General features: G+C 47.2%; 13 protein-coding genes across 24 annotated transcripts; 5 read left to right on the plus strand and 8 right to left on the minus strand.

Moving 5' to 3' along the window:
- Positions 1-3,943: 3,943 nt before the first annotated feature.
- Positions 3,944-14,116, plus strand: LOC111847568 (mucosa-associated lymphoid tissue lymphoma translocation protein 1 homolog). 3 transcript variants are annotated; one of them, XM_023818869.2, is made up of 17 exons: positions 3,944-4,192; positions 5,169-5,339; positions 5,913-6,079; positions 6,394-6,515; positions 6,794-6,944; positions 7,022-7,209; positions 7,893-7,989; positions 8,079-8,123; positions 8,203-8,244; positions 9,351-9,554; positions 9,984-10,161; positions 10,364-10,438; positions 10,532-10,659; positions 10,928-11,077; positions 11,163-11,320; positions 11,755-11,892; positions 12,011-14,116. In XM_023818869.2, the coding sequence occupies exons 2-17, from the start codon at positions 5,203-5,205 to the stop codon at positions 12,470-12,472; spliced, it is 2,442 nt and encodes an 813-aa protein (XP_023674637.2). In that variant the 5' UTR covers positions 3,944-4,192; positions 5,169-5,202; the 3' UTR covers positions 12,473-14,116. The 3 variants fall into 3 exon arrangements, with proteins under 3 accessions (XP_023674637.2, XP_023674638.2, XP_023674639.2); XM_023818870.2 differs by having other exon boundaries at positions 5,189-5,339; XM_023818871.2 differs by lacking the exon at positions 3,944-4,192 and adding an exon at positions 4,232-4,447.
- A 4,179-nt stretch (positions 14,117-18,295) lies between these two features.
- Positions 18,296-23,966, minus strand: LOC111847579 (lipoprotein lipase-like). 2 transcript variants are annotated; one of them, XM_023818906.2, is made up of 10 exons: positions 23,698-23,965; positions 22,737-22,957; positions 22,443-22,622; positions 22,246-22,357; positions 21,771-22,004; positions 21,392-21,646; positions 21,142-21,262; positions 20,664-20,885; positions 20,464-20,559; positions 18,296-19,150 (listed from the first exon to the last, which is right to left on the minus strand). In XM_023818906.2, exons 1-10 carry the CDS (start codon positions 23,792-23,794, stop codon positions 19,129-19,131), a joined length of 1,560 nt encoding a protein of 519 aa, XP_023674674.2. In that variant the 5' UTR covers positions 23,795-23,965; the 3' UTR covers positions 18,296-19,128. The 2 variants fall into 2 exon arrangements, with proteins under 2 accessions (XP_023674674.2, XP_023674676.2); XM_023818908.2 differs by lacking the exon at positions 20,464-20,559 and having other exon boundaries at positions 23,698-23,966.
- A 2,732-nt stretch (positions 23,967-26,698) lies between these two features.
- LOC111847582 (lipoprotein lipase-like) lies at positions 26,699-33,167 on the minus strand. 2 transcript variants are annotated; one of them, XM_023818913.2, is made up of 10 exons: positions 32,915-33,167; positions 31,851-32,026; positions 31,534-31,713; positions 30,873-30,984; positions 30,501-30,734; positions 30,025-30,267; positions 29,001-29,121; positions 28,639-28,821; positions 28,425-28,532; positions 26,699-28,306 (listed from the first exon to the last, which is right to left on the minus strand). In XM_023818913.2, the coding sequence occupies exons 1-10, from the start codon at positions 33,006-33,008 to the stop codon at positions 28,255-28,257; spliced, it is 1,503 nt and encodes a 500-aa protein (XP_023674681.2). In that variant the 5' UTR covers positions 33,009-33,167; the 3' UTR covers positions 26,699-28,254. The 2 variants fall into 2 exon arrangements, with proteins under 2 accessions (XP_023674681.2, XP_072560370.1); XM_072704269.1 differs by having other exon boundaries at positions 31,851-32,031; positions 32,914-33,167.
- A 7,929-nt stretch (positions 33,168-41,096) lies between these two features.
- On the plus strand, positions 41,097-53,428 carry LOC111847603 (tropomyosin alpha-4 chain). Of its 4 annotated transcripts, none has more exons than XM_023818947.2 (9): positions 41,097-41,325; positions 43,771-43,896; positions 50,385-50,518; positions 50,591-50,708; positions 50,797-50,867; positions 51,261-51,336; positions 51,522-51,584; positions 51,698-51,767; positions 51,913-52,425. In XM_023818947.2, the coding sequence occupies exons 1-9, from the start codon at positions 41,212-41,214 to the stop codon at positions 51,993-51,995; spliced, it is 855 nt and encodes a 284-aa protein (XP_023674715.1). In that variant the 5' UTR covers positions 41,097-41,211; the 3' UTR covers positions 51,996-52,425. The 4 variants fall into 4 exon arrangements, with proteins under 4 accessions (XP_023674715.1, XP_023674713.1, XP_023674716.1 ...); XM_023818945.2 differs by lacking the exon at positions 51,913-52,425 and adding an exon at positions 52,481-53,428 and having other exon boundaries at positions 41,102-41,325; XM_023818948.2 differs by lacking the exons at positions 41,097-41,325; positions 43,771-43,896 and adding an exon at positions 45,374-45,835 and having other exon boundaries at positions 51,913-52,417.
- Positions 53,429-54,487: 1,059 nt separating this feature from the next.
- Positions 54,488-59,350, plus strand: LOC111847608 (ras-related protein Rab-8A-like). 2 transcript variants are annotated; one of them, XM_023818956.2, is made up of 8 exons: positions 54,488-54,662; positions 55,387-55,447; positions 55,530-55,590; positions 55,714-55,791; positions 55,875-55,964; positions 56,074-56,139; positions 56,524-56,574; positions 57,010-59,350. In XM_023818956.2, the coding sequence occupies exons 1-8, from the start codon at positions 54,539-54,541 to the stop codon at positions 57,097-57,099; spliced, it is 621 nt and encodes a 206-aa protein (XP_023674724.1). In that variant the 5' UTR covers positions 54,488-54,538; the 3' UTR covers positions 57,100-59,350. The 2 variants fall into 2 exon arrangements, with proteins under 2 accessions (XP_023674724.1, XP_023674723.1); XM_023818955.2 differs by having other exon boundaries at positions 54,492-54,662; positions 57,007-59,350.
- A 96-nt stretch (positions 59,351-59,446) lies between these two features.
- On the minus strand, positions 59,447-62,804 carry LOC111847609 (calcium and integrin-binding family member 3). The gene is made up of 6 exons (XM_023818957.2): positions 62,688-62,804; positions 62,212-62,246; positions 61,780-61,891; positions 60,750-60,897; positions 59,893-60,088; positions 59,447-59,775 (listed from the first exon to the last, which is right to left on the minus strand). The coding sequence occupies exons 1-6, from the start codon at positions 62,736-62,738 to the stop codon at positions 59,754-59,756; spliced, it is 564 nt and encodes a 187-aa protein (XP_023674725.1). The 5' UTR covers positions 62,739-62,804; the 3' UTR covers positions 59,447-59,753.
- Positions 62,805-63,987: 1,183 nt separating this feature from the next.
- LOC111847594 (bone morphogenetic protein 2-like) lies at positions 63,988-67,060 on the minus strand. The gene is made up of 5 exons (XM_023818933.2): positions 66,244-67,060; positions 65,930-66,066; positions 65,682-65,804; positions 65,317-65,512; positions 63,988-64,737 (listed from the first exon to the last, which is right to left on the minus strand). Exons 1-5 carry the CDS (start codon positions 66,533-66,535, stop codon positions 64,340-64,342), a joined length of 1,146 nt encoding a protein of 381 aa, XP_023674701.1. The 5' UTR covers positions 66,536-67,060; the 3' UTR covers positions 63,988-64,339.
- Positions 67,061-69,318: 2,258 nt separating this feature from the next.
- Positions 69,319-72,467, minus strand: pnhd (pinhead). Its single transcript, XM_072704486.1, has 7 exons — positions 72,395-72,467; positions 72,213-72,293; positions 71,888-72,030; positions 71,088-71,361; positions 70,643-70,824; positions 69,980-70,038; positions 69,319-69,533 (listed from the first exon to the last, which is right to left on the minus strand). Exons 1-7 carry the CDS (start codon positions 72,447-72,449, stop codon positions 69,383-69,385), a joined length of 945 nt encoding a protein of 314 aa, XP_072560587.1. The 5' UTR covers positions 72,450-72,467; the 3' UTR covers positions 69,319-69,382.
- A 2,628-nt stretch (positions 72,468-75,095) lies between these two features.
- On the minus strand, positions 75,096-76,246 carry pole4 (polymerase (DNA-directed), epsilon 4, accessory subunit). The gene is made up of 4 exons (XM_023818971.2): positions 75,750-76,246; positions 75,535-75,619; positions 75,413-75,454; positions 75,096-75,271 (listed from the first exon to the last, which is right to left on the minus strand). Exons 1-4 carry the CDS (start codon positions 75,975-75,977, stop codon positions 75,258-75,260), a joined length of 369 nt encoding a protein of 122 aa, XP_023674739.1. The 5' UTR covers positions 75,978-76,246; the 3' UTR covers positions 75,096-75,257.
- Positions 76,247-77,310: 1,064 nt separating this feature from the next.
- Positions 77,311-81,374, plus strand: LOC111847587 (serine/threonine-protein kinase NIM1-like). 2 transcript variants are annotated; one of them, XM_023818918.2, is made up of 4 exons: positions 77,311-77,853; positions 78,213-78,506; positions 78,976-79,226; positions 79,536-81,374. In XM_023818918.2, exons 1-4 carry the CDS (start codon positions 77,790-77,792, stop codon positions 80,292-80,294), a joined length of 1,368 nt encoding a protein of 455 aa, XP_023674686.1. In that variant the 5' UTR covers positions 77,311-77,789; the 3' UTR covers positions 80,295-81,374. The 2 variants fall into 2 exon arrangements, with proteins under 2 accessions (XP_023674686.1, XP_023674685.1); XM_023818917.2 differs by lacking the exon at positions 77,311-77,853 and having other exon boundaries at positions 78,101-78,506.
- Positions 81,375-94,264: 12,890 nt separating this feature from the next.
- Positions 94,265-96,278, minus strand: ccl25a (chemokine (C-C motif) ligand 25a). Of its 2 annotated transcripts, XM_023818974.2 has the most exons (6): positions 96,120-96,278; positions 95,913-96,008; positions 95,202-95,319; positions 95,018-95,111; positions 94,881-94,908; positions 94,265-94,806 (listed from the first exon to the last, which is right to left on the minus strand). In XM_023818974.2, exons 2-5 carry the CDS (start codon positions 95,974-95,976, stop codon positions 94,888-94,890), a joined length of 297 nt encoding a protein of 98 aa, XP_023674742.2. In that variant the 5' UTR covers positions 95,977-96,008; positions 96,120-96,278; the 3' UTR covers positions 94,265-94,806; positions 94,881-94,887. The 2 variants fall into 2 exon arrangements, with proteins under 2 accessions (XP_023674742.2, XP_023674741.2); XM_023818973.2 differs by having other exon boundaries at positions 94,265-94,908.
- A 3,487-nt stretch (positions 96,279-99,765) lies between these two features.
- LOC111847580 (ran-binding protein 3-like) lies at positions 99,766-106,787 on the plus strand. 2 transcript variants are annotated; one of them, XM_023818909.2, is made up of 17 exons: positions 99,766-99,872; positions 101,631-101,686; positions 101,772-101,808; positions 101,887-101,973; positions 102,067-102,138; positions 102,235-102,300; positions 102,455-102,547; positions 102,643-102,767; positions 102,900-102,986; positions 103,071-103,183; positions 103,265-103,340; positions 103,497-103,590; positions 103,675-103,799; positions 103,886-104,006; positions 104,125-104,267; positions 104,381-104,573; positions 104,880-106,787. In XM_023818909.2, exons 1-17 carry the CDS (start codon positions 99,851-99,853, stop codon positions 104,921-104,923), a joined length of 1,554 nt encoding a protein of 517 aa, XP_023674677.1. In that variant the 5' UTR covers positions 99,766-99,850; the 3' UTR covers positions 104,924-106,787. The 2 variants fall into 2 exon arrangements, with proteins under 2 accessions (XP_023674677.1, XP_023674678.1); XM_023818910.2 differs by having other exon boundaries at positions 102,649-102,767.
- An 8,163-nt stretch (positions 106,788-114,950) lies between these two features.
- LOC111847607 (neurturin) lies at positions 114,951-129,886 on the minus strand. Its single transcript, XM_023818954.2, has 3 exons — positions 128,843-129,886; positions 119,466-119,709; positions 114,951-118,484 (listed from the first exon to the last, which is right to left on the minus strand). The coding sequence occupies exons 2-3, from the start codon at positions 119,680-119,682 to the stop codon at positions 118,057-118,059; spliced, it is 645 nt and encodes a 214-aa protein (XP_023674722.2). The 5' UTR covers positions 119,683-119,709; positions 128,843-129,886; the 3' UTR covers positions 114,951-118,056.
- Between the last annotated feature and the right edge of the window lie 6,821 nt (positions 129,887-136,707).

The raw sequence follows: 136,707 nt of genomic DNA on the forward strand, positions 1-136,707 counted from the left end.
CTCTCTTGTACCTCTCACTCACTTGTCTTCCTCTAACTGCTACCCTCAGCAGTTCAGGTGTTTGCTGCTCTTTGCCTGACTTAGGAATCACAGGGGAAACCAAACACAGTGAAATAAGAGGTGAGATGACATTTCTACTGGAGTCATAGATGAAACAAACAGTTTAAACATAATAACTGAATGCAGTGGCAGCTGCCTTTAGCCAAGAGACAGGGGTCTGTCCAGGAGCATCCCAGTGCCATTAGGAGTTAGATAGTTTCACCATTTTGAAATTCTTTCAACTGTTGTAAATCCCACTATATAGTTTGCTGTATTGTACAGTGTATTATAATAATGTATAATGGAAATATGCCCTAAGTCACTTATTTACTTTCCTGTGAAGGTGTTCACCAGTGCGTACAGATTGTTCTGTCAATACCGCCTTGTGCCACATCAGCCCATAATAATGAGAATCCGAAGCCCATAATGAGTTTGAGCCCAGGATTTTGCAGTGTACCAGCAGGGGGCTGTATTCCAAACGGGTTTATATTTTTAAAAGACAAGATTTTAGAGAAGATAAATTAATGTTTTCATTTGTTTTTACTTTTCATTTTTTAAGTAAACATGTCAGATGAAAAATAATGATTGACTATATACCGTAGTTAACAAAAAATATCCAATAAGTTTTAATGGTTTTCCAATGTTAAACAAAAAAATGATCATATCAGTGGGACTGTACTATGTCAACAGCTGGTGCTTGGAGTCTTTTTGTATGTCAGCCATTGGCCCTTTATTGTGTTTCTCATGATCTTTAGTATAGGCTTTATCCCAAACAGACAGTGGTTATGATATAATAGAGAGCAGAGCCTTCAGCCACAATTTTATGCCAGATGAGGGTCAGGTATGGGACAAAGCATTACCAATGCTCGAACAGACCCAGGTGACATCTTGCAGATTTACATATACAACATAATGAAATGAGAACCTCATATATATTGCCTTAGAAAAGGTGCAACGAGAATGATTCCTGGTCTTAGAGGAATGTCTTATGAGGAGAGGTTAGCGGAAGTGAATCTGTTTAGCCTTGAGCAAAGGAGACTAAGGGGGGATATGATTCAGGTCTATAAGATTCTAACGGGTCTGGATGCTGTTCAGCCAAATGACTATTTCAGTATTAGTCTAAATATTAGAACTCGTGGCCATAAGTGGAAATTAGCGGGAGAACATGTTAAAACAAATTTGAGGAAGCCCTTCTTTACACAGCGTGTAGTTAGAGTATGGAATATTCTTCCTGCTAGTGTAATGGAAGCTAAAACCATGGGTTCCTTTAAATCCGAGCTAGATAAGATTTTAACAACTCTGAGCTATTAGTTAAGTTCTCCCCAAACGAGCTTGATGGGCCGAATGGCCTCCTCTCGTTTGTAAATTTCTTATGTTCTTATAGACTAAGACCAGGGGTCACCTTTTTGAAACTGGGAGCTACTTCACGGGTACTGAGCCTTACGAAGGGCTACCAGTTTGATACATTTTTCTTAAATCATGTATAATAAACGTGTTTTAAATGCTTTCTTTTAGATATTGCCATTTTCAAATCTATATAAATGCAAATGTGATTAAAGAAGAATATCAACAGGATAAAATTAAATTTTAGACGCCATGCTCAATGGTGAGTTGTGCTATTTTTAGAACAGTCACCGTGGGCAACTCATGTGGTCCTTGGGGGCGCCCTGGTGCCCACGGGCACCATGTTGGTGACCCCTCCTATAGACTGTAGTCAGAATGATCTTCCATGTTAAGACTAGTTCTGGTTCGAATTTTTTTGAGAATATTTATCTGACATCAGGCCAGAATTTTACGCCAGGTGAGGGCTAGGTAGGACACAAATCATGTTACCAATGCTGAAATGGATGACTGTCAGCCAAAGTCGTCCGACACGCAAAATGCCGACTGTCAGCCAGAATCGTTCGCCGCGCTCAGAACGGTTCTGGCCCAGATTAAAAATGCCGACAGTCAGCCAGAAACGCTCGCCGCGCTCAGAACGGTTCTGGCCCAGATTAAAAATGCCGACAGTCAGCCAGAAACGCTCGCCGCGCTCAGAACGGTTCTGGGCCAGATTAAAAATGCAGACAGTCAGCCAGAAACGCTCGCCGTGCTCAGAACGGTTCTGGCCCAGATTAAAAATGCCGACAGTCAGCCAGAATCGCTCGCCGTGCTCAGAATGGTTCTGGCCCAGATTAAAAATGCCGACAGTCAGCCAGAATCGCTCGCCGTGCTCAGAATGGTTCTGGCCCAGATTAAAAATGCCGACAGTCAGCCAGAATCGTCGGCGTGCTAGGCCCACAATCGGCCCGCAATTTTTTACCGTTGCTGACAGTGAACCGAATGTGCCACAACTCAGCGAGAATCGGCCCACATGTGCTTGCTAACTGGGCAGCAGTGCCGGCTTGACGCCAGATCTGGGCCAGACCTGTCTTCTATGTGCCTGGGCCACATAGACCAAACCACAATCGGGCCACATCTGGCATGCCATAATGTAAACAGTGCCATCATTGCCAGACCTGGCCCATATCTGGTTGACATACCACTTGCCATGCCAGAACTCAGCCAGCAATGCCGGCTTGACGCCAGATCTGGGCCAGACCTGTCTGCTATGTGGGTATCATCCCTAGGGCATCCGCTGGTGGGTCTTCAGCTGACCTGCAGGGGATCCATACAATCAAACTGCTGTTCATACACACGCACATGTGTTTATAAGTACCATATGTCTGTTTATTTACAGAAATTCCCCAGTTTTTAAAGAATTCTGGATATGTATGATTATATGCCTGCCCTTATTTTGGCATTTATTGTAGATTTCTATGTCGAAATGTACATATGTGCCTCTTGTGTGCTTTGGGTGTCCTTCAGATGAGGTTCCTCAGGCTCTGATCACTGTGGTGTCGCTGTCGGCCAAAGTGGGGGAGCAGGGCGATCTCCCGACGGAGGAGAAGCTGGTCCGGCACGTTCGTCTTCTCAAACTGTGGGGTGAATCTGAACATCTTCAGGTGCAGGACCAGGACACTGCAGACATGGAAGGAGAGTCACTTAGAAAGTAAGGAACAGGAATAGTATTGACCACAGACACCTCACGGTTTATGAGCAAATGAGCTACATAAGGGCAAACACACAAAAAATCGATTTATCACACTGTGCATGTTACCGAGCAACAAGTATGTATACTGTTCTTCTTATATACTGCCAAAGTCATGAACTCACTGAGCCAGTGTGTTTAAACAGGAGTCGGGGAGGCTGTTGTATTTTGAAATCACACCTTTAATATCTGTAATCTGTTTACCTCAGTGTCGACTGGCTGCTCATGGGGGCGCTGTGTCAGTATAAATGCATTGTAGAAAGGAAGCATTGAGTGACATAGTAAAATATCAAATAAGCTGGCAATGAAATTTGTGGGGATCATTTGCTTAGTAACTAGGATGGGGGTCTCTGACAGTCTTCCCCTGCCTGCATGGTGGTGTTTCATGTTCTGCTCACTGTGACATAAAATGTAAAAAAACAAAATCTAAATTAAATTACCAAATCTATATTTCAACATTGGAATCGAGTCTGGTAATGAAACATTTAACATGGAAAGACCAGGCTCCCGTAATCCTGACTAGGATAAACGCTCGGGAAATGGATTATATAAAACTGCAACAACGATTTTAGTGCATTTTTATTCTGGATCATTTAAGCAAGTCTCATATAATCATTAAGTCTAAAGATATACATTAATGGTAAATTTATACATCACCATCAACGTATAGGCTACTGAGGTAATACATTGAGCCCCGAAAGAAAGAGGATTAAATAAGTATCCCTGTGCGTGCGGGATTTACAGACTGCCGGGGCACCTGTGAGAATAACTCAAAAACTGTATGCAAAACTGAAATGAAAAAAAGAGGAACGGAAACCAAGAAAGAAGAAGTATCTTTTTTCTACTTTTTTTCACAGCGGGAAATGGCGCAGGGATAGCCTTTCTTTGTTTTTACACTTCTCCCATCGCCGTGTTTTATTAATAAAATAGAAGGGGACGATCTTTCTTTTGCGCCGCATCACTCAGGCTTCGTCACGCCCAGTTTCGCTTTAGCTCTCTTATCGGGTTGATATCGGGGGTCTGACGACCCGACTTCAAGTTTGCGGTTCGGAGCCGCAGAGATTCCGTTCTCGGCCCCCCCAGGTAAGACGGCATCGCACGGACCGGAGCGCACGGACACGCGGTTTCGCCCCCTTCACCTGCGCACATGGCGCCGGCATCGGTATAAACAAGATGCCCACAAACGAAGGGGAGGGTTCCAGTTTCCTTAAATACCTTCCGATGCTTGTTGTCTCCTTTTTTGTTCAATCACCGTATAACTTCAGTCTTTCTGAATTGCGGTCGTTTAAATATTAAACAGCAGTCGACAGGATCCTGTTGTTGCATTTGCTGTTAATTGTTAAGTATTTTGTACAAGTCGCCCTGTATTTGACTTTGTTTCGCTTGCATTCCTCTTCCTGTTTTTGCATCTCTGTCTGCCTGTCGCAGCCCCTTCAGATGTGCGGTATAGTTTCAAGTTTATTGTCTTATACAGATATTAACGGAGCGTCGTTACCAGTAATGAAATTATTGTGGTCTCCGTACCTGATATATCACACAGAAAATTATTTTAGATGTGACTTAACCACGACTACGTTAGATGCCCGTACGTGTTTACAGTATATTTTAAACTTTAAGCGACATTTTCATTGATCACGTGTCGCTTTCACTTATACAAAGTGGGCAAGTTTCTGATTTTAGTGCTTATTACGGAGCTCTTACACAGTAGATCTCCCCTCGTGTTTAGTGATACGTAAATACTGCCCTTAGTATTAATACTGTTCGCCGTAAGGGTGAGCTCGTGCGTTGTCCCTGGTTTGCCTGGTTCTGCTCGTCTCCTCGTCACTTTGCCCCTTGTGTTACGCCACTGTGGTGAGATCAGCGCTGCTCTCACTGACCTAATGAGCCGGGGTACCAGTTACGGCCAGCCTCAGCCACAATGTGCCCCTCAGTGCCCCAAGCCTCCACCTCAGGAGAACTGGACACTGCAGCTGTGTGTGGAAGCATCAGTTGTGTGTGTCCCTTCTGTCATTTTTAGTGTCTGCGAGTTAGCCCTTGTAAATCCCAGTCCTTTTGACAGAGTGAAGTGTAACCTGGCAGGGGTGACAGCGGAAATGGGGGACTGGACCCAGGAGCTGGGGACCCTGGGAGATGGAGTCCTGAACCGCCTGGCGGAAATACTGGACAACCCAAAGTGCGGCTGGAGACAGCTGGCAGCCGCCGTCACCGAACAGCCCAAGTTCCGCTGCAGGTAAGAGGACAGCCGGGCTCTCTGTGCTCCAGCGAGGAGAAGCTGACCATGTGGTCTCTTTGTGGTTTTTTATTCATTCATGTAACTTCACATACATGTGTGACATCACAGTCATATAACTGCCTACAGAAACGTAGCATGAGCGTTCAGTGAAGTACTATAAACAAAACTGACAAAAAATCGAAAAAAGGGTAAACAATTTAAACATTAAAATCATAACAAAAGTTTTCCTACATTTTTTTGTTTTTGCTGAAGCTTTATATTTGTCAACATAGAAGAGTAAGAGCAAAAACCAGAATGTATAAAATATATAAATGAGGGCATCTTTCTAGAGTATTTTCTTATTTTTTCTTTTATTTATTTTCTTATTTATTTCTAAATATAAAATTTACTTAATATTATCAAGAGATTAATCAGAAAACGTTCATCTTTATTGAATGTAGGATCATGAAAAATTAGTGAAATATACGGCAATCAAATAGGGATTTGTTTTCCAAATATTGGCTTTACATCCAAACATGTGGTCTCTTTGAGCTCTGAGGAGGAGGTGACAGTGTGGTCTCTCTGTTCCAGTGAGAAGGAGCTACTGAACTGCTCCCTGCAGGTGCTCAGTGCCACTGGCAGCCCAAGCCGCCTGCTGCTTTCCATGCTGGCTGATCGCTCCTGTCCCCTGGGCTTTCTGCTGCACTGCCTTCGGAAAATCGATCACCGCTCCGCTGTGCAGTACCTCATTGCCACAGGTCTCCGCCCACCTCGTGTCATTGGTCCAGAGTTGACCCTCATTGGCATACGGTGCAGATTACAGCACAAGTGGTCAGGCTGGCTTCCCATGCTACTCTACTTTCTCAGTCACAGGAAGTAATGACGTAGACTGCCACTTAACAGGGCCCAAAGCTTCCGTTTCCCCCATAAATACCACTGTGCCTTTTGGTTGCTGCTGTCAGCCACGTAAACACCGGTTAACTTGTGAGGTCGATGTATCTTCCTGTGTCATCTCACATGTGCAACACATGTTAAAGCCGACTGTCTGTGTGTGTGTGTGTGTTTCGGTCAGTGATCCGGATCATCATACAGCCGCAGTCCCAGTGTGAACCGGATGGGTGCCGGCTGGTCCTCACCTGCCAGGCAGAGGGTCCCAAAGGGATGGCGTACCAGTGGTTTAAAGGGAAAGAGGAGGTTGGGTCAGAACCGGATACTAAACCTCACATGGTTGCTTACGTGTGTCATATTCGACTGGAGTCCCACCTAGACTGAACTACAAGTGACAGTGTTAATACAACATGACCGTAACTGACCATTTTAGTTCTATGTTGTCCATGAATGACTAATATTAATCTTGGCTGACCTTGACCGTTTTAGTATGGCATGACCATTAATGACCGTGTTAATACTGCCGGACTGTGAATGGCCTGTGCAGCTTCACCATGAGTCGCTGTGCCTTCTTCTGCTTCTAGGTGCCCAACGGTCAGAACCCTGACCTGGTCTTGTGCCCTTTCGTAGCGAGTCAGCAAGGTCACTATATCTGTCGCGTCAGCCACGGGGAGAACTTTGTCTACTCCCAGTGGGCGAAGGTGCAGCTTGCCAGTGGGGGCTGTCCCAGCTCAGGTACCGAACCGTGTGACGGCGACCGATGCCCCCTGCTGACGGCTCCTCTTACGCGTCTCACGCTGTCCTTTGCTCAGATGCTCGGGATGGCTTCCTCCCCTCCTCAACGAGCAGCCTGCGAATTACCCAGCAGCCCCAGCCCCTGTCCGTCTGCGAGGGAACCCCCCTTCGCCTGGAATGTGCCGCTGAGGGCAACCCCCCACCTCAGTACCAGTGGTACCATAACAACGAACCAGTAGCACAGGCAACCCGGCCCAGTCTCGAGGTTAGTGCTGTGTTATCCACCTGAAGTTGCTCTTTCTCTGCAAAATGACATATCACAACCGCCCCCCCCCCCAACTCAGTTTTATTGCAAGTACATTGCTCGAAGAAATGTTTGCTTGATTCAGTAAAAAAATATTCCAGACTTCTTGGTTTCATAATAAAATCATTACTTTGTTTGTTTCTAAAAATATTAATAGTTTTAAGTAAAGCATTCATTTCAAATAATAAATCGAAACCCAAATTATCGTTCTAAAAGAGCTGTTCTGAGTTAAAAAGTTCATTGGCCAGCAGCTTCACTGGGCCCTTTTAATTAGTAGCATCTCTGCAATAACATGAAACACCAGACATTTGTTTTTAGTATCTCTTTGGTAGCCAGTGGCTACAACTGCCATAACTAGCGAAATGGCAAGAACAGAACTGAATCAAGTTCTCTACTGAGTCAATCAAAGTTCTGAGTCTATTAAAAAAAATATTACACTTAATAAAAAGAATGTCTGTGTAGTATATATGTGCAGATATGTTAATCATTGCTTGTCAATGGATTTTTGGTATATAACCAATAAATTGCAACATTTGTACAGAATTACGCAAGCGTTCCAAGACTCTCTGTGAGCATTATAAGTAGAGCCTAGGATTTAAGCTGCTTTTTTAATACACCCATTCTCATTTGGATTTGCGTTTCAGATTTCCTGCGCCACCACTTCCAGCAGGGGGCAGTATAGTTGTAAGGTGTTCAACCTGTACCACGACATACGGAGTGAGGAGATCCACGTGGAGATTGGTGAGGGGCTGTCACAGAGGCCCACAATGCACTGCTGTCCCTCAAACTGTCTTCTCACCCTCATCTTCGTCCCTCTGGGCTATCCGTAGGTCCCGGATCATTCCTTTGCTCGTCGTTTGATGAAAATGATGGCGGTACGTTGGAAGCTGTTTTAAAATCCAGGATGTCCCGTTGCTTACTTTAGGTAGTTAACCCCCCCGGCTACTTTTACAGGGTATAACCCTCCCCCGGCTCGACAGCACAGCAGATTCTATGGTAAGTTTGCTTAATATGTCGGAAAAGCAGATATCACATCATACACATTGTTGAATGTGTAAAGGTTCAAGTCACTCTCCCCTTTCTCACTAAGGCTACGTCTGCACTAATACATAATTTTTTTATGGGAGTTTCCAAAAGAAAAGATCTGCGTCCACACTACCGTTATCACTAGTGTTGGAAAAAATTTCTGCGTTCACACTGCTCCGTGTAAAAGGCAAATGACAGTTGTAAGACTGGTTCTTAATGTATATATTTCTGACATTTTTCTTTTGCACATTTAACCAAAGCTTTTTGTAATATATTTTTTAGAAGTGGGGCACTTTATATTTTATTTGTTTATTGTAGCTCGAGCACAGCATGTCATTTGCATGTTTTTTGTCAACCAAAATTTTCTATAATTCTAGAAGTGACGAAGTATATATTTTGAATAATTTATTTTGACTTTGATTAGTAATGAAGTTCAGCTTTTATATAACATACACGTGATATATCACAGTAGGCAGTCACTTGTGTCACGGGTGGGACTTATTTGCCATGAGACTCCATTGAACTTGGAAAATCCACCAGCCACCGGGGTCTGAGATGGGGGAAAATATCGATTCACGTTTTTGACCAGAGCTGTATACCGTTGAGGAGCTGAAATTAGGAGATGCACCTTATTTCTATGAGCATTTTGTGGTTTCACACCAATAAAAAGTGATTGTCATGAAGATTATAATTTTTTTTGGTGAAACATCACCTGTAGTCTTATAGAAGCCGCCACTGATCCGCAGTAATGCGTTTACAGAGAGATTATTTGTCGGATAGTGGTGAAATTTTTCTCTGTTTCTGGGTAAAAAGGTCCATGGTGATGTGAATGGAAGAAAAGATCGGAAGAAAATTTTTGTGTTACTAAACGAAAACATATTGGTGCGGACTGGCCCTAAAAATACTGTGACAATTCTACCTCAGTAACCACACCTCCTGTCTGGTTGGCCACACCCACAGGTCACTGACCACTCCCCCTCTGCCTTTATCTACAGTACAGGCTGGGCTCTTGGGTCATGTGCTTACTGGCCACACCTTCTGACTTGTGAATGTCATGCACCCCCCCTGCCCTATAGCCACTGACAAGGTGGCCCTCCTCATGGGCAACATGAACTACCAGCACCACCGGCAGCTACGTGCCCCCATGGCTGACGTCCACCAGCTCTGCAACCTGCTGCGGCAGCTGGATTTCAAGGTAGTCTCTCTGCTGGACCTGACTCTGCAGGAGATGCACAGCGCTGTTACAGAGTTCCTGCTGCTTCTGGATCGTGGCGTCTACGGTCAGTATGCCGTCAGAATGTGGTTGCAACAAGTAAGGACTAGACTTCCGCAACGGTTTAACACCATGACTGTTCTGTGATTAGTTGGTTGATCACCTTATGACTGGCTATGTAACTGATTTGTTGATTACCTCGGTGACTGCCTCTGTTATTAGCTGGTTGGCTACCTTTTAGAGTTGCTTCATGATTGGCTGGTTGGCTACCTTTGAGAGTTGCTTCATGATTGGCTGGTTGGCTACCTTTGAGAGTTGCTTCATGATTGGCTGGTTGGCTACCTTTGAGAGTTGCTTCATGATTCGCTAGTTGGCTACCTTTGAGAGTTGCTCCATGATTGGCTGGTTGACCACCTCCATGACTGGCTCTGTAAATGGCTGCTTGGTCAGGTCAGCGGCCGGCTCTCTGAATGCATGTTTCCTGTTTCTCCCCAAGGACTGCTGTACTTTGCCGGCCACGGGTATGAAAACTACGGGAACAGCTTCATGGTGCCAATAGACGCGCCTTCCTCCTACACGTCTGAGCATTGCCTATGGGTGCAGGACGTGCTGCGACGGATGCAGGGGCGCCAGACCGGCCTCAACGTCTTCCTGTTGGACATGTGTCGCAAGCGGTACCCCACCTTACTCCTGATAATGCTAGTCAGGCGACCATCTTCCCTGTTCACTTTTTCCTGCTTGAGGAAGACATCAGAGGTGTAGGGACAGAGGAGGTGGTTTAGGGACAGAAAGAGCACAGAAAGCACAGTTATGTGGCTGGCGTTCTGGGCCGCCGCGCACCACAGCCTCGGATCTGATGAGGTCGTGTTGTTCCAGGAACCTGAATGATGATGTCATTCCCCAGCCGGGCCCCTTGAAGGTGACCGCCAACATCGTGTTTGGATACGCCACGTGAGTCCTCCACCCCCCCACCCCCCCACTGCAGCCTCCTCTCTCCCTGTGTGCCAGGAGTGCATCTGAGTTTAAGTTCCCCTCGCCCCACAGATGTGTAGACGCTGAGGCATACGAGGTGAACAAGGACGGCCTCTCCAACGGCATCTTCATGAGCTTCCTCACACGGCGCCTCCTGGAGGACGAGAAGGTCACCGTCATGCTGGACAAGGTCGCTGAAGGTCGGTGTTTTTTTTTCTTGCTGTCTTTTATTCTATTGGAACAAGATAATGCAAGTTATAATTTATATAAAAGAAACAGTTGTTTGACATAATGGGTCATATGCTCTGGATTGTGAAATGTGATTGGGCATCTTCCGTGCACTGTGTGATGTAACTGGATGTGTTCCTCGGTATATGACATGTGATTGGTCATCTCCTCTGCATTGTGTGATGTGATTGGTCATTGTCCCGTGATGTACGATGTGACTGGTCGTTAGTGTCCCTGCAGACATGGGCCAGTGTGACATTACGCGGGGCAGACAGGCATTGGAGTTGCGCAGTAACCTGTCGGAGCGCCGAGCCCTGACGGACCGCGTGCAGAGTGGCGACTGCCCTGAAATCGCGTCCGTGCGGAATCTGCAGTGGGCCGTCGCTAATGGTGAGCCTATGGAGCTAGGGCCCGGGCTTAAGGAGCTGCTGGATGTGGCGAGTGGACTGACCCTTGACCCCATGGCGCCCCCTAGTGCTCCCGGACAGCCTGTACTTGAGGTTCGAGTGCGGCGTCACGGTGCAGCTGGGTTTTGCAGCCGAGTTCTCCAACATCATGATCATCTATGCCAGCGTGCTGGAGAAGCCGGACGCCGTGGTGAAATGCACCGCGCAGCTCACTGACTTCTCTGAGGTGACTCCCCACCAGGGTTATTATGACACAGACCATAAGCCACTATAAGGAATAGTCAACTGAACAAAACTACAACTAAACAAAAAAAATAAACTATTGAAAGTAGCTGAAATAAAAAAAATACCAAATACTTTGTAACCCCCTTTATTTTTGTATAGTTTTTTAAACATTTTTATTATTTAACAAATGATTTGTTTATCCATAATGACTGGTAGTAATAGCTGGATACATTAGTGCATAAATCTCACTGAAAACTAACTAAAACTAAACTGGATTTCAAAGAAAAGATGCAAAAATATAAAAATAGAAGCTAAATTTTAAAACTGAGAGTATTATGACGCTGGTCCCAAACCAGTGGGCATGACCACTGTGATACGTTCGCGGCCCAGTTCGTCCCCATGCTGCTGGTGACACTGTCCTTTCCTGTGCGCTAGGATGTGGGTGTGGAGCTGAAGCTGACCAATCAGGAGAGCCCAATGGATGCTGGGAGTCTGCTGTTCACGGCAGAGACCCTGGCCCAGCCCGGCTTCCCGAGCCTCTACACGCGCCTCAGCGCCCTGCAGAGGTTGAAGGTGCTCGCCTTGTTCCCGCATAGCGTCTCACGCGTGGCTGCGGCCCCTTGCCTCTGTCCTCGCTTGTGTGACGCTCTCTCTCTCTCTCTCTCTCTCTCTCTCTCTCTCTCTCACACAGTATGAGCTGTCATTCTCTGTGTGCCTTCATTACCAGTACGCCAGCATGGACGACGAGATACAGGAGACCAGGTTGGTCTCTGTGGGTAAGCCACTGGTGTCCAAGCTGAATCTGCATCAGCCACGCCTCCCCCGTTCCTTTTCTGCCTCCTCCTCCTGCGACCTCCACTGCTTCAGTCTCCCGGAGTCCTCCTCCTTCCCTGATGGCCTGGATGGCCACCTCCCCGCCTCGGAAACCTCTTCCATCGGGTCGGCCTCCACGTGCTGGTCCTTCTACCAGCCTGGGGAGTTTCCTGATAGCCCTTTACCTGCAAAGGTGAACCTGCCTGAGGAGACGGTGAGCCCCGAGTTCCTGGATCCAGACTTGCCCAGGCCTCTCTCTGCAGACATCAGGAGCCTGCCACTTGATAATATGGAGAGACTCTCCTTGCACTTCCGAAGCAAGCAGAACTTCTCCTTCTAGGGATGTGTGTCATGTAGTAGCTTTTCTCACAAGGGCCACTAACAACTGCAGACACACATTTCGCTTATTTTTATTACTATTGTATTAACAGCAGTTTACCTCAGAGATCTTTTACACATGTTCTGTGAAAAGACAAGAGGGCCAATAATGTGTCCGTTGTTATCTAACCAATCAGTGAGCTGTTGTTCACTGGATTGTTTGGTTAACAAGGCCCATAGACTTCAAGGCTTTCAAAAACACACTGGCTGTTTTTCATGTTTTTTTTTTCGTTTTTAACCTTTTCAAGGAAAGTTTTGTATTTGACAGTGAAGACATTTGGCAACTTTTGAGAAGCCTCACTAAAATCACATGCAGTACCTCAGTTCTACCACAGGGCGCCACTGTGTGCAGCCGAAGCATTTTATGTAATTTGCAATTTTTGCTGGAAACGTTGTGGTTTTTATAATGTAACACCTTTTATGGGCATTTCTGTAACATTTATTGATGCTTTACTCGCTCTGGTGTGGACCTGCCTAAAAGGGCAGATGCTGATTGTCCGCTGAGGGGTACGGATCTCTCTGCTTGGGTTTGGAGGTCTTAGCGAACGCTGCCCATCTCCATCGGGCTGTGTAACCCTCTGACCAGCGATGGAGCCGTCAGGGAGGCCATTCTGGGCTGGCGTGAGGGGTGGGGAGGGGGGGGTCACTGGGTTGCCTGGAGTTATTGTGTAAGAAGCGATAGAAGGAGTGAACCGGCGCCTCCTAGTGTGATTTACGGAACGCTCCGCCGCAGTGGCCTCGCCCTCACTCGCACTCCCAGCTGTAACCCAATCGCACGCTCGTGTTTTGGCAGACATCGCCACACCGTAATTCCCCCCCCCCCCCATTCGCTTTTCGCTAATATCTGCCCATGTTGGGTTTTCAATGACCCCCTAAAGAGGAGCATGTCCCCGGCTGCGTTTTACGCTCTTCTGCCTGTTCTGCTTTCTGGCCCTTAAAACCCTTTCGTTCTGTGTCTTCTGGTCTTTGAGTCTTTGACGCAAAGCAAATACTTGGGACGGGGGGGGGGGGGGCTGTCATTTTGTAAGCAGATTTTTGGGTCTCGTGTCTCAGCTGAATGTTCTCTAGGGCAGTGTTTCCCGATTCGGTCCTCTGGAACCCCCAAAAAAGTCCACGTTTTTGCTCCCTCCCAGCTCCCGGTAGCAAAAACGTGGACCATCCGGGGATCCCTGAGGACCGGGTTCAGAAACTCTGCCCTAGAGGGTCGCACCTATTTGGGGACGTCTGTGAACACAGACACGCACCAAGGCACATGTGAAGCCGTTAATGGTCACCTCATTGCACTGGGAGCACTGGATCTCGAGAAAGAAAGTCAAAAGATGACTGTGCTGTTTCTGTGTACACACCTAACCTCTGGAACACTCTTTCATTGGAGATTAGGTTCTCCCCTTCAGTCTCTCTTTTTAAATCGTGATTAAAAACATATTTCTATAGATTGGCTTTTAGCTCTGACATTTGGCAGTTATTTTACTATTTTAGTCCTTGTTGGTTGTATTATATTGTGATTATGGGGTTGTTTTATTTTTGTTTTGGTCATGCTAATTTTGTACAGCACTTTGGAATACTTCTGTTGCTTCAGAAATAAAATTTACATTCCATTCCATAATGCTGGTGTTTATGGCCTCACTGTCTCAGGCTGCCCAGTCTTTGTGTTTACATGGGTACCAGTAATAAAACCAGCTGAATGTCACTGGGATCACGAGCCATGAGTGACGAAACGTGGGTTTGTGTGCCTGATCCCCGTTTTTTCTCAGAGCTGACACAGGATGGCGTCAGAGTGCACGCTTCCGGAAAGACCCGCAGTGTGCCAGCCCACACACTCCAGGGTGCTCTAAGGGTGCCGCTTGTGTGTCCAAACCGCACACGGAGGATCGAGAAAATCACGCATAACTCAGCTGAGAGATCTCCAACACATCAGTCCCAGCGAGTTCCCCAAAACGCATCTTTGCGTTATGAAACAAAACGTAACTTTTACTGGAGGATTTTGCCCAGCATGTGACCTTGTTCTGGTGCTGCCCCCCTCCCCCAAGCCAAGGTCACTGGGCAACCTGGAGCCACAGACAAAACCAGTGTGATTCTGTCAGCAAGCAGATAGGAGATGTTGCCATGGAAAGTGAGTGTTTTTGTTCTTGTCACTTGGCATCCCATAATATTTACTGCATTTAAGGACATCAGATGCGGATGTTTGGTGTGAAATGTAAAAAAAAAAAAACAATGCTTTCTTTAGAAAAATTGAAACATTGTGTTTTCACCTGTATTGATTATTTTATCAAATATGACTCCAGCGAGTGAGATTGAAGGCAGTCACATGACTTCTTAAGTCACATGACCTTTGTTACCATTGTAGCTGTTCCATTTGTGATCATGTGCCCCACATGCCTTTGCCTGATTAAAATAGATTATCTACAGCAGCATAGCATGTTAAATATGCACCTGTCTATTTTCCATGACCACTTGACATGGCCTGCCAAGCAGACACAGCTAGATAACTAGGGGTGCTCATGGGTGAAAACAGGGGGAAGACATCAGTCATGCTGATCCTCGCTGCAAACCTGCTATGGATCTGCAGCTCTCTGGTGGTAACCTGGACTGGCCCCTCTGGATCCCATTAGCCTGTTCTGGTTTGATTCTCCTGGCCTATTCTGATTGGCCCAGTCCTGATTCTAGACCACAGACTTGTAGACTGATTTTCAATATTAATACCAGAAAATACTGCAATACTGTTAGTTATACTGATAGCTTCTGCAGTAGTATTGTAATTCTGTCAGTTACTGCAATGATATCAGTAATACTGCCAGTCATTGCAATGGTATTAGTAATACTGCAGGTTACTGCAGTAGTATTAGTGGCACTGCAGGTTACTGCAGTAGTATTAGTGGCACTGCCGGTTACTGCAGTAGTATTAGTGGCACTGCCGGTTACTGCAGTAGTATTGGTGATACTGCTGGTTAGCGTTTGAGTCATCTGCTGTAGCCCTGCACTGTCTGCCCAAGCTGTCCCCTCTTGCATCATGGGTAAACTTTGTCCCCAACATGGAGGAACTGGAACCTGGGAAGCATCTTTAGAAATCCAGGGTCTTCGGAGCAGAGGCCATACTTACGACACCCCCCACCTCGGTCCCGGAGGCACCTCTGTGACCCCCCCAGCCGCCCCCACCGTGCAGCCTGGGGTCAGACGGGACAAGGCACCGCGGGGCGTGTCGGAGACGCCCGCTTGCGCCGCCGGCCCGAGGTTCTGTCTCTTTGGCCCGGTGGTGCCTGTCTCGATTACTCAACTGGGACTGGTGGTGTGTCGCGAACGCAGTGAGACAGTGGGGGGGGGTTGCTGCCCATCTCACTCCTGTGTGCCATGGGCCAGATGAGCAGTGCGTCAGAGTGAGGCCGTGCTGCAGCACAAAGGTGTGCAGTGCACTGAGACGCTTGCTTTCAGTCATGCCTCCCCACGTCCCCCCCATGGCTGAAACAGAAGCTGATTGGCAGTGCAGAAACATCGTGGCCCAGCTCCTTTAAAAAGCCCCCTGGGGTCACCTGCTGTACCTTGGGCTGCTGCCATGTTTAGAGGCGCGCTCTCTCCCCTCTCATATTTTCGCCTCATTCCATGAATTCCATGAGTTATGAGCCAATCAGATTCTTTCCCTCTTACATCCATATTAATAATTCTGATTGGTTCTTGGCTTGTTGTATTGTTGTGTCACTGCACCCGTCGTGTTTTTAAGGAGGCTCATTCTAATTGGTTCTTTTAAGGTGGTCTGTGGAAGTGTGTCTGTTGAATTCCTTCCCCACAGCACTGCAACATAAGGTTCCATTAAGCTTGCTGTAACTACACATTTGTTTTGAATTTGACAGCTGCCTTTGTCTTTGCGTTGGTCTACTGCTTTCATTTGTCTGATGAAGTACTGCGGTGAATTTCGTTTTTTGGGGGAATTTTTTTTTTTTAAAACACTGCCCCCATTGGACGGATTTGGAAATGCATGTAGCGTTCGCCAATGGGATGGGGTTCGCTCTGCTGGTCTCGGTCCTGTTTGGAACGTCTCAACCTCCCTGCGGATGTTTTTGTTCTTCGTATATCTCAGCAGTCGCCAGCAAACACAAAAGGCCCTAGAGACCTTGTGGTGGACATAAACAGGCCCACTTCCTGGCTTCCTGCCAAACTCCCAACGCATCACACATTTGTGTTAGTGCCTGCCTTTGATTGGCTTCCTTACATATCTATCTCGTTCAGCCACAGCTCCACTTCCTGGTAGTTTGTGGGGGGCCAATCAGGAGCAGGGTCTCCCACCCCAGTCAGACCCCACAGCGGCTGCTCTCGGAGATATCTAACCTCTCCCAAGTATAAATGTGATGAGTGGACTCATTCATTAAGGAAGCTTCGGTATTCTGATGCAGGTCACTTAATTCCAAACACATATAGATAAAAATTGTAGTAAAAACATAGCAAGGGGAAATGTAACAGGTGCCATAAATATGCCACATTTTTCGGGATGGATGAGAGCAGGGGCCGGGCCAGCAGACATGGTAGTTGGTGGCCATGTTGCCGTGGGAACAGCATCCGCAACACAAGGAGAGCAATAAGTATGACAGACAGAGTAAACTAGTAAAACTTAAGCGCCTCCAAAGACTGACTATTTCCTCAGATAATTCCACAAACCAATCACACTCCAGAAGGGGCATAATCAAGATTACAGATCCATTTGAGAAGCGTCATTGTGGTCAGTGTTTGGAGTAATTCTTCAGAAATGCTGCTGACAGACACAGGAACATGGAAACAATGAAGTGCTTCTGGAAAGTTCTCCTGAAGTGTGCCGAGCCCTGACCTTTGACTGGTGTTGGCCCCACAGAGATGACCCTTGATGGGTCACGCCATTAACATATGCCATGTGCTGCGTCATGGGTCCTGGAGATAAACTCCTAGAACAAACGGCTTTCTTTGTGGCAGTCCAGCATGACATGAAACACAGCCGTCTTTGACACGCATGTGGAGAAGTGTTCACGCTGAGGTATGTCTCTGAAATTGACACTCCCCCTCTCCGGTGACCTTTATCCGGTTGTCTCCACCTCTTCTATGTCCCTTCTTGCCCAGTGTGGTGAGACCAGCTGTGAGTTCTCCTGGGACGTTTGGAGAAAACCAGTGTGTGAGAGAGGGGGGAACATAACCCCCTCCCCCCCCAGGGATGAGAAATCCTGAACAGTAGGTGCAGTTACGGAACTGAAAATCAGCTTTTATGTCTATAGGCTTTGTTAAAGTCGGTGTGACGAGTGAACAGATGTCTGCCAGAAGCCGTCCTCATTAATATCATGATGGCATGTGCAGTGCAGTGCAGTGTTACACGGCAGAACATATGAAAGGCAACATACGAAGGGCTAAGCATGTCGAACTTCCTGTGAAAGCCTGCCACATTAGACATGCATATCTGGTGCTCAGCGATGAACACCCCCCCCCCCCCGGTGTTCCCAGAACATGCTGTTTAAGCGGCGATTAAAGCTCTGGAGGGTGCGAACTGGTCTCCTCTCCGCACGTTTGTCCCTCCCACTGTCCTCTCAGAGCTGGATCACACTTTACGGCGACCTGCATCCCTGAAGGATCCTTGTTTAATGACTGTACCACCTGAAGTTTTTTTTTTTATATTTGTGTTTATAATTATGCAAGCTGGACTGCCTGCTCCAGACTGACCCACGTCTCATAACCGGGGAGACCTGTGGATGTGGGAAGCCACCCCTGGCCTGGGGGCAGGAAGAGTGTGTGCATTTTAACCCCGTGCAGGATATACAAGCTACTGAAATCCAGATCAGTCTGAAGAAACTGTCCGAAAATGTCAGATTTATTTGTTATATATACAGGATATACATTCATACAAGTTATGGTCACTCAGAAGTAGTTATTTAATTCTTATATACAGAATATACAGTAATACCAGATAAATATGACTCTACATATATAGTATATTCACCTTTATACATATTGTACATCATTCATTTTAAAGCTCTGATAATTAAGTCAATCTGACAGATTATACACAAAGACACACTCAAAGTGGGGCTTATCTGACTGCCGCTGCCTTGCCAGTCACAGCTCAGTACGCTTTGTGTGTATTGTGGCCCAGGCCACCAAACCTTAGGGTACAACAGCAGGTCCTTTGGGCTACACACCTGCTTCTCTATGATGAATCCAGCTCTTTAGCCCACACGAGTCCTTAGGCTAGTTCACTGTCAATTGGTAGAGATTAGTCAGTACATAACATCCGTCTTTACATTTGTGCGTGATTGTTCTTTTCTAACAACACGGCGAGTGAGCGCTGTGAATTTAGTGACCCCTCAGATGGGCTGTGGTATGGAAATTATCCTCGTGCTCCTCTGAGTTGGGAACCCATTAAGCAGAGGAGTATCAACCTGACTGACTCCAAACAGCACAGACTCCTCTCTGAAGCCGTTCTCTCCCATCTCTGGCCGCTCCAGCATGGCTTCCAGTTCATAGATTCTCCCACTTCTGGTAGGACATTCAAACACACGTGTGCATTTACACACAGCTGCGGCTACAATGCGCAGCTGTGAGTGCAGTGTTTCGGGGGCCAAAGCGTAAACAAGAAGCATCTAAGGAACGGTTTCTGGGACGAGATTTGTCTCAGTCTCTCCGGATGCGGCGTCTGTGTGATATGAAAGAAAAGAAGAGAATTATTATTATACCCTAAAGTCTGTCTCTGATAACTCTGTTAGTCTGCTGTCTGTGTCACACTGGAAATTAATAATAACAATAACAAAGATAATTCTGTGTCATAATACACTATATCTAGATTTCATTGTTCCTGTTAAATATTTGTTAACCTTTTTGGGTAACCGCAGGTGACCAGAAGTGACTGATGGTGCTTTTTTTTAAACGAGGGAAGCGCAGTATCCACAGCTGCCAATATAACCACAAAAAAGTGTTTTTTTTTTCTTATTTTTGCTGGTCAGCTACTTGTATGTAAATTCTGCTCTCCTTTCTTTTTGTAAGAAATTATCTATAACCTGACTTAGCAAGTTACCAACATGGCTCCTCAAGCGATTTGACTATTTTGGACATGCAGAGAATTTCGCTAGTGAGCAAACAATAAAACTAAATGTCACTGAACTTTCACTGAAAATAAAACAAGTGATCAAACTCAAAGCTCAATGGTAACAGCTTCATTTACAGTATTTACAAATGCCAATGGCAACAGATGGCATACGAAATGGTAAACTGTCACTCTAGGTTTGCAACAAAACGCTTCTTTACCTCTGCATACAACAGAATCAATGAATACTATGAGCCAACACCATCGACAACATGTGAAATCTGTTAGTCATGAGCAGGAATGATTAGTAGTGTTTCATGTCTTGAGGAGACGTCTCCTAGTCACCATGCGGAGAAGCTTGGCTCCCAGACGGGTCTAAAAAATGTGATGAAAGTCTATCTCTCCAATGAACTTTGCCAAAGCAAAAACTATGCATGGAGTTCTCACAGACAGTCAGTGAAGCACGGCATCCGGGCGGACTCAGAAAACATGTCATCGAAGCATATTGACCAATAAGCTTTCATCTGTTCTCCATTTCGGCGAAAATGTACAAGAATCTCCCATAGACTCCCAGTGAAGCACGGCATCAGTGGGGTGTCTATGTACTGTATTTATCGTGGTTTCAAAAGGGAAATTAATGAAAATATAGTAGAAGGCAACTTGAAATGATAATTGTGTTTCACTTAGTAAGACAGATAACACCTTTAATTGCAACAAAATCAATTTATATTGACAAATTCAATTCTTTTGGCAATTTTATGGGGGAAGTCATGCTTCCTGTGTAGTCACAATCGCTTGTGGTGACAAGGGAAGTGATTTTAAAGAGTTTTGGGTCCTTTCTGAGAAACTTAGACCCCCATCGACCTGAGGGGGCAGCTAACCAAGGTTGCAGATAGGTCAGAGGTTGGTGGTGCAGGTCTAATCACCTTCTCGAGCTTGCTTTCCAACCATCTTCACATTTGACAAAGGTTACTTCTTTTGCCAGATTTAGAGGTTGAGTGTCTTTCATGCAGAAAACCAACCTAGAGGCAAGAGTTGAAAAACCAGCTGTTGAATTTGGTTGGCCTCAGTTAGTGTGAATCTCAGTCACGGCACGTTGGCCCAACCAGAAAGGATCCTTACTCACTTCTTCTGGGTCTCACCGGCTTTGACGCGGATCTTGCGGACCATGATATGGGAGCTGTTGGCATCATCGCCGGACCACCATGAGGATACCATCTTCATCAGGGAGGAGGTGGACCAGCCACCGGTCTCCTCCAGCTTAAATGTCATCATCAGCAGGTCCCCCAGGTCTTCCTCAGTCACCAGCAGGAACGAGTGGGTCCTATTGGCCATGATCTTGCCCGTGCTGGAAGGGAGACTGCCTGTCAAGCACTGTATACAGAACCAACTCTATCATGCCGACGTGATCAACAGGAATGACCTCCATGGTTGACGTCATCATCTAGGGCAATGTTTCCCAACCCAATCCTTGGAGACCTACAGACAGTCCACTTTTTTGCTCCTTCTCATCTCCTGCATGGACTGTCTGTGGGTCTCCAAAGGCTGGATTGGGAGCCGCTGCTCTAGAAGCACCTGAGGCACGAGCTCAGCGGGGAACTCACACGTGCAGCTGGAGATTCTCAGCATCCCCATTGGTCCCATACACAGACACCATGACTGAGGGCTCCAGCTCAGGGCAGGTCCGTTTACAGGAGAAGTGAATCTTTAGCTGATAATGGTAAACTGTTGGCGAGCAATAAAGCATCACTGGATGTCACGTGTCACAGCACAGTTTAACCCCTAACTAGCAGGGTTTAGTTGTCTTTGAGAGTGAGGTGAAGGTTTTAGAAAGGTTTTGAGATGTTGCCCTACCTCGGAATGGCATAGAGGAGCGCGTCCTGGTAAACATCCTGTGGTCACGTGCGTGGCGGACCCTCCGTGCGTCGTAGCCCACGCGGCTGCAGCGGCCCTTGTTGCAGCTGAGGCAGATGCCGCGGTCAAACATGTCGCTGGTGCCGCAGCGGTAAGCCTGACCCACGGTGTCGCCGTTCAGCAGTGAATCAATGAACAGGTGCACGGAGCGCTCATGCTCGCACTGGACCGCCACGCTCATGGCTGAGGGCCAGTCTGCGGGGATGCCGAGAGAACAGGTGTCACAGAGCACAGCGGGCAACCACCTTCAGAACTCAACGACAGCCAGTGCGTCTGTCATTTCTGGCCGCCACGTGATTGGTTCCCTCCCGAAACTCACCCGCCAAGCTGAACTGGGCCACCACTTCCAGGGCCCTGCGCAGGTCGCAGCCTGGCTGGGAGGTCCCCCCATTGGGGTAGACGTCCAGGTGGCCCACGGGCCTTTGGATGCCGATGCTGAGACCCAAGGATGCACGTGTAAAGGTGTGGACCACATCCACAAAGTGAGCGTCATCAGGGGAGAGGCGCCGGTCAGCATGGGCCCCCTCGAAGACTGGTCCGGCTGGATCCAATCCTACAAAAAGCAGAACCATACTACGGTAAATGATGTCCACATGCCTTTAAATGCTACAGGTTTGTCTTTATACTCCACCCATATATGTCTTTAATCCCCGCCCACCCTAACAGTAGCCATTGGTCATTGCTGTTTTTGCTCCACTGTGTTGAGGAACTAGTTCCTCAAGAATTATCACATCCTGCCAATCACTGGTTTATGTCACTTCCCTACCCCCATTGCCCCCAGACCCTGTGCTTACCAGTAATCCTGCCGACCTTCCTGGAGGTGTTGCTGCCAGCGAACCCAGCGACATGGGCCCCCAAGCTGTAGCCAATGAGGTGGAGGTTCTCTGCTGAAACACCCGTCTTGTCCTTGAGGAGAATAATGAGGCGTGTGAGAGAGCTGAAGCGGCTCTGCTTAGATGGCTGGATCGGTCCACGGTGACAGAACACGCACCATAATCCAGTCAATAAGACGGGCTACATCTTGCCCCACGAGCTCCGTGTCCTGGGCTGAAGTGAAGTAGTGGTTATGGGCCCTACTGAGCCAGTCCACCACGATGACGTTGGCGTCTGGCTCTCTCTCGAACAGAGCTGACACCAGCTTGGAGACCCAGCTAGCCAGCATGCCGCTCACCTGGGGGGGTTATTCACTTAGTGAGACCCTCAGCTCAGCCAGACCTCATATACACCTGCTCAGAGTTAACTATGGCTTTTGACGTGTGATCAGCGAAACATTGCTAAAGCTTACCGTCCATCCGTGGATGACCAGGAAGGTTCTCGAGGTGGCGTTGAACCTGCATTTGTGCAGGGAGGCTGCATTCCCAGCTTCTATGTAGCACTCGTCTTCGTGGGGGGGCCCAGGGCTGCGTACAGAGAACTTTGTGTGGGTCGGGTTAGCTTCTGTGTGGTTGCTGTCCTCGGTTTGGCTCTCCTGGTTGAACAGGTCCTTCAAGGGCTCCAAAACATTGCCTGCATTAAACATTTAGTACACTTACATTTTTTGACGTTATCACTGTATTTTGTAAGCTTTATTAAAATTAAAGTTATAGTCCTAACTGCCAGATTTTATGATTAAATCAACTAAGTTTCGCGGCATTTCTGAATAGCTGGTGTCGGGTGTCAACCGTCATTTGAACTATATATTTCACAAATTCATACTGATGTTGATAAAGGTGACGCTTGTTGAAATCTAAGACTCTGTCATTACTTCATGCACCATTGCACTGTGTATAATGGCTTCAGTGCATCGCCGACATGATACCTAGGTGGTATTCACTCTTCACTCTGTTCGACACGGTCAGCCCCATAGAGGCAGGCTATAACCTTGTCCCGGTCGGGGGGTGAAGGTCAGTACCTTACGCTTATGTAATACAAGATCGCGATTCAAATTTAATCAGCAAAAAACAGATTCTCTGTTATAAAAGCAAAACCCCAAGTTTCTCCAGTTATGAAACGTACAGTACATCTATTGATATTCATTTCCCAGGTAAAAAATAATTTATTTACTTAAAAATAGATCTGGTTTAGTCATTGAGACAATTCACGCGATGATCCAAATGAAAGTTCATATTCGGTTAGCTCACAAAATATCCAGCTATTTAAAAACTTTTTCTTAATAAATGCAACAAATCTGACCAGATGAGCTCTTAAACGAATACAGGCAGCCGCGTTGATTTAACACAGGAAAACCTGCAGCTTGCTCAACTTACCAAAGAAGTTGGATTCGTCTTCGTTTAAAAGTTTCACAGGGGGCACTGCAGTATTTAACACGATCAATAAAATGCAGCAGTAACCCTCTACTTTCATGTCTTTCCGGAAATTTGCGATCTATCTCGAAGACCCGATCAGCGCAAAATCTAATGTAATGAAATGCAAAACTGTTGCCTGCGGATTTAAAAAATAAACAAGAAATCAATATTCCTTGTGTGTTATTATAGCATTAATATGTTTCAGGGGGTCTGACAGCTTTTAAATAGCGCATCCGGACGCCCAGGGGGCTGCACTCTGGGCGTGATTATTATACCGGACTAGTGATGCGATACACATTAAGTCACCGGAAAGTTCCTTACAAATATCCCCAGATACCATTTTATTTATATATTATAATGACCTTACAGCTGTTGGGGTGACATGTCAGGTGACTTTCTCGCAAAGGCAAATTAGAAGGCGTTTATTCTCACGATTTGATACAAATACAAATAGCCTACTGAAATGCGTGATGTTGCTGAAAACCCGTTTAATTTTATCTACACATTGTGGAGTCAGGTGTTCATCCATGGACCCGGCAGTGTATTGTGTTGCAACATTTACTGTGCTTGGATCGTCAATTTACTACGCTATAAAAGCGTGTGTGTTAACATACACATAGCCTGTATAAAACTATCGATCTGATAACAGCTTATCACAAACAGGGTCGCCATAATACAAATCTGAACCTAAACTTTAATAGAGATGAAAAAACTTTGGGTGCAGCTTGAAGATCGGGGGTTAATTGTCAGTCAAAATGTAGTTTAAGCGTAGAATTATAAGTAAATGCAATTAACTTTAAAGCACGGCACTGTGAGGGCATGTAAGAAGAGAGGGGGTGGGTGTTCCTTTGTGTCGCCTTTCAGGTGACATTGTCATCGTTCACCAGCCCATGACGAGATTAATCTGGACGGAACATCGTGCTGTCATGACCGAGAGCTCTGAGCGGTGGTCTAAATGCCCCCTCCCCGTTCGGTTTTCTTCTCCTCGTTTTTTGTTGTTCCATTAGCAGATGGTGAACCTTCAGTATAAATATTTGATAATATCAAACGAATGCGCAATGACCCCTACCCGTGGAAGACACAGGGAGTCATGCATGAGAAGCTGATAGATCATCTTAAAACTAGTTACAATCGCACGTTGTAATACTTCAAAATATAATTCGGTGTTGATTTTAGCGATATAAATGTACTGTTATTTGAGTAGTGGTTTACATATAGGCGCACGTTTGATTTCAACATTGATAGGGACCGAATCAGCTCCGAACCCCCGCCCCCCGCGTCTACCGGTACTCCCACAATATTGGTAGGGCCATGTCCCTACAGACCACACCCATTGGATAAGAAAATGGGCATTTAGTGGGTTGGGGGTTATTGGATGTGCCTGATTAGGGTTACAGTTTGTCCCCGTTAGTGACGCACGGGTGAGTTGGAGTACTGCCAAACGCCGAAGTCACATGCCTGCCTTCTGCGCTTGCTCCTCCTCGCCCAGCTGCTGCGATTAATGGAAAACCATGCTATGAGGGTATCAGGGATCACCTGAGTTTGTTTGAGAGCTGGTGAAAAATAAGGCGGGCACCAAAACTGGAAATCGTGATGTCATTAGACAATAACGCGACAAAGAAACAATACCACGTGCCAAGAGCCAATGTCCTTCATCCTGTCCGCGTATACGAACAAACGTGTCCGTGGCAAAATGTTTTGAGTGAGAAAAAACTGTGTATGTTACATTTTTAAATGCGGTAAACGTTGCAATCTGATCAAATGTTCCATCAGAATCCGTCCTACCAGGTGTTTTTATGCTTCTGCTCCCGCTTCTATGGTTCTGTGCAGAGATAGAAAGTTCAGGTACAGAAAGTACAAATCCAGAGCCAGCTGGTTGGTGTTTTAACCAACCAGCTGAGTTCTCTGTGACTGTGACTCTTTGGTTGAAACAAAATCTTACTCTGGATTTGTAGTTTCTGGACCTGAACTTTCCACCACTGGGTTTATGCAACACTTTCCTTGGGGGGGGGGCACAAGTAACTTAGTAACTCAGCTACTACACATCATGTACAAATCATGAACAAATCTAGTAACAGCAGGAAATACATGAACCAGTATGACTGATTAATGATGAACGAACATAGGATCAGTATGTAACACTTATTTTCTGGTTAATCAATACACTAACAGAAAAAAGTAACAATTTATACCTTTGATAAAGATTATCCTTTTAGTCAAGGAATTGGGAACTGCTCGGAGATCAGTGGGTTTTGGAAAATGCAAACAGATTGATATTTTCTTAATACCACGGCTCTGTTTAAATTAAAGTACAAAACATAATGCTTTGTCAGCCGCTGTTTATTTCTACAGATGGATGGCGCCACCGGGTAAAATTAATTGGCCCTGGATCATTTGTACATAAGTACTGAGAGCTTGCGTTGACAAACATCTGGACATCTGCTGCCCCACTGAAACATTTTGATTCATTTTATTCTTGCATCTGAATATGTTTTACTAGTTATGGGTGTCACGATAGAAGAGTTGGGAAAATTTCTCTCAGTGAGAATTAGCGAGGGCTTCAAATCAGGAATGAAGGGGACAGAGTTTTTGCTGCTCTGATTTACTGTTGGGTTTCAGTGTTAGTAGTTTTGCCTGTGTTGTTAGTGGGCCTATTAGAAGAGGACTGAAGGACGTGGTGAAACCCTGCCATCTGGGTAGAGCCAAGCTGTCCTGGCATGGTAATTTTCATGGGGCACTTAATTCCTTCTGCAGAAATTTTCTGAGAAATGTCTGTTTAACTTCTCTCCACTGCGTCGGTCCAGGGATTTCCAGGAACTGCTGTACTTGCGAAATAACGACATTTTAAAATCTCATTTTGGAGAACACGCACAGGCAAGACTGTGCTGTTTGAAGTGAAAAAAATCCTGGCTTTATCGGTGATTCTCCTTTGTAGATAAAGTCAGAAAGTGACAGGACTACATGAGGTTTACCAGCTTTATTACAGTACCAAGTTCCCCCTCTAATACAGTACATTGCATCTCAAAACAAACATAATAACAGCCCGCATTGGCGGGAGAAATGCCTACCAAACCCACTTTCCCATCTCTCTGTATGAAATCCACCTTCAAAAGCAGAACATTAGCTCAATAGTACTTCAAAGTAGAGGATAATAAAATAGATATCTTTGGAAGCCTAGCAAAAATATATTATGTACAGCGTAATATACAAATATACACATACATTCAATAAATAGAGTATGCAGTATTATTGGAGAGATAATAATCATGGAAGGTAATACACTCAAGTACCAGGGCTGACATGAGCTTCGATGGCTGAGATTTCAGGTCAGTCCCTTATAGCAGACAGTGAACTAGCCGAATGATTTTCTTGTGTGACCCTGACTTGTGGGGACTCATAACCATACCTTGACTGCACCCCTTAAGTCCAATGACATTATAGACATGAAAGAGACAGGATATGTGAGTTTCAATTTGTTTTATCTAAATTTGAGAAATCGCATCTCAGTGGTCTAGCCCCATTTCACGGAATTTGTGACAATTGCCCGGGTTGGTCCCTTTGGTGTAAAACTGGGAAGCTTTAAGCCCCTAATTTTTACATTTTTAAATTATTATTATTATTCTAAGAGCCTAGATATAGCATGCATTCCAAAGACTTGTTTGACAACATTTCAGTTTCTGTGAAACTGTACACATGAGACAACTGAGAGTTAACTAGGATGGCTAATAAGCTATTGGAGGTAACATGTGTCTGCTTTAAGAGGGGATTCATCTTCATGTCATTATGGGCATGATGTGACCAAAGCTAACCTTAGGACATCTGGAGAGCAGATCTAAACAATCGGAATACTTGGAGATCAGATGGGCCAGCAGACAGACATTGGACAGTGAACGATGTCCACAAACTAGAGGGTGCACCTGCAAGCTAATGCTAAAAAGCTAACAGAGAAGATAAATTCTATCTGAATGCTATGGTGGCCCTGAAGTGCAAAAACACAAGACGTTAAGGAAACCCCCAAAAATGTACGTTGTGTGTTTTTCGCAAACTTTTGTGCTTTCTTTGATGCTCTGTGTTTTATTAACACTTTGTGTTTTGCACTTCAGGGCCATCGTTACTTGGCACTGCAGAAGCACATGGAGGACAATCAGACAAGTGCTATACATATATAAATTAAGCAGGTATGTGTACAGTACACTCTAACAAGTAGGCAGGAGAAGAAGAAAAAACGACTGCAAGCCTCAAGGGAAAATCCGAAGTCGACACATTCCACGTTCAACCGTTGTCGGTTTTATAGGTCCAGTTTAAAAATCCAGGGTGTTCTGGAATGAGGACTGGAAGACAGTAATGATGTATTTCATCAATGATTAGAAGACTGTTACCAAAGTGCTTAAATTGTCAAAGGACAAGAATCAGTGAGCGGGCACATTTCAGTGAGACAGACATGCAGATTTAGAGAGAACTACATTGTGCAGGAACCAGCCTCTGGCCAGCAGGAGGGCGCTGGCTTTGGGGGAAGTTTTACATAGTGCTCTGTTTGAAGGAACTCCCATACATCTTCAGTCTGTGCATCCTACAGTCAGGAAAGAAAAAAAAAACATGCAATCAGCCAATGGCGTGCCAGCAATGAAGTCATCTGATGCTGCACATGAAACTCCATTGGCTGCATGTCTGAGAGGGCAGGCCTGTACCGTCTCTGCTTCCGGCTGGCTTCATCCTCTTCCGACTTCACAAAGACTATCTCCTCCCCACCTTTCACAAGGTGTACTATGTCCCCCTGTTTGACAGTGAAGACGGCCCTGGAATATATGTGCAGATAGTGAGTTTTGGGTCATCCTCACACGCATTGGTGACAGAACCGGGTACCAGCAACGGGTTACGCAGGTAGGGATGTGGGGGACCTACCTGGCCTGAGTTTCTCCAGCTTTGATGCGCATCTTCCGGACCAGGAAGCTGCTGCTGCTCCACCAGCTGGACAAACTGAGGAAAGAGTCCTTTTCCCAAACCATCTTCACCATCAGCAGGTCTCCGATGTCCACATCGGAGGTCAGCAGGAAGGAAATGGTGCTGTTGGTGCTCAGCTGAGGCCTTTGAGATCAAACACAGGCAGGAAACCTCTAACTCTACTGCAGTACATACTATGGACACCAGGGGGCGCAGTGGTTAGATAGGAATACTCACTGTAATTGTTTGCTATAAAAACTGATTCAGAGAAGCAGAGTAGTCCTAACTGGTAAGAACCGTTTGTGTGAGATGGTGCATCTTACACAACGAGGGCGATGTCCTCCTTCACTCCATTGGTCCCAAGCAGAGTGATCTTGATTGGCTGCTCGATGAAGGTCTGATTCTGCTGGCTGAAGAGGTGCAGTTTCACCTGGTAGTGGAAGACTGGGGGAGGGGGGTTGATAAGGGCATCATGAGCAAGGGCCTCAGACACCCCTCCCCAACGCACAGCCGCATGATCAGGAAAAGCTCAGGATACCAGTATGATGTGTGGAAGCCACTTGTCTCTATCAGAGAGAGCCAGGAAAGTCAGGCAGCAAAGCATTATGGGAAGCAGAGCATTTGGACCACGGCCCAACTCTTACACAACATTATCATCATGTTTGTTTAGGGGGATCACAAATGGACATCCACTCTTTGAGCAGGGGACTGACAGCTGTGCATTTTTACTTTCGCAGCTTATAATGTAATGCAGCAGAATGTGTACCAGAGTAAACGATTGGATGACCTTATTTGAGGGCACAAAAGCTTGTATCCACTGGGATTTAAACATTAGCAGATGTTGGCTATGCGAATATTTGCGGGCATTGATTGGTTTGCTGTGGAACAGTCCGCAGGCTGTCAGACGTGGTGTAGGATTGTAGGATCTGGACTAAAATGTCTGATTCATTCTGCACTCGCTTGCCTCGATCACGGGGGTGTCCAGTTTCAGACTTAAATATCCGTGCCCCGTTCCTCCCAGTGACCCCAGCGACTTGTTGTGATTTCCCTGACACACCAGTCCCACGTGAGAAGCCTGGAAGTGTGTCACCGCTATCTCTATGTCACGTGTGGCCTTCCATTCTGGGAGTGGGTTGGGCGTCTTCTCATGGAATGGCACGTGAATGAGCTCAAAGCTTCACTCAGCTGCTGTGAGCAAAGGATGCACCCCCCATACAGGCTCAGCTGGAACCTTAACCACTGCACCACCTGTGGTCAGTTTTTGTCATGTGACAAAAAGCTGAAAGCTCATAGGAAGAGAGTCGTGGGCTAAATACTCCACCCAATGGCAGCAGATTTGGGCCTTACCTTTGAAGGGCATGGCCTCGCGGGTCTTCAGGAACATCCGCACAGACCGTCGTGAGCGCACCTTGCTGACTTCATAGCCCAGCTTGTTGCAGCGGTTCTTGCGGCAGCTCAGGCACAGGCCATTGTTGAAAGCCTCTTTAGTGCCGCAGCGGAAAGCCAGGCTCTGCTTCTCCTGATTCACCAGCGAGTCGATGAACAGGTGGATGGAGCGCTCATGGGAACACTTCACGATCTGGTCCATGTCTGCGAGGAGCCAATAAGGGGGTGGGGCAAGGGGAAGGGGCGGGGTCAGAACAGAAGGGAAGATGGTGAGGTCAATGCCAGGGGGCGGGGTCAAAGACATTATTGGCCAATAACTATAGCTGACTTTTGATTGACTGGCTGTTTGACGTATTGCAGGTGTAATGTATTTCAGTTAAACCTGCTTGCCCTGTCTGAGATCGCAAGGGACCCGACATGTTCTGCAGGCAGCGTACAGTGGAAGCCGGAGGTGGCGATCATCATGACTGTGTTCTGCAGGTCGCAGCCCGGCTGGAAGGTGCCCCCGTTGGGGTAGATATCCACGTGACCCACGGGCCTCTGGATGCCGATGCTGCGGTCGGGCGACCCCCTGGTGTTCGTGTGCAGCACATCCACAAATTCGGCGTCGTCCGGAGACAGCGTGCTCTGGTCGTCGGCATACTCGAACCCGGGCCCGGCGGGATCCAGGCCTGCAGTGGGACAAAGGGTGGGGGGAAGGGCATGTTCATGATGAGCCTATTTACTCGTGGTGTAACTGGTTAAGGGGTCATGCCACAATGCCCTGTCCTCAGGCCCGTGCGTGATCAGCACGCCTTACCGCTGCTCACCTGTGATCCTGCTGATCCTCTGCTTGGTGAGGAAGCCGGCGATTCCTGCCACGTGGGCCCCCAGGCTGTAGCCGAGGACGTGGATCTTCTCCCAGGGGTACTTCAGCTCGGCCTGCGGTAAGCGGCAGTTTTTTAAACAGCTTTCAAGAACAGCTATGTCACGAGCCGCCAGCGCTGTGTTACAGGTCCCATGTGTATCTCCTGAGGACGCAGAAGGTCGTGCGTGTGACCTTGACACTGCCGCCATACGTGTCCCTGCACCAGCTGAGTTAATCACCCCCCACTGCCTGCGTATCACGTGTCCGGGGGCCAGCAACTGATTTGAGGGGCCCTGCTTGTAAAGATAACAACAACCCCCCCCCCCCCAAAGTGGGGCCTCATCCAAAGGGTTCCACCAGAGATTTTTTTTTGTCCCCATGAAAAATATCACATTGGACCCCCAACCCAGACCAGTCCAATTATGTTAATTTTTTTGCCCTTGTCACTAAGGTGCCTTCTGAATTATCCTAAGCCCCCACCCTTTACGGGGCCCATAGTCCCACCCTTAACGGGGCCCCTAGTCCCACCCTTTACGGGGCCATGGTCGCGCCCTTTACGGGGCCCCTAGTCCCACCCTTTACGGGGCCCATGGTCCCACCCTTTATGGGGCCCCTGGCCTCACCTGCAGCCAGCTGACGAACTTGGCCACGTCGCGTCCCACCAGCTTGGTGTAGGCGGCTGAGGTGGGGTAGTGCTGCTGGGCTCTCGCCAGCCAGTCCACCACCAGCACGTTGGCGGCGGGCTCCCGCTCGTACAGGGCCTTCACCAGCTTCACCACCCAGCTCTCATACATCCCCGTCACCTGTGGACGGGCGCAGAGAGGGGCCACGCGGCTCACACAGGACCACCAGCGACATCCACATCCAGCGTTAGTCTAACTCGTGATTTTAAGCAAATTTTTTTTCCCCTTTATTTCACCAAATGCTGCCGAAGACTCACCGTCCATCCGTGGATGACCACGAAGGTCTGTGAGTCGCGTTTAAAGTCACATCCCGCGATGGTGTCCGGCTGACCGGGAATGATGTAGCACATGTCCTCATCCGGGGTGTCGGCTGTTCTTAGTGAGAACTTGGACTCGATGTCACTGAAGTTCTCGATCCAGGAGGTGGTGTTGCCTGTGGAAAAACAGGCAGACACACACACACATACACACACACACACACACACTATGTCAGTGGTTTCCATCAACAGGATACACACAGGCAAGGAAGTTGCATCTCAGACAAACGGGGAGATCGGCATCACAAGAGAGCCCATAAGAAAATCTCCCGTTTTTCTCCTCTACAGACTCATTGAGATTGACAAACACAGTATTATAACGAGGGCTTTCTAACACGGAGATGCACCGCAATCCCCAAATCCTGAAGTGGTAAATAAGTCATATAGACAGGACAAGGGGGTTACAAATCATCTGCTTAGGACAGGGTTAACTTAGGTCGGTCTTGTTGAGTAACTCCTGCATAGGCGAGCCAAGCTTTTAGGGTGTTTGCCTTGCAAAAAAAAGTCATATTATCACAAACAGCGTTATTTGCGATGAAGGCGTGTTTAGTATTTTTTTATATGATTACTGTCCATTGACCGAACAATTTATAGTAATCAGCAGCAATATCGCCCCCTGTTGCAAATAAAAAACTACGATCCCGCATCTGACTTATGAATATCATCAAACTGACACCACCGTCGCGAAATGGCAAATGCATCGGTGTCTTTTGGCTACTCCCATTCGTCCACTAATGAATTGCCCTTTTCTCGTTTCGTATGACAACAAGTCACATACAGAGGAGTAGCTGCGGGCTGAAAGACAGCGAGGGCTGTCAGCAATGTCTGCGACTTCCGAACGCTCCAGAAACGGACTTCATAGGTTTCATCTGCCCTCCCGCTGCCAATGGCATTTTCAATCACGTTAAATCGCAATAACCAACTGCTTAGAAACAAATAATATATACACAAAAAGTCAGCTGGTTACACTGGGGGGAAAAAAAAGTTAAAACCTTTCAACTTACTGGATGGAGTTTCTTCAGTGGTATTGGAAAAACTTGCGCAAGTTTTGATAAAACACACCCCAAAAAACAGTATGTAGATACTTTGTTTTCCCATATTATTAAGAGTTAATATTATTTTTTTTCGATGAGTCCCGGATGAAAAGGCGTGTGCGGAACAATCCCGGGTCCCTGGACTCTACTTCAGCCTTCGGCCAGGAGCTGAGCGGCGATCCCGTTCTTTGTTGCACATTCGGTGCCGTCTTACGGTTTTATGCCGAAGCCAATGGTTCACACAAATGTCCTACAGCCCATTGGTCGGAAATACTTCTAATGGGCGGCGACATTGTCTTGAAAAACTTTCTCCGCACGGTCCCATACCTGTAACCCTCAAAATAAAACGGTTTGCCGATCACATTGTACATGGCTTATTGGGGATTTATAACAAAATATTTATTCATGTAGAACTAACACCCCTTTCACTGTTTTTGTTTTTCATCCACTTTTAACGGAGAATGTATAATTCATTTAAATAATAAAGTGTAATAACTGGACCTATATAAAACCACGACTAATTTAATTGCAATGTGCTGCATTCACATCGAAGGCAAATTACTTTCAGATCTTAATAAAAAATATGTCAAGATTATAGGCCTAATTAAAAAAATAAAATATTTTTAAATGGGCTGAAATCGTTATGTCGTGCCCGTTTTCCTCAGTACTGCCACTTACATCCAAAGCCCATTTTACAGTGTTTAAATTCCTAAATCCGTTTATTATGACATACCGGCACTTATATAACTTAGCTAAACTGGAAAAGTTAACGTGCTTTGCATTTCAATTGGGTACTTATATAGTCTTCGCTATTTAATTTTTGTGGGCTCCTCTCTAGATTACTCTAAATTAAGAAGACTTGTTTATAAGACATAATAAATTAGGTAGAACGTTCGAAACGCAACAAAAAGGAAAATGTGGTCAAACTATATCGCACATATGTTAAAGAAAGGTGTGAACTGTCCGGCTCGTCTCATTGGTCGGATGTCAGCCAATCAGAGGTGGATACCCTCAGCCGACAGAGCACCCCATACCGGCAAGCGTGGGCTACTCAGTTTACATCCTCTCCGTCTCCAGATAGTCTAACATAATCATTGTTAATCTCCACAAGGAGAACGCTCAGTCATCTGAAAGAAGTGCCTTTCTCAATTGTTATATATTTAACAGATGAATAGCCTGCATTTGGATATTCTATAGTATAGTTTGGCCTAATAAAGACTAGGGATGTAGGCCTCAGGCTCGGGCGATTTAGAGGGCAGCCCCATCCCCCGCAAGCCCCCCTCGGGTGCATTCCATTCTGATTCCACGCACCATCTCGCTGTGGACCCCTGCAGAAGCGAACGGCAGCAAAGGCAGCAATCTCGAGGGTTTTAATCTGTTTTAAGTAATGCAGTAACATGCATTAACTCATGTTCTCCATCCCCCCCTTTTTCTTTGTTGAGCAAACGATTTTAAATATAACTTTAATATGTTTCATAGCTGTGCCGTCTTGGCGTAACAGGGCTGAGTCCGATGGGAGCGTGCTCGCCGCTGATTTGTCAAATATTGGCAGCTGTTTTCTTGTCTTGCACCCGACTCTCTTTTTTGTGTTGGGTACGTTTTGAAACGGCTACATTGTTCAATAGGCACTCGTTTTTAAGCCAGACACCGCTGACGATTGCGAGAAGTCTAGTTGAGCAACCAAGGCTCACGGTGACATTGAGGGAGTCAAAATAAAACGGGAGACATTTGGCGTAAGGACACTCCACCCTTATCTGTGCCTTCCTGCTTTTCTTTGTTCTCCAATCAAAGGATGATGGTTTTCTGCGAGAAGACTTTGCAGACATAACATCCAGGCTGCTAATGGACACGTGCTTCTACCACATGCTGATAACCTGAGATTCTGCAGAAGTACTGAAATTCAGCAGTAGGCGTGAAGGAACCAATCTCTGCACCTGAAGGATGTGGGTTCATATCCCACTCTTGTATCCTTGAGTCACGCATTTGACCTGAGCAACTATAAAAAATATGTCAGGCGTATGGATGTGTGAGCTGCGTCAGCGTCTCTGATAATAGGACCAGTTAAATAAATAATCATCATCATTATTTCTTCAGTAGGTAAGGGTGGGGGGAGGGGGGGGGCGTCTGGTTTTGAAGTAGTCTTGATTTTTTCAGGTCTGGCCTTTCTTGTGAAAAAGTGCGAAAAATGAATGATTCTGAAATAAATAAATAAAATGTGACCAATTGGTATTGACCAAAACAATTTGTCAGATAATAATAGGAATAAATTTAAGAATAAATTTCCTAAATCATCAAACTTAATGAAAACTGAGATGTTTCATCTCTAAAGTCTCCAGGCCCTTTGCTGGCCTGTGACACTCAGGCGTTTGCGTCCAGGGGCAGTTTTTGCAGAATCCTGGGGTCACGTCACCCCTCAGACTGACCGTGGGGCGTAGAGATATGGTGACGTCATGTGACATCTGGTTCTGGCCAACAAGTAAGACCTCCTGTAGGGCTTTTTTCATAATTCGAAGTAAAACACCACAAATCCTCTTCGGCCTCTGTGATTTTTCCGAGCACGGGATCTCGGTCTGGAGGAAAGCTGAGCTCTGCAGGGTCCCGTTATGCCGTCACCATGTCTGATCAGTCCTCCCCTGACCCTGGTAACAGAAGAGAGGATGACAGGGTGCATAAAACATAGAGATAAACTGCTCATCAAAAGCGATAAAGTGCCTCTTCCTACAGAAGGTTAGCGTGACTCCAAACACGGCCCCTCACAGCCGCAGCAGTTACACCCTTTTGTATCTGAACTCCCCTTATGTGTCGTTAGGTCTGTTCTCCATTGGACTGTTTTTTTTTTTAAAACTCCAAACTCAAACAGGGCAAGTTTCGGATCATCTCGGGCTCCTACGGAATCACGTGACTTGGTCTGTGTTACTCCCTGAGACGGTCTCCGATTCCCTCCCTCCATCTGCCCCATGCAAAGATCTAGAATGTTCTTGTTTTAGCCTGTCGCAACACTCCGCCTGTGCCGAACCTAAAAATTTGTCCACAGACGTGTCAGGTGTTCAGAAGTTGAGTCTTACTAGCTCTTAGGGAAAGATCACTTTCTTGTTTTTAATATCTCCATTTGAAATTACGGGTCCCGTTATTGTTGCTGTTGTTTTACATCTGCTCATAGGATCGCAGCACGAGCCCGTGGCTTTAATATCGGGAATGTGCAGGGGGAGGTTACCCGGGCAACGAGCCTCATACCAGCAGCTGTACGCTGAGACGTGGAGAGAAACGATTGAGGAGAACCAGACCATCCAGGTGTTTGGTTTGTGTTGTGGAGGCCCACAGGCAGGATGGGGGCAGGGCGCAGGAGTGCAGGGGGGCCGTTCCTGGGGTAATTAGGGATGGCCCAGTCGGGACCTCACAGTGGAATCCCCTGGTGGCACCTCTCGCCCCTAATCCCCCATCTGCGTGGGAAAGCAGCCCCGTCAGGCATTCCATCGCACTCAGTTGTGACAGGGGCAGTGAGGGGGCGAGAGGGGGTATTATCCCATTCACCAGTTACTGTTTGTCCAGCATGCTGGTTGAGGTTGTGTCCCTGTTAAGATGGTGCACTGGTGTAGAGCGATCGTGCTGGGTTATTCTGCAGAGCGCTGGAGGAATCCGTGCCGGTGAGTTTGCCTCAGAGAGGCTGGGAGATGCAGCCTGTCCGACTGCTGCTATTAAATTTTAATCGATTTGTGAAAAACTAGAGCAGATAAGTGAATCAATGCTCCTTACTGCCGTATCCCAGCTGGTGAGGAAATCCACTGCAGAGGATCCCCCCCCAGGCCAGGGTTGTTGTTACTGGGTTCCTAATCGCGTGACATCCCCCACCGTCTCATGATCCTCCGCAGCCTGGAACAATTTCGGCATGAGATGGGATGACACACAGGCACAACATCCAGCCGCTCCGCTTACAGGAAGCTCATGTGTGGCGTGTGTAATTCCACATATGTGTCACATGTCCCAGCAGCGGGGGGAGCATTATGGTCACCCACCATCCCCTGACACTAACATACCAGAGGCCTCGGATCCCAACCCAAGTGGCACTTGCTATTTGTTTTTAAATCATGGTGGGTGGGGGGGGTATATGTTTTCAGGAAAGCAGATGACTGGTGGAGTTCAAAGGGGGATGTTTGTAGAGTTGCAGTGCTCACTTTTGAAACTCCACAGCTGGGACATCTTGTGGAGGAGATAAAAACACATCTGGACACCTCATTGTCCAGTGGGTGGGTGGTGTCCTGAAGTACCTGCACATGGAGCTAGGGGGCGCCATTGCTCCATCGTCATGTGAGGGAGGATGACACGTTTCGGCTGAACCTCTTAGCTCAAACTGGATGCATATTAGAGCTTTCTGACTTTTTTACATTTAGAAAACTATGTCCAGAACAGCAAATACTTCAACAGATGAGCAGACTGCTTGGATTTTTTTCTAAAGAGCCAGATGAGGAAATGGAAGCATTGTGGTTGAAGCCCTATTAAAATGCTCTGCCAAGTTAGCGTGCTAACACTGCAGCTCACTGAGTGAGTAAATACAATGGGACAGGTGGAGACATGGCTGTATATCTGCTCCACTGCGCCCTCTAGTGTTGGGCAGTAAAATTAAATCCGGAAGCACATCTTGGTGTGTGGCTCAGTGGGCCAAGCCTCTGTGCTGGTGACCAGAAGGTCGATGGCTTGACAGAACAGTCACATGTCCGTGGGCCCATGAGTAAGGCCCTTAACCCCCAGCTCTCTGGGTGCTGAAAGGTGGCTGCCCTCGCTGTGTCCCCCAAACTTGCTCTCACTTGTATAGAAAGCAAGATGGGGCAAAGTGAAAAAAGAAAATTAATTAATAAAGTATCTCTATTCTATTCTATTCTATTCTCTGTTGGTGTTCCACACATGCATTTCCATTAATCACCAGCAGAGGGCCCCCCACACGTACCTGGTGACGTGTCAGTGGCTGACTACTCCAAAAACATCATCAAACTGCGTGGGCGGCCACTGGGGGCCACGGCGCTCATCAGTCTGATTCCACCTCGTTCAGCAAACGTTTCTGTTTGCGTGCCATGTTGAATTTCTGCCGTGCACATTTAATTGTTCCGTGTTGACAGTTTACTCCACAGGGCCAGCCTGAAAACGTCGCTAACTAGTCGTCAACCCGAACGGCCTTCTGGGAAATGTGGGCGGGCACAGCTGCTGTTGAAGCCGTCCGGGCTGGCCTGCAGTGAGAATCGCGGCCTGTGTCCCTAAACAAAGCTGGTCGCCTTGGTTCCTACATGCCACTGGACCACGCAGGACCGTTGAGTGAGGTGGAGTAAGGAACACAATTAACCTCAGGAAGGCATTGGGGAGGAGGACCAGGAATAACCCCAGGCCTAAGTCTGTATTTAGGAGAACATTAGACTCTCTAGGCGAAAGGCAGCGGCTCTGCACTGCTACATTAAACGTGGTCACGCAGTAGCAGGCTCCGGCCACACGGCGAGCAGCTCTTCCTGTGAGTGACGGATCGACACTTCCTGTTGCAGGCGTGGTTACTGCAGAGCCACCGTACTCCTCCCTCTGTCTGTGAGCAGCGCCTCCAGGCCGTGAAGTGAGTTAGCAGCCTTGGTGCAAGCATTAACAACGCATTTCTAAGATTTCTGCATTTCTAGGACATGAACAGTAGGGGGTGCAGTGATTAAAGGGCTGGACTTACGATGACAGGAATTCAGGTCCATATGCCAGGAAAAAATTCCCTTCCTTGCCTCGAGTGACAAACTTTCTGAAAGTATAACTTGTCCCTGCAGATTTTCAGATTTACGGGGGTTATAACAGAGTGCAGGCAACTTTAGTGTCTAAATGACATGTACAGATGTTCATAGCTTTGGCCTAAATGACTGAAGGTGTTTAATTACTGAAATGTTTATTTTTGAGGGTGTTTCATTTTTTCCTGCTGGTGTCCCACACGTGCTGGCAAACTGATTTTGAGAGACCCAGCCAAACTGCTGAAGCGGAGACCTAATTCCTCCGTGTGGGGATGCCTTCCTTAAAAGGCCTGCCTCATGGTGCCAGGGGAGGGGGGTGGTGAGATCAGGATGCAGACAGAGACACCCGTGCTTGGTTCTCCAGGGCCCCAGGGTGTGTGACTCAGAGGGCAGTGCTTGGATTGGGCTTATCTCCACAGAAAGCCTGTTAGCCTGTTAGCTGGGTAGTCTGTTAGCCTATTAGCTCATTAGCCTGTTAACCCATTAGCCTGTTAGTCAGCCAGGAACAGGACGCATGACAGTAGTCTGGAAAAAGACCCCTGATCTGCTCCGTTCTTTCAGACACACAGCTATCAGTGAAGGCAGGGCCCTGTTTACACCTGGCTAACATTTTGACAGCTGCCCGCCCTCCAGATTCTTCCAGCAGCTCCTGCTGGCCACCCCTGCTGCGGTGGAGTGAGATTTGGACAGTCAGGGATTGGTTGTGGGGTTGCGGCCCGGCTGGGTGTGGGAGGTCGCGTGTGCAGGTGAGGAGCATACACTGAGGTCATTTGCACCTCCATCTGGAAAGAGGGCAAGATGAGACGAGCAGAGAGTCCTATAAGGGGGGGCGGTGGCAGGTCCTGGGGAGACAGGCTTCCGTTTGCCTGTGTCTGGCTGGAGTAGCAGCCCGAGGCTGCTGTCTGACTGGCTTCCTAACGAGACACGTCAGCCGGCACGTTGGCCTGCAAACACGCTGAGATCGTCCCTCGTCTGTGGCCTTAAGCATGGACTCGGTGGTAAAGCACGGCCCCTTTTGCTCTCCCCTGCTTCGGCTGACCCGGCAGCTGTGCTGGTTCTGCCCAAGGTGCCCCGGATGCTCTCAGCTGGCCCAGAGGTGCCCCTCCCCGCATGAAGCCCTGGGTGGGGGCAAGGGTTTTCCTGCCACTTTTTACCGTACATGGGCGCAGGTTTTTACCATGCTGTGCAGGGTGGGGGCCACTTTCCTGTGGACAGATTCTACACTCTGCTCATTGAGCTCTGAGCCAAACCATGTGTGTGCCCCCCCCCCCCCCCCACACACACACAATCAGTTGTTTCTCTGTCTTTCATCTGTCTCCTCATTCCCAGCATTATCTCACTCTGTTTTTCTCCTCTAGTATCATGCTGTCATGTAAATGCTCTATCTCATCAAGGAGGAAAGATGTGATGTCATGGAGGTATGCTAGTCTTCATTCCCCCCCACTACCAAAATGCCTGGGGGGTGGGGGGGAGGTGACTAGACAGCAGGTCACTCTGGGAGCTTGACGTGTGTTTCTTTGGGTGGTGACTGACAGACTATCTATCTATCTATCTATCTATCTATCTATCTATCTATCTGTCTGTCTGTCTGTCTGCCTATCTATCTATCTATCTATCTATCTATCTATCTATCTATCTATCTATCTATCTGTCTGTCTGTCTATCTATCTATCTATCTATCTTTCTATCTATCTTTCTATCTATCTTTCTATCTATCTATCTATCTATCTATCTATCTGTCTGTCTGTCTGCCTGTCTGTCTGCCTGTCTGTCTGCCTGTCTGTCTGCCTGCCTGTCTGCCTGCCTGTCTGTCTGCCTGCCTGCACCATCTCACCAGCCATATCCTTTCTGTGTTCATGGCAGATTTTGTAGGAAACACCCCTGGCGCCATGAACAAGCACCACTAAGTGTGTCTAGTCACATGTTTTGTCCCTTGAGAGTGTGGTGACTTGAACACGACGACCATTCAGGTATTGCCTGTAAGGCCAGGATTACTGTGACCAGTCCCCTGTCAGGGGGCCACCTTGTGGACCTGAGGGGGGTCAGCCGTTTAGGAAGGTTTAAAGACAGCAGCCCACCCCCCCGTGCTGTTGTCGCTGAGGTTAGATGTTAGCTCCTCATCTATCTCCATCCCTGTGCCCGGCGGGATAACTGCAGCCGCCTGCTGCATCTCTTTCAGCGGCCTGGGGTTAAATATGGAAGGGGGTCTTCTTCTACCCCAATCTCCTCCTCTTTGTCCCCCTAATGACAACACATGGATCCAAATAAGGAGATTTGGCTGGGAGCTGAAACAGAGGCCAGCCCAGGCCTGCCCTGAAAAGGGCTTTAAGGGTGTGGCTGGGAGGGGTCTGCGAGGGAAAAAGTCCAGTCGAGGGTCCTCTGGCCGTACCCCGACCCCTACAGTGCTGCTCCTTATTCACTCCTCTGCCACTCCTCCTCTCCATCCCGACCCCTGTCTGCTGCAGACTCTCTCTCCCACACGCAGGAAGCTTCTCTGTGCAGTATCCTGCCCAGACTGCCACCATGGAGGCCATCAAGAAGAAGATGCAGATGCTGAAGCTGGACAAGGAGAATGCCATCGATCGCGCCGAGCAGGCGGAGTCCGACAAGAAAGCCGCTGAGGACAAGTGTAAGCAGGTGAGCTGGAGGACTGGGTACCGCAGTCATCTGCAACTGCACTAATGCTGCAAACGAGCAGGACACACTGCGCTAGCACTGCAAACGAGCAGGACACACTGCGCTAGCACTGCAAACGAGCAGGACACACTGCGCTAACACTGCAAACGAGCAGGACACACTGTGCTAGTACTGCAAACGAGCAGGACACACTGCGCTAACACTGCAAACGAACAGGACACACTAAGCTAACACTGCAAACGAGCAAGACACACTGCGCTAGCACTGCAAACGAGCAGGACACACTGCGCTAGCACTGCAAACGAGCAGGACACACTGCGCTAGCACTGCAAACGAGCAGGACACACTACGCTAACACTACAAACGAACAGGACACACTAAGCTAACACTGCAAACGAGCAAGACACACTGCGCTAGCACTGTAACAATATAAATCTATGGAATGAGAGTACAGTACGATAACATTAAATCTAAATGTAAAGAAAGTCAACAGAATTGTAACACTGCAATAGTGTAAATGTAAGGAAAATGCACAGTATTATAACAATATAACAGTGTAAAACTAAGGACAGATGACTGAAACGTTCCACATGTGATGACAGTATATCAAGCTCAGACCAATTTCAGTGTCAAAATGTTTAGTCTCCTAAATCTCTGTGTGCAGGTTGGGTGTACCATCTGTTGTGCTTGTTGCCACACCCCTCGTTGGGTGTTACTCACTGTGTCCCTGAGAAGTATCAGCACCACAGGGGTTGTTACTGTCTCTCCCAGACAGCTGCAGTTTTTAGGAGCTCAACTGGGTGCCAGGTGTCCTCCAGACACACCTCTCTACAAACACGATTCAGAGGGAACCAAAGCAACAGCACAGAAGTGCACCAGGAATAAAATGTAGAACTCACCACCTGCCACTCTGAGCCTCCTGGGGGCGCCATTCAAATCCAGGCACATGCCAGAGGTGAAGAGGGACCGGTCCAGACCACTCCAAGCCCATCTATGGGGAGGGATTAGCAGTTACTGATCTGCCTACAGGGACTAACCATACATCTCTGTATAAACAGCATAAAGAAACCTGTGTGGTTTGGCAGGATATGCTGCCTGAACACACATGAAAATGCTTGCTGGAGGGAGACAGGTCATGCACTCAGGCCGTCTCACTGGGAATGTAAACAAAGCATATTGAGCCGAATCAGATGGCGCCCATCATTCTCTGCTCACACGGGGTCAACGTGCATGTTGACATCCTTCCACAGTGGGGTGTGGAATGTGAGTGTGTGTGTGTGTGGGGGGGGCAATTTGGATATGGGGAGAAGAGGCTGAAGGGGACCTGAGGCCGGGGGGGGGGGGGGGCGACTGTGGGACTGACAGCATCTTCCGAGGACTTCAGTGATGTGGGGCTTAATGATAATTATCCATGATCAGTCAACTTGGCTCGTTAGGGCAGCCGCATGTCCAGGAGCTCATTTTAACTGACTAAAAATACGTCCTCAGTGGGTCGACCCTAGAGGAAAGAGGCAGAATGAACAATCTCATGTACTAGGACAGACGGACTCTGAACCAGACATGCATATGATCAACACTGACTGTACACCACACCCTATTCTCCAGTATTTACATGAAGAGTGAACTTCAATGTACCATAAAGTTTGAAATTGTGTTTAGCTACAGTTGTCCCTCCCATTGGTTATTTGGAGAAGTCCTACAACCAATGAGGTTAAAGTCCCTCCCACTGCTCATCTTGCAAAGCGTGCATTATAACCAATCAGCAGATAGGCTCTTAGTGGTTGCTTGTCAAGTCCTCAAATTCAGGTCTATGTGATCATGTCTACAGATGACGTCAAATCTCTGGTCACATCAGATTGAGAATTGGAGTGTGAGAAGAGGGCCACACCGGTCCCTCTTAGTCTATTTCTCTGTTAACGGCTCATGATAGGCTGGAGATGTTTAGAGATCTTTATCATTTACAGGGGCAAACACTTGAATCTTCATGGCTCTTCATGTTCGACTCCTAGCCACATCTGTCCTGTATGCCCCCCCCCCCTTTATTGGCATCTCTCCAAACCTGAGGGGGGAGTGAAGTCCAGACCACCAGCCCTTCACACTAGGTTTCCATCGAAAACATGGCAGACAAAACTAGCTTTGGTGTTGGAAAATACGTAGCGATTTAAAGACCTACTCCAGTTACCAACACATAAATTTCTCTTAAATATTCACAAAATGCTTTGGACCTGTTCTGTAGCCCAGAAGACACCCGCTTCAGTAGGAGACAGAGTAACCAGTCAGTGTTTAATCCCAGGACTGCTCTTCTAATGGTGTCAGGCCAGTAACAGGCATAAATCCTCAGTACCCTGAAAGAGAACTTTGGGTTTGAGGTTACATTCTCCCATCTGCTGGAGCGGTTGATGCCTTGGTGACCCAGTTGTCATTGCTCTGCTTCTCATCCCACAGCTGGAGGAGGAGCTACTGGGCTTGCAGAAGAAACTGAAGGCCACAGAGGATGAGCTGGACAAGTTCTCCGAGGCCCTGAAGGACGCCCAGGAGAAGCTGGAGCTGTCTGAGAAGAAGGCTGCAGACGTGAGCTGACAACCCCATCACAACCACACCGCCTCTCCAGAACAATAGCCCTGTTACTCAGTATCACACAATAAAGACTCACTGTCCAGGAAGTCTGTGCTGTCAGGCTGTCAGTGATACTCCTACAGTTCACCATGAATGAATGAAATCTTCAGGTGGTAAAAAAAAAACAAAAAAAACCTTCTATGTGATTTGTGGTAATCGCTTAACTGCTTTCATCTTTTATTCAGGATAATTTGCGTAATCTTAGGTCATTTGCTTCAAATATTTAGCGGGAGGCATCCCAAGATTGGACACAACATTCTGCGAATTTTTTATCCGCGCCAACGCATTCCAGATGACACAACTCCCTCCGCGTAACGTCCATCATGATGGGAATCCCCCCGAGCGGAGACCACCGGGGGGATGCGCGCGTCCCGGCCCCCGATTCCGGGCTGAAAGCTGCGGTTCCTGAGGAACGTGAGGAATGTGCCTAGAGCTCACGGCAGATCGGCTCTCCGTCCCAGGGGATCGACTCCTCAAACCTTTCCGCTGGGCGCACCGCACAGCAACATTCCTGCGGTCTGCACATTGAATTTAACACGTTTCCGCATACTGCTTCTTAAAGCCGGGGTACCTAGTGCTTAGTTTAAAGGTTTGCCTGCATTGATGCTTTGGGAAAAACGTAACAGGGTTCCTATTAGACTAGACCCCAATGTGCACACAGCATGGGACAGATATAGAAGCGACGTGGAGATTTTTAATTTTGTTAATATCGAAAATATGCTTTTCGTTGGCCTCCATAAAATTAACTTTAATACAGACACGCCGATTCCTGCCAGGTGTTTATCCCGGATAAAGGGATCCGCTGTGTGTACAGAAGCATTTCAGAGTCACGAACCGAAACTCGGACCTCCCTGAAAGGCGCTATACACTCCTCACGGAAGAGCTATGTCTATCCACGGACATTTTGTATTATGACCGGTAGTGCCGTGCTCCAAAAGCATTCGTCAAACATTCCCCAAATATTTTACTGAGGGGAGCTTCAACGGTGATGGTGGCGAACATAAAACAAAGTACATCGTTAAGATGTGTCGCCATCCTGTCGCGGCAGCGGCAGGACCCTCACTAACGTGGCGGGAGTTGTGGCGTGTTTTCCCTGGTTCGGCGGCATGGGGGTCTGTTGTCAGTGTCACCCCCAGGGAAGAATCCCTTTGGGGACAACGTGAGTAGGAGAAGCCATTGAGAAAGCATCGGTTCAGTCATAGCCCCAGGGCACAACCTGAGAAGACCGGGTGCCGGATGGGTCTCCCCCACACAACTAACTATGGGTTCAGTGTCTTTTCAAAAGCTGGGACAGGCTTGCTTTGCAGAGTCATGCACATTTCTGCCTAGTCCACACTATTCCGAAGCGAAGTAGACACGTCCCCCACCCCCCCTGAAAGCGTGAGCTCATCTGAAGCATGCTCCTCTTCGGAATTGGGGCGGGTTACCGTGGCTTTCTTCGGAAACCCTGCCTTTTCACCCCGCACCCCTCCCAGCTGGGACGCTTTGCCTTGATATTACATTCCAAGCAGCAAATGAATAGTCTGGCTGGCCATTTTACGCTTTCATTCAGATGCAAGGCTGAGCCTGTGTTTAAACTCACTTAGTATTGGACTATTTATAATAATTAACTGTTGCGCATTCCTCGGATTATTTAAAACCAGTTTGCACAGTTTTCAAAGTTTTTCTTCTAACTGTAAATAGTATTTAAGATTTCCCGTTTTGCGTATTTTTCCAACGTAAACTTTATTTTAAGGCCGTAAGTAGTTGTGCGTATACGACAATGGCAGGTTTGAATTCTCTGGACGCCGTGAAAAGAAAAATCCAGACGCTGCAGCAGCAAGCAGATGAAGCGGAGGACCAGGCGCAAATGTTACAGAGGGAGCTGGACGCTGAACGGGAACTGCGTGAGAAAGTGAGGAGAAAACATGGCTTTCGTGTATAACCTAGAACCATTGATGTCTTCTGCCTTCTTCTCGGGTCGTGCGGGCTTTTCCTCCTGTCGTTTTCTAGAAGCCCTGCATGGTTTAATCTATTTGAAATGGGGCCACTTGGGTCTATTGATTAGTTTCTACTAACAGCGCGCAAGGCGTTGGTCCGTCCGGCTAAAAGTGGAGAAAAAGTGGGAAAGTTAAAAGTGGCCTGAATCCGCTGCTCCTGGCGAATCCATCGGGCGCTGTGTCACCTATAAGATGTGTAACAACTTTTTCTCCTAACGCACTGAATACGCGGGTCTCAGCAAACAATCCCAAAGGTGCTTAATTCCTAAGACTTTAAGTACTTTATCATTAACAACGATTCGTACTATTTCATAGTCACACGTTTTAACGGGTTCTCAGATTCCCGCACGACCCCGTTATTTGACGATCTAAATAAATAACCCGACGTGGTAATAAACCAACGCTGATTTCCATATGACAGCTTGTATAATGTTAACGTTAATTATAGACAAAGAACCGCTATTCTTGGTGGATTCTATGGTTGGATGGACATTTAAGAGATGAAGGTTAGGTTCTCTGGCCAGAGGTAAGGTGATGCAATTTCACTGTTATTAGAAGGCCAGCGCCAAGGTGGTTGGGTTAATGGGTCTTTAGAGTTTAATGTGATAAACCATGGCTCCAGGTTAACTAGATGCCGTTCAATGAAAATGTATTGAATGCTGTGGTGGATCCTGTCTCCTGGATCCATAATCCACAGGGCGGACCTTTCAGACGTGAACCCACTAACCCCCGACAGTTCAGACTGGCTTACCGGTGCCAGGAGTGAGCATTTCGATCTTTCAGCAGTTTCTGTAATTATTAGCCTGGAGGAAAAGTCATCCTTCAGATGTTTATTGGGAGAGGAGACTGACTAATTGTTTGGTAATGACGTGGAGATTAAATTAGAGGGCTGTGTGTAAGGCACTGGGCCAGGTGTGAGGACCTCAGCCGGCTTAATGAATCCGCGTTTGCTTGCACAAAGGCAGGATGTAGGAGCCCGAAATGCTAGTCTTACTTTGTTTCTGGTGGACTGGTCAGTACATATTCTATATACTCCTCTAAACAGGCAAACGTTAAACATGATGTTGTTTGCTTATAATGTGGGGATTCTGATTACGGGGGGGGCAGAGAGGATCGAGTTATCAGGAACTACAGGAGGAAGGGAGGGGTGCCCAGGGGGACCCTGGATCGGCGCCCAGGGGGACCCTGGATCGGCTCTCTTCCTGGAGCCATGGGGCACCGCCTGGCACTCTCACTCCCGTACGTGGCAGGCTGATCAGCGCAGCCCTTCAGGTCCAGCGGCTGGGCTCTGAGGCCGGCTACCTTCAGTAGTACCTCTGGTCCATTTTCATTCAGGAGAAACCCGTGAGTCACTAAAGATGATGGGGAAAGATGAAAGTCTGTGACCAAGAGATGACGGTGCAGCTGTGTTTACATGAAGTATTATGACTTGATAACAATGGCAAATGGAAATTTTAATGGGAATTTCTTTTTGGGGGGTTTTTGTTAGCTTTTATCAGAGGAATTACAGTTGATCATTTTTTATAATAGAGGAAGTTCCTTATGACATGTCAGCCCTGCAGGGTTTTTTAACGCACAGAAAATTCACAATGAACCTGTGGTCTCTCATACGGCCCATGTTTCCACAGCTGGACTGTCATAGGCTCCACACAGCCCCAGTAGAGAATGGTGGAGCTGGTCCAGCATGGAGAACAGGTCAAGTTAGAAATATATTGTGGTGGTCTGGGTTTGTGGTCTGTTCCATCACATTAGATATGAATTGTGGTTGTTTTGGTTTGTGGTCTGGGTCATTATATTAGATATTGATTATGGTGGTCTGGTCCATCACACAAGATATGGATTGTATTAGTCTGGTTTTGTGGTCTGGTCTGTTGCATTAGATATGGATTGCGGTGGTCTGGGTCATCATTTTAGATTTGGATTGTGGTGGTCTGGGTCATCATTTTAGATATGGATTGCGGTGGTCTGGGTCGTCATATTAGATATGGATTGTGGTGGTCTGGGTTTGTTGTCTGGGCCATCATATTAGATATGGATTGTGGTTGTCTTGGATTTATGGTCTGGGTCGTCATATTAGATATGGATTGTGGTGGTCTGGGCCATCATAATAGATATGGATTATGGTGGTTTGGGTCATCATATTAGATTTGGATTGTGGTGGTCTGGGTTTATTGTCTGGGCCATCATATTAGATATGGATTGTGGTTGTCTTGGTTTGTGGTCTGGGTCATCATATTAGATATGGATTGCGGTGGCCTGGATTTATGGTCTGGGTCGTCATATTAGATATGGATTGCAGTGGTCTGGGCGATCATATTAGATATGGATTATGGTGGTTTGGTCCATCGCTTTAGATATGGATTGCTGTGGTCTGGGTTTGTGGTCTGGTCCATCACTTTAGATATGGATTGGGGTGCTGTGGGTTTGTTGTGTGGTCCATCACATTAGATAATGTGGTGGTCCAGGTTTGTGGTCTGGTCCATTGCTTTAGATATGGATTGCGGTGGTCTGGGTTTGTGATCTAGTCCATCACATTAGATATGGAATGTGGTGGTCCGGGTTTGTGGTCTGGTTTGTTGTGTTAGATATTGATTGTGGTGGTCAGGGTTTGTGGTCTGATCCATCACATTAGATGTAGATTGTGGTAGTCTGGGTTTGTGGTCCATTGCATTAAATATGTAGTATTGTGGACCCAGTCCTGTTTCACATTATGTCCTGTAGACATGATCAGTGAGGTTTGACTCAGGGGAGTTACTATCCCGTGGTGGGAATAACCGCATTACAGGTATGAGTGCTCTCCTCACCCCCTCTCTGCCCGACATGAGTACATGGTGCAGGTTTTGGGCCCACACCTAGAGCACTCACAGCAGAGAGGTCACACAGTGGCAGAAGTCTCACAGCTGAGAGACCCAGTTCATTTGGTAAAAACTGATCAGCGCCAGGCGAAAGGGCTGGCAAGGGATCCTGAGAATAACAGTGGGATGGGTGGATTGTGGTGGCGCTGGATCCTGTTTTTTCTGTGAGGATTCTCAGAGCGATAGGGCCAGGCCACAGCTGAGGCCCTGGCGTGCGTGTAGAGGCCAGGCCCAGCACTGGCCCGCGTCCTGCTCCTCTTTGATAAAAGCGGCGGCGCCCAGGCAGACCCCAGCACGCCGCGTGGATGATGGAGAGCGCGTGAGGAACGCTGACAAGCCCCTGTCTCCCCAGCTCACAGATGGTTCCACTTAGCTTTCTGCCTGATCACTATTACATCTCCCACAAACCTCCTCGGCAGCCCGTTTTACCATATAAGGCCGAAAGCAGCAGAATGCAGCCATTCGGGAAGGAAGAGTGGCAGTGGGAGGGTCCCCTCCAAAATGGCGGGGGGGGTGGTGAGGGGGAAGCACTTGCGTGGGATGAGGTCCTCTTAATTTTCCTGTGCTGTTTCTCCATACATGTTTTAATGGTGTGTCTTCCTGATCTCACTTTGAAAAGCACTTTGATTTTTGCTGAGTTACCATGAGACATAAGGCTGTTGAGAGCAGCCCCCCCACCTTTGGTGCAGTGTAGCGAGCCCCCCCCCCCCGGCCTCCCCGTCCCCCGGCAGGAAGATGTCCCACACGTCCCCAGTTATCTGCGGCCTCAGGAAATGGCCCTGTGACGTCAGCCTTCCGGAGCATTCTAGAAGCCCGTTTTGAGTGCTCTGCAGTTCCTGCCATTCAGGGAGACATCCTGCAGGCTGCCTATATGGCGAAAGGCCTACATAGGTGTTTGTTTCAGGGCCTGGCCTGTGGATGGGGCTCCAGGCCTTCTCAGAACCGCTGGGTTTCCTTTGTGTGCTTGTCTTTGAATGAAAACTGTTTCCTGCTTGCTGGAGAATGTCAGTGAGAAAAGGGGTTTGGGTCAGAGAGAGATTGGGATAAACAGTGTTACCAGTTAGGTGTCTGTCAGCACTGGAAACGGTTCTGTGGGATCAGCTGCAGATTCCCTGGCAGTGAGACACACTGGGACATGTTGAAGGGAGCAGCTGACTCAGCACCCCATTCAGATTATAAATCATCTGATACCAGATTAGCAGTAGGGACTAGTTAGTAATCCTATCTCCTTTTTGATTGTTCATATTTCCAGAGGAATCAGGTTAACAAAAGTTTACTGTGTGGGACCATATGGATCAGATCTGAGATGGTTTCAATGTGTAAAGTTCGTACCAGCATGTGATAAACCACTTAGAAATCATAACCCAGGGGGCCATAAGGGAGGGAGGAGTCAGGATTGTGGCCCCTGTGATGGGGGCCCTAAAATATTTGAAACATAATGGATTGGTCTGTGTTGGGGGCCCAATATGATATGTTTTCATGGAGCACAAAGTCTCTATCAGCGTCGCTGCCATAACCCTAAGAACACAAGCAGACACCAGACGGGCGGGTGAAGTTAGGGTCTGTGACCTCTCCGTCTCACTGACCGCTGACCCCTTGACCTCCACAGGCCGAGGGAGATGTGGCAGGTTTGAACCGCAGAATCCAGCTGGTGGAAGAGGAGCTAGACCGCGCCCAGGAGAGGCTGGCCACTGCGCTGCAGAAGCTGGAAGAGGCGGAGAAGGCGGCCGACGAGAGCGAGAGGTAGGCCCGGGGGTCCATGGGGTGCGGCGTGTGGGGGATTCACAGCTCCCTGACTGCTTTATGTCTGGGCAGGGGGATGAAGGTGATCGAGAACCGGGCGATGAAGGATGAGGAGAAGATGGAGCTCCAGGAGATGCAGCTGAAGGAGGCCAAGCACATCGCCGAGGAGGCCGACCGCAAGTACGAGGAGGTGAGGCGACCGAGAGAACAGAGACTCCGCGACCACGCCCGTGTGTGGGTGCCCCCCTTCCCCACTCATCTGGCCGGGTGTCCCGCAGGTGGCACGTAAGCTGGTGATCCTGGAGGGGGAGCTGGAGAGAGCTGAGGAGAGGGCAGAGATCTCCGAGCTGTGAGTGCCTGTCGTCCTCAGCCTGTCATGGCTTACATACCATCCTCTTAAGATCAAATGGGAATTGCCAGGAGGCGTGTCAGAGGTTGTGGAGGGGCGGGGCTTATAACTGAAACTGCTTCTCTGAGAAATCCACTTATCCCTGGGTCACACTGATATTTATGTTGTAGAATCTCTTCACAAGCTCTTTGTCAGGGTGCCAAGGCCTGGAGCATAGGGCGGGGGGGGGAGTAGACTAAATATTTAAGAGCGGCCCCTTCATTCATAAAATGAATTCAGTGAAGAGTTGGGCTCTTTAGTTGCAGATTTCAAGTGGAGGGGCTTTGCTGGGGAGGCCACGGACAAGCCAGCTAATATCCCCAAATGAGGAGTCATGCTCTCTTCTCCTCACAGGAAGTGTAGCGATCTGGAGGAGGAGCTGAAGAATGTCACCAACAACCTGAAGTCCCTTGAGGCCCAGTCAGAGAAGGTGAGTCCTCCTTCTGTCAGGGAGGGTGAGTCTTCAACCCATATCCAGTCAGAGTTGGGCCTTACTGGGCTCGACTGGCTAGTAGGCTCTCCTACTGGGAGTTGTTTTGAGACACATAGACGTCTGGCCAGTGTTTCGGCCGTCCCGCTGACGGGATGAGTGACCTTCCTCTCCCACGTCCACAGTACTCAGAAAAAGAGGACAAATACGAAGAGGAGATTAAGCTGCTCAACGACAAGCTGAAGGAGGTGAGAGGTGGTGGGAGGCAGGGTCCCGACAAGCGCGCGCGTGAGTCTGTATGTGCGTGCGGAGGCGGGCTGTCACCATGGTGACCACAGCGCCTCACTCTGATTGGCCACAGGCTGAGACCCGCGCGGAGTTCGCCGAGAGGACGGTGGCCAAACTGGAAAAGACCATCGATGACCTGGAAGGTATGAATATGGCCCGCTCGCCCCTCCTTGACATTTTAATGCTGCTTTTGCCTCTCTGCCTGTTTCCTGTCCTCTCCTCCCTTTCCTCTCTGATCCTCTGCTGTCTTCCTCTCCTCGCTCCTGTCTGCTGGCCTCCCACCTGCAGATGAGCTTTATTCCCAGAAGCTGAAGTACAAAGCTATCAGCGAGGAGCTGGATCACGCCCTGAATGACATGAGCTCCCTCTAGGCCTCGCTCTGCCGCTGGCCCTGCCTTTCCTCTGCCTCTCCTGTCTATCTGGGAATTTCTCTGTAAACACGACGCCTTAATAAAGTTCTCTCTGTCCAACAAAGACTTTCTGTCTTCCTTCCTGTACTTCTCTTTCTAACACCCTGTTTGGTGGCTCCCTATCGTACATTATCTCGTGCTGATATGCTGTTGTTTCTTCCGGGACTGAGGTGGTAAGAACTTCACTGCTCCACTCATTTCGCAGTGTAGCCTCATCCGGCCTCGAGCGTGTGGAGATTCTAGAGGCGGACATTTCAGATCCACAAAGTAAAAATCCAGGCCAATATTTTGCTCAGTACTCTGTGATTCTGGCTCTTCAAATATTTAAATGGTTGGTTGAAACAAAATCTTGGTCTGTATTTTTAATTTCTTGATGTGAAATGTCCAAATTTCAAATGTCCCTCACAGCAACAGGTTGGCCGTAACCTCCAGCTCTCTCTCCGCAGAGAAACTGTCCAGTGCCAAGGAAGAGAATCTGGGAATGCACCAGGTGCTGGATCAGACACTGCAGGAGCTAAACAGCTTGTAACATGAAAAAGGTGGAAATGAGCGGGAAAGCAGGGCAGCTGGCAGTACTCCGCGCCGGTCCTGTCCCACGTTCTGGGCTGGAGGATAGAGACGGCGTCCATTTCCTCTTCTGTACTTTCTTGTTAGTTTATTTCTCCATCGGTGCCGCTTTGTCTTTCGTCTGTGTGAAATGTAGAAAACGTCCCGTCCCTTCCGTGTCCCTCGTCGCATGCTCTCGCGGTGTCACATGACTGGGTCCAGAGCGACGGAGCAAAGCAGCCTGGAGCACTGCAGCACCGGGAATTATGGGTATTCTGTCTGTTTCTTTACCGTTGGCCGTGCTGCTGAACCCACAGGGGAAAACAGAACGCAGTTTGATGGGTATTAGACGTATATAGTAGTCAGAACCAAATATATGTTAAATTTATGTAGATTTAAGAGTGAAAGCATGGCTTTATACTTGGTAAAGTATCAGAGAATCCTACTGTCCAGCTCTCTACTTCTATCTTACATGTTCTCATCAGTCATATTACGTTTGGTACACGGGCATGTCTGGGGTGGGACGTTTTGGAATTTTGCAGGGCTGCTGCTTTCTCTTCGGGGGCAGACACTGAAATCCTGGGCTTCCCTGCAAAACAGTAAGCCAGCAAATCTGGCAAAGTCCAGCCCAAATACCCAAGCATCACCTCGACCACTCCTGTCCTCAGAAGGAAAGGCTGGGATTTATCAAATGTGTCTGCGTGGATTGTGTTGTGTCACGTCACGGTGAGGCTGCCTTACATTCCAGGACCACATACTGTACCAAGCAGCTCACTGCGGCCTTTCTGTAACTGTGTTCAACTTTACCTGTCCAACTCTGAGTTCTAATAAATTTTTACAAAAAACCCTTCATGTCTTTGCTGTCTTGGTCATTTCAGGTGACTTTTAAGCTCGTGGGGTTGTAAGCTGTTGTACTTTTTCATTATTTATGTGTAGTGTTGTCACTGCTTTACTTAAAAAGATAAAATACCATTAATTGAAATTTAATTAATCGCCAAAAGAACAAAGCTTCATTTGTCTAAAGCATGTTGAGTCCGTCTCACTGCGGACAGGATATCCCCTAATTTCCAAACTAAAAAGTTAAGAAACGTGAGTTTTATATTAACGTCGGGAAACGCAGAGCTTTGGAACCTGGGTAGCGTTTGACCTCTAGTGGGCAATTTACAGTAGGACAGTTATAGTTATCCAGGCTTCGTTTCCAAATGTTTCAAACGTTTTGCCCTGCAAATCACGATATAATATTTTGAACTTAATCTTTAGTTGATGTATTTTACTAATGTCTATTATTTCATATTAGTTCCATCAGAATGTCACACGGTTATTAACACGTTAGTTTACATTGTTCCTCTTCTCAGTTCCGCAAAGTAACGTCATCCTGCTACATTTTCACTCTTACAGGTCTACGTCTATTAATGAATACATAACGTAACGTATTTCCGCTTTCTGGAAGTTGTCAAATTGCAACGCATCTTTTTTCAAATTCAGTAGCCCTTTCTGTATCGGTGTTTCTTCCGCCCGTATAACGGTATGACGTTCTCTAGTATGACAAATACATTCAGCCTTTAAAAAATACAGTAAAAATATTTCTTGTGTGAAAAGAAATTTCGGAGCCCGACACTTCAAATAAGGGCAAAAATTATCAATTCGTTATTCGGACACGAATTTTCGGGTTGAATCGCGGACATGTAGTACATTGAAACAAATACGGACAAGGGGGGAGGGGTTACTTATGATTGACGTCTTGCTTGGCCAATCATATTGTAAAACTCTCAGTCAAGTAATCGAACCTCCAATTGATCGATGTATGCTTCTCAAATAACAATGTAAAACAGGGACAATAGGGCGGGTCTGAACTGTGACTGATTACCTTTGTATCCAATGACAGTGAACGGGGCCCTCCCACGTATCTAGGCGTGTGCTGGCCAGGGCCGGGCGGGATTTCCGCAATAGCAAGTAATATGGCGAAGACCTACGATTACTTGTTTAAACTGCTGCTGATCGGGGATTCGGGCGTTGGGAAGACCTGCGTGCTCTTCAGGTTCTCGGAAGATGCCTTTAACTCGACATTCATCTCCACTATAGGTAGGTTGCCGCCCGTAGCTCCGGGGCACAAGCCGTGACAGGCCAGCTGTCCGGGTTAACCTGCGGTGTGCTACCGGCGTATGGACGGCGCGGCTCCCCGCCTGCTCGGACTTACGCTAAGCCTCTTAACTACTGCTAGGCTCTGCCTCTCCAGCAGCGGGGCTCGGCGGAGGGATCACGCGTATCGAGGCAGAGTCTCGGTTCTGAAGGGCAGCCGGGGAATCCGGGGAGGGGAACGGGATGGGACAGATTGAGACAGACAGGAGGGGAATGGAGGGGCCTGGAGTGGCGGCGGGAGAGTAAGGGGCGGGACAGCGCCGCTGGGCTGAGCTGGGCTGGGCTGGGCTGGGCAGGGGTGGGGTGGCCGGCACCGGACCGTGGAACAAGAGGGGACCGGACCAGAACGGGACAGACTCACTGTAACTCTCTCACTTAGGTACATTTACCGGTAGTGCTGTCCTGAGCCGCTGTAGTATCGTTAACATTTAATTCGGCAAAAACCTCCAGACTGTGAGATTAGGCAGATCGCTTAATGATGGTGTCCGTGAGATTTTAACGAGCTGTTTTAATGGCTGCTGTGTGTGGCCAGAAGGACAGTGATAGTGAAAGCAACTAGGCATACCTCATCTTTCATCCACAAACATAACAAATGGGGGATTTTAGCACCTTAACTTCCTTCAGGTCCCATCTTGTGCAGCTGATCCTCTCTAATTTTCTCATGCAGGCATCGACTTTAAGATCAGAACCATTGAGCTGGATGGAAAAAAGATCAAGTTACAGATATGGTAAGTCACATGATACCATGGAGTTTGAGCCAGACCCCGCCCCTCTGAAAATGCACCTCTGAGCAGTTTCACTGCCCTGCAGGGACACAGCTGGTCAGGAGCGCTTCCGGACCATCACAACGGCGTACTACAGAGGAGCCATGGTATCTTGGCCCCACCCACCTCCACCTGTGATACACCCCCTTTTCACAAACCACACTGATTCTTAATGTGGAACCAGGCTTCTGTGAGTAAGAACAGTTGAATCTGATAATTCCTCATTTCAGGGAATAATGTTGGTGTACGACATCACCAATGAGAAGTCGTTTGACAACATTAAGAACTGGATAAGGAACATAGAAGAGGTAGGAAGCTATTCATAGAAGGCTTTAAGGTAGGAGCTCAACTAAGGCATAGCCCCGGTTTAACTTGCTGTCTGTCGGCCTAGCATGCCTCAGCCGATGTGGAGAAGATGGTCTTGGGAAACAAGTGTGACGTCAATGACAAGCGTCAAGTCTCCAGAGATCAGGGGGATAAGGTGAGAGCTGTCTCTCCCCCCCGAGGAAATGCAGAGTCATTAGCACATTTGCCACTGACACTGGTCAGCTGTTCAAGTCTGACCAATCTGTCCCTCTTGATCATCTCAGCTGGCATTGGAGTACGGCATCAAATTCATGGAGACCAGCGCCAAGGCCAACATCAATGTGGAGAATGTGAGTTCACGGCACCTGCTCTGGTTCTCTGCGGGGTGAAAATGCACTGAAGTGGGCATCGTGGGGAATGTGCCGATCCAGATGTTTGGAGACAAATATGAGGGATGTAGGCTGCCTTGAGGAAGAGCAGATGTTTTGGTCAAGGTTGGTCCGTCAGTGGCAGTTGATTAAGGCTCATACTGTTTCTCCATGATCCTGTCAAACATAGCATGACTCATCCTGTGACATAATTTGCTCATACCAGGAGTACTGCTCTGTCTCACCAGGCCTGAATACAGGAAATGCTATGCTGAAAATAGAAGAATGGGATTCTGGGAAGTACTGTTATTTATCTGCCGACTGTGTAACATGGCATTCTATCCTCCATCTTCTGTCTCTGTCTAGGCATTCCTGACTCTGGCCAGAGACATCAAGGTGAAAATGGACAAGAAGCTGGTAAGATGGCTTCCTCTTCTGACTTTCTGTTTTATTTGCTTTTTTTAGAAGCTCGAGTTACAGAAGGGGAACTGCAGCTCCACCATGTGTGAGCTGGCCAGAGGCAGCAGGGCCATGTGCCTGCAGGAAAGGGCCAAACTGAAGGGGGGCCATTTCTCTCTTTGGGGGCCCGGGGTTGTATCTGAAGTCGTCAGGTGATAGATCAATGGGGAAGAGTGTGAACTGTGCAACCGGGAGGGTATTGGGTTTGTGTTTTTATTTAGAGATGCACATTTTTTGAGAGAGCAGGGTCAGATTGTCCATGGAGAAACTGGGGGGGGGGGTTACAGGCCGGAAGCATGGGATGCTGATCATGGAATTTGAACCTGGGACCTTCCGATCAGATGTTGGGTTCTGCCCCGGTTCTGACTGGGTCGTGTTGTTTTCCGCCAGCAGGGCAACAATCTGGAAGGGAGCAGTCAAGGCATGAAAATCACAAGCGAGCAGCAGAAGAAATCCAGCCTGTTTCGCTGTGTGCTGCTGTGACCCCCCCCCCCACACCCCCCACCCCTAACCGGCGTGGGTGGAGGAGGTGCTGGGACTCTCAGGCTCTTACCTCCCTAACCTCCATCCACGTCTCCTGTGGTAACAGAGCTTCTGCCTTTTTTGTGTTGAGTACTGGGTATTCAGCAGGAGAGGACCATCTTGGAACCCATAGCTGGTGTCTGCGGTTCCCACCCCCCCCAATCTTCACCTCTCCTCCATGCTGCACTCTAGCTTCAGCTTGGATGTGAAGGTGCCAAAGTTTCCCATATTTTCACCCAGGATTCGCACCCCACCCAAAAAAATAAGCGGGAATGCGCACCCCCACCTGCCGTATTCCTGTACCTCAAAGGTATCACCCCCCCAGCATCAAGAATACTGATCCTGTGCCGTTTTGTGTCCTATCTCACGTAATCTTGTGTTGAAGGCTTAATTACTTAAAAGAGGGAATTTTATTACAGAATGTCACGATGACAGCTCTTAGTTTCATCCCTCTCTTTTAGACTAACCATTCCCCACCCTTCCACGCCGTTATTCCATCAGACGGGCAGAGACATCCCCTCCTGTCAGATCCTGCCTTTCTGCCCTGAGTAGAAGCTTCCGGAACCACATTCCCATGAGTAAGCAAGGGTGATCTGTGGTGGATTTCCCTGCCGCAGCTTCTTCTTTCACGTTCGCTGTGGTGGAGCGTGCCGTGTGCTTTGCTGGCCTTGCGCAGAGTGTGGGGCGTGCCCTGAGGCTGCCCTTTAAAGCCAGCCGCCTTCCCCCACCCCCCCGGGACCTGATACCCTGTTACCGTGGCCTTTCACGTCATAAGTTAACCGACATTCCAGATTCTACCTCAGAGTAGCTGTCTGCTCAGTACACAAAGGTCTAATCCTTTAACCGAACCCCGCGCTCGCGGCTGTTTCAGGACAGCGCACCTTATGACATTCTGACCGTCTGCGTCTGCCACAGTATGCTGGCTTGCGCTCGTATTTTTAAAAAGCCGTGTCCTCATTTTGAACTGGTCTCCGGTTTCGATGGGGGCGTCTTTCAATTTTGTATATTGGTTAAACGATAAAATCCAGTTCTTGAATGAAAAAGAATTCAACACGGAATTGGCTGAAATAAGAGAAGCCCAGACGTGTGAAATGTAAAGAAGATCATTTTGGAAGTATATTCTGCAAATTGGGCTGCCAGTTCTTACTCAGCTTCTAGGGGGCCGGCTAGTAATGCTGCTGGGGTCAGAGTGACCCTGTTGGTTACGGCAACGTTGCATTTTCTCTAGGTGAGTGATTTAGACACTCTATTAGCCCTCTGTTTAATAAACAGGCGTATCAGTGGTGGGTGCATCCGTTTTATATCATATCCTGTTTATTTGCAAGAGATTCGGCAGATTGCTTAATGAGGGTGTCAGATTTTTGATGAGCTGTTTTATTGCCCGCCTTGTGCAGTACTTTGGCTTGAGGAGGAGCATCATGGTTGTTCCCGGCCCCGCCTCTCGGTCTGGCCCCGCCCCTCGATCTGGCCCCGATTTGACCCCCTGCTTTTTTGGAACTATGCATCCTTATATTTGAGGTCTGTACATTTTTGTACATATATAAATAAACAGGTAGACTCAGAGTGTTTTGTTGAAAGAGGGGATTACATATCATGTTAGCATTCCCATGCTGCGGCTGATCTTATTCCGAGATTCTTCACTGCCTCCCAAAAGGTTTCCCGTCGAACATTCCCACCTACAGATCGGTAGGAGACGCACGCTGACCTCCATCTTGGTTTCCCTTTGTTCATATTCACGTCCCGGCACATTTCAAGCTGAATGTCGTGCTTCGGTGTTGCTGAGTCATTGCCAAAGATCTCCATCTGCTGTGAGGAGTCTTTACTGTGGTGATGCTGTGATGGACGGTGGTGCAGGTCGCCTCCTCTGGATGCCTGAGCTCTTCAGACTAGCCTCGGCCCCAGCTTCTGTGCCCTTTGGTCTTCCCAGGGATGCCCTATTCACACTCTAACTGCTCCGACACCCTGCCTACTATGTTCTTCCTCAATTGCCCCCCCCCCCCCCACCCAATCATATCACTTGGCGCGATCCGATTTTCTCGATACTGCGTTCCGGAGGCCGAATCTGCCTTGTTTCCAAATAAATTGTAAATAATATTGGCCAGTGAAATGGAAAATGACCAGTTGTCGTACTGTATCTTGTAGAATTGTATTGTAATGCTCTACGGCTGTGTAGATGCGGACTTTTGACGATTTATTAAACTCTTTTAAAGCAGCTCTCGTACTGTGATTTCTAAATACGATAGTCGTGGTATTTTTATTACTGTTGCTCTTAGAATGACTGAGTGCAACTTGGATTATTCATCTGGCTTTTAATATTTTTCTGAATTTCTTTAGAGTCTTGGCAGTTATAGTAACACCTGTAACATGATGGGGGGAAAACATTCCTCAGAAGAATGAGCTCCTCAGTGGTAACTTTGATATCGCTGTCACTCGGGATCAAGCGTCTGAGTGCTTTCAGTAATTCTGAAGGATCTGAAACCTTAATCATGGATGGGCTTCCAGGCACTGAGGACCCAGAAGAAATGCCTTCCTGAATTGTCCTGCGGCACCATCTCATCATTCTTCTTCCCATCCTGATTCTCCTGCTGTGTCCCGTCGAGGGCGCTGCCGATCCCTCAGATCCGGATATGGAATGTGCTGAGAGGCAGAAAGCAAAAGCAGAACACTCAGGTGCAGGCTGATGGAGCTGGGACGTGATTGCCTTAGTTAACAATGTTGAAGGTAACCGAAGTTCAGGCGAGTGAGGCGCTGCACCTGAGGAAGTCCGGGGCACGGACGATCATGTGCTGGAAGTCCTCCAGCGAGAGGCGCCCGTCGTTGTCCAGGTCGGACTCGTCGATCACCTTCTCGCACACCATGCGCACCTCATCCTCGGTCAGCTCGTTGCGAGTCAGCTTGTTCAGCGTCTTCTCCAGATCTGACTTGCAGATGTAGTCGTCGTCGTTGAAGTCTGAGCAGAGGGACAGATATCTCAGGTGGGAGGAAGGTATGGGGAGCTCCCCCCCCACCCACCACCAGCTGTCCCGATCCTTCATCTTAAAGTCCTCCTCATTAAATGTCACCGAGGCTACCTGACCCCATCTCTGCAGTGCCAGGAGAGCTCCCACCCCGGCCTAACGTGACCCTGTCCCGTTTGACTGAGCCCAATGAGTGCCAGTATACAGCCCCTATGCTGCCCCCCCTCCTCCCCCCGGCCCCCTCTTCATTTAATGGCCGTGAATAATTCATGGGATCCGTCCTGACCCATGCCCGTGACCATATGCTGTAAAATAAGCAGAGCTGTCAGCGTCTTTTAATTAGGGGGGGCTCGGGCCCTGCGACACCCTTATGCTAATCCATCAATTATTCTTGGAGCCTGTCCCACTTGACTTGGTCACACTTAACTGGCTCAACCCGGGGTAGCTCATCACAGCCAATCATGGCAGCTGTTAGCTATCAGGTGGTAAACATCTGCCAAACTCCCAGGCTGCTTATTGGTCAACAGAGTTGGGGGATCAGTTTGGCTGCTCTGGTTGGGATGAGCCTATGAGTGAAGTTAAGGACCCACAGCCTCAGCTGGCTGATGGTTCATGGTTCTGCTCTGGCTGATGGCCCTGCGAGTCGACACTGACCGTAGATCTTAAAGGCGTAGTAGGCTTTGAGGTCCCGTGGGGCCATTTCGCTCAGCGCAGAGAACATGTCCAGGAAGTCGTCCAAGGTCATGTTGCCCTCGCCATCCTCCGAGAAAACCTGGGCTATTCTCTGCCGGAACGGGTTGTCCTGCAACATGGAGAGAGAGGCCATTTTGGAGTAAAGTCAACTTAATTTTCTTCAGAGCTGTAAATAAAGAGACCTCTCTATATTTTTTAGAAATCTGCATTTTTAAATCCTGATTTATTCTTGGTTCTGCTGGTAGAAGGCTACACTGTGACGCCGGCTCCTTCCCGGCTCAAAATTTCAAAGACGGCGTGACCCAGGAACAAGGTGAAGCAGGAGAAGCTGGCAATAACCAAAAACCAGCCAGGCAGAGGGCAGAAGCAACTTTCTAATGCCAGAGGTGACTCAATTTATTCAACAGTGACTCATGAATCAGAGTATGACCTCAAGTGACCTTCAAAAAGAATGGGAAACATTAAGTGCAGGACTGAAGTGTACTGCTAGGACAATTTGTAACAGGCTCCTAGGAGCTGGATTGAAGACCCATAAAGCAAGGAAGAAACCATTTATAAATGATAAGCAGGGAAGAGACCAGCAGGAGTTTTTTTTATGTTAATTTTACAAATATAATCAGAAATTGAGAAATTTGTTAAACTGAAATTTTTGCTGTGGTCTGAATTTTTACAGACTGTATATAGCAGATTAATGACAGCCCTCACTGACCAAAGTGCTTCACATACATCATAAAATCACAGCATGATATCAAGGCATAAGACCAACATGAAACACAGATACACAATCTGCTCTGCGATATATTTACATTTAAGTTTCCTCAAACGAGCATGAATGGGGGGTGGCAAGAGGTCTGAGCGCGTGCTGTGCTGGACGGAGGGTAACGGAGCCGGTTCAGGATCCGATGAGGCGTGAACCCGCAAAGGGTCCTCTCTATTAGTAAGCCATGAATGATTAAGTAGCAGTGGCACGGCGCAGAGCTGGCAGCCCTACCTTCAGCTCCGGCATGCTTCCAATCAGCTCGTACGGCAGCTTCACATCTGGCTTGCTGGTGTAGTCCAGGGGGACCAGCTGGGGTGCCAGGTTGTGGTAACGGTAGAACAGCCTAGAAAAGCATCCAATCGCTGTTAAAGGAGATTCTGACCAGGTGGTTATGTGCCAGAATTCAACATATGATCTGTCTCATTTTCCTTCAGGCAATCGGTTATTGATGAACTTGCAATCACAAAAGGTTTATTCACGTCGCTAAAGCATTACCTCGCAGCCTTCCCGTGATGTTTTTTGGCGGTCAAGTACGCCAGGCTTTTAAAAACCACAGTAAAGCGCAAAAAAATAGGCGCCCCAAATTGCGGGGCATAACCCTTGACGGTCTGGTTTATGGAAATGATCAAACGCTTGTCATCATATATGGATGCAGAATCTTACCGTAAAATTTCCTTCCTGGTGAAAAACGTGCAGTCCTACAAAGACATACACATGAGCAATAGTTTAAACAGACATGTTTCGTTTTTTGACGGTTTTGCTTTCTGCAGAAGTTTATAGTGAGCCAGAATAGGGAGACCCACGTGACGTATTGGTACAGGGTCAACCTGAGTACAAACACTGAACAAACAAAAACACTGAGCTCAAATCTATCGCAGCACAGGCAATTAAAACCATTGTCTGAGTAACTGGCAATATAGATAATAATCCAAAAATAGGTCCCATATGAGAGATCATTAAAAGTTATATAAGTCACCGATGCATGGTTTTTACAGCTGCAAAGTGCCCTCTATATACAGACTGCCGGCTCCCACTGATGTATATCTACGTTTAAACCAACCTCCTCGCTTTTGTGGTTTTTCTTTAAGGGTTTTCTTGCGGATAGAGCGCCCTGCCTCCCTCCTGGCAGAGTGACCTACCTGATAAGCGTCTAGCTGCTGGGGGGTGAAGATGGTCTGTTTGTTCCCCATGCCTTCGCCATCACCAGCTTCGGTACCGAGTGATGGAAACCCGGGATAATTCAGATATGAAACGGTGCTGGGACAAAGGGCCGGGACGCGCACGGGGGGCGGGGGGAGGATCGGGTGTCGGTCGGCAGTGGGGCATTTAGTTCCCCGTTATAATAGAGGCGTTTTATCGTTTTTCATCCCCTTTGAACATGAACAAGGGCTGTCCTTGGCTATCACTCTGAGCGCCGTTAAGCCCTTGGCCGTGCCCTGTGGACAGGCCGGACCCTACCCCTTTCCCAGGCTCGTCTTACAGATGATTATTTGGTCATTATAAATCCGTATGGCTGCCTGTCATCTATAATGCGGCGGCTGCGATGATCTCGCTTTGTGTGGCGGTCTGTGCTGCTCACACGGGGGGTCTGGGAAAGAAACTCCATATTAAAACTTGATGAATTTTGGACTCATAGTCAAGGATTCTCTAACGTGGGAGTTTTAAAAAGTTTGAAAATAAGAAAAGATTACTGACATTTTAATACGAAACGCGATCGTTAGTATTCATATATAAAGCGTCGACATTTTCTTTGTAAATGTTTCCGAATGCACGGATTATTTACCCATGACAATACGTGTATGTAAATATAGGATCTTTCAGCTGTATTTCCATAACAGCCAAATGATTTTCTCTTTAAAATGTACATTATAACAGTGCTGGAAATAACGATAACGATGTTATAGTTGTGTCCTTTTTCCCCGAGTAGTGGGTTTTGGCAGTGGGCAGAACCTTTGGTGAAAAGACTGGAAATAAAACGTTAATAGAAAAAATACGTCGCCTTACCATCGGGACTGGTTTTCATGGGGGATGAATTATGAAAGGTTAAAAATTTCGGCCGAAACGGGCACCCCCTCCGAATCGGTCCCAGCACCAAAAACTCCTTGTGTAACGATGGATCAATAACAAAACGTAGTTTCATTTTTGTACAGTATTACATTTTGGGTTGCGTTGGGTCATATGAATAATTTACGATGAAGTATCTGCTAGGCTACTTATATCAATGAAGTAGGTTATTACAGAAGAGGGATCTTTCTTTTTTTAGCACCATAACCGGCTTTTTAAGCGCAGGTGATACTTTCTCACGATTCTTCAATATTATTTTAAGGCTGAATGGGCGAGTGTTTGAACTGACGCCGGTGACATGCAATGAAAAACGACAATAGCTGATTTTGTTTAACTGTTTACTCATTTTCATAATTCTTAGCTTTGCGGCAAATAATTTACATATTTACAAATTTCACAGGATATATCGCCAAGCCCAGACATATATTATGATTTTTAGCTATTTACATATTTTACAGTGGGAGATGCAATCAGGGCTTTTCCCAGGGTACATGGGAGTGTCTGTGGTCAAAGGGCCAGGTTTTCCTTAGCTGAACTCCCCTTTCTCCTCCTGCAGTGCTGTCTGCTTAAGGAAACCCAACCTTCTCTCATTTTTGGCCAATCAAGTACACCATGAGGGGTGGCTCCTCTACCCACCCTGCAACTATTGGAGTACTGGACCCCTGAGGGGGCGTGGCTTCCCAGTAGCCAATGAGGTGTGAAGTGGAGGGGCTGATGGTGAGGTCCCCTAGTGGCATCCACAGCTTCCTGCCACCATGTCGTCATACTGTTTGAGCACCACGTTGCCGTCGTCGTCGAAGTAGAGCAGGTTGATGGAGAACAGCTTGTCGGGTACGCAGCAGGGCGTGTCGATGCCCCGGGTGAGCTTCAGGGCGTTAATGATGGACTGCACTGTGGCGTGGTTCGTGGGCCGCATGTTCTGGCCCAGCGGGAAGGGGCAGGAGCCCTTGCAGTGGTAAGCATTGTAGCCCCTTGGCGACACAATCCAGCTAGACCAGCCGATCTCCTCAAAGTCCACATAGAGTGGAAGGCGCTGGCACGGCGCCCCCTGTGGCAGCTCCTCGTCAAGCGAGCGGACAACCCGTGGCTCCCTAGATGGGACAGGGAGGGGGGAGCCACTGTGATCTGTATTAAAGGAAGGATAGAGTTAATAGCACCTGCTAATCAGCCATCCTCGTGTCACTTGAAATGAGAAACTACTGCAGTAATATTCAAACATTTTTTGACAGGCCCCCCTAGGGCTGATATATCTGTCCTGCCCCCCCCCCCCCACACACACACACACACACAAACACATACATATTAACCCCAAATAAACTTTGATTATTAAATAAAATTAAACAAAATATATTTATTCTAATTTTTTACCTACATATAATATGCATGTAACGTGTTCACATAATTTTTGATATTTCTAAAGGTTGCAGTTAGGTCTGGCCCCACACAATTCTATTTTTTTTCCCTCACCCCCCTGCAAATCCTTTTGCTCCCCATCCAAGGGGCACATCCCATAGTTTGAATGACTGAACTACTGTTATTACTCATGCTAATCTGTGCCTAATTATTTTGTATAAAATATTACATTTACTGCTGTGGCTTGGGTCAAGTGCTTTGCTAAACCATATAACAGCAGTGCATCTATACCAAGACTTCCTTAACTACTCTGCCACCTGCTGGTCACAGTGGTCGGTGATAAGCTCGTACCATTCAGTGTGCCCTCCTGCGTTGGGGTGCGGCGCCCGTCGTCTGTGAACAGCACCAGCATGGGCTGCTTGCTTTGGTGGTGGCTGCGCCCTGACGCAAAGCGTACCAGGGAGGGGTCCAGCTGGTAGCCCCCCAGACCTCGGATGCTGACCAGCAGGCCCAGATTACTGCCTTCGTCGGACATCCAGGAGCGCACCTGTGGGGGGAGATGCTGTTAGGACCCCCGGAGCGTATGCTTTTGTGTGTTTACTTATGATGTAACAGGGCATGAATTTAGGTTAAAATATTTAATATCCAGCTTAAATTAAATATAACTAATTAACCCCTCAATTCTCAAGCTCTTGGCTTATAAGATCGGCACTTACCGCTTGTGTGATGGAAAATACTTCCCAACCGCTGGAATGAATGGGCATCAGCCTCGAGGACAGCAACCTCTTGTCCAGTGTTGAATCCATCTTTCTGCCATTCAGAAGCTGGTAAACACTCACCTGTAGGACATAACCCCCCCACATCAGCTTCGAGTACAAACGTTACTCAGATTTCCCCGATACAGTTCACGTTCGCTACACGCAATTACAGTTTCTGAGCGTGAACGATCGAGCTGATGCGGCACCTGGCAAAAGTGGTGTCTGCTGAAGGTCTGCACGGACTGCGGGCGCAGTTTGAAGAGGTGAAGCTCAGCGGCCAGCACCTTCTCGCTTTTAGACACCGTTGATAAGTTAAACATGAACTTGATTTCCTCGCTGCGAACTGTGAGGGGAAACAGACATAGACATGACTTTGGGACTCACAGTTCATGCAAGGTTAAAGATATTAAATGTACCTCAATATTATTTTAACATACTGGCGACCGTGCAGGTCTATGTTAAGAAAATGCCAATGAAAACGCATCTAGATGCGGAATTAATGCTTACGTAAACCCCTTACGTTTGTCGAAGAAGCCCCGAACGGTGTTTCCCTCCAGCAGGTTAGGATCTTTGGTAACTCCGTCCACGTCTGCAACCGTGTTGTACAGATCGACCATATACTGGGGGGGCTGCACGTGGCCCCTGGCGTGAGGCGGGTCCTCCATGCCGAACACCTCCAGGAGCCTCCTCAGAGCCTCGGATCGCACCCCCTCCGAATCGCTCCCGGCACCAAAGTCGTTTTCCAAGTAATTCGCAGATGGCCTGGCGAAGGCGCCGGCGAGCAGCGCTCCGATGATCAGGACAGTGAACATGGTGGCTTGAGGTCAGCTGCTCCGGCTGCTGTGCAGATGGGTGACTGAGGGACTAATCGGGGGTTTGCGCCGTTTTATATCAAACCACCGAACATCGCAGGGAGACGGTGTGTGTCTAAGCCCTCGAACAACAGCTATAAAAGATGCCATTAAGTCGCAAATGTAAATCAACAATCAGTGAATGTAAAGGAAAGCTAATGGCGGTGTTAACAAGGTGCGAACGCTGATTGCGCTGGACCCCAATTCCTGTGCTATTGTGCGGAAATAAAAGAATGTCCCATATTTATCGAGAGCTTTCGGATTTATGTGCCTTTGTCCAGCCTAAAGTAATATGTTCTGTGTTTAAGTGAAACGTATTAAAAGACAAATGGACTCAAAATGGGCACGAAAAGGCCGTGGTTAGAATTCAACAAGGAAGTTTACTCTCCGTGGGAGGTTAATGTCCTCTAAACGGATCCATTAATTCAGACAAAAGAGTACAATGTCTTACAGGAACGCGAATTAATGTGCTTCTGAAAACGAACATGAGGGAATGTTTTCAGCTTTCAAATAGCAAAGCCATGGACCATTTATTCGAACGCTATCTGTAGGCCTATATTTATTTATATTTTTATATATTTATTTTTATATTTATTTATCGGGAAAACGCCTAAAATATTCGGATGTATTTCCGACATAAAGCATGGCAGGATATCGGGGTTAGACTCCGATTTCACTCGTTATTTGCAGCATTTTTTTAGCATTAAGCCAGTAACAGACGGATACGCCTTTTTAATAATGCGACGTGAACTGCTGTCCCAGCGAAGATCCAGAGGGGATTTTTGCCGAATATGCATCTCTGTTTCCGATTGTCCAAAACGGCCTGGTAACTGTCCTGATCCGTCTATAGACACTAATGGAGCAGTAATCGAATGCCGCGCTGTCTCCCACCTTGTTCATTGCTGACGTCATCCCAAAACGTGCAACTTACAGAACATAAATTAAAAAACACACGGCCTGTAAAGCTAATCTCATACTGCGTACAGCATTTGATGTTGGCCTATTTAATAGTGTTAATGGATTTAATGATCCATGGATACGTAGATAATGTGTGATAATATGCTCAGTTTACCTATCCATTATTTTATTTGTTTTTATACATCTTAATAATCATATCTACCAATTTCTTTAGGTTTACAGCTTGCATGCAATTATTTAATAATAATTCAGTACGGCAGAATACTGCAGAAACGGTCATTCTTCACGAAAGTAATAGATTCAAGATTCTCTATTTCTCACATGCATATAGTGTTTTAATATTTTAAAACTTTCGGTTTAGTTGATGGCCTCTGGTTATCCATATAGCAAATGCGAACCTGCCCCCTGACTTTTCCACTTGGGTGGTATTAAATATCAACATAATTATCCACGGCCATCCTGAGGGAACGGAGGAGTTCTTAGATCCCTATAAGATCACTGGGTTTCAACCCTAAAGCCATCATGTATCACCTACCCGTCACAGATAGCAGGTAGCTGGTATTAAAAACACACACACACACACACACACACACACACACACACACACACACACACACACACACACACACACACACACACACACACACAGGGGCAATAAGCCAGCGAGAACGAGTCTTGTGGGAAAATAACAGTGTCTCGTCATGATTTCAATAATCCAAAGCATTTAAGGATCGGGGATTGTATGTAGCGTTACACATTGAAATGTTTATGAGATTTTACTGAGGATCAAAGCAGTCAAACACTTCAGACGGCATTTTACCGTAGTGCTCGTACAAAATGCATACAAAATTTCATTAATTTAAAATACGATTGATTTCACGGCCTTGGGCGTTCCAGAAATATTCCTCAAAATCAGTCGAATGGGGATTTTGTTAAGATAGGCCTATTTAAATAATCTTAGGTATGATTGTGATCTTTGACATACATGCTTTATCAATTTTTAACTGCATGCTCGTGGTTTCTCTATAAAAGGTAAAGGTCGTTGAGGATATCGGCCTATAGATAAGTTTTATTCGCTTTTTTAAAGTGATTCATCCGAAATGGTAGTTGTGACGTCCTGCGACTCCCGCACCGCAGCTCTGGGCGCAGGTGTCAGGAAAACGCGCCTTAGCTTAAGCTGGGGAGTCAACAGAAAGCGGCACCCCGGGTCCGAATGAATTTGCTTTGCCCGACGTTTTAATGCTGATAATAGTCGTGATCGGATCTGTAACTGGTGCTGCCAGGAAAAAGTAAATGCTTAATTATGTTAACGCAGTGTAAACAAGAAACGATATTGTTGGCAATTAACATCCAACAGCATAAAACTTTATGTTTTCACATAAACAGTACGGTCTTTCTACTGATTAAAGCGGCTCGTGCTAATTCTGAAGCACCATCCATACATGCCAGATTTCTCCTGTAACTGTTCATTCTATGTCTTAAAAAAGTATGCTATCTTGGTTGGGAAAATCAAAGCAGGTATTGATACATTTGTAAAGGATTTCCTTTTCCCATTATGAAATCCTCTCGTATATTTTCTATAAAGCACGGTTGTATTTAACGTTTTTTTTTTATTATTATTGTACCAATGTCACTGTTTTCTGAAACCTTGGACCTGCAGTTTAGGAAATTATTTAGGGTCACTGTTCTAAAATATTTACATATTCAAATGAATATTTACATATTTTATTACAAAATATTTTTTTTCTATTATACATATTATACAAGAATATTTGAAGGCACAGAACATAATCATGGGGTGAAGGCCTGGAAGATCAGCCTGGTGTCTTCGGCGTCCACCCGTGTAGCTGTAGGTATGTCTACGCTGTGCTCCAGCAGATGGCGCTGTTCTCAGGACTGGCACGCGCAGGAGGTGATGGCCAGCACCGTGCGGATGTTTCCGTGCTGGTTGCGGAACACGTGGCTCTCGTAGCCCTGAGGAACGCAGGTGCTGGTTGGGCCTGGAGCCTGAAGCAAGCAGGCCTTGGGGTCCACGGAGCTCCTGGGGAGAGGGGATCGCGGTCAGCGAGACCGAGGCCCACAGTGGGGTAAACCTACTTCACAACTCAGCTTGCCACAATGAAGATAATTTAATAGCAATTCTTAGGAAAATCGTCAAAAAAAATTATAACGTTAAATGTTTAGATGTTACATCTCAGTTCCATCTGCAACACAACTCATATTTATGATTGTGAAAGTTGACAGAGAGCTTGTATCAAATAAGGTGTCCAGGGTGGGGAGTGTCTGGGTTGGGGGTGTTAATTGGAAGTTAAACAGACTTTTCAGTTCACCTTAAATGTGTTTATGGGGTTCTGTGTGGAGGCCTAGGTGTTAAAGCAAGCAAACCTTCTTCTGGGGGGTTTGTGTGCTTTTAAAGTGGGGAGGGGGTATGGGGGCCTAGGCACTGTATTTTGGGGGGGGGGATGGGGGTCTGGCAGCTGCGCTTACCTCAGGAGGCATCGACTTCCTGTGTTGCAGTTTCCCAAACATCTGCCCACATCAATTTCCTGGGGAGCATTAGCAACACAAAGGACAGCTGGTCAGTTCACAGCGGGCTGGGGGGGCAGCTGCATGGATCAGTTGGGGGGGGGCTTTCAGGAATTGGTCTAATTTGGCACCTGGCTGAAAGACACCCATTTGTGCAAGTGCCTTTTGTCGGGGGTGTCAGACGACACAGGAGCAAGTCACACATCCGCATGAATGAAGCAGGGTAGGGATTCGCTCAGCTGGAGCTGCTCAGCCAAACACGGCGTGAGGAGCATCATTAAATCTCAGCACAGAGCAGACAGTTACACAGATTACAAATCAGGCGGAGTATTCTAACAAGGTCTTGAGTTTAGAAACACTTTAACTAGTTCGAACCAGCTTTAACCCGCCTTGGTGTGACTTTCCGACTGATGCAGTCCAGTTTCAGTGCCTGGTGTGTCTGTAAACAGTGTCGCTAAGCTACTTCCTGTGGTGCTGCAATGCATTGTGGGATTGTGTTCAGCCAGGGGCTGACTCAGCTGTCACATGTGTGTATGACCACCTTGTCCAGTCGGCCCCATATCCGGCTGCTAGAACGAGGACGTGTAAATGCGGCTGAACTCTGACCTCCGACCCCTGTCTCACCTTCAGCTTCTCCTCCTTATCCCCCACCGGGCTGTGAGTAACCTCGTAGTAGTACTCCATGTAGGGGACACGGTAACAGCTTCGCCGCAGCTCGCAGGCGCTGACGGTCTGCACCAGTTGCACCCTGCTGGGAGTCTCCACCAGGGCAGAGTCGAACTTGATGGCGACGCAGGAGAAACCTTCTGGGAAGACAAACCATGGAAGGGCTTTAGTGGAACCAGGAAGCACCATCCTTAAATAAGGACAATAAAATACTGAGAAGCCCAAAAAACTAACCCAAGGTTTCTAATGCAGTCCTTGGGGACCCCTAGAAAGTCAATACTCTCTAGGAGTTTACCTGGGAGCAACAACGTTGATTGTCTGGGGGTGTTATGAAACACTGCTCTATGATGCAGGACCAGTCAGGAGACGGTGATAAACTAAACATCATCAGTGGTTCACACACCTAGCGAGCCTCTGGCTGTGGAGCACTTCCCGACGTCCAGGACGGACTCGTAGGGCGTGTCGTGGTGGTAGGTCTTCAGGGCGGGAACGCGGACACAGTGCATCAGCCGCGGCTCGCACTGGCACTCCTCCACCACCTCCACCTCCCGCGGGCCCTCAAACAGCAGCACGCGCTCCACCCGCACGCTGGCCGCGACGCAGTCCGCACTGGGGCCGCAGGACGCCAAGGGGCCCGCCCGCTCCATCTCAGGGCTGGCCAGATCCTGCATCCTCGCCTGGGGGAATTTAGGGAGTGGCTATTTTTGACACACATATATTTTTATATATTATAAACAGAGGTGGAAAGTTCAGGTTTAGAAAGTACAAATCCAGGCCAAGGTTTTGTTTCAACCAACCAGTTGAGTAAAAGGAGTCACAGTCAGTGAGTGCTGAACTGGCTGGGTGGAACAAATTCCTGGTCTGGAGTTGTACTTCCTGAACCTGAACTATCTAACACACTCTCTCTCTCTATATATATATATATACACACACACACACACACATATACTGTACAAATACAGTAAAGGTATTCTATTCTATTCAGCCCATTAACACAGTATAACTTGAACCACATTTCATCTTCAATTAACATGCTATCTAGAATCAAAAAGCTCAGTTAAAATGGTTCAATAATAATAATTTTACATGTCTTTTTTTCATTGATTTTTAGCCAAAGAATATGCTGACTAGGAGGCTCTGAACTAAAAGGGTTATGCCGCCCCCTGGTGGTTGATAGTTAACTGCACCGGCGGGACCGCGCACCTTTTTACTCCTGAGGAATTCCAGCATGGACACGTGTTTGGGAAACGCCGGCTGTCCGGGTTCATAGGAGGGCGTGGATCTGGAGGCTGCACAGTGCGTCCTGCACATTCCCACGTCCAGGCTGACAGGGCTGCCAGAGATGTCTGGGTGAGAGGTAGAAGTAACACGGTAAACATTCACTAGAGGTAAGTGGTGTTTAATCATCACATGTCACATGTTACACTGTAAATATCAAGAAAGCTGCAGCCATTAATCTGTATAACCAGCAAAGCAATCAGGAGATTAATAAGCACTCAGAGCGGCCCAGTCTGGCCCGGTTCTGTACCTTGGCCCACATAAATGATGTGACTCTGTCTCCTGCAGCAGATTCTCTCCGTAAAAAGGTTCTGGTGCCTGCCTGTGGACGCTGAGGGGACCCAAAATGCATGTCAGTGTCACTGCAGATCGGCGCGCGCCTGAGAGTTTGGCCCCCACAATCACACACATGTGGGGGGCGGGGCTACTTACGGAGCACGTGAATGGTCCAGACGGCGAGCAGCAGGCAGGGTGAGAGCATCTCCATGGCTGGGACGCCTGGCCTTCTGGCTTCCTCCCAGTCGATACTGAACTCGCCCAGCCGGGCCCCCTGTCCTTTATACCCACCCCAAGGCGAGGCCCACGCAGGGTGGGGTGGAGAGAGCCGATAATCAAATTTCCACTCTTGACAGTCTGAGGGTCCCCTCATTTGCAGGAGGGAGGGGGCACTTCAAAGGCCATTCCTGCACTGACCACACGCCTCCTGTTAAAGACGCTTAATTAACTGTCTTAAGCAGCTTTGGGTTCCTAAACCTCCACTCTGGGCATTGATCAGCTTTCATCTCGGGAGGGGGTGAGGGTGTTTAGCACCTTGACTAAAACTACTCAAATCTGGTAATGTGAGGAGCATTAAGGAGGGGGGGGGGGCAGCTAGCAGAGGTGGGGGCACCGGGGATGGGTGGGGGGCTTGCTACCTTTGTGTTGATTCAACGTGTCACCAAATGGCCCCTCAAGGCCACTGCTGAACAACAGAGTGGCAAAGTTATAGGGTCGATCCCCCCCCCCCCTGCACTGCCATCACGTGTCAACTGGGCACAGAGGTGGAAATTTCAAGTCCAGAAAGTAAAAATCCCAATCCAAGATTTTGTTTCAACCAGCCATTTCAGCATAAAGAGTCACACACACAGAGTACTCAGCTGCTTGGTTGGAGCAAAATCCTGGGCTGGATTTTTTACTTTCTGGGCCTGAAATTTCCACCTCTGACTGGGAAACATCAGGGATCAGCTGGGAAATTTGGCCATCAGACTGGAATGGGGCAGGTCTCAGTACTCTGGACATATTCACAGGTTAATTAACTAAATGTTTGTTGTTTGTGTGAAGCTCAATCATGCTCCTTGAAATTTCAGCATCAGTGTTGCCTGTGCAGAAAATGTCCATGTGAGACACCTTTTGGAGGAAGAACTGCAGGTGAACCTGGTGACAGGGGCCGGTGACATCATATCTCCTGAGGCTCACATCACACTTGGAGACTCAGATCTACCCCAGTGTCTGGGCTGATGTACAGTGGATATACAATGTTTACACACCCCCTGCTAAAATGGCAGATATCTGTGATGCACAGAAAATAAACCAAGATAAATCATGTCGAATCTTTTTCCACTTTTAATCTGAAATCTCAGCCTATACAAATAAGGGGAAAAAATAATTTTTACAGTAGCCTGGTTGCATAAATGAGCATACCCTTTTATAACTGAGGATGTGGCTGTGTTCAGAACCAACCAATCGGATTCACTCTCAAGTTCACTCTCAAATGGCACCTAATCTATACCTACCATCAGGTTAAATGACTCTGATCAACTCCAAATAAATTCCTGCAGTTCCTGTAGGATTTTCCCCACCGTCTTCTTCCTTGTTTCCAACTGCATGGTCTGCAAAGAACATTCACAGCATGAACAGCATCTCATTGTTGAAAGGTGTTGATCCAGAGATGGGTAGAAAAGAATATCCAAAGCATGAATTATACCTTGGAGTACAGTGAGGGTGACTGCCAACAAGTGGAGAGAACTTGGCACAACAGTAGCATTGCAAAGAACAGGACGTCTTCCAAAACCGACGAGGAGACAAGATTCAGATTGTTCAGGGAGGCTGCCAAGACGCCAATGGAATTGGATCTGCAGGAATTTCTGGTAAGTACTGGTTTAACAACAACTTCCCCTGTTCTTCGGGCATCTAGGCTATAGGGTGGGGCAGGAGGACAGAAGCCTTTTCTCGAGAAGAAAAACATTCAGGCCCCTGAGAAAGTCGCAAAGAGATTGATCCAGTCTCCAGAGTCACGTGGAAAAATGTGTTTCGGCCTGCTGAGACCAATGTTGAACTTTGTGACCATAATTCCATGGTGCAAGGTTCCTGATTGTTTTACCTTATTTGTACAGGTTGTAGGTTCACATTAAAGGTGGAAAAAGTTCTAAAATGATTTATCTTGGGTTAATTTTTTTTACATCACTAAAACCTGAAAATTTAAGAGGCCATGTAGGCTTTTCACATCCACTGCAGGGTGATCAGTTACCAGCCGAGAACATCCCTGTTTCCCTTGTTGAAAGGATACCAGTCAGTTTAGCTGTTAATGAGTCTGTCAGCTGTTAAGGACATCAGTCACCACCGAGAAGAAATGCCTCATGATCACTGTAAGATGTTGTAATTCCTCTGCCCAAATCAATGGCAGCGTTACACTTCAGTGACGTGTTTCTCCAGATTAAGGTCTCAGCCTTTGAAGTCCTGACTGCTCCTCAGTCATTGTCACCTGGATCACAGCGGGTGGCTCGGTGACTGAGGGAAACCACAGAGTGCTGCCACAGGACCAAGACTGCAGCTCCCACGCACAGGTCTACGTCAAGCCTTTCACGTTGCGTGTGGAAACAGGCCAAGAATAAGACAGCATGCAGTTCAGTATAAAACACCAAGGCAGCGTCAGCTTTCTATTGTGCCTTAAATGATGCTTAACACTGTTTGCACCACAGCAAACTTTCACTGCAGGAAACCCATAACGTCACACATTTTAAACTTCAGATACTGGAGTTGCTTCATATATCTGCATGCAAAACCCTCTATTACAATGCACTGCAAACCCAAATATAACCTTCACATAACTCCACCATAGTGTTTAGGTCTGGACACCACAGACTGAGATACAAGGAAAATTTAAATAAATTTATTTGTTTTAAAAGTCATACAAAAATGCAACACTTTGAAAGTAAGTACTGTAAATACAGAAGAATTCCTCCAGTGTGGGCAGGGGTATGTGTCTGTATCAGGTCGTCTTCGAGGACTTCTGAATGAAGTAGTGAAGCCCAATCCGTCAGTCCAAAGCACCTGAATGGGAAGTTAATAGGCAGCTGAGAGGTTAATTTGATCAGCACAAGATGGACTCATCCATCTACCTCTCCTTCCTTCCTATCGACTCTGGTATATGCACCAGCCTAAGCATTGTGTAAGCAAGAGAACGAAACAGACCTTCCAGAAAGGCGAATTCGTCCACAGCCTCGATGGCGTTGTCTGGAGGGGGAGAGCTTGTGGTCAGGGGGAGAAGCGCTCATGCGAATGACTGAATGGGACTCAAGGACACGAAAACCCACCCAGGTCCTTCCTCTGCAGAGTCTTCCTCTTTCCCTGTTGGGCGAACACCAGCGCATCCTTGGCTATCATCTCCACGAAGAGCTCCTGCAGGTGGACCCGAAAGTGACCCCCTTCGTCATCATATCACCACTACCATCATCATCATCATCATCATCATCTACGCCTCCAAAGCCCCTCTCCACCCTCACCGCGGTGACCCCACACGGACCCTCACCGTGGCCTTAGCAATGATAAAGACGGACTCCTGGCTGGCTAGGGATACGTCTGGATCGGCCTTCATCAGGGCCTTTATACGGGATAGCGGCAGCTTGGCCAAGCGGGAGGTGGGTCCGGGAGCCGCCGGCTGGCTGCTCTCCTCCTCGGTGTTGTTTTCGCGGCCGTCCCCCTCCGTCCCGCTCGGGTCCAGCCCTGGTTCCACAGACGCCGTGACTACCGCCGCCATCCTGCTGGTGTAGAAACACGTCCGGGCGATATAACGGCAGGGATGCGCTACATCCACATCTCAGGCGGGTTTAAAACGTGCAATTCGGTTCGTGCGTACGGCACAGACCCGCAGCTCCCAAACTCCCGGCCGGTGCGTGCTCAGTTACGCAGCTGACGTAACGGCGTCTGTGAATAACGCGTAGGCGCTCCTCTCTCCCGCCAAAACTAGGAGCGTTTCTGCCTAGCTGCCTGGCAGCAAGCTTGCTGCGTCCGCCCGGGATCGTCGTCAGAGTATCCTAACTAAAAGTAGAGCCGTGTGTTCATTACTGTGTATTTTTATCAGACAGACGAGAAACATGCTTCTTTTTTATTTATAATTCTTCACGTGCCAGCGCAGTTATGCCCAATCAGCTGTCGAGTTTAAAAGCACCGAATTACCCCGGCTCCGTTCATGTATTTGTCATGCAGTTGTCATATATTTTGCACACACAGCAGCCTACTTGGCGTGCACGTTTGGCTGAGCGATTAAGATCAAGCAGAAATACGGCTAATAAGCTTTGTGAGCGCAGCTATCTGCTTACTCAGCTCAGGGACGCGCATGAGCTGAGCGCGAGACGCTGCACCAGCGTCTGGGCTTAATGCGCTTTAATATAAATAGTGTGTTACTGTTATGGGCGATTACAGTGTTGTTACATTTTAACTTGAACGTCTACAGAACACACAATATCACTGGCAGTTCCGTCTAAACGATGGAACATTTTGTATTTATACCGCTTTTTATTATTATTGTGAGAGACGTTGAACGATTAGTTAATTAAAAAAATCTCATTACTACTAATCATACCTACATCGATTTTATTGTGCACTTTTAAATAATTAGTTTAAAAGTTAAATTCTACATATATTTAATATGTATAATACTTTTTATAGATTATATTTAAACATCTCAATTATACACCTATTTCCAGTTATACAGTAGGTATTGTCACATGAGACAAGGAAGTTTTCCACTGGTTGTCATTTATAGAGCAGATAATCAGTTACCTACAGCGGCAGAAGGAGCTTAATGCCATTCTGCCATTGTCTCTGTGTGCCAAGAATAATTAATTGAGATTATTTATTATAATTGCTTTGGGTCGGACTGAAAACAGACCTACAAAATGGATGCATGACAGATGGGTTACAGTAGTGGACAAGTCGGGCATCTGGGTCTGGTTGTGTTTCCTGAAGCAGGAGAAAAATGGATACTTTGCCTCAGAGATGAAAAACTGCAGGACATTTGCTTAACGCACCACAAGAGGGCACAGTGGGGAAAGCAGGTTTCACTGTCCTCCAGGAGCCCCCGGCGGCCCCCCTGATCTGGTCTGCTCCTGGCTTACCGGAGAAGATGACAGAAGATGAAGACGTCTGGTTTTCACGGCTTGTTCCTCTTGCAGGAGGTCATGTGTCTTAGGCTCTCCCGCGCTAATCCGTCCTGGGTGACAGTGTGCAGACACCCAACCGCTAATCTGCTATTTAGGTTTGCGTGACTTTCCAATGGGTAAGGAGCCTAGCTGATGGGTGTCTGTCTGCCTGGGGGATAATGTTTCCTCACACTGCTCTGCCACAGTCGGCTGGCCTCCACACCAGAAGAGGAGTAGAACGTCCAGCCACTGGGCACACGCCCGACCCCCTTAGCCTGCTGCAGAAGCCCCTACCTGGAGCCGCGTGACCAAGAGCAAGATCAGCAACCCAGAAGAGCACAGCGGTCGCAGGACAGGCCGTCATCGCCATCACGACTGCATCGGTAACGGCTGTACGGCCCGGCCCAAAGCCAGAGGACTCAAACAGCATGCACAGGGAGAGAGGCGTTAAGATGGGAAAGACCTCCAGGGCAGGAAAGGGGAGGCTTCTACGTGAGTTGCAGAGATCTTATTGGAGACTTGGGCTTGTCCATCATGTTGCATCTGCTTTTCATTTGTTATTTTTTTTTGCTCGTTTTTCTAACCCAGAACCCTGTGCAGAATTTTGATTTGCACATCTTTTATTTAATTAAAAATGCATCTTATGGTTGCCACTTTTTGGCTCATGGCAAAGACGTACCATATTCGCAGACATGCCGCGTACGCCGTTATTGGATATATGGAGCAGGTAGGCAGGCTGCAGACTGTAATGACGACCAGCTGGGCGCCGCTGCTCTGTGGCCTGTCTGCTGTAGTTACTGGGATTTACATTAATATTTGTTCTGACCCCCTCCCCACCCTGGGGGACACAGGTTACAAAGCCCACCGGGAGCTCTGGATCAAGCGGGAGAAGGTGAATCCATGGGCCACGCCCACAAAGGAGGCACAGGCAGGGCTGAAGGCAGAGTCCCCATCCCCTGCTGTCAGGGATGGATCACATGCAAGCTGCAGCCCCTTTGAGAAGGTCCTGCATGAGATGATGCATGATATGCGGGTGACCCGTGACATCACTCTGGGCCGTCGCATTGGCCTCTACGAGTTGCGTGGCGAGATCGGGGCCGGAAATTTCTCCCATGTGAGGCTGGGGATTCATGTGCTGACCAAAGGTGAGATGGGGGGCGGGGTTACCGACCTCTAATAAGTTTCTTAATAAGTCAGTGCGAGGAAGGGGCGTGGTCTCAGAGGAGGGAGTCATGTGACTGAGTGTTGAGTCATTCCACCTGGTCTTTGTAGTTTTCTTTTTTTGTCCCTTGAGTCTCATTTGCAGCAAATATGTCATTCGGGGTCTGTGAGACTCTTTAGTTTTGTTAATGTGTGAGTGGATGTTTACTTCCGTCTCATTGTCGTAAGCTGACCTCTGACCTTCTGTGGACTGGTTCATCAGGACCGTGCAAGAGAGACATGCCATTACCCCCAGAACATGTGTGTTGTCACCCACCTGTGCTTAGAATGCCAGGAGGGCATTCTATTAATGCCCTTTTTTCATGGTTTGCATAAGCGAGGGCCAGACTGGGGGGGGAAATGTCTCCTTTTGTGTTTTGATCCCCTGTCATTTCTCTCACTTGTGGAACTCAGAACAGGTAGCGATCAAGGTTCTAGACAAGAAATCCGAGCTGTTTGCTTCGGAGATCTCCTGCATGGAGAGGCTGTCTCACCCCAACATCGTGTGGCTGTATGAGGTTCTCGAGACGCCCCGCCGCCTCTTCCTTGTGATGGAATATGGCAGTGGAGGAGAGCTCTTCTCCCGCATCGTCACCAGGGGGCGCCTGAATGACCTGGAAAGCAGGCTGGTCTTCTCTCAGATCGTCTCCGCCGTCAAGCACATGGTGAGTTCTCCTGCCGTGGGCGAGATGCAGGGAAAGATACATCTAGTACATTTGATACATGAAAAAATGCGAGGAGCTGCCAGAACAAACAGGAGAGCAAACACAGCCTTCTGTAATATTTATTGTTTCTCCAACCGAGCGGTTTTGGCCGATTCTGAAAGGAAATCCAGGTTCCGCCAGTTTATGGAATCCTCCGGGAAATCAGTTGCACTCTACAGGTGTGGTTAGCAGTGAGGATTCCCTGCCAGGCTGCCGTGTCAGGGCCGATCCAGCTCATGGGCCCACGTGTTCCTTCTGGTCCCCTTCCAGCACGACAGAGACATTGTGCACCGGGACCTGAAGGCGGAGAACGTCTTCTACACCACGGGCTGTTGCGTCAAGGTGGGCGACTTTGGCTTCAGCACAGCCTGCGGTCCCGGCGAGCTCCTCGGCACCTTCTGTGGTTCCCCACCCTATGCCGCGCCCGAGCTCTTCCGGGAGAGGGGCTACGCGGGCCGGCCGGCGGACATGTGGGCGCTGGGCGTCCTGCTCTACTTCATGGTGACGGCTAGGCTGCCCTTCAGCGCCGACAGTCTGAGCTGCCTGAGGAAGTCCATCCTGCGTGGCACCTACCACCTGCCCGCCCATGTCCCTCCGCCCTGCCGCCGGCTCCTCCGCGGCCTGCTCCAGCCCGCGCCGCCGGACCGCCTGTCTGTCGCCCGGGTGATGGGCAGCAGCTGGCTGATGGGCGTCGCCTCCCCCAAGCCGTTCCCCCCCACCCGGCCCACCCCGGCCCTCCTGCTTGAACCATCGCCGGGTCTCTCCGTGGAGGAGGTGGAGGCCAAGGAGGCACTGGGCCTCCTGGGCGTGACGGAGGCTCACCTGAGCAGCAACGCCTGCGCCGACCTGCGCAGCCCCGTGACGGGCGCCTACCGCATCCTGCTGCACCGCGCTCAGAAGTGCCGCGCGGCGGCGGCCCTGGAATACGCCAGTCTCTGCCCCGACGACTTCCAGCCCGTCGACCTGCAGGGGGGCGACTCCGCAGCTCTGAGGAGACACAGCCCCACCGCCGTCTGCAGCATTTTGTAGGCGCAGTTAAGGCAGCCGCGCACTTCCGGACAAAATGAAAAAAGGAAAACCCGTCAGCAAGAACAGTCTGTCATATACTTAAAATGATGCTGATACCATGTTCCTTATGTGTCACTCCACAACCCTAGAGGGCGCAGAATGTTTTACCTGCAGCAGACCCACATACTGAGCACAAATATACCTACTGTGGTGAATGCGTGAGTCATTTTAATAAAGGAGATGACATCCTTTTTTAAAGAGGAAGTAGCTCTTCATTAACAGCCACTATTAGTTTAATTCTTGCAGCACAGACAAGGAAGGCAGCAATTTACACGACACTCGCGGTTACACGCTAACGAAACACATGCATTTCACGGTAAACATCACTTGGTTACAGCATTTATTATTCAGAACATAAATACACAGATGCACATTCATTTACACGATTTAAAGTGTTGTGCAGTGCAAAGCATGCTGGTAATTGCATAATTGGTTCTGCTGACCAACCCCACAGCATCATATTATGTCAGCCAATCGTGTATCAGAATAAATGAAAAAAGTTACCTCGAGTTCCCTAAAAGGTGGTGATCACCGCTCATACAGTGCCATATTAGCTAAAACGCCATCAATTCTGTCAATTTTATTTGAAATATCTGGTTACCTTTAGACCCATGTTAATGTAGGTACGCCAGATGCATTAACCCAGTAACCTGCGTGTGTAATTGTATTGCACCCTCTTGTGGCCAAAGTGTATATGGCAGGAATGATATTGTGGCCAAATGCAAGGACATAAAATCGCAGCTCGGTTTGTCACAGGATCACAATCAAAACTCTGTCTTCAAGGTGTTATTTTAATCCTGCTAGTAAAGCTCATTTGGAAACAAGGAAGTGATTTCCGGTGTAGTTTTTGCACACTTGTTCATTCTGTACAAGCAACGAACTAATCTCCGAAACAATATACTGCAGATCTTTTATAGTTCTTGAAAGTGTAAATACTTTTAATAGCTATTTCTTTTTTCTTGGCCTCTCCATGTATTATAAAAGGTGAAACTGAGGTTGTGATCAGATGAAACAGGCTTTGCCTGAGTGTTACTGGTGGTTATATCTGAGTGCAAAATAAAAAATACAGTCTGACATGACTTGCTGGCTGTTTGTATGTTTTTATTCAGTGAATCTGATGTGCAGATTAATGTTGAAAAGTTTTTTGTGACTTTTCTGACACTTTTACTAGTCATAGTTGGTAGTGTGTAGCTCAGAAAGTTAGTTCTCTGCGTGTCTGTGATCAGAAGGTTGAGTTAATGTATGTTACATTTATATAATGCTTTACAGAACCAATGGGGAGCCGCTTCAGCCACCCCCACTGTGTAGCCCCCACCTGGATGATGAAACGGCAGCCATTCTGCACCAGTACGCTCACCACACAGTGGCTAAGGTGGTGAAGGGGCAGGAGAGAATTTACCAGTTAGATATAGGGGATGATTAGGAGGCCAGATTTGATAGGGCCACAGTGGGCAGTTTTAGTCATCAGGACATTGGGATGTAGCCTGTATTTCAGCCAGTGTCAAATTTTATAGTAAGTAGTTGTTATGAAGTCGGATCATGCGGAATATTTTTGCTGGGAGCGGCAGAGGCCTCATGTTTTAGTTCCTGGGACAACGAGAGATCAAAATGGCCATGATAGGGTTTCTACTCCTAAACACATGATTCACATTCAGTGCTCCTGATATTCCCGTAATGGTAAGGCGTGGATAGGTGAACAGATTAGTGCTGATGTGTGTCAGCCAATCCCTGCTCTCATTCCAGTGTAATACATTAATTATAGATACATCCAAGATAAATGTGGTGCTTAGATCTGATAGAAAAGAGCCTCTCTTAATTTTGTGATGTCACTCACAAGTTCTCTCAGTCTGAGTGGGAGGGTATGGTTGTGTAATAACATTAATAATACAATTAGCAATATGATTGTACTGTATATTCTGGGAAGCTTCTAGCAGACTTTAATTCAACCAAGCCACAAACCAGGGAGGATCCTCTAAGTGATTGAATCAGACTGAATTTACCAGCAGAGGTTAATGGGAATTTCTTAGATGAGAGTGCTGTGCAGTGCCATTAAAGAACGAGCAGATGACTACTATGGTTATTAGGAATTGCTCTGATAGGGATCTCTCATTAATGTTTTTACATAAAACTCTGGTGTGACCGGACTGGCCATTATGTTGAGACACACTTAGACGAGTTTATGGGGATTTGTAAGGCCTTTAGAGCTGTTGAGCTGTTGATCCTGGTGATAAGGAACCTCTCACTGGTGATGTAACCACTGTTGTGCCTTCAATAGGGATGTGTGAACTTAAATTCCGCAGGGGATAGTGTATTGGGCATATCAGAGAGGGCACTGCCACGCACTGCTCAGGCTGCTCATGTGAGCCATGGTAAGTGTGATGCAAGGCCAGTGTACAAGTATAAAGTGCATAGCACCACTGCACACTGTAGGCAACACAAGCAGTGGGTGCAGTGCTTCAGTCCTGGGCACATGCATGTAGGGAGCCCAACCCTTTTAAACTTAATCTACTTTTCAAGTGGCCAGCATGCCGAGATCTGCCAGTTCAAATAGGGAGCCACAGCTATTACTCTGTTACTCTATAATTACTCTAGCTATTGTCTTTCTACATAGTTAACATGCACACAGCAAATCCAGACAAATCTAAGTAATTCTCCAAATCGAATAAGTGTAAAATTTATCTACCTTACTGGGACCGCTGGCACTGGGAAGATGCTGTGCTGACTTTCCAGTTCTCGCACTTTTCAGCTGTGTATGGCTGTTTTAGCAGGGAACTGGGTCTCGTAGCTTTTGGGCATCGTTTCGAATTGCCGCTCCAAACTGCCCTTCTTCCGTAAAGCCACGCTCGCATTGCATGTAAGACATATAAACTTCGAATTTTGAGTAAACAAAAAATAATCCTCTTCCCACTCTGAATGAAAAAGATACATTTTTGATCCTTTGGCTTTTGACGTGTTTGCGTGCTAAATGTTTACAGTACATGATTAGTTGCACACTGAAAAATGGGCATGCATGCCCAAGTGCTCCGAGAATTACTAGTCGCGATCCACTGATTGGGCACCCCTGATGTAGAGTATCAGGGGAAGACGATCTGAGCACTCCTATCTAGGGCAAAGATCGAGCGGCGTCAGACACTTAATAGTTTGACTTTTGCGTACAGCGGCACAGTCCATGACACCACTGGTTCTGCTCCTTTCTCTCTGATGCACGGGCGGACCCTTAGTCATCCTCTTGATCCCACGTTTCAGTGTTTTGCCCGACGGTGATACAGTCGACCCAGACAGGTTTGTTGAGTCGTTTAACATTAGAAAGACTGACTGGGTCAATTGACGTAATGTCATGCAAATGAATTAGATAACCAAGTCATAATAACAATAACATAATAGTCATAACACCATCACCGACAGGGCAACTTGAGAGAAGAGTCAGCTGTCAAGTCACGGTCGCTTGTAAACGCAACAAAACTGTCACTACCTGTGACACGTGCAAGCGTCCTGTTTGCGGCAAATGCTTGGCCAAAATATGCATGAGCTGTCAAACGAAAGCTAACTGAAGCTAACTTTTTTCAGATTTTTGTAGCAAGAACTTCAATGAGAAATAGCAGTGATTTTGTTTGATTTGGGTCAATTGACCCAGTCAGTCTTTCTAGTGTTAAAACCTCAGAGAGATGAAGGCCTTGGAGTAGCAAAGGCCTTGGAGTAGCAAAGGCCTTGGAGTAGCAAAATGCCAAAAAAACAGCAATGTTAATGTAGGTGACAGAGGGTTGCTTGTGAATGACGAGGAGAAAGGTAAAGACGAACCACCAGGAGCTCTTAGAGCTCTTAGAACTGTGTATAGGAAATTGTTTATGCCTGGGAACTTTCTGCTGTTGCCTTAGACAGTGGAGAGTGAGTATTTGTGGAGGAAGAGCAAATTAAGAGAATAGTAATGGAGAACAGTCTAAAGATACACACATATAAAAAAATGTGGAAATTAAAACAGAAATTATGGAAATTAAAATTTATGGCTCTAAATAATGCCATAAAATGTGGTGAAAGAAATGATTCCATAAGCAACACAAAATGTATCCTTACATTACAAAACCATCATTCCAGCTAAATCTCTCCCCTTTTGCAGGACGTGTTATGGCAGCATGGCACAAGGACGATCCATGAAGCAGCTCTCAGGGAGAAGGGATTTTATTATGAATAAACTGAACACAAAGAGGAAGACTAGAATATGTGTGAGACAGGGCCTTTACAGAAACTGTTCCTCCCACATAACCGTTAACTACAGAATATTCTCTTCAGAAAGTATTCCAGGCATACCTGAGTGATCATTATAGGGTTTGACTTGAATCCAGTCTGAATAAAACATCCTCTCCAATAGGCATGGCCAGTATCTAATATTGCCTCCACCCGTATATGAATATATTTGTATGTGATTCATACATGCATGATATATGATCTTTCACAATACTTGTGGTCACATTTGTAGCCACATATGGATTGTATATGTATATTTTGGAGCAACATACTAAACATATATGGTCAATGTAAAATAAGAGTCAAATGCGTTACGATTTTCAGTTGGGAATACAGTGGAACCTCGGTTCTTGAACATCTCACATCTCGTATGACTTGGTTCTCGACATATTGTTTGGTAAAAAAAAGTTTCAGGTGTTGAAGAAATTTTCGGTTCTCCGCTAACCAGCCCTTTCATGCTAAAACCTGTCTGACAAAGCATGTGTATGTTTACACATAAACAATGCAGAGAAGACATGAGTCAGAATACCGCTAAAGCTCATATAATGAACATCTGTTAGATTGTGCTGTGATTATTCTTGTGTTTTTTGCTTTTGTTGGTCTTATTTTGTTTTACGATAAGACACCATGAGTTCTAAGAAGGTTAGCTGCAAACCAAACAGGAAAGTTGTGAGAACCACAAAAGAGCTTAAAAAGGAAATAATTGCAAAGTATGAGCAGAGGTGTACGCATGACTGGTCTTGCTATAGAGTATGGGCCTGTTTTCATTTATTTAATATATTTATGGGTTTTAAAGTTTTTATTTATGGTTATAATGTTAGGTATGTATACAGGTTTAAATAGGCAATCATTTGGGGGTCTGGAATGAATTAATCTAATTTACATTATTTCTTATGGGAAAAATTGATTGTTTTTGACCGAATCAGTTTTCGAACAGCCTTCTGGAATGGATTAGGCTCCAGTTTACCACGCTCCAAATCTCACTCCAACAAATTCCACAAAGTTGGCCAGCCCTGATACTAGTAGGTCTGCATGATGTGCTTTGTTAATATCAATATTGCGTATTATGCACATGCAGTTATGACATTACAAACACTGAGTTAGTCACCTGGGTTAAGATAAGGCTTCGGCAGATATTATAAAGTGGTATGTGGTATATGGTATTTTGACACCATTCTGGTGTTTTGGAATCTTGGCAATAAAACTCACCGAGCAGGAGCGGTCCCCTGCGATAAAATTTGACCATGGATAATTTTAAATACATTAAAATCCCTTTATAGTGGACTCGCATATAATGGAATTTTGCTTATAACAGACAGGCAATTTGGTCCCCAGGGCCGCTTTTAGCTGTCGTTCTGTTCGGCTATAACGGACAGACAGGCTCCGCCTACAAGGCGCGTGGCGTGCCGGTGATATCCAGCGCAGATACGTAGTCGGGATTATTAATAGTCACGCATCTGGTCAGGTAAAGTTGGATTACTACAGGTACAATATAATAATCTATACCACAAGTGTGTCTGCTGAGGTGTGGCATGAGTAAATGGTGTCTAGTAGTTGTGTTCTGGGCGAACAGCAACTCTGGATGTAACGGACTGTTTTGCCAGGTCCCTTGAAGTCCGTTATAACAGGATTTTACTATAAAACATTTTTACTCAGTCATAGGAACCAAAACTAATGCAAAAAGCACTTTTAATGATTGTTCCTTTTTTAAAAATCAGTGTAAAGTTTACTGCTGCTGTTTTTGCATGAGCTCTGCGTGCATTTTCCGAGCCACAGTGTGGCACGTCTGTGACAAACCAAAATGAGTGAAGAGGAGGAAAGCAAACAAGAATTGGTCACCGAAATGTGAGGATTGGTCCCTGTCTTGTCCCGTTCTGTCCATCGTTTCCCTAGTTCCCTGTTTAGCCACTGGATGTCGCTGGTCATCCCATTCTATCCCTTGTGTTTCCTTAGGTTTATTCCCCAGTCACAGTCACAGTCCTCATAGTTCCTCCTCCTCCTGGGGCTGTTGCATAGAATTGGCTGAATTGATTGATTGTTGTTCATCTCAGGCTGTTGGGGGTTTGAGGCTGGCATTGGACTTTTGGGTTTTTTCTGCTCCAGGACTCCATTATAGGTATATTATGTTCCTTATGTTTCTGCACTTTGTTTGGTTGTTACCCTTAATGTCTTTGTTCTTGGTAAAGCCTTCTGTGCTTTACAATCCCCTACATTCCCTCATGTTTATAGTCTTGTTTTTAATCTTGGTTAATTTGTGAAGTTGCCTGCCCATCGTTGTTCAGGCCCATTGTGGTCTCCTTGTGGTTTTTAGTGTGTTCTTTAAGTTGTGTGTGAATTAAAGACTTCCTGTGTCTTACAACTGCGTTGTGGACCTTTGATCATACCCAGGTGCTACAGTCTTGCGGCTTTTCCAAGGAACCTCCCATGTTGAATTGCTCACCGTTCTCACTCTCGCCAGATCCAGAACTCCTCTCTGTGTCCGTGCCACCTGTCCTCACACATTGGTGGTTCTAAGATAATCCTTTCTTTCACCCCTTGAGGGATGATTACCTAGGAGAGCCTGACAAACCCCCCATGCCATGGTGGGGTCCCCGATGGTCCTTAAAGTCTTTCATGATCTTGAAGGTGTAGTTCCCCACGTCTGTAGACCCGCTGGATGAGACGCCAGCCTGTTAGCTCCCATGACTACTCTGAACTGGGGAAAGGGGGGCAGTGAGGAACAGCCCACAACCTAGAGCAAGGCAAGGTTTGCTACAGCACCAATTCTTCTGACAGATGAGCATTCTGCTGTAGGCCCTTTAGTAACCTTTGCTGTCTCTTGCCCTGATGAGCGGAAGACTCAAAGTGTCCTAGTCAGGAACTACTTCATGCTCCAATTTAACTACTTTCCTCAGAGTCAGACACTTGGGAGGTGGTTGCTACACAGGACTACTTGCATCCAGGTTTTGGTGCAAGTTCCAGCTAAGGTACATCCTTTGCTGCAGCAGGAGAGGCCATGTCTTGAGTTCCAGGCCCCAACAAGGCTGAGTCCCCCGCTGCTTCACCAGACCCTGTCCCTGTGTCTCCATCCGTGTCTCTAGAGTCTGGCTCCCTAGCTGAGTCGCCTGATCCCTGCACTGACCCACCAGCAAGTGGAGTCAAGCCAGAACCAGAGGATGCCCCCCCCCTGGAGGATCTAGAGTGGTTTACAGTGGGCATCACTTTGGGTCCAACTCTGTCACTTGGCCTTTGATGAAATCTCCCAACGCCCAGCCTCAGACCTGAACACCCAAGATTACCAACCAATCACTGTCACCAGGATCCTGGCAAATCCTGCACCTATCCAATGTGCCCATTGGCTCCTGCCCCGGTCTCATTGCCCGTCCGAGTCCCAGAGGGGTCACCGAGGGCATCATCGTCACCCACGCCCACTGCAGTCCAGCACCTGCAGTCCCGTCCCCCGAGTGCCTGTGGTCCCATCGCTTACACCGTCAGCACCCTGGGGCAGCGTGTAAGGTGTGTCTTCCCAGATGGCTTTTGGCACCATTTCCCTCTAGTATATAATTAAAAGATCATCTCGAAACTGATTTACATTTGTTTTACCGCATCATGAGAAAGAAGAAGGCCCAGACAGACAGGTGGTGTAGCTTAAATGTGACATTTTCTGTTTCGAATGTGCTATATTAAATTCTTTCTAAAGTAAAGTACCTAATGTGTTTATTCAGAACCCTGAGCTGCACACTCTTGGGCTGCCCTGTCAGTCTGGACTCCAGCTTCAGCAACCAGGGTGTTGTGGTGCTTCATGGGGCAAAGTATGGAGAATGTAAGGGGAGGAGGTGCCCCTGAATGGGTAAATAACAAAAATAAATCTAACAATCATACCATCTTTCCTGCTGTTTTATAGTCAAGAACAGAGGTGGATAGTTCAGGTCCAGAAAGTAAAAATCCAGACCAAGATTTTGTTTCAACCAACCAGTTGAGTATGAAGAGTCACAGTCACAGAGTATTGAACTGGTTGGTTGAAACAAAATCTTAATTTAGATTTGTACTTTCTGGACCTGCACTTTCCATTTCCGGTCAAGAGTAAATCTGCCAGTTAATCTTGAGAACTGGAACAAATCATGACTGGCTGATAAAACAGTGAACTTTGCTGAAATGATAATAATAATTAATAAATCATCATGTTTTTCATATGGAGCATTGTACTACAACAGGTGCACTGTCCAATAATAGGTGTTGGACTTCCCAGTAGCCTAAAATAGGGTTAATGAATAAAACATCGGTGGGGGGGGGGGTATCAATAATGAATATCAGAAATGGCGAAAATCAATTTATGTTTAGTCAGTATCAGTTTTCAGTTGATTGAATTTGTGTCCTGAATTTCTAAAAGTCTAAAACATTGAGTATTGTGGTCAGCTTGAATTCTGAAGAACTCTTTTTTTCGCTTCCTGTTTGTCCCATATGTCAGGACATCAACCTTCTCTGGTGAGATTTTGTCATTTGTAAATTGTCACATATACAGTATAATATTCATACTATTGTGATCACAACCATAACAAATGAACTGCATATTTTGTTTAGGCACAAAATGTATTTGGGATTTATAATAAAAAGGTGTTTCATGTACACAAAAGCAGAAGCTGGCAACTGCAGAAAAACATGATGGGTCCTGCTCGCAGAAACTGGGTCATATTTGTCAGTGGTTTATTGTATGAACTCTGTCAGACATCAAAGTCGTCAGGATTTCTGTCTGATGGTGCTGACAAATGCTACCAAAACAAGTTTTGTTTTATTTTAAAGACTTTGGCAATAATACAAACATGATTCAGTGGCTATCTGGGACAATATGGCCTCGATCCTCTGAGAATCTTTCTAAGATTCTTGCCAATGCAATAACTCAGATCACTGCCAGGAAAAGGGAAGACCGACCAAGCAATATGACAGAGGATGAGTGTCACTGCATGTAGCTTTTGTGCTCTTGTAGTGAGCCACTCATGCCGGTGTTTCTGCCCAACACTGTATCACCTGGATAGGAGCAGCCAGCAGCCTGTTGGACCAACACTTCTGAGGCCACAGATGAAAGTCCTCTGGTACTTCGAATGGAGGCCATGGAGAAGGAGCCCATTAGACGACCTGAGGGAACTTCAGCTGGGGTAGCATTCAGCTTGACTGGCCATCATATATGACAAGAACCGGGGGTTAGCCACAGTCATGACGGTTGATGCAAGACACCAAGACATGCAAGTTGAATTCTTTCTTGGAGGTGGTGTACAGTTCAGCAGGGTCAGCCTCTGTGCCTCTGATCGGGAGACCTCCCATTCAAGCCTAGACTCAGCAGAATGGTCACATGTTCATGGGATGTAATCGTCATCATTATTTCTTCCACATATGACAAAACACATTTCCAACCAAAACAAGGAAGAAAGGGCATTTGCTTCATTCCATTTTAAGATATTTTGGTTAAACTGATGTGATTTTCATCATCGGTTCATGCAGGCACCAGAAAAATACGTATCTGCTGAAGTTATGGACTTCATAGAGGCAGAGTATGTGCGTCATCCATCCATCGAAACATCAGATGTGCATCATCTGTTTTCAAATCATAATCTTGCATCTAGTGAAAAGGAAATTTGAAAGCCCAATTCAAGGTCCTTTGTTCACACCTGAATATATTAATGTTACATACATTAACATTAAGACTGTCAGGTATCGCTGAGGCATGGTGGAGAGACAGACGTGGGAGTCCAGGAGTAAAACTTGGGATTTATTGGGGGTAAACACGATCAGGAACAGAGGAAACACGAGCGACATGAAGACGTCAGTGACAAGACGGGTAAAAGACTAATTGGGAAGCACTTAAATACACAAACTCAATTAAACAAGACTAGATACAGCTGGCGACCAGGCGGATTCCACATGAGGTTAACGAGGGGGTGTGGCACACAGGAGGAGCGGCACGATGGGGACGTGACAAAGACGAGCTTGTTTTCTTCGTACTGTGTTTGAATATCTTATTTGTGTATCTGAAGTCTGCGGTGTGTTGGCGACTACCCAAGGTTAGTTCCTGCCTGCACCCATTGTTCCCAGGATAGGCTCCGGTCCCCCCTGCAACCCCAGCTGGGATTAAGTGGTTTCAGAAAATGGATGGGATGGATGGATGTATCTGAAATAAGTTCTGTTAATTTCATAGGAATTTTAAAATATGAATAGCACCTTTTCAAAGACACAACAATACTGACTTCTACAGTGACTTGTCTCTTACATGATGATTAGTAAATGTGATATAAATATGAAGTAAATATGACAGTGAGGTTGGAATCTGCCCAAATGTTTTGATTTTAATCTCAGTTTTACATATATCAAGAAATGTTATAATCTATTTTGGATTGATTAATATAAATGTTCTTGTTTCTTATATATTTAATCCACCACCTTCATTAGATTTTTATTTATATCAGCGCTTTATTTACCTTTTGGAGGAAGCCTTATGAAGCATAATAAAATGATTAAAAAAATTAATCTAATACATTTCGAAATGTGAATGTCCAATGTAAAATTACTACAAATTATTATATTGCATAACAAGTTTTGACCAAAATTCAGAAGAATAATGCACATTTTTTAGGTCTGAAGGTGTTGACAAAAATATGTCTATCTGTGTTTATACACAAATTGAAAATAAAAACAGACTGTAACGTGGGAGTTGCTCCAAAACTTGTGCAAAGCTTGTGCCAGACTTGTGCAACCCCCAGTAGTTCCTTTGTGCAGTGAAGATTATTATGTTTTATTGTAATATTGATTTTATTCCTCTTTTTAAGAATCACTGATACAAATCTTTATTATGCTATATAAGTTTATATAGTATATATGTATTACACATGCATCCATTGTCGCTTACTGAATGCAATCTGTTCTTTTAAATAAACACTTATAGGGGGCTGTACTGCAGCAGCACAGGTCCAGGCAGAGAGTAAATGGAACCCTGGGGCTGCTTTTCCTCCAAATTGCTCCCCCTTTTAAAGGCAGCACTTTCAGCAGTCTCTTGTTTCTGTTTTTCTTAGCAATTTGTTACCATCACAGTAATAGGAGTCATTCGGAGCCTGCGAGCAAGTCTGAGGTGTCAGAGCAACAGCGGGGTGGATGAAGGGGGCCTGAGGTCCCGCCCATGGACCCGCAGAGCTGTCCTGATGTGTAACAACTCCTAACGAGGTCCCTATTGACTAGAGACAGATGGGTGTCTCCACTGGGCATATAGACAGACATTGGTCACAAAAGCGGAGGCTGGAACAAAGTCTGCCATTGTCCCTGGGGACTGGAGCTTACCCATGATGCTATTTTAATGCCTTCTTGTAACTGATTTCACTACCAGCTAATTACCTTCACTTTAGGCTACACCCAATAGTTATAGACAATCAGCTATAACATTAAAAGCACTGACAGGTGACGTGAGTAACATCGATTATGTCGTTGCGACCTGTACCATTATTTATTAGCCAAGTGAATAGTCAGTTCTTGAAGTTAATGTGTTGAAAGCAGGAAAAATGGGCAAGTGTAAGGATCTGAGTGACTTTGACAAGGACCAAACTGTGATGGCTAGACGAGAGGGTTTCCAAAACAGCATGTTTCCTGGAGTGTTTCCAGTATGTGGTGGTCAGTACCTACCAAAAGTGATCCAAGGAAGGCAAACCGGTGAACCGGTGATGGGGTCATGGGTGCCCAAGGCTCATTGATGTGCGTGGGGAGTGAAGGCCAGCCCATCTGGTCTGATCTTACAGGAGAGCTAATGTAGCACAAATTGCTGAAAAGGTTAATGCTGGCTATGATAGAATGGTATCAGAACACACAGTGCATGGTAGCTTGCTGTGTATGGTGCTGGATAGCTGCAAACTGGTCAGAATGCCCAAGCTGACCCCTGTCCACTGCTGAAAGTTCCTACAATGGGCACAAGAGCCTCAGAACTGAAGCTAACAGGATCTGCTGCTATACCTTCAGAGGTCTTATGGAGTCCATGCCTCGATGGGTCAGAGCCGCTTGTGGCGGCACCAGGACGACCTACACAATATTAGACAGGTGGTGTTAAAATTATAGCTGATCCATGTATACGGACCAAGAGGTGAAGGTGCCATTAAACGAGAGGGTTAATTAAATAACTCCTGGAGCCAGTTGGCCCAAACACAGACAAGCACTTTTCCCAAGGAGAGACAGGCACGCTGTCATCTCCTGAGCCTTGTAATCTAGGAGCTGTCAAGTGTTCGTGCCTCAGCACGTTGCCTAAACGCGCCTGATTCGTCTTTCTCACACCCATATCGTGTTGGGCCACAGGCTAGCGTTACCAAACAGAAGCCACGCTTTCCTTCGGCCTGTATTGTGTTACATGGTGGTCAGAAAGTCCCATCCAGTGCCGGCTACGGTTCACGTCCCCTTATCTGTCACAGCGAGGTGCTGCTGTCCTTTGGCAGGCCAGCTCAGTTCTCACAGTCAGTCGTGCTTAATGACATCCAAAACATTCCCTTCTTACTCACTGCATTCAATGGATCTGAAGTTAATCTGCAGCGAGTTAACAAATTAGGATAAGACAATATTTAACTGATTAAGTCTTTATCAGAACAGAAGTTGATTGGAAATTTGTTGTGAAATAAGGGTGAAGAAAACGGAAATAAACTCACTTAGAGAAATAACAGGTTACTACTCAACAGTAAACGGTACATTAATGTGACTGTGGCACTGTTCACACTCAATTACACTAACAGCTGAAGCCATGTAAGAGCTGTAAGGAGACTTCAGGCTATACAGACTGCAGGAAGCGATGCATCCGCAGGAACGGAGGCTGAACGAGTCGGCTGCAGATCCTTGAGCACATTAACTCCCGAGAATTACCCAGGGCATAGATGCGGACCGTCTGCACACGTATTTTTGACCAAGTCCACACTTCTGAGGGAATTAAGGTTTAAAAGGTGTTTGCTGACCTGCCATGTCACAACTGCTGGGATCTGGGAGGGGAACAGCGATGCAGGAGCCCCAACCCCCAGCCCCTGGCCTCATTCCTCACCCCCGAAGAGGGCGCAGACATCAGTCGTCCATAACACGATACTTTAGATGTGACACCCAATAAGAATACTTAAGATCAGTTTCCAGAATCTTCCACCATCTCTGGAGAACAAAAGCGTGCCTCTTGCTTGTCAGTCAGGGTCAATACCCGTGACGGATTATTCCCGAAGCGCCCCCGCTTGGTCTGTGCCAGTCAGCTTGGCCCAATGCAAATATTTACAGACTTATGCAGTACAAAATTCTGTTTACATGTGTAAGACTGGCAGCCTATGATTTCTTTAGGCAAAGATTTCAAAGTCACATGGTTTGAATTGGTGGTGTTGGTGGGAAATTAGGCACCTGTCATAATCTGGAGCAGCAGTGAAGTGTCTTGCATTTCACAAACATAGTATTTGCCCCCCCGGTGATAATTTCATGTCATGCCTCTGTTAATTATTTGTTCGTCAATCTTTCATCGTTTTCTGATTAGCAGGAATTTTTCTCTCAGTTCCTAAGCCAGACAATCCCTTGATCATGTTCATAATTGCACGTTCATGTTGGTTGCGCTTGTAATTATGTTAAAGTTTCTACTTCAACACAAAATTTATCAAGTGTAACTATGAGCTTTTACATTTCGGCGTGCCAAATCCGGACATTAAAAAAACACACTTCACACAGAATGATTAAAAAATACGATGTAACTTTATTAATTCACTATAATAACATCTTCACAATAATAGCTATTGGAAGGTAAGAATATGAGCTTATAGTGATACACAGACACAGAGAGCTGAATGTTAAACGCGCTCGGAGCCACACAGCTGCGACTCCGTGGTTCGTCCTCTTGCTAACCCATTTTCCCCAAGCAGTTTACACATGAAAAGTTACTTTATATCACAAAATAAATTCTCCCTTCACATTCACAGGTCCTGCAGCATAAAAATCAACCTCAGCTCGCATCGTTTAAGGAAAAAGGCTAGTTTTAATCACAGGGGAAATTTATATGCTTCCCAAAGAATAAAAATACAGTAATTTCTGTAGGCAGAGGACCTGGTGCACATACTGTAATGTACCCTGAACGATAATCAGATGTGTGACGTCGGTGACACGTGTGAATAGATTTATCAGAGATACCAATCCCTCTGCTGGACTGGCCATCTGAGCTGGGCTGAGTGGCAGAAACTTCTGTTCTGGGATCAGTCGAAGTGGGGGGTCTTTCTGCATCCTGTTGGTTTTAATGAGATCAGCCAAAGAGAGTCGATGATGGTCGTTGTTGGGCAGTGTGTGTGTGGGTCTCACCTCAGGCTTAGATATTCTTCTTGGGTCCCTTTGAGGGCAGGGAGGGGGGTGGAAAATCGTCAGACCAGTATATATGTACTCATAATGACTACTGGAGGAAGTCTGCATCTCGTAAGGTTCTGCACACATCTCCCTACCTTTCGAGCCAGTTTGTCCACGGAGATCATGAGCTTCTTAACCCATTGCTCTTTTGGGTTAGCACAGAAGGCTCTATCTCTTTTCGTGATGAACCTATCGGACACAGAAACCCGAGCTGGTCACCACAGTGAGCGACACCGTGAGGCCGCGTGACACGCATGTCCCCGGGACAGCGGTACTCACACGATGGCAGGGATGTTGCAGCCACCGTCCACCTCCTGTCTCTTATACTTCACCACCGTCCTTTTGGTGCTTCTCTTAACTGGTGCCACATACCTCAGACAACAGTCCTCATAGGCTCCTACATTCAAATCCCACAACAGAGCCAAGTTTACCATCTCGTGCCCAGACACTGGTTTATGGTGGTGTGAATGATGAAGGAAGATTTGTGGAGCGGTGAAGTCTGGTCATGTGACCTGTCCTTCATCCTGGGATTTGTAGAAATTCACGCCCCCATACGCTAAATGCTAAGCTCCATCCTGACAGTTAGATGCTTCCTTATGTCCCAGCCTCTCTGCTCTCATAACCCACCCCCTCACCCCCCCATCTGGCTCTCTGTTTTCCAGCCTGTGGTTTAGGTTCTGATCCCCTCTTTGTCACATGCCCCCCACCCAGCACCCACAAATTTACCTCCCCGTAAGGGTGTGGATTTGAATTCTGCGTTGATTGTGGGTAGGGTCTCGACCCTATCGTCTGTACCCAAATCTACACCCTTGGCTCACTGTTATCTGAAGTGTCACTCCAGTGTAAACGCAGCTTTTAACTCAGGTATTCAAAATTGTTACTGGAGTATTAGCTTATTATCTCTGTGTGTGCCATGCATTTAACCCTAACCCACTTACTTCATTTCCCACCCAGCCTTTGGGTCAAACAGAGGACCTGAGCGGGTCTTACCTTGGGCGAGCGTGAGGCAGAGGAATGCCAGGAGGAGGATGAAGAACAGGGTACTGAATCGCATCTCTTAGTCGGCTGGCGCGGCGTCGTGGCTGGCTACGGAGAGAAACGGGCGATTTAACCATCTACACGCACTTGGGAGAAGGGGTCACATGCAGGAGAGGGGCACCCTATTAAGACTGGGGCACCCATTCCTGAGCTACTTACTGGAGTCTGAAGCTGGGAGTGTTGCTGCACCTTCCCTGCTGCCTCTCGCTGGTCTGCCCCTCACAGAGCGCCCTGGGCTTATGAGCGCTCACTTGTTGCCACGCCCCCCAGTGGGAGAAAGAGATGACATCGTTCGGCAGCTTCACAGTAACTACTTAACATGAATCGACATTAGAAATTTTGTCTATTTTCGTTTTTTTTAATTAAGTGTGGGAGTTGCCCCTCTTACCGGGGAGGTGCACACTTTCTTGGGGAGGAGAGCAAAACATTTTCTCTCCATTTCTACGGAGGGGAGGAACAGGGACTGTTTTTGGTAGTCATTACACAAAACAAAGATCCAGTTTCAGTTTTGAAAAAAAAGATGATTTGTTACTGTCTTTCTACCGAGGTTGACATCATGAAGGGCCTCATTAATCTTGTGTCTGCCGGAGAGCTGGAGTAGTGACCCTCATAGCGCTTGGCTTTCTCTCACACGGCTCTGCTATGACATGCCTGCAATGAAAACTCCAGGAAATCTCAAACTCAGAAAAGCCCTCTCAGGTTCTCAGGGAACATCTTATAAACCACATGACATCTTGCATAAATTCGAGGTACGATTTGGGGGGCGGACAGGGGGCTTAAGTTCCTCAACGGTGATTTTGATAAATGGGGGTTGCGGATGGATCTTTTAGGTGTCATGACTGATCTTCTTGCCACTCTAGAACACCTGAATGCCCCCCCCCCCCCCCCCTCAAAAATGTGTTCCTGTTCCAGGCGACACAATCTACTGAGTTGGTTGGTGAAATGCATTATGGGTAGATTTTGATCCCATACTCCCCCCATAGACCTGCTAGCTACTGAAAGTCAAGGATAATAATTCACCCCATGACCCACGACTGAGCATGGTCCTACATTTTTGGATGCTAGGGTGGAGCCGCACCTCAGTACAGTGTACTGCTGGGACGAAGGTCCATCCAGGATACCCTTGCTCTCCTTTTATTGGGTCTGGGAGAGACTCTGTGTCATATCATTTAATGGCTGGGAGATGGGGGGAGCTGGAAGGTAATCGAGAGAGCTTAGGACTGAGAAAATTCTTATGTTTGTTTGCTTTTCTCCATTCTGTCTCTATTCTTCTTTTTCACCGGAGGATCCCTGACATGCCCCAAACAAAACCAATAAAGCATATCTCTCTGGGACATTGGACAGCCCACAGCTCTAGGAGGAGCCGAGATTTGCCTCGGGAATCGGGCTCTGAGAGACAGAGCAGCATTCACAGCAGCGGGACGTGTTCGACCTCTCACCGACCTCTCAGCATCGCCAAACGTGTAACATCTCAGCAAAGATCTGTATTTTAGCAAAAGTTCATTTAAAACCACCCTAGAAATATATTGCAGTCCTTTGCTCCTGGAAATGTGACAGTAGCCATAAACCAACAAAGGATATGACCATTTAAGAGCAGGGTGCTCAGATACACAGGTGATATGACATGCAAGGTGCCTCTGTTGTTTTGTTCATGCCTTTTGATGGGTCAGTCATCCTGTTAGTTCTGACAGAGCTGATGAATGTGAATAGATTATGATGAATGCGAGTAGAATATGAGCTGTGGGTCTCATGTTGTGAGAAGGTGATGAAATTCAGTGTTGTATACATATTTCTCAGAACCGTTTTGATCCTGTGAGGCTTTATTTAAGGATGTCGATCGAGCATTTGCCCGTATGATTTTCCATTCTGTTTCCATTTAACAGTTATGGTCCTGTTACTTCCCATCTGGATTCTGTTACCTGTGATATTTCAGGCACCATTTTCTTCCCAGCATCAGATTTTTGAAAAACAGAATGTTTGACAAGGCCTGATGGTTTCGTTCTTATAATTAATTATCGGAAACATTACATTGAGATATTTCTGAGAGGTATTTGCCAAAAATGGTTTCAAAGTAGATTTATGAGTTCCCAGGTAACAAGATTGTGAAACAAAGTCATAAATGTCACACAGCATGCGAGCTGAGATGTTCATCTGTGCACGCTGTCTTGCGCTGCCACCCCATCTAGTGGAAGACATGGTGAAGGACAAGCCCTTCACGACATCCAGCCAAGTGAAGAACACTCTCCAGGAGGTCAGAATATCCAAGTCTACCATACAGAGAAGACTTCATGAAAACACATATAGAGGGTTTGCGTCAAGGTGCAAACCACTCATAAGCCTCAAGAATAGAAAGACTAGATTGAACTTTGCTAAAAAAAAACCATCTAGAAAAGCCAGCAAAATTCTAGAATAGCATTCTTTGGACAGATTAACCTCTACCAGAAAGACTGCAAGAAAAAAGTATAGAGAAGGCATGGAACAGCTATGGTAGCCTTACTATGTCATCTGTAAGACATGGTGGAGGGAGTTTGATGGCTTGGGCATGCAAGGCTGCCAGTGGCACTGGGTCACTAGTGTTTATTGATGATGTGACAGAGGACAGAAGCAGCCGGATGAATTCTGTGGTGTACAGAGACATACTGTCTACTCAAATCCAGTGAAATTCAGCCAAGTTGATTGGACGGCGCTTCACAATATAGATGGACAATGACCCAAAACATACAGTGAAAGCAACCCAGGAGTCAAGTTACATTTGAGCACCTGAAATGAGGGGATTGTGTATAAAAATGACTGCAGTTCCTAACATTTTTCTACAATATTTTTGTTCAACCTGTAGAACTAAAGCCAAAAGTCTTCACTTCAACTACATCTCAATGTCTCATTTCAAATCCACTGTGGTGACGTACAGAACCAAAATTATGAAAACCGTGTCACTGTCCAAATATTTATGGATGTAACCGTAACTGCTGTTCCATTAATTGACAAATCCAAGATAAATGTCAGAGCTGAGGGGTATGGTATCCCGCATAATTTACTAACGGATTAATACATTTGTAGAAAAAAAGCCTTTTTTTCAGGATAACATTCTGCAACCGTTCCCAATTATTTGGTTACCCCACAAACTGTGGGGCCGTGCGATATGTTCAAAAATAAATTTTGAGAAAGACTCTAATGACAGAAATATGATGCATTAAAATGATTATGCTGTGTTAAATATATCGTATTCAGTTATTATGTCTTCTGCATTTTAACTATGACTATACCATTTATGTATATTTTTAAAATAAAAATTATAAAAATATTATATATGTGCGTATGTTATGCTTGTGAAATTCGATAACTTGTTGCACGTGTCAAATGTCATTTTAACAAAAAAGTCACCCCGGAATTTTTTTAACACCTCTGTAAAATTAGTTGTAAGTATTAATATGAAATATCCAATAAGATTTTGGAATTGTTGTACTTTTACAATTTTAATTTAATTAAATATTACATGTGAAAAAATACAGCATAGGCGAATTTGCCGGGGGTACAAATATTGCTATTTCGACATTTTAAATTCAATAAATTAAATTGTATTATATTATATTATTTAAAATATAATATTATTGTATTTCAAAATGTCAAATAATTGTGTAATAATTTATTGTACATTCATTTACTACTTTGTTTTACAAATTTATTTATTTGAATGAATGACTGGTTGGGTTAGAGTCGTCTACGCAATAACAGTATCAGTACAGTCTGAACATGCGCACACAACTCTGCCGCGAACCCTGCACACGCAGTTAGCTTGCTGCACGCCCGGGCGCGCGAACAGCCCACCAGCAGAGCCGGAGATAACGCGCAGCGGCCGCGCAGGGGCTTCTGGGTGTAAGCAAGGAAGTAAAATGGCGGACCTGGCGAACGAAGGTAAGGGGCGGTGGGGCTGTGAAAGAAAACAAAGCCGAGTGGTGGCGTGTGGGGCGGCCCAACGGCAATCCGTGGCTATGGAAAACCATTAGGAGACGTGGTCTGGGGCCGCAGTGGGCCGCGAGGCATCCTGGCGGTCAGCTGCGGGAGCATAGTGCTGGCCGGTTGGCTGACACCACCAGGTCCCCGGCCTTTTTAATCTCTCTGGAGGGGAAGGCGGGAGGCCGGGCCGACCTGACCCGACCCGCTGGGTCGCAGGCAGTAAGTGGACAGGGGGAGGCCCATGGACTTTCAGTGGAATTTGTCCGTGTGTACTTTCAGGGAGCGGGCCTGGTTCTGGAGCTACCCACGGTTTCTAAGCACAGGTCGCACAGAGTAACGGCGGGGGACACCGGTAATACAGGCGCACTGCCTCGGCACAGAAACGCTGTAACACCGCAGCGCTGCATGCCAGAGCGGGCCTGCACGGTGTCTGTGCCGGTCAGTGTGGCAGCTTGCGGCTTGAGGGACAGAAAGCTGACCCCTCTTCCACCGGCATCCATCCGCCAGACGGAGCCCGAGCGAACGAAGGTTGCCGTTGAATGGGGATAGCCAGGTCCGCCATCTGCTTGGGTGTTTTTATAGACGTTACGTGCGTGGTGCGGACAGAGGGACGGCTTTGCGGTCAGAGGTGTCCGCAGGTTGGTGGTCTTTGCCCATGTATCTCACGCTGTCCGGGTATACACTAGGGAAGGGGTGGGGAACCTGTTCCATGGAGGGCCGGTGTGGGTGCCGGTTTTTGGCATAGCCTCTCCATCAGCCAATAATAAAACAATGGTTCTCAACTCCAGTCCTGGAGACCCACTGTTATTGGCTGATTGAGAGGTCATCCCAAAAACCCACACCGGCCCTCCATGGAACAGGTTCCCCACCCCTGCACTAGGGAGTCAGCGCTAGAAATCACTTATTTACCCTCTGCCACTTTAATGCTTGTCATATCATATAGGTGTTATTGAGACCCTCTATCTGGCTCCAGACCATTCTCCAGTTTATGCTGTGGCCATGATGAGTTTTGGCAGTAGGCTGAGGGTTGACTGGGTGGGTCTCAGCGCTTGTTGCTTGGATCAGCTGGTGTTACGAATGGAGGATGTGGATTATAGATGGGGAAAGTCACAGTGACTCTGACACGCCCCCTCACGGGATGCGAGGCCTTTGATATGGAACGGGACCCCCTATAGCTGTAGGTGGCCAGGTCACAGTGGGCTACGGTTGTCATCATTGTTGCTGGAGCCATCAGCGCCCCCTTCAGGCTGCCTGTGTGTATGGTGTTTACTAAGCAGCTGGAGCATGATGTGGGAATCAACCAGGTGATGGAATTGTCTGCAAGCCTCTAGGGGCCTTATACTGTGACACTAAAGACTCCCAGATCCAAAGGCTGTCATTCTTCATCACCCCTCTCATTGAGCTTTTGTTTCTCTGGCTGCTGAGCTCAGAATGGTCTGTTTGGGTGGATCTGCTATCTAGTCAGGGGGATGTTCCTCGAAACAGGATTTCTCACGTAGCTAGGTTAACTTCAGCTAGAAGTCATGATCGTCCAATAAGAGTTTAGGTAAGGAGCATTCCTATTGGACAATCATGACTTCTAGCTTAAGTTAACCCAGCGTCACAGAGCAATCCTAGGGAGGAGGTGATGAGCGACCATCAGGCACATGTGTCTGTTACCGTGGCAGCCTGGCTGTCGCTCAGACAAGCCCCCTCACTGTATGTCTTGCTTTTCAGAGAAACCGGCTCTCGCCCCACCAGTGTTCGTGTTCCAGAAAGACAAAGCGCAGAAGGTAAGGCTGGGGCCGTCCGGGGGCTGGGGGCCACCATGGCGTCCAGCTGCCCTGCTCTGAACCTCTGTCCTATTGCTATTCGCAGAGATCTGCGGACGGCTCGAGCGCGGAGGATGGCGAAGGTGAGAAGGCCTTAGGCTGGCGAGATGCGTCCATGAGCCACGGTCCCAGCGCTGGAGTAACCCTCTCTATCCTTCCAGACTCTGACAAAGAGGACTCTGGCTACTGCCCCCCAGTGAAGAGGGAGAGGACATCATCCTTAACCCAGTTCCCCCCCTCGCACTCAGGTACCCCCCCTCTCCCAGGCTCCTTGCTCTCTTGCTCTCGTCATGTCTGCCTCGCTCCCTCTAACTTGGCCGCTCTCCTTTGCCAATCTGCAGTCTCCAAGAACAACGTCTTCATGCCATCCAGCTTCTGTCAATCGCCCACCGGGAACTCGGACTCTGAACCCGGTGAGGCCCAGTCTTGCGACTCTGCTGTCCTGGATTGGGGCGGGGGGGGGGGTGATAGGAGTTTGAGGTTCCTTTTTGACTCCTGTGTGTTTGCAGAGGAGAAGACCGCTGGTTTCCGGTTGAAGCCGCCGACGCTGATTCACGGCCAGGCGCCGAGTGCTGGTGGGAGGGGGGTGCTGTGTGGAGGGGGGTGGGTGGGAGGGGGGGTGCTGTGTGGAGGGGGGTGGGTGAGGTTGTGTGTGGAGGTGTGTGTGGAGGGGGGTGGTTGGGCGGGGCTGTGATTTCCAGTTCAGTCCGTCAGCAGGTTGTCTTGCAGGTGTCCCCAGCCAGAAGCCCAAGGCGCCCCCCCGCAGCGTGCTCCGGCCCGCCCTGCTCCAGCCACCCCCGCTGAAGAGCTTCACGGCGTCCGGTGAGCTTCCCCCTCTGCACTTGGGACCTCCAGGCTCTGCCCCTTGACCTCCACCCTCCCACTTGGGCTCAGCGTGCTGTTTTTTTGTGTGTCAGGTACAGATTCCAGCAGCGGGACCAATGGTCTCAGCAATTCTTCAGACGCCAAAGCAGACGGATGGGCTCCCTGTAACGACGCTGGGGACACGGAGCGCATCGCCATGGAGACGACAAAGCCTCCGGTGAGGGAGGGAGGAGGGAGGGCAGTGTAGTGTGGGTATTCTGTACGTTGGATACTTCTTGGGGGGTTAGGTTGGGGGGGGTGCTTCTTTAAAGATGTCCCCTGCCTTACTCTCGTCCCCTCTGGTGGCCAGGGCACCGCTGCAACGGAGGATCGAGGGGACAAGCCATCCATAGAGTCCTCCTTCGTGTTTGGGCAAAACCTCAAAGAGAGGGTCAAGGTGAGCGTGCCCGTCGCCATGGAGATGGGCCCAGCGCCGTGTCCTTCCTGTTTATCCCTGCCGCTGACCTGCCTGTGTGTTCAGGTCGACGGGACCAGCCAGCCCCCAGCACTCGACGACCCCAAACAGCCTTCTCCAGCGTCAGACTCTCAGTCTGGGGCGACTAATTACTTTCTGCAGTATATCAACACCCCCAGGTAACTCCAGTGCCTGTGAGGTGGTCTACATGCCGCCCCCTAGTGGCTGCTTCTCACACTTGTTCTGTTTTTTTTCCACAGCTCCCAGGACTCTGTGGCTGATTGCGACGGAGGGGCCAAGTTTGTCTTTGGGCAGAATATGTCTGAACGAGTCCTGGTAAGGCCTGCGTGTATTTAACCCCGAAAGGCATAGGCTGGACTGCCGCTTGCTTCAGTCAGTGCCGGGTCTCCGAGTTGCCGGTTCTTAGTCCTGTCCGGTCCAGTGATTCCGGTGCTGCCTATGTGGTGAAATGTGCTCAATCAATCTTTTCAGAGTCTCCCTAAAGGCAGCGATCTGGCGGCAGAGGATGGCAAAGAGATCCCCTCCGTGTCCGAGCCCCCCACGCAGGAGGCCGCTTCCGAGAACGGTGAGTGGAGCGTCCTGCCGGAGCGTGGTGGTGAATCCCTGGCGCCGGAAGCCAGCCGACGTGCTGAGCTGTCGTCTGCGGCAGGCGGGGGTGCCGCGGGCAGCCTGGAGGCCTCGGCGGCGGCCTACACCAAGGCCACTGCCAAGAGGTGCCTGCTGGAGAAGGTGGAGGTCATCACTGGCGAGGAGGCGGAGAGCAACGTCCTGCAGGTAGGCCTGGGGGCGGGGGCATGCTGGGGGACTGGGCGTGTGATAGATGTGAGGAATTCCACGAGCGGATGCCGTGTTCCCCACAGATACAGTGCAAGCTGTTTGTGTTTGACAAGACCTCCCAGTCCTGGGTGGAGAGGGGGCGTGGCCTGCTGAGGCTGAACGACATGGCGTCCGCCGACGATGGGACGCTGCAGTCCAGACTGGGTATGGGGTTTGTGTAGTATGGACATCTTCCCTGACGGGATGTTTTCATTGGGGGTGTGGCCCGGTGGGTGTGGCCAGAGGAAGGGGGCGGTCCTAACAGCGCCTAACCCACCCACAGTGATGCGAACACAAGGGAGCCTGCGGCTGATCCTCAACACCAAGCTGTGGCCCCAGATGCAGGTAGACAAAGCCAGTGAGAAGAGCATCCGCGTCACTGCTATGGACACCGAGGACCAGGGAGTCAAAGTCTTCCTCATATCGGTACGCCCCCTGCTGGCCGCGCGCGGCCTCCCGCTCCCCCTGCTGGTTGATGCCGCCCGGTTGCATTTGCTGCGGCCGCCTTCTGTCTTCATGTCTTTCCGTTGCCGTCGCAGGCGAGCTCGAAGGACACCGGGCAGCTGGCTGCCGCCCTGCACCACCGCATCCTGGCTCTGCGCAGCCGGGCGGAGCAGGAGAGCGAGTCTCGCCCCGAGGTCGCCGAGCCCCAGGTGCCCCAGTCCAACGAGGAGGACAGCGAGGAGGACGACGTGCTGATTGCCCCCTCCTCCAGCACCACCCCTTCTGCTGGTAATATGCTCCTTTTTCCTATTGCTGCGTATTGGTGCTCAAGCAAGGTGTTCGTTCATCCTGATATCTGTATCTCCCCTGCTGGTGGTGAGCGGTGACTGTCCTCTGATCGTTATTAATTCTGGTTGACCGCTCACTGTGAATCAGTACATCCATTAGGGAAACTCACCTGCTCGATTGGATCGCGTGTGTGTGTTTGTATTTACCACATTGTGGGGACCAATGTGATACTTTTTACCTTGTGGGGACATTTTTCAGCTACAGGTCTGTGAGTGAGATGTTGTGACAAGGCCTATCCTCTGCCAGGTACCTCGGAGGACGGCGAGGCCCAGGTGACGGGCACCACATAGCCGTACCTTTGCCCCTCGGCCGGTCAAGGTGCTGCTGTACGGTACATCGCAGGCACCTCTGCGGACGCCTCACCAGGCTGTTTCTGCAAGGCTACCTCCAGGAAGGACCCATGCAGGTGTTTTTCACCCTAGTCTGTGCAGTTCTCCCCCTCTGCTTTCAAAGTAAACCTGCTTTTTTTTTTTTTTTCCTTGCAAAACTATGAAGACCCCCCCCCCCCCCCTTCATTTTGGTTCGGACTTGAAAGCTCATCACATTGATGAGTACCGGGGGGGGGGGGGGGAGGTCACTTCCTGTCCTGTTTAAAGGCAAAGGCACACCGTAAAGACTCTGCAGTTTTAAGTGTGGGACCGCTGTGCTGTCTTCTGGGACCTGGGCTTCCCAGAGGCGAGTATCATCTAGGACACATGGGTCCATCATTCAGCTGTCCCAACACACGTCTCTTATTCCACAGAACACGTTTGACCTCTCACTGGGCTACAAATATATATATAATATGATAAAACTGGATTTTTGAAGAGACCTGGTCCAATTCACACGTTCCATTCTGGTTGGCTCTGAGTGCTAAGGGTGAGCCTGCTGTGAGCTTGTCCTCTTTCTGTGAGATTTGTCAGTGGGCCGCCTCTCCGCATAGTCGCTGCTTTTTATTTAGTCTTTTTTTTTTTTTTTCTGAGCTCTATTTCAATACCTTTCTGGGGTCTTTACTGTCTAAACTTATTTTTTATATCGACTTTATATCTGCTAGTTTCTGTCTTTGTTTTATTAATGAGCACATTTAAAAAAACATTGTGTACTATGATTCCCCCCCCCCATGGCGTCATTTAGAGATGTCATCAATGTGACGTGATTCTCCGGAAGGCCGCGTGCGTCTTCACGTGGACAGAATCACCTTATCTGCAAACGGGGCTGTGAGATGGGATCCTTCGTGCGTGTGCCCAGGTCTCCTTCACCTCCGCGGTCTGGTCATTAACGGTACCCTTCAAACCCCCCTTTCCTTCATTCTGGCGTGTGGCTGTTTGGAGAAGTAGCCATGCTGACGTTTAAGCGTGCCGGCGTTTACGTGAAGGAGGCTCCGCAGGACCACAGGCCTTAGCCCAGCTTTGGAGGAGCTTCTCCGACGGATCGGACTATCGAACAGTGACTGATGATGTCATCTTCACCCGCCCCCCCAAAACACAAGGCTGAAAGCTGTTCTCGTGTGTGTGTGTGTGTGTGTGAGTGTGTGTGTGTGTTTTTTTATTTTATTTTATTCCAAATAGGGTATTTCTATAAGGATTTTTTTTCCCCCCCATCAGTCCAAAACTGCTACCTTTGAACCTGTCATTATTTTGACTCCACATATTAGTCTGGAATTGTAGTTGCGTGCTTTGAACACCAGGTGGTGCTATGCAAGCAGGAAAGTGAGCCCATTCTGACCAATAAGCGGTGGTGACCAGATTTTTCAAAACTCGAATGTATAGGAAAATGGATCAAAAAGGCATAACATCACTGCTTAATTCTGTTCTGAACCTTTAACTGTGGGGTAAGTGTTCTCTGCATTAATGTAAAATAAACTGTGTTCCTTACCTAGTAAGTGCTGCCGGTTTGGATTGCCTTTTACCAAGGGGGGACTGCCACTCTCACTCCAGCCTGTAAGAGTGTCTCTTCCAGTTCCATAACTGTGTCGCATGATGGTGTATTCAGGACCATTTTATAAAAAACACCAAGTAACACAGCAGGCTTCCTGGATGGTATGGGGTGGTGGGGGCCAGTGGGGGACCCGTTTGGTCCTTTGCCCGGTTCTGCTCTGTCATTGTCATTCCTTCACTTCTTTGTCACCTGTAAGGGGGGGGAGATAATGCCAATAAAAATGTTTGGTATGTTTAACTGGGTGTTTCTGACTTTTGGGGTTATGCTGGGGGCAGCCCCACCCCAGGTATAGGAATTGTGTAGCTTTGGGAGTGTCAGTGATTTTGTGTGTGTTTAAAGGGATTTCACATTGGTCTAGACCAGGATTCCCCAGTTCCGCTCCTGGAGGGTCAGGCTGCACCAGGCTTTCAGATATCCCTCCTCAGACATACCTACTAAACATGATAATTAGCTGATTAAGAGGTTTTAGGGATATCTGCAATCTGTGTCGGACTCTGGCTCTCCAGGACTGGAATTGGGGGATCCTGGTCTAGGCTGAAGTCCCAGCCTTGCTGCCATCCTTATCTGTAACTGAGGGCCAGTGACCCAGTAAACCTGATAGCCTTGCATGATGCTCTGATACATCTGAACTAGGAGGCTATGTAGATGGTTTAATAGCATATTTACAGTCCACCTAACTGTAGTGAGGAGAGAGCTGTTTATCTGCGCTTACTTGACACTCTCGCCCCCCCTTTGATTTTGTCTGATAACTGACTCAAGGTTCAGGTGGCACCCCTGTGGATCAGGGTGGACTCATGCGTGGCAGTGATCTATCCCTGTCTGGTGGAGATGTTCCATGTAGCAAAACAGTCCCACTCTCTCCAAAGGTCTTCATTCCTGTGTTTTCAGGATGACGTTAGAATGAATCCTGCATTTACCACAATTCAGCGCTGTCTTTAGATTTTAAGCAGATGTTCTTGCTCCATTTATTTACTTTATAAGCTGTGTATTTTACCAAAGCTTTGGTTAAGTGGCACTGTGGCCGACTCGCTCCCTGAAGTTGAACCTGTTATTATTCACCCTCGAATCCCGTTTTTGTCTCCGCTCTACCTTTTGCATTTTAGGAGTCTGTAGAGCTAAGTTTTATCTCGGAAGCTGCCCGTTTCCCTCCTGTCTGCTTTGGATCGGCGCTTTTCTCCGCTGCATCCTGAAAATTAACGCAGCTAAAATCACACAGGTCCTGTGTAAGAGCGATGAGACGTTTTGACCTCAAGGTGCAAAAATAGATCAATATATTTTACTAAGTTCTTTTGTATCATCCGTAGCTATCGATCGCTAGCTAGGGTGGCCTTTTTGAGACAGTGATCAGTTCTCTCGGAGTCATTGTGAGATAACGTGACGTCATGTTTTTCCTTGTTGAAATATGCTGCGGAAGCACTTCTCCGATTCTGGGTGCAATCGATGCCAGTTTTCTCTTAAAATGTTATAATTAACCATTAGCTGCTTTGTCATGTGATTGTCCAGCTGCTTTTGTGGGTGAAAACTCACCGGTATTAATGCGGATAAGCAGGTCAGGTAACACTAATCTGTGAATTAAACCCATCGGCTGCATTAAGTTTAAGACTTACTGTTTATATAAAGTCAAACTGGCATTCATATTAAGCCGCTTTACTGGGCGGAACTGACGGATTGAGTTTAAAACTTTAACGTTAACCACAGAAACCTTGGAAAGGTGATACATAAATTAGCTCGGCGCCGATGACTCGACAGCCCGATCTAATCCTCCCCTGTAAGGTCTCTTCCCTGTGGCAGGTCACACGCCATGATTTACCTGTAATGCTTTTGGATAAGAGCGTATATTAAGTTCCCCTCGTATGCATTCCCGAAAATGTGATGATATGAATACTATCATGTTTTATATACTCTGTAATGCAAAACAAAAAGAAAAGGCAAAAATGTATCAGCGTGAGCTTCACAGCAAAACTGACGGGGGACATTTGTGTTATGCTTAAATTAGAGCAAAATAAGTGGCATTTAGACCAGTCGCACAATGAATTAAGGTAACATATACTATATGGACCAGAGTCTTGGGATACATCTCTTAATTACTGAATTCAGGCCTTTCATTCAGACCCATTACCACACGAATACAAAATCAAGCACCTAGCCATGCAGTTAGGTTTACAAACATTTGTGAAAGAATGGGCCATTCTGAAGAGATCAACTCAATCGTGGTACTGTCATAGAATGTAATGTCAGTTCATAAAATTTCTTCCCTGCTAGATATTCCACAGTTAACTGTAAATGATATTATTGCAAACTGGAAGCATTTAGGACCAACAGCCGCTCAGCCACGAAGTGAAAGTCCACTTAAAGTAACAGAGTGAGATTTTTACACTGGATTTTTACTTTCTGGACATGAAATTTCCACATCTGCTGCATAGTGCAGCAGTAATTAACAGAGTTTGGTGGAGGAGGGATAGTGGTTTGGGGTTGTTTTTCAGGGGTTTGGCCAGACCCCATAGTTCCAGTGAAGGGAACTCTTAGTGCTTTAGCATACCAAGACATTTTGGGCAATTCTTTGCTTCCAACGATGTGGGAACAGTTTGGGGAAGGCGGCCCTTTTCTGTTCCAGCATGACTGTGCCCCAGTGCACAAAGCAAGATCTTTAAAGACATGGTTGGGTGAGTCTAGCATGGAAGAGCTTGCCTGGCCCCCCAGAGCCCTGACCTCAACCCCATCGGACACCTTTGGGATGAACTAGAATAGAGGTTGTGAGTCAGGCCAAGATCAGTGCCTGACCTCACAAATGCTCTTCTGAACGAATGGATAAAAATTCCCACAGACACCCCTTGTGGAAATCCTTCCCAGAAGAGTGGCAGCTGTTATAGCTGCAAAGGGGGGACCAGCTCCATATTGATGCCCATGTGATGTCATGGAAGTTGCTGTAGGTGTAATGGCCAGGTGTCCCAGTACTTTTGTGCAAATAGTGTATAACAGGGACTGGATGGAACTGATGAGCAGCTAAAAAAGACCTTCATCAATGAAATTTGAAGGCTCAAGTAATCATTATGAAACTGAATTTAAAACCAGTTAAGTCATCACACCCATTAGTTTTCTTTCAATTAAAAGGTTAGAAAACCTTCATTATAACATACGGCTATAAATGTTCTTTTGGACTGAATATTAAGATGAGGACAATAATAGAAATGGAAATGCTCCATACGTCAGACGCGGGAGGGCCGGTGACGGAAACGGAGGTGCCCCTTGGTACGTCAGAGACTCGGGAGGGCCGGTGACGGAAACGGAGGTGCCCCTTGGTACGTCAGACTCGGGAGGGCCGGTGACGGAAATGGAGGTGCCCCTTGGTACGTCAGAGACTCGGGAGGGCCGGTGACGGAAACGGTGGTGCCCCTTGGTACGTCAGACTCGGGACGGTGGGTAACCAGTTTGTTTTTTGCTACTGTTAATATTTTTGTCATCTTATGTCTGGGTTGCAGAGTGTGGTTCACACTTCCAGGCATCTGGGTTTGAGGAAGTTAAAAATAGGCTGACAGTTCAGCTAATTGATCCCATTACTAGTGATGGATGTGGGGGCAGTTAGTTAGTGAAGATCACAGAAAATGTGTAATGATCTTTTACCCACAAGCACTTTTCAGTTGCAAGGATGTTGAAAATAAAGGTTATATGGAATGCAGCTGATAGCTGTTTTACGTGAATCTGCTAAAACCTGATACATCTGACCTCACTGGGATGAAGTAACCTGCATGAAGGTCCAGTTTGCTTTCCAGATGATTAAAGAGCAGTCTGTCCACTTACCTGAACAGTGTGGAAAATCAAATCATCTAATCGGTGTGACCTGGATTGATTACACGAGTGGCTCTTAGCTGATAGGTAAAATAAATGGTCGTGATTGGTGACACCTGGGGCTGCAGCCTAGTGTTGCTGTTTGGGTCCTGCGGCCATGACAGATGGGCCGTTATATTCATGTAATCAGCGAGGGGGTTTGAGCACTCATGCAGACTGTGCCCATTAAAGTTCATTGCAGTTGGTGAGTCTTTTGCTGCCATCTGGTGGGCATGCATGGACTTGGTGTACCTATGTTTGGAGTTTGCACCTCTACTCTTTATGTGGGTTTTCTTTGGCTACTCCGGTATTCCCCACAATGCAAAGAGTGATGGGTGAGTCTAAATTGTCCTTAGCGTGTGAAGAGTGTTGGTCGTACGATGGATAGACGTGTTATCTAGAGTGTCTTCCATTTGAACTTTCGATTTATATTTTGGGAACATAGGTAGACTTGTGAAAATTCCACCATGAATACCGCTTTGGTGGTCCAGTCACGCTCACATTAGATGATGGTCCATGTTTCTTGAAAACGTCCATTGATGGTTCTTTTTTTTTTTTTTTTTGCTTTACACAGATGCCTGGTGGTTAATCGATATTTTTCACATCACCACTCAAAATGGTCTGTGTATTTTCAGTTCCACTCCTTGTTTTTAAGATCCCTGGGAATGTGAGGTCTTTATGTGCTTGTAAATAGTCTGTGTTTCACTCTTGCAGTACGCCCAGCTGAGTGAGTGTAACTCCAGGTGTGAGATTATGGGGACGGGTTGTTCTTCATGCAAATTCAGGTGCTCTTATGATGTGTACATGTCTGTTGCAGCACATGTAACCTTTCAGGCATTAGGGGTTGGGTTGTCATAAGCAAAGAAAATGTGTCAAAAAGCTGTTATATACCTTGATGTGTTACTTATTCCGAGTACGTAAAAATTAAAAAGAAAAAATGCAGTAAGCCTTTAAAATTATAGTTTGATTGGAGCTCTCAAATGGATGCGTAACACGTTTAATCGTGATCTTGTTATTCAGAGTTCTGATGTCAGGGTCCGTGTTCCTCGATGAACGTTAATGAGCTCCATGCTCTGCAGCAGTACACGTCCAAGTTTATCCCGTAGCTTTGCCAGAGTGCATACTATCCAGCCCTGTCCGGCTGGTGTTTATGCTGTGCTGAGGGACACGTCAACCCGAGCCAAGGAAGGGGCTTTGCGGAGCAGCGCAGTGACGAACAACAACATTTATCTTTGTGGCCGATTCGAGTGAGTTTCTGCCCTGCAGGAACCTTTACCGCGTTTTCCATCCTCCGTTTAGCGAAAGCCCGAATGGTTAACCTGTCATCGGATCCCGTAAGCTGCCTGCATTCTTTAAAAGAAAGCAGGCCACTCTGAGTGAAATAGGGAACCGTACAAAACCTGCTTTGTGTTTGTGTTTATCGCCCTGAACCATGGTGATGGGGCAGCGCCAAGTGTAAATTTTAAGTCGAAGTTTCCAGGATAATTCCAGCACAAGTTGCACATGATTCTACATGCTTTTTTTTTGGTCATATGACCTGGTCTTTATTAGTCACTAGTAGATCTGTTGGTTTCATTAAAAGCTTTTGTAACTGTACTGTAGCACTTACTGGTAAACTGGTCCAGCTGTCCAGAGGCTTATTAGAAACCAGATGAGCTGTTTAGCTTCAGGCTGGAAGTCGGTGCAGATGAGAGAGCAACAAAGGTGTCAGACTTTGGGCCTCCTGGTCTTGTTATTCAAAGTTGTGTAGCTCTGTGTTTAGGCCCAAGAAGCCCCAGGAAATATGAATGTTTCTCCAGTGGATGGACAGCTTCCATGTTAGCGACCTCCTGCTCCAGGTGGCTCTCATTCCATGACAAATTCCTAGCGACCCTCTTAATTACGGCCACGCTGGACGATATTCGTGCCTCACCGGCGGATCGGGGGAACGGTGAAAATAAACAGGCGAGGGGGACAGAGATTGATGGTGTGTGGTGTTGAAGGCGCAGCCCAGATAGCATGAAACTGCTCTGCAGGTGGATGTTGAGAGAAATGCTCGTTGGGCTCGTTAGTCAGACGAGGATCAGGATGATGATGATCTGGCCCAAGGTGTGATTGTGTTAAGGGAGGTTTACTTTAAACAAGCACATATTAATCTCCGTTATGGAGCGTTTATCCCTGTCATCACTTAGACAGTGATTATGCAGTTTGGACATCTTTGCTCTGCTTATTGTTCTTGTCTCAGATATATCGAGAACCTCAGCAAAGGGACGTGATGGTCCGCGGGTTTGCGGTGGCCCAGTGAGAGGCCAGCACTGATGGCCCGGGCTTGAATTTTTGCACGTAGGATCCTGGACATCTGCTTGCTGATGCGCTGACTGTACAGTCATGACTTAAAGGATGCGATGATGAATTCAGGGAGGCCCCTCAGCTAGAGGAGAGTTTCTTGGGTGACGGGTTCCAAGCACGTCTTTAAATAAGCTTGTCACATCAATTTCCCTTAAACCTCTGAAGTACCTCTTTGGAGTTAGATGCATTTCGAGAAGAAGTTCAACTGACAGAATGAGTCATGGTGTTTGTTTTTCAGTAGCCCATTGATTTGGGAGCTGGTGTTTCCTTAGCCACTGGAATAGCAGTTATTGTTGGCTGGTTGTGTTAGCTGAGCATAGTGCTGCCCGGTGCGGTATCGCTGGTTTCTGCTGCTTTCTCATGGATTCCGCCTCACGGCTGCTTTGTTTGTTTTTGAAGGAATTGCATGGAAGACACAGTATCCTCATGCTAAAGGCCGTAGTATTGAAATTGCCTGAACTCTGCGGACTTGGAGATTTCCACACCATGTTAATCGCAGCAGTTCACCACAGTGGCAGTGTCGGGTTTTACATAATCTTTCCAAATCCCATGCAGCGCAGTAGACTTTCAGTGGTCAGATGATAGACACAGAAGAATGACTAATTTTTGGGTGGCTGATTACAGAACATAAGATGATATTCAAACGGTACATTTTGGTTTTGGAAGGGCAGACGTCGGTTTGTTCAAAGTATTAGTCTGGTTAGCCTGTGGTTTCTGGCTGTCGAGTAGTTAGCATACGTACTAATGAACAGAAAGCCTCTGTATTTACTGTAACCTGGCACTGAGGAACCATCTGCATGTACAGCCGTAGCCTCCGCTGTCGCTCATTTTTGTAGCAGTCAGTTGTCGGTCTCCATGCCGTTGGACTGGGAAGTCGGCTTGCTGGCACCTTGATGGTCATGTCCTTTGACGTATGCCATGCTCTCTGTATTCTCTCATGGTTTTCTGCTTCTCATATGCCCCCCCCCCCCCCCGACAAACCTCAGGCACCCTGGATCCGGGACTGCAAGAGCAGCGTGTTGGCGGTCCCTCAGTATTTCAGATTGTTTTGTTAATTTATCCCGCTGGATCGCTAACAGTGAAGGTATTGGTAACCCTCGGAACGCCATTCCTTCTCTTGGACCGGGTGCGAGCGTAGTCGTGAAAGTGTTCCATTTTAACACGAGTGAGACGTGCGGTTCAGATGCTGCACATACGAGAAGGCCCGAAGTGTAAATACGCTGTCAATGTTCCTGTAATCATTTTTAAATGCCGCTTTGACTGTAAGCGATACCAGATGTAATTTAGTCATGTGCATATGCTGAAATACTGTGAAATATGCATTTCGATTCTTTGAATTTTCCTTGCGTTTTTGGATGTTAGCTTGATTTGTTCCCACTCTCTCTAATACGTTAATGAAACCTTTAAATCACCTCTCCCTTAGGAAATGTGCACAGATGTAGTACATTTAAATAGTAGAATTAACTTTCCTCTGTATATGCCTTTAAATAAAGAACAGCCCCCTCACACACACACACAGGTAACTTATGTTCTTCTGGAATATATTGACATCAGCTCCTAATTAGCATTAAATATTTCAGGTGTGCTGTAAAGACGACCGCATATGGTTTTAATTCAGAAAAAGGTGCATTTATCCAATGTGTCTCCGTTCCTGTAACATTTGGTATCTTCACGGGTCCTCACAGATCTGGTCACTTGCTCTGTTTGTCACATTGTGTGGTCAGTCTTCATCTGCCTGTTTAATTCATCATCAGTCGGCTGCTATTGGCTGCTCACCGAATGGGCTCCGCCCCCCTCTGCTTTGCATTCCTATTAGGGTGGATGGCTCTGGCTGAAATCAATCTCATGCCAGGTTTTTTTTTTTCTTTTTAAAATAAAATTAAGCCTCTCTGTGCACATACTGTGCAGACTGCTCTGCAATTTCTGAGCTGCTCCCAATTATTAATATGCTGCTTCATAATCAAATCGCTGGGTCCATCTAAGCCGGCCAGTAACTTTGCTTTAATAATGGAATGTTAGAGATTAAGTATCGGTTTATATACCATATAATCTGTAACATTTATTGCTCATTAAAAACTGACTGCCAGTCTGGAAAGTTTTAATGTGGAATTTGTCTTGAAACATTAGTGTTAAATTCTGTCGCTCGAGTGAAATCTGTGCGGTCCGTCCCCTGACGCCCCCACCCAAGGAGTGCAGCTTTGTGCCATCAGAGGGACCTGAAAGTATGAGCATTTTGTAGCTGGAAAGGCTTTTATTTCTCAGTCCGTACAGGATACACAAAAACAGTACATGTAAACTCCACTTTGGCACCCAATGTTCAATAAATAAAGAAGTTGCCGTCTTTTAGCGGTGCTGCCTGAATAAATAAACCTTAACTTTCCAATAAATAGATAATCGACAGTAAAGATGCATTGCATCAACCTTTCTGCAGTTGGGCAGAGGAGACCCAACAAAGGTGGAGGTGAATTCACTCCGCGTGGTGGAGGAGGTCCGAGGGCAGGCGTCGACGGATTCTGAACATGCCTTCAGCCTCTGTGACAGTACTCATGTGGGAAAGGTACAAGCGGAGTTAAGCGCAAAGCCGCAAGTGATTTACTAGTGAGGTGATGCACTGGAAAAAAGCCGTGATCCTGCTAGAGGAATACACAGGGATGGAGCGGGACTGAGCATCAGCATTTGATCGGATGACACAAATATCAGCTTAATGCTGAGTTCGACCACAAATTACTTTGCACCATGTCTGTTTCAGGTCCTCATTTGGAAGTAATTTGAATGTGGGCCAGGAGAAAGCTTCAGGCTAATGATTCCCCTATATTGTAGACAAAGCATGCTGCTTTTGCCTGGGCGGCTTGTAAGAACCGCCATAAGCACATATGAGCAGAGAGCTGTCCCTGTTATGGTTTTATTACACCGGGTGTCGAGTCCACATGGCGCCCATGCTAATGAAGGCTCCCTAGGAGGGATTTTGGCCCTTGTGGCGCCACGTGGTTCTGCTGTGTCTAGTCCTGAGGGTGTCTAGTTCTGACGCTCTAATACCTCGATCAATCGTTTCACCTGGAATCGTTTGGGACACAGTCCAGGTTAAAACCATTAACGATATGGGGTGGAGCAGCATTGCCCGTTAGCAGTCGAGATGAAAAGGAGATGAAGCATTTGGAAGGTGAGGTGTGGAAGCTGGGGACGTAACGTGGCGCTCAGTGTCTGGACAGAGGAAACTCAGACACCCCTATCTCTGATCTACATGGCAGTATTTAGTGCTCCCTTATTCAAAATTAAACACGCTCTGACAGTTAAGCTGGATTTCAACATTTGCCTATGTGACTGTTTTTTCTTGAAGTTTCTTATCATTTGAATTGTTTCTTGTATTGTGTAAGATTGCCTGTATGTTTGTTCTCAACCAAAGCTCATTTATTGGGCCCTAGTTTCTAAGTGTTGGACAGGCAATACTGTAAGCTTCTTGGTAGGTAATGACCTAAAGTTACTCCAGAAGGGCTTAGCACTGTGTAGCTTCCCTAAGAACAATTACATAATGTGCTCGTTAGTATTTCCTTGTAAAGTTTTCCTTTTTGCATTGAGCCGTATTGTTTTTACTGCTAATCCATGTTATCTGCTCTGTTTTGCTGTGTGAGAATAATTCAGTATGTGATTTCTCCACACATCGTGAAATAATGATCATATTGACGGAATCACAGCAAGTTCACACATATATAACTTGGGATTTTAAGTTTGTCTATTGAGCAATAATGCATACATATGACAATAATGCTTCGCATAATTATGAAATAATATAAAACAGAATCGGGACACAGATGTCCCCTGATGGGGGACGAGTTGCTGCCCCCAGCAGAGGAGTTCTAGTATCTCAGGGTCTTTTTCACAAGTGAGCGAATTAGGGAGCGTGAGATCGACAGACGGATCGGCGCAGCGTTGGCAGTAATGCGGACGCTGTACCGTCCTGTCGTGGTGAAAAGGGCGCTGAGCTGGAAGGTGAAGATATGGTGGGTGAGGGGTTTGGACATCCAGGAGGGGCTCAACGTAGAGCTGGGGAGGTGTTTGGGGCATGTCCAATCAGGAGGAGGCCCCGGGACAGACCCAAGACATGCTGGGGAGATTATATCTCTCGGCTGGCCTGCACCGCCTTGGTATTCCCCCTGGCGGAGCTGGAGGAGGTGGCTGGTGAGAGGGAGGTCTGGGCATCCCAGCATAGACTGCTGCCCCCGCGACCCGGCCCCTGATAAGTGGCGGACAATGGATGTATGGAGAATCAGGACACCACATAACCATGTTTATCCTTAAACTTTACCCTAAAAATACTGGCCATTGAAAGCAGGTTTTATAAAGCGCAAATCATTAGCTTGTGACGAGAGTAGAGCGTTCTATAAAATATACATAATGTATTGTATAATATGTCCTTTATTAGTTCGTTTTATGCAATGATTTTATTCTACTCATTAGTCAGGAGTAGAAAATATGAAAGTAGATATGTTTTTCATTTTTGGGAGGGAAGGGGGATATGTTTTGTATCTTATAAAGTGAAACTGAAATCTGTTGGTATTTTTTATGACAGAAATATTGAATTATAGCCGTAGAAGGTGCAGTTTGGACATGCTTTAAACAAATTTGAGTGGATGCTTATAATTTTAAATATACATCATTCGACCTCACCGCTCTGTTTGAAGCCGTATTTACAAAAGATTTGTGCTCTCAAAGACCCAAGTTGGCGTGTCTTTGCTGGGTGATTCTGTGAGGGGAAATTGAAGCCAACATTTTAAAATGATTCTGCCACATGAAAGAAGGAGCGACTCAGCCAAATATTGAAGGGGGCTCCTGCTCCGAAGACTTCTGAAAACTTTAGCGAGCAGCTGAAGGTGAACACGGAGAGTCTCAGTTTTGGTTTGGGTGCTTATATTCGTGGAAAACGAGGTAGATTTTCAGCGTGCGGCGGGCAATTTGTAGAAGGTTATTCAAAGACCTCTGAAAGCCGTTCCATCAAACCAGTTTGGATATCTTTTTTTTTTTTTTGCATGCAACCTCCCAGTTTGAGTTAGTGGTAGGTAGCTTCAAATTGAATTACATGTTCTTAATTACAGGTAATATGTCATCAAGATCATAGGAAAAATATCCAATCAGGGGAATTGACTATATTCCACATTCTTTTTGTCTCTTTGACAATGAATAGTTTAAAGAGCAATGAAAGTAATGAGGTTTTTCAAATGGGCAGAATATGTAGGTTCCTGTTCCGCTTCCCCACAGCCTCTGAGGTTACTTTTGACCAGCCTGGTCATCCAAAGGTAGGTCAGGTGACCGCTGTAGGTGTCTCGGGCCGCCTTGTTGCTCCAAGTGATCCCTGAGATCACACGCAGCTGCACTCCCGGGCCGACACCTGGTGGATGGTGTAGTACTTGTTGTTGTTGTCCAGGAAGGAGACGTCGTCTTCGTAGGTCGTCGGCCGGCAGCAGGGGCTGTGCCGCGCCCTGTCCTGCCGGCCCAGGCCCAGTACGCCCGTCCTCTTCATGTGCTCCAGCGACACGTCGTAGTTGCGGCGGTGCGTGAAGCAGCGCCCGCTGCAGTAGCGGAACAGCAGCGTCTCGTCGCTGTTGTAGCCGAGGCCCAGCTCGCTGACGCTCACCACCGCCTCTCGCAGGGAGCATGGCTTCAGGCCCTTCCTGGCCCGCTTGGTCCTGCGGCCCTGTGGGCCGACCTGTACCGCCCTCCTGTCCGCCAGGGTCCCAATAACCTGCTGGAGCTCTCCCTGGGTGAAGCTCTGGAACATCGATGAGACTGCAATGCAAAACGGGCGTTAAATTGACAACCCCCATGCTGCCAGAGTAAAGCTACTCGTTAGCTACTCGTTATCCTACCCTTGCGGCACCATATGCCGTATTCCTCTAGTAAAGCTTTCATTAAACATACATTCCGCTTACATGTACATTTCCATTCTCAAAAACAGGCAACACCATCATTTTCCTGTGAATCATCCACACTGTATCTCACTGCGGTGACTTAGTCTTCTCCTCCCTTGGAATCTCCACACACTGGTTGCCCTGTGACTCAGTGGGACCTCACATCCATGATCTACATGCTATATACGAAACTTAGCATATAGGAAACAGATTCCCTTTTTTAATATTGGTTTTTGCCCGCATTCTAAGCTTAGCCAACCCACTGCCATTCGCTGAAGATTCGGGAAGACCAGCTGAATGTTCAGCTAATTATAAGCAGCAAAATAAGTGCATGCTAGGCTCTGCCTGTGCTGTGGCACTAACAGATCAGTTTGGCATTCACCTGAGGGCTCTAAATGCACATCAGCACTGCAGTTTGTGGATTATGACAGTATTTCACTCATGGGAGTTTTACTTGCACAAAACTGTTCTAGGGCAGAACAAAAAATAATTGGTTCAGAGACATAATCAAACAGATTATAGAGGAGAGGAGATGGGTCCAAGATATCTGATTGGTTGGTCACACCTCCTCTAGTTGCTTGGACCCATCTCCTCTACAATATGACTGGTTATCTCTTTCAACCAATAATTTTTTTTGTTCTGCCCTCAGAACATTTTTCGTGTGTAAGTAAAACCTCCATGAGCCAGTATTTCAAGGCAGAATGCCTCCCGTTGCGCCCTAATCTGCTGTGGTATCGTTTCCAAGAAGCCGAACAGCTCATCTTCCTGCTGTGTGGCTTCTAGATCTGAAACCCCAAGCTGGCCTGGTGTAGGAGGAGTCTGCTGTGTACTAGGAACCGGGTGCAGCTGGGGGTCTTACATTCCACCAGGATAGACTCCAGGTCGTCCGTCGCCCTGCGGCTTCTCTGATGGCCAGCTGCTCGAAATATGGATGGTGATGGTTGCCTCTGTGGAGAGTGGACAGCCCGGGAGTGGAGGTGCTTGGGGCCCGTGGGAATTGTAGTTCTAGTGAAGATGTCGAAGAGCGCCGTCCCGCAGAACATGAAGGCGATGGCAGCACACGCCCATAACCTCATCTTAGACTGAGTAGGAGCATTGAAACTCTGCAAGACAAAATAACCAGGGATGGTTGTCACACAGGTGCCATCATCATCGCATAATCGGGGTATCAAGGAGTCCTTTAAGTCTGTCTGATTGGACAGCTCACCAGTGCGGTCACAAGTGTCTATGTAGCAAGCAGTTCTCTTTGACTTCACGACAGACTCAGGAACGGCCTTTGGGATGATTTTTTGTGTGACACTGATTTGTTCTGGTGTTAAGTGTGATTCTGTTTGCAGGAGTGGTATGACGTAGCCCCAAGCTTCCTCTCGTTATTAGCCTCTGTGAGCTTCATCTAGCCGGGCATCATCACAGCTAACCACATGCATTATGCAACATGCATTATGTTGCTTCAGACTGCCAGGTATATGTGTGAACATATGTATAGGTGTTATGTAAAGGCTGCGGTTATACGAAAATAATGACAGTAATGCCGTACACCTCGACAGAGGTGTAAAGTTCAGGTTCGGAAAGTTAAAATCCAGACCAGGATTTAGTTTCAACCAACCAGCTGAGTTTAAAGAGTCACCTTCACAGAGTAATCAACTGTTTGGAAACAAAATCTTGGTCTGGATTTGTGGATTTGAAGTGGTTTATCTCGCTTATATTGTGGCTAATGAATAATAAAAAAAAAACAATTTTTCAAAAGAAAACTATTTCAGTTAGCATTTAATAATGTTCTCGTTAAAATACAGCCTCTATAAGGATAGATTGTCTGGTCACGCCTCGCTGGAAGCAAGAAGCCCGTTACCATAGAAACCGTGGTGTTTCAAAAGCAAAGGAAAATTATGCCGCTAAGAATGACTGCTTATAATAAAAGTCACACATTTTAACATGTTTATATTAACATTTTAAATAAAATATTAGAATGCATTAATATAGAGCTGTTATTAGGCTGCCCGTGTTCTGCAAAAATAATCAGCATCCATTTGACATCTCTGGATAAATAAGAAATAGTGTCTTCCAAAGTTGTAGTATAAGAATTGTACAGTATATGGCATTAGTGTGATGTCAATGTGATGTCTGGCATGACAGAGTGTGGAGTTGGACATTCGCACCTGGGCCTTTTTCTGAGCTTAGGGAGACCAGAACTTTCTCTCAGGATCCATACTGGGACACCCTGACTTTGCAGAGTTTGATGTGTCCCTGGGTCAAAAAGGGAGGGGCTTGCATTTCTCTTCTTTAACCAATTACTGTCTTCATTATATAACATAAGAATGTTACAGACAAAAGGAGACCATTTGGGACATCGAGCTCACTTGGAGGGAATTGAACTAATAATTTAAAGTTGGCAGGATATTGCCAAGTTCAGATTTGAAGGAATGTAGGGTTTTAGCTTGCACTCCCCCTCACAGGCAGACTATTCCATACTCTAATTACATGCTGTGACAAGTTGTTCTTTTTCAGATCCAAACTAAAATGTTCCCCCACTAATTTCCATGGTTTCTTGAATTAGAACTTAGTTTGAAGAAACAATTTGGATGACCAGCATCTAAACCTGTTAGAATCTTATATACCTGTATCATGTCTCCCCTTAGTCTCCTTTGCTCGAGGCCAAACAACTTTATCTCTGCCAGCTTCTCTGCTCGTAAGACATCCCCCTAAGGCTAGGAATCATTCTTGTAGCCCGGCGTTGGACCGCTTCTAAAGCAGCCAGGTCCTGGACACAGTATTCGAGGTGAGGTCTTACGAGGGAATTATATAATCCTAGCTTTACTCCCTTGATTTAAACTCAACACACCTGAAGATGTATCCCAGCATCCTGTTTGCCTTTTGTCTGTTTCCCTACATTGGCGAGCGTGAGACATGGAAGTGTCAGTATTCACACCCAGATCTTTCTCATAATCATCATCCTCAATTTCAGTTGAACCCATAAAATATCTATACTTTATATTTCTGCTCCCTGCATGGATTACCTTACATTTATCTACATAAAATTTAATCTGCCATTTGTCAGGCCGGTCTTTAATTAGATTGAGGTCCTGTTGTTACACCTCTGTGGCTAACTCAGAATCTACTACACCTCCTAACTTGGTATGGTCAGCAGATATAACCAGTTTTCTATATATAATTAGTGTCCATATGGTTTATGTAAATTAGGATTAATAATGGTCCTAAAGTTGAACCCTGAGGTACCCCACTATTGCCTGTTGTGACTTTGTGCCTCTAATAACTACCCACTGCTTTCTGTCGATTAACCAGTTTTCGGTCCACATTGGTTTCTTTTTTTATTCTCAATTTCAAACTTGAGGCTTCCAGTCATCCTGCCGGGGGCAGTGTGTGTTTCGGCAGGCTAAATATTATTATTATTATTATTATTAAATAAATAAAGACACATTGCTCCGTACAGACTTTGCAGATAAGCATGTTACAAAACGTAGTATCTACACCATGTCCATTAAGAAACAGCATGCACAATGAAACAGTTACTTTAGAAATCTGCACACCTTGCCACTAAACAGAAAACACTGGTTTTAATTAATGTCGTGATGTCATACAATGAAGACTGTGATTGGTAAAAGAAGTGAAATTCAAGCCCCTCCTCTGTTGACCCATGGACACGTCGAACTCTGCAAAATCAGCATAAAGGCAAAGGTGAAGGGTTTGGCTGTGGCTTGATGTGGCCACCCCCAGGGCATCCACACTCCATCCTGGACTGTTACTCGCCCCTTCCCTGCTGCAGGGTGTATACTGTCTATTTCAGAGGTCATATTATAGTTCGCTTCCTATCCGCAATGTGTTCCCAATCTGGCTTTGCTCACATCACATTATCACATTTATCTGTGTTACATTTTGTACTGGTATTTTAGTTTTTTTCTTCCCAGTTTGTGTTTGAAGGTAGGTGGGAGGAGCTTGACGTGAAGTACTTCTCCAGAGCAGGATGCTGCAAGCTGCCAATGTCTCTGGACGAATCCGGAGTGTTGGCTTAAAGTACTTTGCCAGAACATGAAGAAGGCCTTTTGCTGGCTAGAGCCAATGAGAGTGACTTCCGGAGCTTCCTACAACAAGCCCACTACTCTGTCATTTCCAGTGCAGTTTCACACTTATTTGGATGTTTCATTCGGCAAGGCTTGTTCTCCTTAGGGATTGTCCTTGTTGACGGTTTCGTTTTTGAGTCTCCTGCATGGACTCCTAATGAAGGTTTCTCAGAGAGTTTTATTCTGCAACTTCCCCTACGTGCCACATTCCTGACACTACAAAATGTTTACTCTACAGCTGGCTGGCTTCCACTCTCCGATGTCAGTAGACCCTTTGCAAACGGACCGCTAAGTGTGCTGTCTGAGTACACGTGAGTGAGTACACCCCAGAACTTGGTCGTGACTGAAAGAAGCTACCAAGATGATTGTATTTATCAGGACAGACAGCTATGTGTCTAGCAGTTACAGCTCAGCTGGTAACCCCATAAAATTCCTTAAGAAGACCATATGAACACCATCTGGTCAATTAGTTAGAATGAACACATACTCTGCCTGAGTTTGACTTTCACAGTTTGTTTGTACAGCCTTTGAAAGGGACTGACTAGAGAATAAATATTGCATTCATGTACAAATCAAGGAATGATTATCAAGAACTCTTCCTTCAAAATGGCTGTACTTAGCATGGGCCATTAACCTGGATTCATCCTGAGCCCTGAAGCACTTTGCTTTGTCGTTTGCTCTGTGGCATCATGTTCCGCACCCCAACCTGGCAAAGGCTCAATCAGGAGAGGCGGCCCAACAGGCCAGAGTGAGGGTGGAAGAATCAAGCCACTGTGCACGTTGTGACTGAAAGCTGGTGCAGATGGGAATGGGGTCCCATTGTGAGGGGAGCATGGGTGTGAGTGGCTGGACCCCCACCGAGGAGCCTAATTAGCGGCCGAAAAAGAGCCATTGTCCCTCATATAGAGACGGCTGAGGAAGACCCCGTCGGCTCCTCTCTGCCCAGCCCGCGGTACTGTGCGCTCTCTGTTTCACTGGGATGTTTTGCCTCTTAGCCGGAGGGAGATTGATGAGCATAGATGAGGCAGAGAGAATACTTATTGTACGGGCCATTCAGAGATGTAAGTCTGCAGTTTTTCAAAGGGGATTTCTGTGTGCAGCTACGCATTGGCTTCATTCTGACTTGAGACCATTGTGAATTGCCTACAATGCAAGGTTGCTACAACCAAACGCAGCCCAAGTAGCGCTGATCAAAGCTCCAATGGCTCTTGAGAAATCCCCTTTCCTTCTTTGTCGGTATTCCTCCTTTCTGCTCGATTTAAAGTGGTGTGGCCTCACTTAATCTTCCAGGTTCTTGTTGTCTTTGCAGTACGCAGTTGCTGTACTTCTCGGTGATAATGAGGTGTACTGAGAGCTGTGTTTGTGTAATCCGGCCGCGTATGAGTGCGCTGCTCCTAGGTCTTGAAGTAAACGAGGTGTGAAGTGTAGCGTAACACAAGCTGCTGATTGAGCAGATAGAAGCAGCCAGGAGCGGTGATTGAAATCCAGCCTGTACACTTGAGGCCACACACTGACAGTCAGCTGTTTGCTACAAGCTGTCCTGGATCCTCTTAAGGTCCATCTGTATTTATCGCACATCGGGAAACAGAAACATTTTCACCTGAGTTACACAGGTTATGTAATTCGACTGCACTGTTTCCTCTGCTGCAATCCGCTTAGACGCAGCATTTATTACATTTCCTATTTTAAGGAGACATTTTTGGGTTTCCCCTTGTTTAACACACCTGATTCAACTTCTTGTGCTAATTACCACGTAGCTGCTGAGCTGAATCATTTGTGGTGGAACGGGGAAAGACCTAAGCTACACAGGGCTGCGGCCCCCCAGGACTGGAGATGGGCACGTCTGGTCTGATCTTTATCTGGTGTTTATCTCATTTCAGATTTATTAATTAAGCTGTTTGGGTTCAGTCTCACAGCTGCACAGCCATGCCTTGCTGGGCAGGTGGAGTTTAAGCATCATCACGCAAAATACACAACTGGTATGTCTTAGGAGTTGAAAGTTATTAGCTATACAGATCACATATTATGGAATTAAGGGTAACAGGTTATAATTAGAGCTGTGGAGTTTGGGTTAGAGTTACGGCATATGAGACAGGGGTTATTTAATGATTTAGTAGTTACAGATTACAAGCTTAGGGGTGAAGACGGTCACCGTCACTGGGCACAGCAGTTACTGGTGCCATGCTGGGACACACAGAGCACTTCTGTTTAAACGTGCCGTGTCTTGTTGCTTTGCTGAAAGGTAGCGGCTAACTGGCCGTGCCAGCAGAAACGGGGGCAGCTAGCAGGGGTGCTGTACTGAGATCGGGGCAGGATTAGCAATAATGGCTGTCAGTTTGTCTGTCCTCACATAGACATTCACCTGCAGTGGCAGGTGGGGTCGGGGGGGGGGATGAGCAGCCCTACCAGCCCATGCTAATCCCACAGAGCCACGCCCCCACCCTGCCGGGGCATGTGGCTTCTTCTGGGTATTAAGTCACATTTTGTTTTTCAAATGTGTCTGTAACAGTTGCTGAATGTTTGCGCCCCCCCCCCCATTCTGGGCACTTTTACTCTCAAAAGGGCTGAACTAGTAATTAAATACAAATTTTGTACCCCCAAGACTGTTCACCATGTGGTCTCTTTTGCAAGACTTCATGCAATATTTGGCATTTATTCCTCGTCGGATGGGGGTCAAAAATTAGAGGAGTCATAATTCGCGTCATAATTTTGATTATCCAGAGTCAAGAGAAGCAGGGAAGAGATTGCGCAGCTGCAATGCTGGGGATGACTGCCCACATCCCCTATTTAGCGTGAGTGGTACCGGCGGACTGAGCTAATCGCCAGCTAATACGAGCTAATCAGCCCTGACGGCGAGCTGTTAAGCTGTCTGAGGATACAGGCCATGTCAATCCGGCAGGGACTCTGTGTGCTAACATGCACATCTCCCAGTCGTTTATCAGTACCAGCTGTGTGTCGGTGTTTAACAAGCCTGTGTACCTTTAATGGTTCTGCCACACGGCCCATGTGTGTTGCGAAAGAACAGATGTAGTAAACTTGCATCAGTCCGTGGCACCAGACCCTCTCCAGGTTCCTGAGTTTCTCCTGCTCGCCATTGAACTCTGATTGTCTTGTCTTTTCCAGCAGCTGTAATATCTACCATATCGTTCTGTGTATAAATGCGATGGAAAGTTCAGACGTCGGTAACATTTTTGTTCCAAGATGATGCCCTGAATACCTAAAATAAATACTTTCCCACTTTTGTCTCCAGCAGTAACTTTTTATATTGCTTGGAATCAAAAACCAAAACAAAAAAGTTTAATGATAAATTGTATGAATGAAAAGAAACATGCTATGCTTCAAGGCCTACTCTATTTTTGCTCCCATATAATAAAAGAATTCAAGCTAAAGTGGCGGTAATTTTATGATCTCACAGGAGGATTATTAGTTTATATTTGGAAAAAATTGAACTGAGATTTGACCTCTGTAATCAAAAGGCTGTGTACCTTCTCGGAAAGTCTGGAAGGGGAGCAGAATATTATATCATTGTTTGTCTTTACCATTGTATGGAGCGTCCCTGTTTAGGAAAGTTTGCTTCAAAACAAGAAACACTGGAATCTTGTCACGCCAGATGTCTGCTTCACATTTCTTACTCATCGGACACAGATGACGTTCCCACATTCCAGGGTCGGAGTCTACAGGAGTCGAGATCTCCGTCCTGGGTCCCCCTTGTTACGGGCGCGGCCTGAAAGGCGGCATCTTCCCGGGGATCTGCCTGCCAGGTGGGACGACTCAACCAGCCTGGATGGCTGCAGGGAGCCAGAAATTCGCCATGATTCACATCCGTGTCGAGACAGGGGCGCCCGGCACATCTTGGGCCAGCCTCTTGCTTATACAAACACAGCGCTGCTTTTCCGGGCGGCGCGGGTGAAGATAGAAGCTGAGAGTGCGGTGCTGCTCGTGTCACTTTGACAAAGGTCACGTCCTGCCATCGTCTGCCGCTGACGGCTCCATCTTAGCCCACATGTTTACGGGAAGATAGTATGCCCTCCCCCCCCCGCCACAGTCAGGTTTGATTCATTGCCCCTAGCTGCAGGGTCAGGGTCCTACTGTGTTTACTAAACTCCGACTGCTCTTACTTTTTTGTCAGAGTATAGAAAATGAATCTCAATTCTGCTCAGTAAAGGTGTAAACGGTAAACGGTTAAACGTATAATGCATCTGAAACAACCTCTGTGAATGTTAGTACCCGAGCACAAATATTAGAAATTCTTCTGCTTTAAGGTGGAACACATAATGCTATATTCAATAAATGACTGTACCCTTATAAAATTACCCAGAATCCTTATCCAGTTCCAAAGCATAGGTCTGCTGGTGGTTGTTCTGTGTCTGTCATCGGCTGGTTACGTGCCTGTTATTGGTTAGTTCCCAGTGTGGGGTTAGTCGGTTATTTGTCATGTGTTGGTCAGGTTTGTGTCTTGTGACAGTTTTTATGTGTTTTCATTACTGAAGCTGTCTGCAGTGAGTCACTTTGACCTGTTTGGAAGGTTCTTGATTATCCAGAGAGAGACTGGAGATGATTCACATCTCCAGACTGTATATGTTTGCGGTCTGTCCATGGTGCCCTTTGTCAGTGGTGAAAAAGACTGACACTGGTAATTCTGAAAGCAGTGCAAGTTTTACACAGCAAATCAAACGATACATTTCATGATTATGGTTGTGTGGCCAGCAGCTTTCAGTGTTTCAGGTAATGACTTTGCAGCATGTTACTTCTCCGTACAGCAATCACTCACCTAATCATTACCTAACGATGCCAACTCTCACCATTCAGCTGTACCTGAGTCATAACTCTCACCTTCACCTTCCAGCTGTGTGTTTCAGCGCCGCTTCAGATCGCTGGCTTTGTGCCGGTGGCACAGGAGTACAATCATGCGCTCACCTGTAGCTACATCGTCCGCCTACTCGCCATCTGTCCTCCGCAAACTTCACTTCATGAAATGAACAGCATGTTGCCACAACCTCAGCCCTCCCATTCTCCTTTTTTTTTTTCCAAGGCATAGCTTGAGTTTTTGGGTCTGTTCTGTATGAATGATGTAATGACGGATTGCCACACGCCCTTGTCAAGCGCCTTGCCATGAAAGGTGATATATATAAAAACAAATTGAATTGTTTGGCTCACTCCCTATGGCTTGGTTGAGCGTAACACTACATAAAGCATCACTGTGCCTTCAGTGAAATCACGTAAACCTATACCAGTCCTCGAAAGTATTACCCAGAAATCTGATGGTGTTTTCACACACTGCTGGCATCTCAGATAAAGGAATGCCTCTTGTACATCAGCAAGTGTGAATAGGCGGGGAGAAGCGTCAGTGAGTTCCTTTTGGTTGCTAACTGGTGCCAGATACCACGGTCGCCCCAGGCTATCAGAATGCCATCTCCGATGAGCCCTCAGCCCATCGGTTTATGCTTCCTAACAGGCTGCGTGTCCGTCACCCCGCAGAAGAGAACCACACGCCTGTTTGGGGTGATGACTCGGGTTTGGCTGATTCTGAAGAACGCGGCGGCAGACAGAAACAAGCCGCAGAAACTCCGCCGACAGCATGAGGCTTCAGCCGCATCAATTCGGCTTTTGATGGGCTCGTCTAGCCGCGATGGTGGCAAGTGGCCAACTTAGAGAGCACTTTTGACTACAGAAGAAAAGACCTTTGTTGATGTGTGCGCAGTGGGGCGAAAACTGATTCTTCTGTGTAAGAGAGAGCAGCAATTGTGGGACACGGCTGAGAGACGGAGTGTAGCTCAGGTTAATGCCGATGAGCGGTTCGAAAGCCTATCAGCTTAGCCTCCCTTACCCTGCTGCCCCTGAAAGCCACCGACTCCTGACTTGTGTTACCAAGATGCTAATTATAACCTGAACAATGTTCTTGAAAACAAACTGCACTGATCTGTTAATAAAAACTAATGCTGAAAAATCCTGAAGTGTGAATTCATTCGCCTATTCAGATTTCCCACTTGCTATTACTATGATACATGAACATAACATTGATTTAACTATTGACAGCAAAATGAACAACGTGGTAGGCAGCCCACGGGGCCCAGGCATGGGGAAGGCGTTCCCGTGTTTATGTAGTAGCGAATGTGGAGGCATGTTGTGACCACACTGCAAGGAAAGGATGAGGCCTTACCGTATGCCCGGCTAATCCAGACTCTTCAGCCGTCCTGAGTTATGCCCATTAGGGTGTCCCAGGTTGGGACACCCAAGTCAAGGAATGTTGGCAGGGGGCTCGTGGGCCAGTCAGTGTGCTTGCATGGGCTGCTTGAAGATTCCTGGATGTCTCCTGATCTCTGTTGGTGTGATTGAGCTTCTGGGGGTTTCTGTCTTGCCGGGATCATCCAGCTCCGCTTTGCGCCCCGAGCTGAGCGTTCGGAGAGTCCCGCATGCTTTCGTAGTGTCTGTACCCCCACCCGCCAACAAAAGACAGATCCACAGGAGACGTTCTCAGGCGTTGTAGCTTCTCATCCCCCCAGTGGTCTGACTGGGGCTGGAAACAGGTGCGACGTTCTCGTTAGGCTATGCAAATCACGCTAATGGAAAAAGTGTATCGATGTTACAGCCGCGACAGACTGATGAAAATAGAATCGGGACTCCAAAAGAAGTAAAGGCGGACGAGTGCAGCTCTCTTCATCACGTGCTGCTTCAGAGCGGCTTTGGTTGATGTGTTGTACTGCAAGCCTTTAGTCAAAAGATTAACGAGACAGGCCAAAAGATTAGGGAAACTCCAAATCCGACTGCATCAGTATATTATTCCTGTCTGGAACTCTGGAGCGGCTCCATGGTCCGGACCGTTTCTTGGATTCTGTGGCGTCTCCAAAGGGTGGTTCTTCTGAGACTCTTCAGGTGAGTGCTAGGGTCTGCACTTCCTCTGAGAGCCTATTCTCAGCTGAGGTTGTACGTTTGCTTGAAAAAAACCAGCTTGCTCCTGCTTGGGCTGGTTTCCAGCACCCCGGTCAAGTCAGCACTGGGCCTTCCAGGTTACCATCCGCACGGGCACAACTGGAGTCCAGTCAGCTCCACGGGTCTCTAGGTCTTGGATTTACTCTGACAGAATGGGCAGATACCGCAGTAATAAGGAGCGCCTTCTCCTTTTTTCCCTGGTGAGTTGAGCACAGCTGCGCCTCCTCTCGACTCCTGGCACGTGTCCTTTGGTGTTACGCCTCCCCTCTAACTCTTATCCTAACACTGCTGCTCTCAAGGTTGGGAGAGCCAGCTGGGGGACAGATACTCACTCTGGCTCCTCCCCCCCAGGCTGTGTAGACCAATGGCAGCGCCGGATTCCCCTACACATGCAAATCTGATGCATCTGCATGCTGATCTTCCACAAACGGCTGTGGCAGAGAGAGGGTACTGGCCCGGACGTGTGTCTTCCTTGCTATTCCAGGGTAGCTGAGTGCTGGAAGGCTTTTGGATGACAGTGTTTTACTGGAGCTGAGACAGTGGCCAGGACCCCTTCAGCAATTCTCATTCCACCCCACGTCAGACCGTTTATCTCACCTTTATCTCAACTTTCTTGGCCTTGTAAACATATCTGCATAGTACTCGCATACCACGTATTACTATTGTGTATAAATGGGTAAAACCAAGACAATGATTAAGCCAGTGTAATGTGTACCCGGGATTCAGGTGTTCTATATGGGGTCCAGGTCACAATGAAGTACGTAATTAGACACCTCCATCCCCCCCCCCCCTGAGAAGGTGTATTCCTTGCACAACCTTTGTATGTGAGAGATGGTCTGTTTCATTCACTTATTTTCCATCTGACACTCTTTGCTGTTTGCTTTTGCAGTCCACCCTTCCACGTGGCGGGGGTTAGGGGCGCAGACCCCCCCCCCCCCCCCCGCAATCTGGAAAATCCACGTGAAATGTTTTGGTCCTCTTGGTGAGCAAAGTGAACATGCGAGCGAAGAAAGAGTGAAAAGATGAGAAACAAAAAATAACTGAGAGGTCGCTGAGAGATCACCGCGGGAAATCACCTGAGAGTCTGCCGTAAACATGCACGGGGTCTCCAGACCTGCACTGGCTGTATATTTCACGCATTTATGAGTAAAGGCACCATTTGCGTGTCGTCTGCTTTCGAAAAACTCCCAAAAAAATTCCCATTTAATTTCTTATGCCTACCCCACGACTTGTGTCAGGAAAGGGGGCTTTAATCAGGGTGAAGAAATAAATTTTAAGGATGTAGGGTGTCCGGGAGCACCAGTGAGATTTGGCGGTCCTGAAGGGTAGCACTCCTTCAGCCTCTAGGTCACACAAACCCTCTTGTCAGACTTGTCACCAGTTCATCTATATACAGAGCAGTAGATTAATTTCCATGACTCAAGATACAGCCTTCATCTTACAAACTGCTGCACCCTCATATTCCCTGTGACCCTGATGGGGATCGGCCATCAGAAGATGGACAGAAGCGCACACACCCGTGGGCACATGCACAGAGGTCTGAGGTAGGCCTGTTTTTCCCATAATTACCCACTGTTTTGTTTCTGCACACGTTACATGACTGCTTGTTATGTTAACAATAAGAGTAGTGTTTCTCATCTTCGGTTAATGGTTTTTGAGGGGAGTTGTCTTCTTCAGACGGCCCTCAGCCCGTCGAGTCAGCTGTGCTTCATCTCAAATAGCGAGGGCGGCCGGAACTTCACGCGGTTTACATTTCACTGCCGCAAAGCGAGAGGCGGTAGGTTAGGCCATGCGGCCTGCTGGCGGACTCCGCCGGCCTGCCATGCCTCCGTGTTTCGACTGAGATCTATGGCTTCCACTTGAAAAATCCATCATACTGTCCTGGAAAATAACGGCTTGTTTTCTTTGCCTTCAACATGTTTAATCATACTTTGGATGCCAGGCTAAGCGACGCTTTGTTTAAGGAACATGTCTGCTCAAGTGTGCACACTTGGATAACAACCTCAAAGCTTCCTTCTCCAGCTTGTCTCATTTTTAACGGTGGGCCTAAATGCTACAAAACTTCTAATCATCCATCTAAATGCATCTTGAAGTTTTCCTATCCCATTCCTGTCAGACCTTTCTTTTTGAGTAGGTGGCTGCATTATGCCAAGCCAGAGATAGTCCGCCATTGAGACGGTAAGAGCTGTGTTTGTTGCTGTGAGAGATCGTACTGGGTACTCATACGTACCACCAGCTGAGCCTAAGCTGTTTGAATACTGGGCTGAAGACAGCGGCACTCCCAGCCCCTAAGACATGAGTCGTCGTTTGACCTTTTCCTGGGAAATTCTGTGTCGGTGAAAACAAGCCTGTTTGCATTCATTCAGCCAATGCCCTAGGGAGATAATGGCAGCTTTGACACCTACCCCTCCACTTCGAATGTCTAAAGAAAAACATTACCATCCCAATATGGATGAACATAAGCAAAGTCTATCAGAACCTGGGAGACTTTGGGATTTCCATGTGATTTGTAGTACCTCCTAGCTTCTGGAAAATTCTTTTATCCTCTCCGTAACCCTGGCTGTGAGTTGTTCTATGCTGTTGCTGTGAGATGTTTTCCTGAGTGTTTCTCCTCCGATCCCACCTGCGGGTGCCTCTCTTAATGAGGTGATCAGAGCGGTTCGCAGCTTGGTCTTTAAAATCTTTTCCTGTTTGCACAGTGGGATGGTGGAACCACGGACACTGTAACTATGGCTGCTGTTGCTGCTGTACAAGCCCTTTGGCTCTACTGTGCTTGTCCATTAATGTGTCTATGCATGTTCTGACCATCCATGGTCTCTGCCTCCCCACATGTCTGGATGGGCACAATCTGGGCTGCAGTCCTGGTTCAGTCCCATGGAGGGGTGCCATTGTGGATGTGACTTATGATGTTTAACATCGTGGGTACAGCCTTCAATCTGCCACCCTACACAGGCCAGCATGGAGAACAGACTCATTGACGGATTGGCTTTGAAGTTAATCACAGTTTACACCTTTCTTTTAGTATGCAAGTCCACCCTTTTCAGTAATGTTAACATTCCTGGGGGGGTTGGCCAGCCAGTTGACCTTGGGCCCCCAGAAGCTTTTTTTCTCCCTATTTGGAAGTTTTTGGTTCCTGTCCTCTGTTATCATCTGGCTTTTGTTCACTCTTTTTTCTCTTCTGTTTTTTTTTAAATTATTATTCTGTACATAAAGTGCTTTGGGATGACTCTGTCGTGAAAGGCGCTATATAAAAATAAATCAAACTGAATTGACTTCTGCCCTCTTCCCATTTTCCATTTCGTTGTGAAAAGGTGGAATTGCCAGTTAATTCGGTCTGAAGTCTCAGGAAAGATGAAAATGACTACACACCTTGTCCTGGTGATCAGAATCATGCCAGGAGCGTAGTAATATTTACTCAGTTCTTTCCACAATGCGGTGGGCACCCAGCGAACATCACTGGGGATTATGGGTATTAGACAGTGGTGGTGAGGAGTCACAGGGGACACAAGCTGGCTGGACTAAGAAGGATGGGCTTCTCTCACTCTCTCAGCTGGAACTGAGTGATTTCCCCATAAACAGGCGCTGCCTGAGCTGCATTTGTGTCCAGTCAAATGGGCCCTCTGCAGGTTAGGACAGGTACTGCAGCGCTGCACCAGTTTGCTATATTGTCTCTGTACAAAGCGTTCCCACAGCCCTCAGTGAACTGGCTTTTTACAACACTGGAAATCAAACTCAAAATTAAAGACCCATCTCTCCATCTTCGATACCCACTTGTCCTCTTCAGGGTCATGGAGGTTCCTGAGCCTACACACCATTCACACCTACAGGCAGTTAGGCAGCTTCACTTCACCTTTTGGAGTGTGGGGTGAAGCTGGTAAATGCGGAGAAATGACGTCACAGGAGAACATGACGCTCCACAAGGGTAGAGCTGGAGACTCACACGTTGGTCCCAGAGGTGTGAGGCAACAGTGCCAACCACTGCACCACTGCACCACCGCACCTCCCAACGAATTCAAGTACATAGTTCATTCAGAATAACAGGATGTGATTTTGTTTATATTGTTTTATGAGTTCCTTAGTACTGCGTTCATACATTCAGACTGGTTTTTCTTCATGGAATGTAGTATGATCAGGCTGTATTGGTTGATTTTCATTGTGACATAGAATGCCATTTTCTGGAGTAGCGTATGGGACTCCTGCTGGTTTATTTATTTCGTTCATGAAAAACACTGAGGATCTTTTAGAAAACAGCATGATATCAACGCTGCGAAAGGCTGCTAAGGGTGGCTTAGAGGGGCGTGAGTTCGGGGTTGGTGCACACTCCTCTGCTTCTCATATTTACACGAGGAGGCCAGACCTGCTTCGCTTCAAGGCAGAGCTACATCAGCGCTGCAGTTAAGGAAGCCGTCTTCCAGGAAACCTAAACTGGGAAGCCTGACCCAGTTTCCACAAGGTAGCCGGCCTTCGTTCCCCCTCGCTTCAGTTTTAGGTCTCCGTGTTTTAACGGCTCTCCTTGGAAACTTTTTCAAATTGACACACGAATCCTGTCCTGTGCAAGCTCCGCACAGTTTGGGAAACGGGATGACTTCCTCTGTTAGACTGTTGAAGAAGGGCTCTACAAATATTATTTAAAAGGGTAAGATATCTGCTATAAATAGAGCCGTGTTATTTCAAGTTAACATTCACCCCAGATGAACGGAACCACGTGATGGAAGGATCAGGGACTTTATTTGGGTACGGGAGTGGAGATGGGCCTGAAACAGAGCGCAGGGGTGAGAGGAACGGGAAGGAAGTTTAGCCAATGGAAATGAAAGGAACGTCAGGTCAAGGAACGGCCAGCAAATGGGATTCGGCACAGGTGGAACGAATGGGTGCGTTCGTCACCTGACTCCGCCCCTTTTCCATCTTACACAGTTTTAAATAGAATGGTAGAAAGTCAGATATATTTGGGGAGAGAGCTTTTGTTTCTTCAGCCTGAATCCCTGGGCTTGTTTGACAGTTGCAGTCAGTGTTTATACCTTGCTGATGACAGCTGAATGGATGTAATGTTGTGTTTCTCGTCTGAGGTCTGTGCAGCTGCGGCGGCTTTGCCCAGTGACCCGGTCTCAAAGTCCATCTCAAAGGCGCAAAGGTGGACCTGCTGCATGTTTTTTAAAATGAGCTTTGGCTACAGATCTGGGTCTGGGTTTTCTGCGTGAGCATCACGCCACCTGGGCTGCTCTCTTGTTACCAGGCCGTGGAGGCCGTCTCCTGCCAGATCAGCATGTCGGTCAAACGAAAAGGAGCGTTTCTCGGACTTGCCGTGTCGGGGAGACTGAGATTAGCTGGTAAACACAGACAAGCCATAAATCTTGATGCTGCTCGAAGCCTCTGGGTCTTGTGTATGCTGAGGAAAAGTGACCTGCTCACTTTTTCCCCTGGAAAAAAAAATGTCTTCTGTTGATGTTAAATTTTTCTCTGCTGATAAACATGTCTTGATAAATGGGAGCAAATTGGTACCCTGGCCTGAATGCATTGCCCAGGGGGAAAGACACTTTAGGTTGGGCACAGAAAACCTTCACCTACCGCACACGGACACATTTAGCACTTCTCACTGCTGTAGGGTCCACATTGGTTCCATATTTTGGAATAGGTTCAGGAAATGGGCTTTTTTATAGGGTGGCTCTATGTTCACGATCACAGCCTGATGAGAAATCAACATCTCGACCTCCGCAGGTAATCATGATGAGGAGTTTGCACGTGGCCCCAAGCGTTTCTTAATCCTCCTGATTTCAATCCCCTGGAGGAGCGGCTGGATAAAAAAACATTTTCGTTCCCCTTCTGTCTGAAATTACCGGACAAGCTCAATCAGAGCGGCTTCACATTGTGACAGTTCATGCGTAAAAGAAGACAGACGCTGTTTGGCTTCAGGTTAATTCCCAGGGCATATAAATAAAGAAGCGGCTAATCTTCACGTAAACATGCCTGCGCTGGGCCGAGCCGCGCTGCTGGCTGCCTCGGACCACCTCCGGCGAGGAGCACCTCACGCAGTAAACACCGGCTGACCTCTCAGGACATCTTTCATAGCTGTAATCTGCTCTTGGGAATGTGACCTTTGACCTGGCTTGGTGGTGGGGGGGGGGTGCACCTTCTGTGCTAGAAACGTGAGGAGGGCAGAATCAAAGAGGCCCAGTTTGGCTGCGGGCCGTAATGCCTCCTGCAAACCGCACAGGTATAATGATCAAAGCCAGCACAGTCTCTCTCTGCTGCGGCTAAGCGCTGACAGATGTTTAACTCGTCTGTCTCCGCTTCCCACATACAGATAAATGTACTGTAAACTGGAGACCTCCAGCGGAGCCTTGGAGGGCAGTCTTAAGCGTGACAGGAAGCCCCGTTCGTCAGAGCGAGCGAGCGGAGAGCCGCGTTACCGCTAGGACCTCCCTGCGGTTTTGCTCGACAAGCTTCTCGCTGTGACCACGTTAAACACCAGAAAACCTGGGGATAGGGGATCGGGGGGGGGGGGGGGTACTGAGGGGGGCCCAGAGCCTGGCCGCCACGCTTGGCTTTTTACTCTCCCCGGCGGAGGGGTTGGACGTTAGCCGGAGACCTCCCCCCCCAAAATGCATCTGCAGATTGGCCTTCGCTACGCCAATGCGTCCCCTCCGCCCCCCCCCCCCCCCCCCGCTTGTCAAGGGTAGAGAGAATCGCCTGGGACACATTCCTGTCTTACTTTTACCCCATTTATCCATCAGAATCTATGTGTCCCCCCAGCTGTAAGCTTCTCAGAGACGCCGCTGTATCTACGGCAGTGGACATGGGCCGGGGGGCTGACATACAGACTGCTGTAATGCACTGAAGCTGATACAGAGACAAACTGGGAGAGCGATACAATACATTACATTTATTTTTTATATATAGCGCCTTTCACAACAAAGTTGTCCCAAAGCGCTTTACAGGGTTGTGTTGTGAGAGCAGAAACCCCCTGAGTGCTTTTCCAGACAATGATGGTCTTGTGAAATATTAGAAAGTCCATTTTACTACTAGGATACCCACTCTCTCCATTCTCATTCAGGCTTGTAAAGATAACGGCACTTTGGGGTTGACTCACTCAGGATA

This window comes from Paramormyrops kingsleyae, chromosome 21, assembly GCF_048594095.1.
Source record: "Paramormyrops kingsleyae isolate MSU_618 chromosome 21, PKINGS_0.4, whole genome shotgun sequence".
In the NCBI taxonomy this organism is placed as follows: Eukaryota; Metazoa; Chordata; class Actinopteri; order Osteoglossiformes; family Mormyridae; genus Paramormyrops; species Paramormyrops kingsleyae.

Coding starts and splice junctions, on each gene's coding strand:
- LOC111847568 (XM_023818869.2), top strand. CDS start 5,203: ATGGGGGACTGGACCCAGGAGCTGGGGACCCTGGGAGATGGAGTCCTG. Junction 9,555..9,983: donor TCTGGATCGTGGCGTCTACG/GTCAGTATGCCG, acceptor TTTCTCCCCAAG/GACTGCTGTACTTTGCCGGC. Junction 10,162..10,363: donor TTGGACATGTGTCGCAAGCG/GTACCCCACCTT, acceptor GTGTTGTTCCAG/GAACCTGAATGATGATGTCA.
- LOC111847579 (XM_023818906.2), bottom strand. CDS start 23,794: ATGAAAGTAGAGGGTTACTGCTGCATTTTATTGATCGTGTTAAATACT. Junction 22,005..22,245: donor GAAGGTCGGCAGGATTACTG/GTAAGCACAGGG, acceptor TGCTTTTTGTAG/GATTGGATCCAGCCGGACCA. Junction 21,263..21,391: donor CTCCTCTATGCCATTCCGAG/GTAGGGCAACAT, acceptor GCTCGCCAACAG/TTTACCATTATCAGCTAAAG.
- LOC111847582 (XM_072704269.1), bottom strand. CDS start 33,008: ATGGGAAAACAAAGTATCTACATACTGTTTTTTGGGGTGTGTTTTATC. Junction 30,268..30,500: donor CGCCACCTCCGGCTTCCACT/GTACGCTGCCTG, acceptor GGCTCCTCGCAG/ACATGGACCAGATCGTGAAG. Junction 28,533..28,638: donor GCTGGAGAAACTCAGGCCAG/GTAGGTCCCCCA, acceptor CATATATTCCAG/GGCCGTCTTCACTGTCAAAC.
- LOC111847603 (XM_023818947.2), top strand. CDS start 41,212: ATGGAGGCCATCAAGAAGAAGATGCAGATGCTGAAGCTGGACAAGGAG. Junction 50,519..50,590: donor GCGGCCGACGAGAGCGAGAG/GTAGGCCCGGGG, acceptor ATGTCTGGGCAG/GGGGATGAAGGTGATCGAGA. Junction 51,768..51,912: donor GACCATCGATGACCTGGAAG/GTATGAATATGG, acceptor TCCCACCTGCAG/ATGAGCTTTATTCCCAGAAG.
- LOC111847608 (XM_023818955.2), top strand. CDS start 54,539: ATGGCGAAGACCTACGATTACTTGTTTAAACTGCTGCTGATCGGGGAT. Junction 55,591..55,713: donor CGTACTACAGAGGAGCCATG/GTATCTTGGCCC, acceptor TCCTCATTTCAG/GGAATAATGTTGGTGTACGA. Junction 56,575..57,006: donor TGAAAATGGACAAGAAGCTG/GTAAGATGGCTT, acceptor GTTTTCCGCCAG/CAGGGCAACAATCTGGAAGG.
- LOC111847609 (XM_023818957.2), bottom strand. CDS start 62,738: ATGGGGAACAAACAGACCATCTTCACCCCCCAGCAGCTAGACGCTTAT. Junction 62,247..62,687: donor AGCAGCTAGACGCTTATCAG/GTAGGTCACTCT, acceptor ATGTCTTTGTAG/GACTGCACGTTTTTCACCAG. Junction 61,892..62,211: donor ACCAGGAAGGAAATTTTACG/GTAAGATTCTGC, acceptor ATGCTTTTCTAG/GCTGTTCTACCGTTACCACA.
- LOC111847594 (XM_023818933.2), bottom strand. CDS start 66,535: ATGTTCACTGTCCTGATCATCGGAGCGCTGCTCGCCGGCGCCTTCGCC. Junction 65,805..65,929: donor GCAGACACCACTTTTGCCAG/GTGCCGCATCAG, acceptor TATGTCCTACAG/GTGAGTGTTTACCAGCTTCT. Junction 65,513..65,681: donor TATTTTCCATCACACAAGCG/GTAAGTGCCGAT, acceptor CTCCCCCCACAG/GTGCGCTCCTGGATGTCCGA.
- pnhd (XM_072704486.1), bottom strand. CDS start 72,449: ATGGAGATGCTCTCACCCTGCCTGCTGCTCGCCGTCTGGACCATTCAC. Junction 70,825..71,087: donor CACAGCCAGAGGCTCGCTAG/GTGTGTGAACCA, acceptor TTGTCTTCCCAG/AAGGTTTCTCCTGCGTCGCC. Junction 69,534..69,979: donor GGAAGTCGATGCCTCCTGAG/GTAAGCGCAGCT, acceptor CCCTCTCCCCAG/GAGCTCCGTGGACCCCAAGG.
- pole4 (XM_023818971.2), bottom strand. CDS start 75,977: ATGGCGGCGGTAGTCACGGCGTCTGTGGAACCAGGGCTGGACCCGAGC. Junction 75,620..75,749: donor TTATCATTGCTAAGGCCACG/GTGAGGGTCCGT, acceptor GTCCACCTGCAG/GAGCTCTTCGTGGAGATGAT. Junction 75,455..75,534: donor TCTGCAGAGGAAGGACCTGG/GTGGGTTTTCGT, acceptor CTCCCCCTCCAG/ACAACGCCATCGAGGCTGTG.
- LOC111847587 (XM_023818917.2), top strand. CDS start 78,110: ATGACGACCAGCTGGGCGCCGCTGCTCTGTGGCCTGTCTGCTGTAGTT. Junction 78,507..78,975: donor GATTCATGTGCTGACCAAAG/GTGAGATGGGGG, acceptor TGTGGAACTCAG/AACAGGTAGCGATCAAGGTT. Junction 79,227..79,535: donor TCTCCGCCGTCAAGCACATG/GTGAGTTCTCCT, acceptor GTCCCCTTCCAG/CACGACAGAGACATTGTGCA.
- ccl25a (XM_023818974.2), bottom strand. CDS start 95,976: ATGCGATTCAGTACCCTGTTCTTCATCCTCCTCCTGGCATTCCTCTGC. Junction 95,112..95,201: donor TGCAACATCCCTGCCATCGT/GTGAGTACCGCT, acceptor TGTGTCCGATAG/GTTCATCACGAAAAGAGATA. Junction 94,909..95,017: donor TGGACAAACTGGCTCGAAAG/GTAGGGAGATGT, acceptor CTGCCCTCAAAG/GGACCCAAGAAGAATATCTA.
- LOC111847580 (XM_023818909.2), top strand. CDS start 99,851: ATGGCGGACCTGGCGAACGAAG. Junction 99,873..101,630: donor GGCGGACCTGGCGAACGAAG/GTAAGGGGCGGT, acceptor CTTGCTTTTCAG/AGAAACCGGCTCTCGCCCCA. Junction 102,768..102,899: donor TGGAGACGACAAAGCCTCCG/GTGAGGGAGGGA, acceptor TCTGGTGGCCAG/GGCACCGCTGCAACGGAGGA.
- LOC111847607 (XM_023818954.2), bottom strand. CDS start 119,682: ATGAGGTTATGGGCGTGTGCTGCCATCGCCTTCATGTTCTGCGGGACG. Junction 118,485..119,465: donor GGAGTCTATCCTGGTGGAAT/GTAAGACCCCCA, acceptor TTTGCATTGCAG/TCTCATCGATGTTCCAGAGC.